Source organism: Apus apus, chromosome 1, assembly GCF_020740795.1.
Source record: "Apus apus isolate bApuApu2 chromosome 1, bApuApu2.pri.cur, whole genome shotgun sequence".
Classification (NCBI taxonomy): Eukaryota; Metazoa; Chordata; class Aves; order Apodiformes; family Apodidae; genus Apus; species Apus apus.
In genome coordinates, this window is record NC_067282.1 from 112,047,031 (window position 1) to 112,191,209 (window position 144,179).

The following is a 144,179-nucleotide window of genomic DNA, read 5'->3' on the forward strand; positions in this document are numbered from 1 at the left end:
TGGGTGTCATTCAGATCTTCAGATGGAGGTTTTTTCCCCCAAAATAACACTTGTGCTTTTACAAACATGCATAAGACTGATACAATTCTTGCAAAAAGAAATAAAAACCCCTCCTCTCCCCCAGCAGAATTTTGATGCTTTAAGATTTTTCCCACACATCCTTGCCAGTTGAAAGCAGCAATAGATCCATGAAAATACTCTCCATTTGATCCTAGGAAGGCTCGTGCAATCCTTAAATAGGGCTTTTAAAGTTACTTTTAACTTCTCCCAAGCATTATTTGAAAGTATATGTAGTAAAACAATAAATTACTCTTGTGCTCTCCTTCCTCTCCCCCAGATAGGCACTTTGTAGAATAGAAATAAGATTAATTACAAATAGGAGCTACTTTTAGAGAGAACAGAACAAAGCAGCACAGAGTTCTTGCTGGCTGTAAGCCTCTACTATAATAAACTTCATTATAAGGCCTATTTTGGTGAATTTGGGTGCCAGAGATGTTAGAACACATTGTGCAGCAGAAACAGGCATGAAGCCTTTCTGTCAAGGGGGGCAAAGTTTTCTTCAAAAACTACCAGATGGTGGAGAATCCATTTCCAGCAGTAATTCTTTTCACACCTGAACTGACAGGGTTGTTTTTTTTTTTTCTGCTGATACAGTGACACAGATCAATTATAATCATTTTTTTGAGGAAAGATACTGCTTATTAGTAAGTCAGTTTTTACAGAAGTTTAGGGTTTTTTTTAGTACAGCTGCTGCAGGAATAAAAGCAAGAGAAGTACTGTCAGCTGCCAACCTCAGTCACAGATCTCTGCTGCACTGATTGCTTGCTGTGCCATTGTCCTCTGAAGAATATGAATGTAAAATTGAACAAAATAGCTACTTTTAGCATTTTCAGCTCCATTTATGGTTCTCTCCCTATGTCTCTTTATGTTTTTGCAAGCTGTTTTCCTGCAAAAATGCACTCACCAGCCAAATGCACATCAACAGTACTGGAAATTCATATTCCAGTTCTGCAAGTAGATGCCTGTTCTGAGAGGAGTATGAGAACATTTCTGCAGTTGTGCCCCAGCAATGACCCTGCTGGAGATTACTGCAAGGGAGGAACAGTCATGGACTGCACGCTAGGAGCAGCCAAGTAGATACTCCACCTAAATGGCTATTTTCCCGGAGCTGCTTAATTATGGGGAACCAAAAGTAGTGGTCCTATGTTTTCACAGGCAGCGAGCTGAAATTTTAGGAAAATTTGTTCTTTTTTATTATTATTTTTTAGGATATAACCAAACATCCATTGGTAAAAATCTTTAGTCATCCACTTCTTAGAAATATTCAGAATAATCTATATTTATGCACTACATCCAAGGTATGTAGTCAATACCATACTTACAAGTAGTCTAACTTCATGAACCCCCCACACGTAAACGGTCAGCTTGGCACCTCTCTGAAGTATTTCACTGCCTTCATTAGGGTGGAGACAACTGACAAACTATGAAATATAGTATTTATTTTCTTACAGCACTGTTACAACCTGTAAGGCAGTCAGGAAACTACTGAAATACAGCACCAGATTTTAATTTTATCCTTTTCATTGTGATTACTGTCATGATTCCTTTCAGCAAAATCTTCAATAAGCTCTGGACTACAAGAATTTTTCTCGAAACTCTTCCCCTCGGTACTCACAGACTCATAGAATATTTCAGGTTGGAAGGGACCTTTAAAGGTCATCTAGTCCTACCCCCCTGCAGTGAGCAGGGACATCTTCCACCATACCACATTGCTCAGAGGCAATGAACCTTGAATGTTCCCAGGGATAGGGCATCCACAACTTCTCAGAGCAACTTGTGCCAGTGTCTCACTCCCCACATTGTAAAATTTTTTCCCCCTGTATCTAGTCTAAATCTTTTAGTTTAAAACCATTACCCCTTGTCCTATCACTACCAGCCCTGCCTAGAGTCTGTCCGCATCTAGCTTATGATCACCTTTAAATACTGAAAGGGTGCAATAAGGTCTCCCCAGAGCCTTCTCTTCTCCAGGCTGAACAATCCCAGCTCTCTCAGCCTGTCTTCACAGGAGAGGTGCTCCAGCCCTTGGATCATCTTCATGGCCTTTCTCTGGACCCACTTCAACAATTCCATGTCCTTCTTGTGCTGGAGCTCCCAAGCTGTACTCCAGATGAGTTCTCACAAGAGTAGAGGGGCACAATAACCTTCCTTGACCTATTGGCCACACTTCTGTTGATGCAGCCAGGACACAGTTGGCTTTTGGGGCTGCAAGTGCACATTGCTGGCTCGTGGCCAGCTTTTCATCCACCAGTACTCCCAAGTCCTTTTGCTGAGGGCTACCCTCAATCCACTCATGGCCCAGTCTGTATGGATATCAGGGGTTGCCTCAGCCCATGTGCAAGACTTTGCACTTGGCTTTGTTGACCCTCATGTGATTCACATGGGCCCACTTCTCAAGCTTGTTCAGGTCCCTCTGGATGGTGTCCTGTCCCTCAGGTGTGTCAGCTGCACCACTCAGCAGAGTAGGAACTGTAATTCTTCCAGTGTTTTTTTTCCCAGGATGAGCAATCAAAAACAAAAATGAAGGCAAACCAACCAAACAAACCAACCAAACACAACAACCCAAATCATCTCTCTTCTACTTCAAAGGATCCTAAAATTGAATGATGGCTACTAGGGAAATTGCCTGGGGCCCAGTGTGAACAATATTGGAAACAGGTACTGGCTGAACAGAAACGGCTAAAAATAATTAAAACAAACCACCACGACGTGTTCTGCAATACAGAAAATGAAACCAGCATGTGTCAGCTGGGTGGTGCACTCTCCTACATGCTTCTTGCACATGTCATACCTCCCTCCCTGAAAATGAACTCTGAAGGTAAATAAGCTTTAAGGAAAGCTGTCACAAATTATTGGGGGCACAGAGAAACTCTTGTATGAGAGGAGTGAGAAGTCTGAAACTGCTTCCTTGGCTCAGGAAAGTAACAAGTGAGACATGATAAAAAGACAGCAAACTCAGGATCTTCTGGTTTCCTAAGTCACAAAGAATTAAGTCAAATTAAAAAGTGGCCCATTTAAAGCCAATAAAAAGATTTTTGCAATCCATTAACCCCACAATCCCAATGAATAAATGAAGCAGACTAAAAAAGGAACTGAACATATGTATGGATAAGAATGACAGCCAGTTCATGCAAACATACTTTGAAAGAGGATTGGGATGCCAGCTACCAGGGTCTGGAGTCGAGCCTTGGCTCCCTGAGACATGGCACGTGGTCGGTCTGGGGATCCACTGAACCTGATATTGCTTTCCCTAACACTGCTCATGTCTTGTTTACACCAGCCAGGACCAGAGGCCAGACCTCCAAGCCAGAGCCTACACGTGTGGTTGTGAGTTAAATCTGCTGGTGATTGTCCTCCAGCACCTAGACCAAAGGGGTGCAGACCATTCCCTGGTGTGCCCCTTGGGCTTGGCCTCCAAGCTGGTTTGCTAGCCAGCTCCACTGGGAATAATTCAGGACCAGGAGTGGGTGGAGAGATTACTAATTCACTCAGGGCAAATATTTTTTGGGATCTTTCTGTTTATAGGCATTCAGTTTTCAACATGTGCTCAGAGACATCATTTGACTAGTATTTCCATAGCCAGAGAGATCTGAACTGTGCCCAATACACCAGTTCCTCCACCTGAAAGATCCTTTGCACCAGTATTTTCACATGCTTAGGCAATGGTTTCAGCCCTTTCACTCACATGCTCACAAATTTTTTGACAACACATTGCACTGAGAGAGATAGAAGTTTCCACATCCAGACTAAATGTCTGCAGAGGCTCCTCTCCACCCCGGTAATGCTCTTACAGCAGCACTTTCATCCACCCAGCACATGACAGGCTTTAAAGTCTCGTTACACACGATGCAGGATGCAAGGTGGTGATGATGCAGCAAAAGCAAAACTGTTTGATGTTTAAATTGCAGGCATCAAAGACACAAAAGGGCACATGGCCAGCATTAAAACACTTCTGAAATAAGTGGGACGAGAAGCTGAGTGTAAGCAATCTATTTGCTGGCCATTATTTGACTGTGTGCTAAATGCAGAGAAACAGATTTATCTGGCTCTGAAACTTTCACATTTGAGTTGTGAAACCACAGCTTAAGAGAGCAAATAAATAAAAGCAATTGCAGAATCAAGATTTTGTGCATGCATACAGTAAAAAAACCAAACAAACCATATTAAACATAGTTTTCCTTAGAGCATCATATATTAAAGGAGACACCAAGTCTTTATTCTTTTAATTTCATATATAACCCTGAACTAATTGCATTTTCCTTTTGTCTTTTCTTGCTTTGTCAGGATCTTTTATACTGAGAAAAAGTAAACTTTCTGCCCAGATAGTTTTTGATTAAGTGTACCTCCCAAGTGTATCTGGAGAGGTTTGTCATAGCTTCATGAATCCCTGAATTAGCAAAGGAAAAACGTTCCCCATCTGTGCCATAATGAAGACCAGGCTTTTATGAAATGAAGCAAGTGATTCACCACTCTTCAAGGTAATTTCTGCAAAGCACTGTCTCATTAAAAATGATAGAGTGACAAAGTAATGATAATTATTTTGGTTGCTCCTCCTCTCACAATGGTATCTAGTTAAAAGTAATGCTGGAAAGGAAAAGTACAAGATGATTTCTTGAATATATTTAGACACCCTAATACATGTGGCTTAGCATTTAGATATATGCATACGTGTGTATATATAGAGCCAATATTGGGCTATACAGAGAAGAAAATGAAGCCTTACATGTCTTTTGATGTTTTTGTAGGAATTTTTTCTGAAATAATTAACTTGAATATAATACAAAGAAAATATGGAAATAAATTAATTCACTGTTACTTGCCATTTAATTAATAAAATTAAAAAAAGGAACCCCACCCTAATGTTTAAAACAAAGGAAAAAACATTGAAAATTAGTAGTTTGGAACAAAAATCTACTAATGGATAACATTATTTAAGGCTAAGCTACTATGCAGTTGTTACAGATACACCAATCAGAACTTACTGAGACAGTCTCAGGCCATACAATACATTTTTCTTCTAAACTTCTACTGAATTGCAGCCCAGACCATTATCAGTGTGGATTTTGACACTGTAGTTGTCCAGCTAAAGTCTAGATACAGCACATGGGCTAAGGGCCCAAGGTGGCTGCTACTGCTTGGCAGTGTACTGAGAAGTAACCAGACACACTTTGTTCCCTTCTATGTAATACCTATTGCAACGTAAAAGTCAATAGTATGTGAGTGGCCAACAGTTCAAGGATGCATCTCAGGGCCAGGTGATATGCTCCTGTGCATAGGGTTATTCTGTAAATGCACGAAAATTGACATGCTGCCCTTCAGTACTACATACATAACCCCACCAAATAAACACCAAGACAACCAAACAGCAAGGAGAAGGGGAAAAAAAAAAAAAAAGGTTTTATGACCAAATTCAATTGACAAACTAAAGAAATTTAAAGTTTCCTGAAACAATTCAGGAAGTTGAGAGCTTTGGTTAACCGTTTTTTAGAGAACAGCTGTAAATGATTCAATAAAAATGTGGAGGAGCATTTTACTACACTTTTTTTATTCCAGCTTTTTATAATCTTTCCTGTTCTTCCTCCTCTAAACAAACTACTGAGTCAAAAAATTCCATACACATATTAACTAATAGCAGCCGGACTAGTAAACAGGATGCTTTGGTGCACAGAATAACTGGAGATGTTGGTATCTCAGAAGAATCATAGAATCATCAAGTTTGGAAAAGACTTTCAATGAAGCCCAACCATCTTCTCTGCAACCCCTAACCACTAAAACACCTCCACCTGTTTTTTTAACACCTCCAGTGACGATGCCTCCACCATCTCCCTGGACAGCCTGTTCCAATGTCTCACCACTCCTTCTGTGAAGAAACTTTTCCTAATATCCAATCTGAACCTCCCCTGGTGCCACTTGACCCCATTTCCTCTTGTCCTATTGCTAGGCACTAAGGAGAAAAGGCCAACACTCACCTCACTACAGCCTCCTCTCAGGTAGTTGTAGAGACCAATGAGGTCTCCCCTCAGCTTCCTCTTCTCCAGGCTGAACAGCCCCAGCTCACTCAGCCTCTCCTCATAAGACCTGTTTTCCAGACCCCTAATCAGCCTAGTTGCCCTTCTCTGCACCCTCTCCAGCACCTCAAGTGTCCTCCCTATACTGTGGCATCCCAAACTGCACACAGTGGTCAAGGTGCAGCCTCACCAAGGCAGAGTAGAGGGGCAGGATCACCTCCCTGGTCCTGCTGGTCACACCATTTCTGATACAAGCCAGGATGCCATTGGTCTTCTTGGCCACCTGGGCACACTGCTGGCTCATGTTCATGTTCAGCTGGCTGTCAACCAGTACTCCCAGGTCCCTCTCTGCTGGGCAGCTCTCCAGCCACTCCTCCCCAAGCCTGTAGCCCTGCTGGGGGCTGTTGTGGTCCAAGTGCAGGACCTGAAATTTGGCCTGATTGAAACTCATGCCATTGGCCTTGGCCCATTGATCAAGCCTGTCCAGATCTCTCTGCAGAGCCTCCCTGCCCTCAAGCAGCTTGACACTTCTACCCAACTTAGTGTCATCTGAAAACTTACTGAGCATGCACTCTATCCCTTCATCCAAGTAATCAATAAAGATATTAAGCAGGAGCAGCCTCAGCACAGAGCTCTGGGGAACACCTCTCGTGACTGGGCCCAACTGGATTTAACTCCATTCAGAGCGACTCTTTGGATGCAGCTGTTCAACCAATTTTTTATCCAGCAAAATGTGTGCACGTCCAAACTATGAGCAGCCAGCTTCTCTAGGAGAATGCTGTGGGAAACTGTCTCAAAGGCCTTGCTAAAGTCAAGGTAGACACCATCCACATGCCTTCCCTTGTCCAATAAACAGGTCACCCTATCATAGAAAGAGATGAGGTAGTCAAACAGGACCTGCCCTTCATGAACTCCTGCTGACTGGGCCTGATCACCTGCCTGTTCTGCATGTACCCATAATGGTACTTAGGATGATCTGCTCCATCAGCTTCCTGGTACTGAAGTCAGACTAACAGGCCTGTAATTTCCTGGATCATCATTCCATCCCTTCTTGTATATGGGGGTTACATTTGCTGATTTCCAGTCTGCTGGTACCTCTCTAGTCAGCCAGGACTGCTGATAAATGATGGAAAGTGGCTTGGTGAGCATCCCCGCCAGCTCTTTCAGCACTCATGGGTGCATCCCATCTGGTCCCATAGATTTGTGCATGTCTACAGGGTACAGCTGTGTCACTGTTCTAAGCCAAACTAAATGAAACCTGGTATATCTTTTCCCTGTTTCTCGGTGGTTAATTCCAAAAGCTGCAAGTTTAGTTTCTTCTAGGAAAACTTACTAACAATTTTTGGTTTGTTTGCTTTTCATTGGTATTCAAACAACTGCATTACTATTACATTGTCTCCACAGATTGATATTACATACACCATTCTTGGTTTCTTTTGGTTTGGTCCTTGATTTCATACTGTTGTTTTGCTGGATTTTAGCATCTGCACTCAGTGCTTGGAATGATAAGAAAATGCCAGCATACTTGCTTATGAAATACATTATTACGACACATCTGGGATACTGAGGCCTACAACATTCACCATGAATGTGAAGAGGTCATCTGCTTTAAGCTCATGTGACCAGTGCAACACAGACATCTTCTCTCTTACCATGCACAACAAAGCCTGCTAGGAGCTTGAAGCACTAAACTTAATGAAAGGCATGGGTCAGCCCTGAAAACTGTGCAGGATTACACAAAACTTATCTCAGCTTTCCAGGTTAAAACTAGAGACTTAAGATTCTTGATACGAGACTTTAAGTATCAGAGATCAGTCAGGTAAAGCCTTGCTATGTTACTGCCTTTTAAAATGCAAATGTAAATAGTGGTGGTTTTTTTGGGTTTTTTTTAGACATAATTTCTTTTCTTAGGACATGGAAATCTAAAGTTTTATACATAGGGAGCCATCTTTTATGAAAGATGGAGTTTTGTGTCTATAACCATTATATAGGCTATGCTTACATGAAAAGATAGATGAGGCTTGATGTACAAATGCCATACAAATACTGCTGTCACATACCTGAAAACACTAGGAATGATCAAGCTAGTTTTTAAGGAAGTGGACATTTGGAACAGCAGTTTTGAGCTCTGAGTAATATGAATCAGAATAGAACTACCCATGTAGTGATGGGTAGTTAGAAGGTGATGTGTCAAACTACAGTAGACAGATCCTAATATCTCCAGCTTCAATCTGTGAGCAGTTGTGTTTGTCAAAAGTAAACATTAAGCTTTGAATAGTCTGATCTTTATGAGAGTAACAGATTTAACTTTTGTGGCCTTTGCCTCAACTTATCTTGCATTCATTAACTAAAAGTGAAATGCATAAAATACAAATAAAGTGTAAGATGATTTGTAGCTGAGAAAGTGTATGGTAGTAAAGAAACTAATTTGAGAAGTATGGATTAAAACAATTCATTTTCCATGATGAGAAATACAAGAGGGTTTTCTGTCTAAGTTGCTAATTAAGACAATTTAAAATAGTCCTTTCTTACAGTTAACAGCAGTTAAAACTACTTAGCTCTTTTCAGCTCCCACGGGATGAATATTGACTGAATAATTACAGCTATAATCCTTTCAGTCTCTTTACAGAAGTTTTCTGCAGAATTATATAATTAAGACAGAGCTCACTCTATGTAACATGCCTATAATTCAATTGTGCTTAACGGCTCCTATGTACTTCAGTTCACCCCTTTTCCTACATAATTGGAATTTCAAGAATATTTTGTCACAGAAATTTATAAAACAGATGACAAAAAGAACATCAGATCTTCATTTATATACATAATGGTACTAAGAATGGTAAAACTACTGGAAACATCCAGATGCTAAAGAAGAGTCAAAACCAAAAAATAGTTTTCTTTAAAAGATTTTAAGTTCCGTGTCTTAAGCACTGTGACAATGTATATTTTTGAAATCTGTGTACATCTGAAATATTTTTGCCTCTCACTCTGCCTCTCTGCAAATAAATGAGCCAATTTCATACATATCTACAGTATTTAATAAAGATGTCCAAACCAGCCAAAGTTTTTACATAAATGTTTCAGCACTTAAAATCAAGAGTAATGTTTCATTTGCTCTCACTCACACAGCAAAATTAAATCAAAATGTAAGAGTCTTCTGAAGAAAGAATGCATTAAACCATTTCTCTCTATGGGGAAAGGCAGTATCTTAAAATGATTATTTGACAGAAACAGTGGTTTAATTCAAGCAGTAAATAACTCTGTTCCTTTTCAAATGCTTAAATGTTTGCCAGTTAATAAAATCTGATCAATAATTAACCAGTACTTCTTTTGGAGTCTGAATTAGTATTTTTTAAAAGAAATTATCAGAAGTTATTTGATAGGGTTTTCTGTAAATTCTTTGGCTACATACACTAAGGAAGTTAAATACACATGAAAGCTACTAGCTACAAGTACCTTAAAATAGTACACATTTACAGATTATACAGGGATCAGAGTGCAAATGTGATGAGAAAGTTATATTCAAGGACAAAGGTACTTACAACATCCATTTTTACATCCCAAGCTGTAGACAGAGATTCTTAGATTTAGGTATCTCTTTGCAGATCTTCTTGACAACCTACAAATGCCTCAGACTGAACTGTTGCTTCATGTAATAATGTTACTGCTTTTAATCATGACGTATAACCTGCAGTGTCTGTCTCATCCTTTTTTTTCTTTTCTTTTCTTTTGAAGAATGCAGAAGTTCAGAAACTGCTCATATAAAGAACAGAAATATTGGTTGTATCCCCATAGGGAATTATAATGATTTGAGATTCATTTGTCTTTTGAAGATCTTTTGTAAGCAAAATACGAAAGCAGAAATCCATGGCAGTCCTAAGAAAAAGCTTAGGTTATAGTGATTTTCTGAGAATGCTTAATTTTCTTCTTGCAGCATTTCTTCTATTTCTTTATCCCAGTTTTCATCTCGCTTTTCTGATTCTGTCACCACCTCATACTCTTGAAGCTCTTGTTGTAATTCCTTTTCCCAATCAGCAGTTTCTTCTGCAAGAGATAAATGATGTGTAAGAATTAAATAGATAATACAGAATATGTTGATTATTTATATAAAACTAGATGAACTTGCACTGAATATCTCTTACACTCCCTGAACTTTATGGACGATTCTCCTTAAAAACTAAATAAACTTCATGATCAGAAATTTCATCTTCTTGGCCACATATAGCAATTAATTAATATACAACTTTATGTTCCTATGTACATACTATAATAAAAATATAAAAAGCAAATATGCAGATCAGTTGTAACAAGTATCCCTTTGCAAGCTTATTTCCTACAGTCTTTCAGTCTAGTATCAACTGAATCTCCCCTTGTACGTTTAAAACTCCAGAGAAAAATGAATGAAGTTCCTAAGTGTGTTGAACATACTGTTAAAAAAAGAAAATCAAGATCAAATACTGTGGCTAATTTGCAAAAATGCAGCAGGTATTCTCCTTAATGACATTTGTAGCTAAGCAAGCTCCTTTAATCAAGGTTAAAGGTAATCATATTTCATACTTCAGGGCAAAAAATGAGTCAGAAGGCATTCCTGTGTTATTAATCTCTGGTTTAATTAGCTCTGCCTATCATATGAAAGAGCGTGGGGGAGGAGATGGGTGTTTGATGTGTTACATGCTGGTTAGTACTTCAGTCTAGATAGGAAGGTACGTAATTCCATAGTCCAAGTCAGTAAGGCCAGCTGAGATTTCTCTGAACAAATTACACATTAATGACTTATTGAAACACTTCCATCAAAAAACTAGATGAAAGGAACTGATATTACTTTGAAGAATTCCTCAAGCTTGGATATGTATTGGAAAAAACAAGGATCCAGCAACATCCAATACATTGCAAAATGAATTCTGAAAGTTGTTTTATGATAAGCATCTACATATACAAGTGTCTTCACATTAAACAGTTGATTGTGTATGGCCAGAGTCACGTCATCATAGATTTTTTGAATGTTTTCACACTGATATTAGTTCTTCTGAATTAAGTATAAGCCCCACTTCATATCCTCTCATCATTCTCAAAGCTATTTGTTAAATTTTAACTGTTCCAAATGCCTGCAAACCTTTTACAGCAAGCCCAGAGTCTGGTGCAAATACAGCCTTCTTAGCTGGTGTTACAAGAAGAAAATGTAGCCTGACTTCCAAAACTGTCCTGTACCTACAAGGACGCCAAGTAAAGAAAAATTCATACACCTGAGGACTTATGAAAGAGAAGGTAAGGAAAGCAGGAGGTAGACAGAAAAAAATAGTCCACTGTCACTTTCATAAAAGAGCCAACTAAAAATTGCTAGGTTATTTGGATTTAAACTCTTCACAGCTGAGATTCTGTATTAGATGTAGTTTGACTGTGGTAAGAATTATAATTAATTTCTGCAATATTTCATTGCAGGTTGTTTCAAACACTTTGAAAAATGGTCACAAGTCTACTTTCCTAAATTGAATTACAATTTATTAAAAAAAATCAACCTGTCTTAGAATTACTGTATTTAAGACACAGAAGGTAGTAATAGCTTTACCTTCTACTACTAAAGTCTCTTCTCCCTTTTTGTCTAGCACCAGTTGTTCCATTTCTTTTCTTAGGTCTTCCTGATTCAGATTACAGGCATCAAAAGCATCACTCACAAATTCTGATACACCTGGACTTGTGGAAATCTCTTCTTCGTCCTGCAGTAAGACAGTTTCATATCAGTTTATCCAAAACGGGGGGAAAATGTCACCTATACATACTTCTACTCATATGACTGACTGCCTTTTAGATAGAGCCTGCGAAGAAACAAACCAAATGCATTATTCCAACAAGTACTTTTCTTTATGGGATATTGAAGAGTATTTTTGTACAAACAAAAATGTTAGATATACTAAAAATGGTCTGGTTTACATCCTGGACTCCTTTCTGTGTTCTTCAATGATGTTTCTGCAATCTTCAGAAACAACAATAAACTCCGAAATAGTTTAGAACAGTACCTAAGACTAGTATTAAATTTTGACCACAATTCAGTAACAGTTTTCTACACACAAATAAGATTCAGAGAGGACTGCTTTTTGGAAATCTTTATAGCTTAATTTAGTGCACTGCATATTACTAGCAAGTGAATGCACAGCTCTGCTTCTGCCAAGAGTGTCCTCTGGCACTGATTTTACAATCGAGAAATGAACAAGGGTCACTATGTGTCTAAGTTAAAAGTCTTTGCAATATCAAGCAAAACTCTTTTTGCTGTTGCAATAAAATAATGTTGCTATTGCAATGCATCATTTAGACTTCTGGTACTTAAGCCTGACAACTGGTGAAGAATTGGACAGAACATAGCACACAAATATACAACCTTGTACTCCAATAATTTTGGAGGTGTCACTCTTTAGAGTAAAAACACAGTTTAGTGTAATATCCAGGATACTAAAGAACATATTATTCAGATAAACTACTGTTTTTCTACTGAAAATGAGGTTAAAGTGTACACACTAAAAATCAGTATCACAGCAGAACAGCAGAAGGTTAGGACTGTCAGGTATTATATTATTGTTTCATAGCACAACTTCGTCAAAAGGATGTATAATTACTTATTAAGTATAAATTTCACATACTAAATAGCAGTCAAAATACAACAGTATTTTTACCTCTTGAGATTTTATTTGAGGCTTTATTGTAACAGGTGGTGTTTTGGGTCGTACTGTTTCTATCAAGAGGAAAACAAAACAAAAGGTCACATTTAAGTATATAAAGATATCATTTAATCTGCATAGCTTTTAAATATAGAAGGAAGTACTGTTTTTTAAGGAATCTGGGTGGTTAAAGGCTGAATTCAGCCACAGGAGAAGCATTGGAAACAACAAAAGAGAAGCAATTTTATACTCCTAATTAAATAAGGCAAATTTAACAAACCATTCCCTCATTATGACTTCAACGTTAAATCATAGGAACCCCTCAGTCCCTCTTAATGGTCCAGAGAACTACAGAAAAAGATATAGCTCGGAATCTGAAAGATTGTCTTCTAAAAAAAAACACTTACAGATCACAACATGTATCACAAGGTCTTAAAAGTTACAAAGGTGTAGACTTGGTAATGAAATGCAGTTACTGCCCATCAAAGAAGTTCCCAAAATCCCGTGGTTGGGTACTTCTACAGATGTGGGCATTAGTTAGCTCTTAGGTACACCAGATTGCATCTGTATCCATACCCTTAAACGCACACAAGCAGAGTGCTCCACCACCTTACCTTCTTTCACACAGGCAAAGGATGTCACTGAAAAGCATACACCCTAGAAGCTGTAGCCAGTTTCCTAAAAAAACTCACTATGCATTCTGTATTTAGTAGCATGGTGCAAGGAAGTCAGTAATTGTTTACAATTGTTTACAAGCAAAGACAGATCTTTTTTTCTTGGCAGGTAAAGGAACACCCCAGTTTTCTTCCTCATGCAACTAGCTGGGTAGAGGAGTGACAATAAAGAGCAGGTGGCTGCAAGAACACTTAACGTATTTGGCAGGTTGTGGTAGTGACGGACTGCTTGCTTAGCAGTTCTGTTTGTTTAAACATGCAAGGCAGCTCTGAGCTTGCTGCTCTGAGCTCACTGCTCTGCTTATTGCAGTGTGCCCAGGTGGACTCTTCCTGCTTACTCAGCAGTTTCTGAAGAAGGGACTTTTTCAGGTTTAATTTTTAAAATTAAGATCAGCTCGAATTAAAATAATGCCCTAATAGGTACATATCTGTCAGTGCTTATACAGCTCATCTACTTAATACCTACTGCTCTGTCACATCCTCTCTCTGCCTTTCCCCTTCCCAGTCTTCAGAGGATCTGTTACTGCAGTCAACCCCACAGCCAAAGAAGCTCCAGCTCTCCCTGCTCAGGGAGGCTGTACAACACAGCACTAACACTTTGCAGTTCAGCATCAAGTGCCCAAAGCACCGTGCAAGAGAGAGGTTTCTCAAGCTCCATCTGCTGCTCTCACGCAGAAGCGCTGCAGCAGCTCTGCACTGGGCCATGCAGTCTGATGTGACTAACATCCCACGAGCAGTGTTCTGGATCTACTGGCCTGGCATCATCTTTTCCACTGCTGATGTTCCCTTTAGCCCTGAGGTAACTTTACTGCCAAGTAAACAGTTACTAATATCTGGAGAAGGACTAGAACATGGCATTTTGTTATAGATCTTCTACAGCATACTTATCATAAACAGACTTCACAGAGAATACACTTAATAGACAACAGTGAAGAGAATATCTTTTGGAAGAATTCATACTTCTAATCTTTCCAAACACAACCTCTTCCTCTATACAAAGGACTACATGCAATAGTGAATGAAAGGATCCAATACTCAAAAGATCTGTTGTGAGACACCACAGAAAGAAGAGGAGGAGACAGTCACTACTCTTAGGAGCCTATAATATAATCCTATCAGCTGCTGTAATAAAAAACCCGGAGGAACAGAAGCCTAAGGAAGATGTTTAAAAATCACAACAATAATGAAAACTAAGACAGAAAGAAAATTAGATAAATGCATTTAGCTGCCAGTTAGCTGCACAGGTTTACAAAATCATGGCAATCCCAATGATTTCCTGAGTTAATGGCACTTGCACAGGGTAACAGTAAACACAATTTGCTCACAGAAAATTGCAAAAATGGGAGCTGAATATGGTGGGAGAGTATAAGTGATATGAAAGCAGCAGGGAAATAGGAAATGAGCATAAATAGAGTCTGCAGTGAAAGATGAAGACAAAAGCTTTCTGTTAGGATAAAAGAGTTAGTGTAGGACATTTAAGAGTAATTCTTTTTCACAAGGAAAAAAACTTAAGACTCAGCTGTCACAAAACTGATCTGTCATTTCTCTGTATAATCACATTTCCTCTATTGCTCTTCTGCTTCTGTGAAAACAACATGCTTACAACACAGTGAAAAAAGCAGAAAAATTCACTATCATGTAATTCTCAACTTCATTTTTTAACCTGCACGTATTTTAAATTAAAGGTACAAAAAATGTCCCCAAACACAAGTTCTCTACTCCTTTGCTAAAAACAGTCTTCTGAACTATGAGCAAAAGAATTACATCATTATAGTAAACACATAAATCATGTTGGAGTATTTCTGTACTGTCTTTGCCAATCTTCTCAGGGAGGGAAGCCTGGTCCCCAAGCCTGTTGGTTTGTGCTGGCAGTAGTTACTTTCCTCAAAGCTAGCAACCTCTGGAGGGCACGTGGCTGATGGTCACTTTACATAGATTTGGCCTAGATGTCTTCTGTTCTCCATATAATACCCTCAAGTGAGGCCAGAATTTGTTTAAGCTTACAAACTGAAGTAGCATGAGTAGTGTTTCTGTGACTCACAACATGCTGTTCAACATGGGGATATGCAGCAGTGTTTCTTAATCATTGTACATAGCCCACTGGGACAGCAGACAACTGTCCTGGATAAAATAAGTCAGAATTGGTGCCTCTTGGTCCGAAGTAGATTCTGGAGTCACCTGTCCTGTCAACATTGCTTGGATTTTAACTCAGAGAAAACTATTTTGCTCATTCTAGATGGGGACCTCACCTACACTAACACATGCACTCTGAACAGAACCTATGAGAAACTGAATGAGAGAAACTAACTGTGAAGGCACACATGCAAAAAAAAACTTGAGGGAATGACTACACTCCTTTTTGAAGGTATCTTCTATGTAACATGCAAGCCTGGCTCTGCCCTCTTGTAATCACCCCTTCAACCCAAGGTTCAGCTGGCTGTGTCCAAGGAGACAAGGCCCAGCTGAGTAATCTTACCTTAGGCTGTGCAAGAAAATTACTAAGTTGTGCAAAAGAGCTGTGAGAAAGTCTTTAAAAAGATAGGAAAGGTGAGGTAGGTGTAGAAAGATGGGATCATTAGCAGTGCAAGGACTCAAAAGAAAAAATACCCATATGGAAAGATATTCTATCCAAAAGGGGGGAAAGTAGTCAACTTGGCAGTGATCAGTTGGTTGTAAGGCAGGCCAGCAGTGCCAACAGGACATCAGCACTAATGGATTTTGTGGGTTATGACAATTTATTAATGTTGAGGATATGAGAATCTGTTCCAAGGTGCAGTGAGGGCTTTCTCCTTCTGCCTAATGCCTACCCAGCCTGCCAAGATTCTTCAGGTGTCTTACAGAATCCTAGGGGTTGGAATGGACCTAGGGGTGGTGAGCAATTCTACCACCATGTCACTAATTATATTTGGTCTGAGACATAAGCAAAAGTCAAGAGCAAACCACGTGCCAGCTGGCTGGCCTGGCTAGTACCTGTTGTCTCATTGGGTGAACCAAAGGTACCTTTCTGAGGAGACAAAAAAGAACAGTGGAGACCACTTAAACTGTTAAAAGCCGAGTACAAAATTTCACTTCTTGAGATTTCCCTTCTTACAAAGTTGGCTGAAATTGGAAAACAACTTAAAAGCACTAGAGGCTTCCTCTTCCCCCATCTGGACAAGCAGATCAAGTCTGATGAGAGAAACTCTGATTTAATAGGAAATCTGAGATAAAAGTTCAATGTGTACAGTCACTATGCATGACACTAACTTAATGAGCTGTGCTAAAACAAATCCCTTCCAAACCTTTCAGTTGACTGTCTTCTTCTCTGCCTTTGCTCTCTTCTTTTCCTGCTGCTTGTTGTTGAGCTGCAAGTGCGGTGAGTTGTGCAGACTGTTTAATTAGGGACACCCTGTAGAAGTAATTTCTCCAGAACACCTCCTCCTTTACGCTAGAGGAAACAAACAGATTTTCATTACTATGTTTGGAAATATGATTACTTCTACCATTTAGCAATGAAATAAAATGAAACAAGCAGAGGGAAGGAGCAGACATAGCTGCCTTCTAAGTAAAAACTTTGAAATTTGTGATATTAATACTGTTTCAAAAAATCCATCATTGTAGAAATTCTTCATTTCTTACAAGACAGTATGAACTTGAACATAATAATAGTAATAATTAACAACAACAACGTTATTTCTTTAGGAAAAGCTTAACAGCATGCAGCAATACAGCTTGGAACAATATTATGCTGCTGCATCTCTCTCGCTAAATTATGTAAACAAACTCAACAAGCAAAATGACCCTGTTTTGTTCAATGACTCTCTAAACCCAACAACATTCTGTTATTATATTCATCTACATCTCCCCTAGACCTCAGGTGGAACTGCAACATTTTTGATCTATAGGCAGAAGCCGTTCCTAGTTTGCAGCAAGACTATTTCACTATCTTTACATCTTTCAGCACGTGTGCAGGACCTTCAGTAACTAGAAACTGCTGTCTTGCAAAAAAACAGCTCTAGTAAGTGGGAGACTATCCCATTTCTCAGGTAACATTTCCCTCTGAACATCCTCCAGCAAGCAAGAAAAGACCCAATTTTTACCCAGAAGGAAGAGAAGCCAGAAATTGCAAGGCCTGTGGGGAGGAATGTGTGTAGGTCAAGAAAAAAAGAAGAGAGTGAAGTTACTTTCCCACCCATGTAGGCAAACAGTGACTACTGAGACTAAGAACAGGAAAAAAAAATCTGTTATGCAGTGGGGTAGGATAGGCAAGGATAGCATGAACAGAGGCTGAAGACAGAGCATCAAGACAGATTTGATGAAGACCTAGAATCCAAACAGAGCTCTAGGACTGGCAGCAACAAAAAACAGCACAGAAGGGGGTAAATAAAATAAGGAGCTGGGAAGGGTTATAAAAGGAGGAGATTTAAGACAGAAAAGCACACAAAGAAAGATGTTTCCTGTTTCCATCCTCAGAGAAGAGACTAATGTTGAGAACTCCTGCTTAACAAAAATGTTGACCTTTGAAACAAGCTTAAGGAGCAGAGTCTGGGACTGGGTGAGGAAGGAGAACAGCACTGGAATAAAGCTTGGGTCAAGAAGCCATGACTGAACAGGCCATAACTCCTGGGACAAAGACTTTACAGATCTTTTAGGTAGGCCCACTAGAAGGAAGGCAGTCACAACACAGAGCTTTTCCCATTGCCTACTCAAACTCAGTTTTTCTTGATTGCATTGCTGCTGTTCGGTGATGCATTCTTTCACCATTTCTACATGGGGTCTCTGACTATTTCTCACCTTTTTTGGGGTGTCGGTTATACCAACAGATCTGAACATTTTCATTGTTGCATTTTCCTTTGCTTGGGAAAAATATTTTTAATTAATATAGCACACTAGACATGGAAAAATATAAGGCCTCTCCCATATGCAAGTCAACAGGCCCTTACTACCTCTGAATTTCTAACAGATCTACTTTTGTTCTTCCCTCTAATTGCTAAACCACAATGCACATGCAATATTCCATGCATTCAAAATTAGCAGACATAAAACACATACAGAGGAAGTACATAAAGAAAGAATTGAAGGAAGTGAAAAGAAAAAGGAGTAATTTATGAATATTTACAGACATATTAAAAGTACAACCAGATATAGTTACCAGCAGGAATTACTTACTGTTTGGGAACGAGATCAAACCTCATCCTATTGAGAAGGTGATCTTCTTGTAACATCACCATTGCAACAGGGTACATCTGATCGAAGTCAAAATTAAACTGCACACCTGCTGGAGGATCCCGCAGAAAATTTCGTTTATCCTTTGAAGAACATATTTATGGTCATTAACTGGTATCAGAAAAAGGATATCACATTTCACACACACGACCAGCCAAGCAATCCCACCTCCCATGTAATTCTATTACAAAGCTGTAAAGCCTTTATAAAATCTTGTCAATTATATTTGGGATATACTGTGGCTCAAGTTGCTACTGAAATAACTATTTGAAAGGGGAGGGAGATATCATCAGGCTTGCCAGTGACAAGCTGTGGGATGACATACTAAGGTTAGAGGGATGGAGTGCTAGCAAGGGCCCTCAGTCTGTTGCTGGCTACACTGCAGAACACTTGAAGTCTTACAGAGATGAGTCAGGGGCTCCTGAAGTTTTAGGAGCCAACAGGGAAACACTGCTGAAATACTGCTGAAATGCTCAAAGGAATTAAGAAGTGTTCCCCTAAGAAAGTGACAAGGCCAACAGCTCACCTAAGCGCCTCTACACCAATGCATGCAGCACAGGCAACAAATAGGATGAGTTGGAAGCCATAGTTCTGCTAGAAAGTTACGACCTGGTTGCCCTTACTGAAACTTGGTGGGATGAATCCCATGACTGGAGTGTTGCTATTGATGGCTACAGGCTGTTTAGAATGGACAGGCATCAAATGAAAGTTGGAAGCGTTGCCCTGTATGTCCAGAAACAGTGGTAAGAGCTGTTTCTGAAGAATAGCTGCAAGCAGGTTGAAAACTTATGAATGTGAAGTAGAGATCAAGGCAATAAAGGGAACCTTGTGGTTAGTATTTACTGCAGGCTGCCCAATCAAGGGAAGCCTATTGACAAAGCTTTCTTACTGCAGCTCCAGGAGGCATTGCATTCACAGGCTCTCATCCTGGTGGGGGACTTCAACCACTCCGACACAGGCTGAAAAAGTAGTGCAGCGAGCTATAGGCAATCCAGGAGACTCAGGAAACTCCTGGAGTGCATTGAGGATAACTTCTTAAGCTAGGTAATAGCCCCTAGAGGGAATGCAATACTGGACCTGATGATCAGCAACACAAGTGAGCTAACTGGTGATGTCAAGATTGGAGGCAGCCTGGGCTGCAGTGATCACGCACTGATGGAGTGCAGTCCTGAGGGATATGAGTCAGGCAAAAAGTGAAGTCAGAATCCTGAACTTTAGGAAAGCAAAATTCCAGCTATTCAAGAAATTAGTCAATAGGATCCCCTGGAAAACTGCCCTCAGGGACAAGTTTGCTGAACAGAGCCAGCAGGTCTTTAAGGACACTTTCCCTAGAGCACAAGAGCTCTCAATCCCCAGGTGTAAGAACTCAGGCAATGAAGGCAAGAGACCAGCATGGCTGAGCAGAGACCTGCTGTCCAAACTCAAAGGCAAGAAGGAAATGCACAGGCAGTGGAAGCAGGGACAGGTATCCTGGAAAGAGTATAGGGATGCTTCCCAGTTGTGTAGGGATGGGGTCAGGAAGGCCAAGGCAGAGCTGGAGCTGAACTTACCAAGGGATGCAAAGAATAATATGAAGGGCTTCTACAGGTATGCCAGCCAGAAAATAAAGGTCAAAAAAGCATACCCCGCGATGAGCAAGACCAGAAAACTGGTAACAACAGATGAGGAAGAGGCTGAGGTACTCAAAACTTTTTTGCCTCAGTCTTTGCTGACAATCTCTCTTCCCACACCTCTCTAGTGGATGGACTGCAAAGTGGGGACTGGGGTGCAAAGTCCCTCATACTGTAAGAGAAGCTCAGGATCACGACCACCTGAGCAACCAATATATATGTAAGTCTATGGGTCCTGATAAGATGCAACTCAAGAGTCTTGAGGAAATCAGCTGATGTAGTGGCCACACCATTCTCCATGATATTTGAAAAGTCATGGCAGCCAGGTGAAGTCTCTGTTGACTGGAAAAAGGGAAACATTGAACCCATTAAAAAAAAAGGGAGGAAAGGAGGACCCCGGGAACTACCGACCTGTCAGCCTCAGGTCCTTGCCTGGGTAGATGATGGAACAGATTCAGCTAGAAACTATGCTAAGTCACACAAAGGACAGGGACACAATACAAGAGAGTGAGCATGGCTCCACCAAGGGCAAGTCCTGCCTGACCAACCTAGTGACCTTCTATGATGGAGTGACTCATCAGTGAACAAGGGAAGAGCTACGGCTGTCATCTGGACTTCTGAAAGACCTTTGACATGGTCCCACGCAACATCCTTCTGTCTAAATTGAAGAGATGTGGATTTGATAGGTGGGTTGCTCAGTGGATAAGGAATTGGTTGGATGGTCACATCCAGAGCGTAACGGTAAATGGCTCAATGTACATACGGAGATCGGTGACAAGTGGTGTCCCTCGGGGTCTGTACTGGGACCACTGTTGTTTAATATCTTCATCAGTGACATAGACAGTGAGTTTGCAAATGACACCAAGATGACTGGTGCAGCAGACACACCTGAGGGACAAGGTGCACCCAGAGACCTGGACAAGAAGACCTGGTGAATGTCATGAGGTTCAACAAGGCGAAAAGCAAGGTCCTGCACGTGGGTTAGGGAAACCGCTGATACCAATACAGGCTAGGAGATGAGTGGATTGAGAGTAGCCCTGAGCAAAAGGACTTGAGAGTACTGGTGGATGAAAAGATGGACACGAGCCAGCAATGTGCACTTGCCAACTTTTTCCTGGGCTGCATCAACAGAAGTGTGGCCAATAGGTCAAGGGAGGTTATTGTGCCCCTCTACTCTTGTGAGAACTCATCTGGAGTACTGTGTCCAGTTCTGGAGCCCTCAGCTCAGGAAGGACCTGGAGCTGTTGAAGTGGGTCCAGAGAAGGGCCACAAAGATGATCAGAGGGCTGGAGCACCTCTCCTGTGAAGACAGGCTGAGAGAGTTGGGGCTGTTCAGCCTGGAGAAGAGAAGGCTCTGGGGAGACCTTATTGCACCCTTTCAGTAATTAAAGTGGAACTATAAGAAAGATGGGGACAGACTCTTTACTAGGGCTTGATGCAACAGGACAAGGGGTAATGATATTAAGTTAAAAGAGGGGAGATTCAGACTGCACCTGAGGAAATTTCCTATGATGAGGGTGGTGAAAACACTGGCACAGGTTGCCCAGAGAGACAGTAGATTCCCCATCCTGGGGAACATTCAGGGTCAGGCTGGGTGGGGTTCTGAGCAAACAGATCTAGTTGCTCACTGCAGGGGGGTTGAACTAGATGATCTTTAAGGTCCCTTCCAAGACAAACCATTCGAAAATTCTAGGTACACTTGCACATGATTGGTGCAGTGACAGACATATTAAAAGTACACTGAAAATACATAACTTAATAATGCCAGCCAAACTTACATTGAAAAAAAAAAGTTGTTTTAACCTCTCCAACAGAAGAATTTCAAATCTTACAGGAAACTAATTACTTACTGCTGATAAGGCCAGTATTTGTCGTTGAATTGTCTCTTCATCGTTGCTGTCTACCCAGGGAGGCACTGCTGCTTCTGTTGAGAGGATTAAAAGAATTGAGTATGTATTACTTTAAAAAAACCCCAAAAAAACACCTCACATAAAGTAACAATGTCAAAAAATAAGCAGACTTACATCGGCCAGCCAATTAATTGTTCCTTTTTCCTAAACTAAGCTCATGGCACAAGGGAGAAACTCTAGGAATAGATCTTCATTTATGAGAGGTTAAAAAAAAAAAAAAAAAGCTTGCTGATTTCTGCTATTATAAAACTAAAACTGTGGAAATTCCTTTTCAGTCTCTTCAGTCAGAACTTGGTGCATTCTGAGCTTACTTACTGAAATAGTGCTGTATAACTGCTTAAGCTGTCTGCAAACAGAAATTTCTAGATTCACTTTAAACATGGAAACTTTGTCTAAACAAAGTTTTCAAAATAATTTACTATTGTATTAATTTTCTAACAACCAGAAGACACCAATTACTTAATTAATGGAGCAAGACAAGTTATAGATTTGTTATAAATTTCAATGTTATACCCTGAATAAGCATACTTGAGTTCAGCTGATTTCTGTATTTACAGAAACTTCTAAAATACTTCTGTAGGCTGTACATAGAGGAAAATAAACTACTGTAGATTTACTAATCTCTTAACTGTCAATGCAAATCCAGCCTGAAGGTACATTATGATGCATCTGTAACAGTTTACAAATAATTCTTGTGCACTTAAAACTGCTTATTTGCCTAAGCACCTGGCACTGGCAAGATCTTTCACCCACATGGATTCACATCTGATGCTAATGCTCCTTTCAGTTAGGCCATCTGTTACTCCTTATTTTGTCAATCTAATGACCTATTTCCACGAAACTTGTAGAAATATATTAACAGATGCCAAAGTTTACTAAAAGAGACAAAAAGCTAGAAATACAGGCAACACAGTCGCATAAGCAGTCTTGTAAGAAGAAACCAGATTAACATACTAACTACAGATAGTATGAAAAATTTTACCATGATCCATTTAGAACCAGCTCATTTTCAAGATTAACAATAGAACCACTAATTATTCAGACTACCAGAAATTACTGTATTCAGGTAATGCATTAAAAGAGAGAAAAGGCAATGATGAAACAACACAGAAAAATATTGTGCTTATTTTGAAGTCTCTGATGAAGATCCACTGATGTCAATAGTACATGGGTGGATAAATTGAAGGATTTAGATCACAGATAATTATAAAGTAAATGTCTTATAGGAAAGCAAAAGAGCAATTATGCCTGTAATGTATGCAGAGCAATTCCTATAGCAAAACTTATTAAATACTAAAGTGCAAACCCTACCCCAGTTTTTCATTTCATTAGAAAAATGAGACATGACTGCTGAAGCTCAAAAGAAAGGTAATCACTATGTCTGTTTTCAATAAATACACAGGCTCAAGATTAAAAACAATCAGAGATGAGCTTTGCTAGCAGTGAATTTTGAATTCCTTTCATAAAGCTGAATTTAGTTAAACCAAAAAAGAAATCTAAACCAACTAGATAATGTAACAGTAGTTTCACTTAAAAATGTTATTTTTCTATTCCACAATATATGTTAGATTCCACCATAATGTGTTTCATGAAACAGAGTTTTGATAGATTAGGTTTAGATATACCTCAATTATCCAGCTTCCAACAAGTTTTAGCTTATATAATGCTAGCATTATCAAAAAAAGCATACATTACCTGATTTTTTTGTTTGCTGCTCTTGGACAAATTTTTTCTGTTCCTTCTGAAAATCTCCAATAATTGTCTAAAATAAAAATTAGGGAACCACAATTAAAAAAAAATAAAAATCACTCCTGTTTCACAATCACTCTGAAAATGCCTTCAAATATATTGTAATATCATATCCTTATATCCCTTGTGGCTCTTTTTGTAAGTTAAAGGTGTTTCAGGTAAATCACACATTTCCCTTCACTGAAACATTTGATCTTGCCTTTATGTGTATGCTTTCAAAATTATAGTTTTATCAAGTTCAGGGGACAGAAAAAAAAAAAGAAAATCCTAAATGATAATCTGAACAGCAGCATGCTATGCCTATACACACACCACCTCACCATATCAAATACAGATAACGTAGGCTATTTAGACCTATTTAAACATGTTTTTAAAACACTAAACATTTAAAGATGCCATTGGCCTTACAGTAAGTTTCAAGAGCTGCCTAAAAATGTATCCAATGTAATAAATCAGACTAGTAAAACTGTTAAACATGATTTTCAGAATGAAAACTGAGCTGAAATAAAATAATTTCTCAATTTACTTATGTTGTTTACAAATAAAAATATGTTCAGAAATATTCTACATGAGATTTAAAATTAAAAAATGGAGAATGGTCTCAGAAGCCAGTACACCATAACTAGAAGTAACAATGCCAATATTCTGTAGTTGAAAGCACAGGCAAAATCCATGAAGATGAATGAATACTTAGAGCACTTGCATAAAAATCTTAAGAAGTGAGGTCTATGGCTTAACAAGTTTCCAAAAAGCATGCAAATCTTCAAGCTAAATCCTGATAAATTTCTAGAAATGTTTTTTTCTTTCAAGAACCCCACATTTCAGTTTCACATTAGTGAGAGAACTACTGCACTGCCTGTTACGCAAATAGATAACTGCTGTTCCTCCTGGTTGTAAGTTATATTAATTTCTAGTATTTATGGAATAAAATAATTTCTATGGTGTAAGACAAAATCTTTACAATATAGCTTTCATCTGTTTCTCCCCTATGTAAATTATTAGTCAAAATGGAATTCATACTACTCTAAGACATTCACACAAAAAATAAAACTGTATTTTAGGCATACATTTGCTGTAGGTACCTTGCTACAGTTTGAGCATTAGTATTGGTGTATTAAATTACCAAATAATCTTCTGACACAATTTTTCCTTTTTCATATGGATCAAAATGACATTACACTCTAATTTACTGTAGTACGAAATATAGCTCTGCTACATATATAGATGTCACTAAATAGTCAAAGAAATCTGGAGACAAAATTTGATTGCAACAGAATTCTGAAGTGTCATTTGACAAACAAAATGGAAGACAACATGAAAACCAATTTTATCAAGAAATGTAATTTCACTCTATTAAAAAAAAAAAACACCACAAAGAAACGCTGTAGTTGCCCTGCAGGGGTGTTTGAGAGACAGCAACAGGAGGAGGGGTCTGGCTGCATCTCCCATGTCTGACACTCCTGGATGCACAGTCCCACTACAGCTGGGTCGGTTTTGGCCAGTTCCCTTTCACTCCCCCTTGCAAGTTACCATTCCTAAAAAAACAGAGAACACTACATAGCACATAGTGCTGTCTTTTTTAGCTGTTTTTCTTTCTGCCAAGTTCCCGACTTAAAGCACTGAAAGAACACTTGCTGGCAGAAGTTAAGCAACTGGATCTGACAGCCAGGAACAGAGAGGGCAAGAGATGAGTGGCAGGGCTGAGGAAAGAACAGGACACCAGTAAGCTGTTTCATTAACTCACTGGGTCTTATGAAACCTGTATAGCTCTAGGGTCTCAGTATACAATAACCACACAGCTGACCGAATTCTGAATCTTGCTTCAGAGATGCATCTAAGATGGAGGCTATGGTGTTCCTCTTTCCACCTAAATAAACTGGGGAAAAAAAACAACCAACCCACACAACTCCCAGACATCCCTCAACTGCATGTCCCTACTAACTCCTCCAGCCTTTTCTCCTATGTAAGCACTTTTCATATTTTCCTGTTTTTTTTTCTCCAGTATATCTACATCCTGAGGGAATGGAACACAGGTGCAGTACTGAGTAAAGCAGAGTGACCATTTTTTGGCATGTCTACCCTAAGTAAATATTTCAGTCACATCATATATCATAATAGGAGATATCTGCTCTTGAAATATGTAACTCCTCAAGCCATCTTAAGGAAGTGTTATCACATGCTAGATTTGCTACACATTTCAACAATAAACAAGCAGATCTTTCAGATCAAGTATCTAGAAATAAAATACCTTGTCAATGATACTGTCAATTTTTCCTTCTTCTACAGACTTCTTTATTGTATGTGCTGTTTCGGCAACGGATTCGGATATCTTTTTCGTAGCAGCAGTGGCAAAATTGAAGAGGTAACCTTTCACAGACAAGAAGAGAAAGAGCTGAAAAAAGACCTTTTTACATTCAGTTTTCTTACTAGATTTTCCTTTCTCTTTAGATATTTGGATGCCTGCTCAAAATCTTCTTTTAAATCCCTTTTAGCTAGCTTCTGACCTGCAAGAACTACTGAAATCCTTTTTATCCTTTTCTAGTTCATACTGTTTAGTGATGATGGTCAAACTGTACGTTTAATCACAACTTTCTGTAAATCAAACTTTATGTACAAACCTTATTTACTAAATCAAAGATTCCTCATGGTCCTTGAAATATCACTTTCCAATTAATTTTCTGAAATTTTATCTTTCCTAATTCCATTTTAGCGTTTTGGAGGCATTAAACAATAAGATAACTTTAGTAAGGGTATGGAAGGAAAATTATTTTTTTTAGGAAAATCAACATGCACAATAAAATCTCATGAAGTAAGGCAGCAAAATGCATTAAAAATTTTAGGCAAGTAACACTTGAGGTTCCTTCAGAAATCTTAAAACAGAAGTTTGGTCTTGGTGTTTGCCCCTTTTCTGTTTTGCATTGTCTTCCTCTAAGCTAAAAGCTCCATAAGAAACACTGTGGCCCTATTTGCTCAATTTTCTGAATAGGTTCAGTGTTAGAACAGCAGTAACTGCTATTTTCAAAGACTAACTAGCATTTTTTATATTAGCAGTACTGAGTGAAGAAAGGTGGCAGGGAAGGAACAAAGTAGAATGGACAATTGCCTTGTACTGTTTGTTTTTTAATTAAGGAGAACAAACTTGCAAGAGCAAGATGTATATCACAAACTTTCAGAAACATTAAATATCGGTTTATTAACAGGATCTTAAACCAACACTGGCATTGTTTATTTATCAGAAAATGACACGATGCCACAAGCCCTTTATTACATTTCAACAGTTGTATTATGACCGTAAGATCACAGTTACAGTGTGTACAATGATATAATGCCAGCAAGTGCCACAGCAAATATAATGATTGCCGAGGGATTTAGACAGATTGGATCATTGGGCAGTTATCAATGGGATGAAATTCAACAAGTTAAATGCCAGACTGTGCAACTGGAATGGAGTCACACTGGGCACAAGTATAAATGGGGAGAAAAGTGGCTGGAGAGCAGCCCGCAGCAGAAAGGGACCTGGGGATGCTGATTGGCAGCAGGCTCAACGTGAGCCAGCAGTGTGACCTGGCAGCCAAGGGGGCAAACCCTATCCTGGGAAGCATCAAACAGTATGACTAGCCAGTCAAAAAAGATGATCATCCTGCTGTATTCAGCCTTGGTGCAGCCCCACCTCAAGCACTGTATGCAGTTCTGGGCCCCATAATTTAAGAAGGATGTTAAAGGCCTTGAATGTGTCCAGAGGACAACAAAGCTAGTGAAAGGGCTGGTATGAGGAGCAGTTCAGGAGTCTACAGCTTCCTGAGGAGGAGACTGTGGAGAGGGAAGTACTCAGCTCTTCTCTGAAGTACCCAGTGACAGGATGTGTGGGAACAGTTCAAAGCTGCACCAAGGGAGCTTCAGACCGGACAACAGGAAGCCTTTATTTAATGAGGGGGGTCAAACACTGGAACAAGCTTCCTAGAGGTGGTCAATGCCCCCAGCCTGTCACTGTTTAAAAGGCATTTGTGCAAGGCCCTTAACATGCTTTCATTTTGGTCAGCCCTGAAGTCATCCAGCAGTGGACTATATGACCACTGCAGGTCTCTTCCAACTGAAGTATCTCATCCTATTTTAATTCTAGGGTTAGAATTAGTAATAGCGGATCTAAACTGCACAGTAACTACCAAAGACATATTTGAGGCACTAGTAAAGATGCAAAGCATGTGGAATGCAAGAATATTTTAGTTATTCCAGAAAATCAACTCTGACTTTTAAATAGAGGACTTCCAAAAAATAGTACTTCTGTTTCAAGCAAAACCAAACAAAACCGTCTTCCTTCACAAGACTTTACAAAAATTCCAGTTTCCTTATTGGTTAGAAATGTAAGAACCTTACCATTAAAAAAAAAAAAAATTAAAAAAATTGACTTGTTTTAACATGCAGTTGTTAGCCAATGATAGGATGAGTTACTTCAGAACATTCGGGTCACCCTTTGGAAAGCTGACTGTTCTTTGTGGCATATCAAATACCTTCTCAATATCACCAAATCAATGCTGAGGAATGCAGAGGTTTAGTCAGCACTCAATCAAGCCAGTTGTTTTACATAACTTCCATTTATAAGCCACAGAAAGGTAGTAACCAAACTTTGTTCAAGTACTTCCTAGCACCTTCCGTATCTGTTATCAGGCTAGAAAAAACATCACATGCTTCACAATGTGCAAAAAAATGCCTATCTTCTACACCTGAGATATAGAAATATATACTGTCTCACTTAGCAGGGAAGAAAAGGCAGCAACCTACTGGATTTTTTGTCACCCTACCAGCTTTTTTTGGTTGTTTTATGTATCCCTGGAAACTTTTTTATATGCCTGCTGCAAATATTTCATATGTTTTAGCTGCTAAAGGTTCTGAAACATTTACTGTCCAGCAACATTTTGGTATTGTTGGACAAAGAAGCTCTGGCCAGTCCTGAAGCCAGTCTAAAGAGCAAAATGATTTTTCTTTCCATTAAGGACAAGTATTATTCTGAACCAGGTTACTTACAAATCCTTAGTAAGAGATGGTACTTAGCCTTAGAAAAATAGAATTAGTGGTGGAGAAACAACAATTCCACTTTCAAATGACCATGCAAGTTTGCCCCCACCTTACAAATCTATGTCTGTATTAAGAATATGTACCTAGCAATAAGTCTATTATTATTTCATATTGGGAAACTCTAACCTTCGCAATGATGTCATAATGACCCAGAAATAACGTATGTAAGGCTTCGGTTTTGCCAGTAAAATTAAAATGTGCTAGGGGAGTCTTTCTACACAGCTACCTTGGTTGTTAGTCATGCAGATGACTTAACATCTAACATTCTAAAGTTATTATGAGTTAAAACCATGATGTTCAAACCCTTACAGAAAAGTCTTTACACCATGGTATTCTCGGGTGATATAATGAATCCTTGAATCACTACACCAAATTCTTACTTCCAGAGCAAATTATGGGATGGAGCTTTATATCTGCAACAGTAAGTACTTAACTCTTCCCCTGAAAATTCAGTTTTATTTCCCCTTCCAAACAATCAAGCTTGACTACCAGATTAGGATGGATTTACAACAACAAGAAAAGTATTTGACTACAGTACACAGATAATCTGTTGCAGCTCAGATTGTCCAAGGGAATGCACAGTAAAGAACATTTAAGATTAGGCATTTCAGGGTACCAGTAAAAAAACCCACAAGCCACTTCTACAAGTAGGGAGCTTTACTTTGGATTAAATTTATCTAAGAAGCTACTTTACTAAACCGTAATTCTTAGCTATAGCCACTACAGCCCTGCCTCATTACAAATGAGTTAAAGAAAATCATCAAACACCATCACTTTCCTATGGAAAAAAAATAATCACAGAAACCCCACATCACTTTATGAACTACATTATTCTATACACAAACATCACTTCTCATACAGCAACAATAGAGATACTTAAATAAATGCTGTTCATTTAATAACAGTTCTGAAAAAGATGGTAACTGAAAGGAACATTTTAATTACCCATTTAAAAAAAAAAAAGCTTTTTTTTTTTTTTTTTTTATATCCAGAGAGGCAACAACCCGTGCACAGAATTTTTAGTAACATAATGGAATATTTCTTGTTGCCAGTAACTGCTATTTGAAAAGAATCTCAGAAAAGTAGAAAAATGAAGTTACTTCAAAACTTCCAACTTTAACAATTAAATTGGATTGTTTCAGAACTGTGGAAGATCCTGGACAAGCTGCATGAAAAACTACACAGCAATGATGCATGCCATAGACTGCAGTTAACAAACATAATTTAAAAGAGATACAAAACAAAGATATGTGAAAACATAAAATAAAAATGGTAGGAAATAATTACTTCTAACACCTCTTCACTGAGATTTTTTCCCATACTATCTAAACTGACCCGAATTACCATTTACATCTGAAAATAAATGCATTAGAGATGCTTTTTTTTTTTTTTTTTTTTTTTTTCCAGAGTATTCCGGTCACCTCAAACTTGTGTTTCTTATTTTGTATCACTGTGCAAGCTGCAGTGAAATTGTAGCTACCTAGACGAAAAGTGATGTTTATGTTTGCTGAACTGAGAGTACACATGCTTAACTCATGAAGTATCTTTAACTGTTTAGTTCAACAAAAGCTTCGGTTGACGTGACAACTCCTGGTAGTTTCTACAACCTGTAACGTGCATTAAACTGGCCCACCTTCACTCCTCCAGTTGCTACCCTGCTCTCACTACACTAAGGCGTTTTACTGCTAAGACTGTTGTTTAAAAACAGACCCAAAGCAGCACTCGCCCTGTGAAGATGCCGGGGCACGACACAGCCCTCCAACAAGCGAAGCTACCCTTTCACTCAAGCCTCTTCACCGCAGGGAGGCCCCCAGCACCGATACCCGTGTGGGGTGGGGGGCACACCTCCCCGCTGCGGCCCGGGGAGCACTCCGGCCGCGGGCAGCCTCAAGGCAGCGCAAGGGCCGACTTCCAGCCGAGTGCAGGCGCGCCCCGGGGCTGGCACTGCCGCCCGCTCCCCGCCCCAGCAGCGGCGGGCGCCGGCAGGACACTCACTGCCGAGTCCTTTGGCCTGGCTGAGAAGCGCCTCCGAGTCCACCTGCTCCGCGCTCGGCGCGGCCGGCTCCGCGCTTGCCGCTTCCTCCTCCTCCTCCTCCTCCACAGAGCTGCTCCTCTCCTCGGCCGACAGCAGCTTCTCCTCGCCTGCCTGCTCCAGCTCCAGCCCCAGCCAGCTGCCCAGACCGCGCAACATGGCGCGGGGGGCGGCGGCGGCGGCCGTTAACGGCCACTCCGGGGGCCAGCGGGGCTCTCCGCGGAAACCGCCCGCTCCTTCCGCGTGCGCCACTTCCGCCCGCGGCGGGGCCGGGCCCGGCGCGGGAGAGGCGGGGGAGAGGCGGGGCGGCGGAGCTGGCGCGGCAGGTGGGGCAGCGCCGCGGGGCGGGGGGCAGCGGGGCTGTCCCGGGGCCCTCCCGGGGGGCAGCGCCGCGGGGCGGGGGGGCAGCGGGGCCGTCCCGGGGGGCAGCGCGGCGGGGAGCGGTCGGTGGCTGCCGGGCCGCTCGTTGGAGCGCCTCTCCCACGGCCCTTCCCCGGTCGCGGCGGTGCCGCCCTGAGGCGCGGGCTGCGGGGCAGGGCAGGGCCAGGGGCCCGTCCCCCGGCTGCCCCCCGGCTGCCGCGGGCTGCTGGCGGCAGGGGAGCGGTTCGGGCGTGGAGGTGCTGGAGGCAGTCCCGGGAAGGGTCTGGAGAACAAGTCTTGGCAAGGAGCGTCGGTGGGAGCTGGGGTTGTGTAGGAAAGGAGGGAGGAAAGGAGGCTTATCGCTCTCCGCGAGCATCGTCCTTGGAGCGACCTGGAAGACGTGGAGGTGTGGTGCTCGGCTGCATGGCGTCGTGGTGAACTTGGAATTCCAAGGCTGGTGGTTGGACTCGATGAACTTAAAGGTCTTTTGCAACCAAAACGATTCCGTGACCTCCCTGCTGAAGGCAGTGTGGGCTCCTGTTGATAAGACGAAGTGGAGTACTTGGTTTTCCTCTCTGCTTGTGTTGTTTTCCAGTTCCCAGCAAAATGTTTGCTTCCAGTAGTCCCTTTTTGCTTTCCCTCCCTTAAGTCATTTGCCTTTTACAAGAAACTTACGAAACCACCTGGGGTTCTTTGTTTCTATTACAAGTGAGCCTTTTGCTTCCTTCAGGTACTGGCCAATCACTGTTCTTGCTAAAATCACAGGGAGCTTTTAATTTTGATTCCTGTAAGCAAGGTGACGGGGTTAACAAGTTTTCAAGTGGCACACATTCAAGATTTATACCTGCTGAGTTAATTCCTCCCCCTTCTTTTTCTGTAAGGAGCTTTGAAAATGGCTTAGATTATTATGAAATGTTAATGTGGACAAGTACATTAGCTGACTTACTAGTCCACAACAGAGGAAGTAGGCTTCAAATCTTAAAATCCATGCTATTTAAAAAGTTGCTTGTTAAAATTAAATAGCAGGGAGAAGTCCATTCCTGATGATCCTTTTCTCCTAATTTAGGTACTTCTCATGGTTGTGGTCTGTTTTGTCTATATTGACAAGGAAATAAAAGTTTATTAACTCCTATTATCAGTCATAAGACAATTGATAGCAACCATTGTTATATTCTGAAACTCTGCCTCCTGAAGACTCAGGCCTTATTTGTGTCACTTCAGTATAGTAAGAGGAAGAGCTACAGTGTTCTTCCACTAGCCACCCCTTGCTGCCAGTATTGGGAGAACCACACTGCTTTGATTTATCCTGAGTGCTGTTAGATTGTGTGCTGTTGCATGTTGTTTTGAACGAGCTAGGTACTTAAGTAAGGAAAGATTTTCTTGACCCTGGATTTTTGCTCTGTGGTGAGCCGTGCTGTCATTGTTCAGAAATTACTCTGGTGATTAGGCCTTCACAGCTGCCTGAATGTAATGTGAATACAGTTACGGATGAGGTATACGCAACATCATCCTGTTTCAGACGGGATAGAGAAATGGTGGAGAAATCTGTGCTTGTGTGAAAGCCAGGTGAAGTGGGAGAATGGCAGGGACTGCACCAACAGCACTTGGTGTGATACGATAGTAATTTTCAGAATTTTAGTGTGATGGTCTCATAATCTTTTTTTTTTTTATAGTTCTGGACCCCTTAGCCTTCATACTCATACAGTGCAAGGTGGCATAGACATATTTGCATCTCTTAGATTATTACCCTCTTCTCCATCATACAATTTGCCTGGTATGATATTTGAATCTCTTAGCTCATAGCAGGTCCTTTTATTTCAGTTGTAATTACTCAGGCTTCTTAGAATGAATGAAATTTTAGAGAGGATTTCTGTATCTGAATAGCCATTGTTGCCTATCCTGGTACTATTGTAGAGCACTGTGAAATATGAAGTTTTAACTGATCAAGCTTTAAGCCCCATAATATGCGTTGACGATCATGTTTCTATCTTTAGGGTGTAGCGTTCGTGAGTACTCAGTTTTAGTTCCCTCTTCTGAAGAATCAAGTAATTTGTAATCTCAGCCCAGAAGCAGAGACTGAGTTGGCCATGCCATAGCTCTCAGAGCTGCTCTAGCCAGGGTTGGTGTTCTCGGTGCATAATGCTGAGGAGTGTCAGGACCTCGGGTGTTTTTCTAAATCTGCAGCTTCAAACTGATACAGTGTTGTTTCCTAGAACAGCATCAGTTTTTACTCTGCATCATAGTCCAGAGATGTCAAATTGTTCTTTTTCTGATTTTTCACTCACAGTATGTACTTGGGGAGGGAGAATGGTAGTTATGTGAAGAGAGGACTCTAGGCTCTTGAGAAGTAATGTACTCTAGTATAAATATGGACATTTTTGTTCGTTTTTCTTTACATGTTCTCGTGTTCTAATGATCTGTAGGATATTATAAGACTTTTGGTGAAGTACTTGATATGCTGTGAGTCAGAGAAATAAAAGCTCCTGAAAAATGTCATGAATGGTACAACATTCTGGTTTTAATACATATTAGAAGCTACAGTCACTATTTTTGAAGGTAAAGCTGCTGGGTAGAGAATGTGAGTCTTTTGGCTAATGGAGCAATGAACAATTTTTGAGTAACTTCTCTGAAACACATGTGAAATTATTAACTAATTTAGGAAGAATCCAGAGTGAATTTCATCTTGCCTTACTTGTGGTTGTAAAACTTAACTGGCTTTTGTTGTCACAGGAGAGGAATACATCAGATGAACTGTCCCTTTTTGGCATCTCTGTAGAAGAGGGTATCAAAATGCTGCCTGTTTGTTCACTGACTGTGGAATGGACTTAGGCACTTTGCTTGCGTATCAATGTATGAGCTGAGAGAGATGAATCCTACTCCCAGATTCCTAAATGCTTATTTTTGTTGTTTGTTTCTGAAGATCATTTCAACTTAGATACTCTGTGTACTGAGGCTGTGTTCTTCCCTGATGTGAATTTGCATTCATTTGATGTATGTCTTTGTCGTTCTAGATTTCCAGCTCAGGATCAGTGTGCTTGTGCTGATTTTCTGATGAAGTACATCCTGGTAACTGGTGGTGTCATCTCGGGCATTGGGAAAGGGATCATTGCAAGCAGCATAGGCACCATACTAAAATCATGTGGTCTACGTGTCACTGCAATCAAAATTGATCCGTACATAAACATAGATGCTGGAACCTTTTCACCATATGAACATGGTATGAAGGGCAGTGCTCTTGCCTTTTGCATAAATATTTGAATTTGCAGTAATGTTGCGGGGTTTTTTTTTGGTGGGGGTTTTTTTTGTGTGTTTTTTCCCCCCCCCAAAAAAAAACAACCCAGTATGGTAGTTATTAGTAATTTTTTCATCTATTTGGCAATGCAAGCTTGTCCCTTACTATTTGTTCTCAAGGGCATTGTCTGCTCTAAATAAGGAGAGAATTCTGTTTGTTGAAGGTACTTTTATGAGTAGGTGTTTCCTTTCTATAAAATACCACTTTGTTGGGAAAATTCTAGTCGTATGCCATGCCTAGTTAATGCTACCTTTAGTTCAATTTAATTTAAAAAACCCTGAAATAATACTATAAAACTTATTTGAAACTTAAGTCATCAACAGATTACTTGTAAATGCTGTCAATTGGGTGTCAAGTGCCGGTGCCTTCTAGTGTGTCTTATGAGAGTTAGATTAAGTTCTCATTTTGGTCAATGAGGATCTAGTAAAAAACTATCAGTGAAGTTTAGAGAGCCAACTGATGATGTAATTTTAAAGTAGGTGCTTAGTTAGGTTGATTAGTTCTCTAAGCTACATTGGTTGTATTGACTGTGTTGCTGATACGGTACAAGACAGTCTGATGTGCATTTATAATGTTGAGTGCTCCTTCAGCTGTCTGGCTTGTTACATGGACATTTATTAAAAACAGTGGTTTCCAAAGTACCTTTGGCCAATAGATAATTCTAGTTACTTTTATTTGTTGGATTTCATCTGCTTACTTTTAGGCTACTCCAAAATTTTTGGAAGTGGAGATAAATGTGTTTGTCTCCTGAACTGAAAAAAAAAAAAAGATCACTTTGCTTTTTAAGTGGAATGAGAGCACAGTACATCAGACCTCTCTCAAAAACCCAAATGTAACTAATCCAGTAGTCCTGCATTTTCAGAAGTGCATCTGGTGGTATGTAGGCAGCTGAGTGGGGAAGTTCTGCCTTTACCTTTGGTGGTAAGGCTCCTGCAGTCACTTGAAATGGATCAGGTACAGGGGAGAAGGGACTATGGCATGTCATTCCCTCATTAGTCTTTTTTCACTTAACAATTTCTTAGTGCTTGTGGAAAAACTCTGGCTCAAAGGATTTTTATTTGGTGATTTCCAGCTAACTAAAGAGGTTTTTTTAATAATATACTTTTTTATTCTTCTAATGCCTGCTTATGAAAAATGTTGGTTTCACTCTGTGTGTCTTGGCTTAAATAACAACCAAGTACAGAGGAAGAGTGCTTCCTCTGTTCAGTGCCTCACAGGAGCAGGCATAAATCTTCCACTCAGTTGTACACATTGTGGTGTTTTTGTCAAACTGTTTATTGAAGTATAGTGTTGTATTTTGGTGGGAGATACATTACCATAGTCCACACTGTAACTTGTTTAGCCTTTGATTCTTTGAATCATGTTATTTTATGTTTTCTTCTGAAGAGCTTTCTATCTTTACCTCAAGATCTGGAGACTTTGGTTCCCTCAGAAGTTGACTAGATTAAGAATTTAGACACTCTTCAGGGGTCTAATAAAATTCTGCTGAAGGATATTTTAATTAGATTTTTCAGGATCAGAAATAACCCTCACTGTGGACATAGTGAACCATATATACAAGATGAAACAACTAAGTAGGAAGCAGTGATCATATCTGAAGAAGCATTTACATTCATCATAACTTCTCATCCAAGCCTTAGTCATTAAAATAGATCCAAACAACAAGAATTTACAGTGAAATGCTTCGAACATGTGATTATTCATACTTATAAAAACATAGCTTTTGGCTCTCACATTTAAATTAATGTTTTATTTGTTGCTGGTTTATGGTTGCTGCAGATCGTTTGTTTTTGATCAAGGGTTGTAGCATGCTGTTGAAATGCTCATTAAGTATTTTTAAGTCACTTAAACATTTTGGCAATATACCTTTAATTTATTTGCAAAGCTATGTGTGAGTGAGGATAGGCATTGGACCTAAAAGTAGTGACTTGGATATTAAGTCACACAGAATGGCAACACAGATTGACTTGCAGCAGGTGCATTACTGATATATTGTGATATGTAATTAAAAAAAAATATTTCTTCAATTGTGTATTTCTACGGTGTGTTTAATAATTTCTGATGATTTTATTGTTTTTCCGTCTGTTGTCACTTTCTTTTTTTCAGGTGAAGTTTTTGTATTGAATGATGGTGGAGAAGTTGACTTAGATTTGGGAAATTATGAGAGGTTTTTGGACATCAGTCTCTATAAAGATAACAACATCACCACTGGAAAGATATATCAGCATGTCATTAACAAAGAAAGACATGGTGATTACCTCGGAAAAACTGTTCAAGGTGATAATTTTAATTCTGTGGGGTACTACTCGATTCAGTTTTCATAGAAGAGCGATTAGCTAGAACAAGCTGCTCTTTGCTGCATCATCTTATCCCTTTCTCCATCCCTAGAGATAGGGGCATATTCCTGTAATGTTGGGCTTCTGGGTTCAAGGAAATGAGGGACAGAAAAAGATGCTAGTAGTTTCCTTTTAACTTTCTGCTAATTTTCATCCTTCTGTGTGAAAAACCTGGTCTGTGGGCCTGAAGTAAGATTGCTGCCTTTGGTTTTGTCTTGTAGTTGTACCACACATCACTGATGCAGTTCAGGAATGGGTAATGAATCAGGCAAAAGTTCCAGTGGATGATGACAGAAAAGAGCCACAAATTTGTGTAATTGAGGCAAGTATGGAACCTCTTAGGATGTGTATCTGCACTGAACACAAAGAACTAGCTTGCTTTCTCTTTGCTACTTACTGTAAAAAGGTCAGACTGAAGTTTTATGGAGAGCAGCAAGGCGAAGACACGTTTTATATTATTTGGTTTGTAGAATGATAGGCATTGTCTTAATTGCTACAGCTTCTGTTTATTTGACTAAATCCCTTTTAGAATACTTCTTAAGCTGAGCTTTAGAGTTTATTGATTCATGAAATTAAAGCAGCCAGTTATTGTAATGTGAAGTATCTTGACTGAAGCTATATACTGTTAATTGTGTTGGAAAACGTATACTATCTGAAATCTCCCATGGTCAGTAGGAGAGGCTATAACATGCTAGCTTTCTGTATGGCCTCAAATGTCCATCTTTTGTTGCTCATGGCAATGTTTACAGGAATATATTTAAACACTATGCAAGGTTAGTTTCTGGTGTTACTTTTAAGGTCTCTGGAGGTAATGTTAAACACTTAACCTGCTGATGTTCTGTACCGTGGAAATACTGGGTTTTACCCATCCTTGGAGTGCATTGAGACAACGGGAGGAAAGGCAGTCAGTAATTGCTAGTATTACTATTGCAGTGGAAAATACAGAAAAAGGTTATGCCTGATATGTCATAGATTTAATGCCTGAAGCAACCACTGTAATCAATGGTGTGAAAAGCTTTGTTACCCAGGCTCAATATTTCTTATGCAGAAGAATCTGCCTTGATTAAAATATACTTATTGGTGTAGCTATAGATTTATTTTTTTTTTATCATGTGGATGGTCAGAGTCAAACGTTTCATTTCGTTTTTGTTTCTTTCATGTAAGGCTTTTGTTTTGTTTTTTTTTGTTACAGCTCGACCCTGATTAAAGTAATTTTTCTTCAGGACTTTAAGGGTAACTGTAACGTTTTCCCATGGCAAAGTCCTGAAGGAGTTAGGCTGAATATGTGTGTCCCTTACAGATGTAGTAGTTTTTCTGGTACTAGGTGAACACAAATATGCAATTCTGTCAAAAACCACGTGGTGGCACAGAAAGATCATTCTGAAATACAGCTACTTCACAAGATGTGTCCTAAACACTACTTTGTTAAGTGCTACTGAATGAAGTCTACTACAGCTCGACTAGAGATCTTTTTGTCTTTTAAAGATAGAAATTTCTGTCTTTATAGAGAAGTTTTATCATGCACTTAGTCTTGGGTTTTGGTTCTGTAATAAATATTTAAAGTTTTAGAATGTGAAATACTATTTCATGTTTCATATTTTCATGTATCTTGTTGGTTGCAACTTTTCATTAATCTGACAGAAGGAAAATAAAGTTTTGTTCTGTAGAAGTCCTTCACATTAGCTTAATGTGAAAGTGTGTGTTACTGAGTAGAACCACACATCTTCCCACAGGAAGTTTATGTGCATATTATAAAGTGTATAGCAAAACTGGAAAATTGTTTTATGTTTTCCACAGGAAAACACGCAGAACAAATACGGATTCTTTGCAGAGTATGCCTGTAAATGTCAATTGTCAATTGTTAAAAGATAATTTCAGAAAACTTTTTGAATATAAAAAGAGGTACATTTTTTTTACTTTTATTTTTGCTTTTTGACACACTGACAGTTCCAAGCTTTCTCTTTCAGCTGGGTGGAACCATTGGAGATATTGAAGGAATGCCATTTATTGAAGCCTTTAGACAGTTTCAGTTCAAAGCAAAAAGAGAGAACTTCTGTAATATCCATGTTAGTCTAGTACCACAGGTAAGTTATTAAAATTAATAAAACAGATTTTACTCTGTATTTGGCTTCATATTTGTTTACTTCCTTAGTTTACCCTTTCATACTGGAGTGATTTAGAGACCCAGATATGAAAACCAGTCACATTGGGTTAGATAAAAGCCTTGGTAATTACCTTGTTGATGTGAGAATCTCTTTTAATGTTCTTAGTTACAAAAAAAACCCTTATCAACACTAATCTAGAAGGCTAAATCTAGTTGTGCTTTGCACTGGAAGATGCTGGTACATTTTGAACTATGTAAGAGGCGCACTCAGACTCTCTAAGGTATTGTTTAAACTTCTGTTTGTTAGACCTGACGTTATAATGAGAGAACAGTGTAAAAATGACCTTACATCCCTTTAGGAGGTGGTGTAGTGTTGAATGGTCCTGATGTGCAGCATTTTGGGCAGACCACATTTCGTAGAAGAGATTCTTCCCTTTTGGTCATTTGAGCTAATAGATGGCTTTCTTAAAAGGAAACAACTGTGTATAATTTTTACTGTCGAACAGAAAGGATGTGCTTGGGAGAACTTATTGGTGCATCCCTAGGTAAAGGCAAGGGCACGCAGGTGACGTGATCACAGGTGCTCTGTAGGAGCTGCCTGCAGGCTCCTTTGATACAATGAGCTCCAAAGAATTTCTGCTGCTCGGGCCTGAGCCTCTTCAGGTGAACTCTGTGGATCACTAATTCCTCGATGTACAGTGGTCTTGCAGTCAAGACCACTGCAACTATTTTTACGAGGCTAAAAGCATTTTTCCATTCAAACTCTAGATTTTATTTTGCAATTAAGTTTTCTCATTATTTTAAGAGCACTGGGGAGATTCTAGTAAGCACAGGTTGGTAAAGGTGATAGGATTGCACCTTGTACAGGTAAACAGAGAATTATTAACCACTGCAGCTATGGATTAGAGCATTGATCAGCAATTGGTAGGATTGATTCTGTGTATTTGAGGACAGAATTATTTACTACATCTGATTATTTCCAAGGACAGTTGCTGAAGGCATTGGCCTTTCTTGAATGTTCTCTGTTTGTTAGCAAAATCCAACTTTTGTAGTATTCTTCATCTTTTCCTGAAGTCAATTATATTGAAACTTTTTCTGTGAAATGAAACAAACAAAGAAACAAACAAGCTACCTGATCTGAATTAGGGCCATGTGGTTTCTTCACAGGATTTCTTATGCAAGTAATAACAGTAGTGCTGTTGCTGCTTTTGACATATTGTGGCTCTGTTTGGATATGTTTGCTTCCTGCAAATATTATTAATTGCAATTAATTTTATCTTTTGACCTGTATCTGCTCTGTTAGAAGATGTTTGTTGTAATTTGAGCTTTCAAAATATATCTTTCCAGCCTAATGCTACGGGCGAACAGAAGACAAAACCAACACAGAACAGTGTTCGAGCACTGAGAGGCCTAGGCTTGTCTCCAGATTTGGTGAGTAAATAAATACAGATTTTTATTTACAGGTCATCTAGAAATGTCCTTGCATAACCTGTGTTCAAAGAATAAGTCTTAGTCTCCCATGAGGGACAAGAATATTAGAAAAAATGCAAAATATATGCTGCATTGCTTCACTAAAGCCACAGGAAATCAAATTACTCACATTCACTCCAAGTTAATTTAATTCAACTAGCTCATGCTTGACATGAGCCACCAGTGTGTGCTGGAGCCCAGAGGGCAACTGCATCCTGGGCTGCATCAAAAGAAGTGTGGCCAGCAGGGCCAGGAAGGTGATTCTGCCTCTCTGCTCTGCTCTGGTCAGACCCCACCTGGAGTGCTGTGTCCAGTTCTGGAGCCCTCAGCACAGGAAAGATATGGAGCTGTTGGAGAGGGTTCAGAGAAGGGCCACCAAGGTGATCAAAGGGCTGGAGCACCTCTGCTATGAAGACAGGCTGAGAGAGCTGGGGCTGTTCTGCCTGGAGGGGAGAAGGCTCTGGGGAGACGTTATAGTGGCCTTCCAGTACCTGAAGGGGTTACAGGAAAGCTGGGGAGGGGCTTTTCACCAGAGTGGGCAGTGATGGGACAAGGGGTAATGGTTTTAAACTGAAAGAGGGGAGATTCAGGTTGGACATCAGGAAGAAATTCTTTGCTGTGAGGATAGTAAGGTTCTGGAATAGGTTGCCCAAGGAAGTTGTGGAAGCCCTCTCCCCAGAGATGTTGGATGAGGCTTTGTGCAACCTGGTCTAGTGGGAAGTGTTCCTGCTCATGGCAGGGAGCTTGGTACCTGATGATCTTTAAGGTCATTTCCAAACTTAACCATTCTATGATTCTATAAATAGTTACCACCTCTCTGGGCAACCTGTGCCAGTGTTTCAGCCCTAGAAAATGTCCTCCTTATGTGCAGTCTGAATCTCCCCTCTTTTGGTTTAAAACCATTAGCCCTTGTCCTGTTGCAAGAAGCCCTACTAACAAGTTTGTCCCCATCTTTCTTACAAGTCTTTAAGTACTGAAAGGGTTCAATAAGGTCTCCCCAGAGCCTTCTCTTCTCCAGGCTAAAGAACTGAGGTGCTCCTGCCCTCTGATCAACTTTGTGGTCCTCCTCTGGACCTGCTCTAACAGGTCCACGTCTTCCCTGTATTGAGAACCCCAGAGCAGTTACTCTTGGTGGAGTCTCATGAGAGTGGAGTAGAAGGGCAGAATCACCTCGACCTGCTGGCCACATTTCTGTTGATGCAGCCCAGGATACAGTTGGCTTTCTGAGCTGAAAGCACACATTGCTGGCTCATGTCTAGCTTTTCACTCACCAGTACCCCCAAATTCTTCTCCACAGGGCTGCTCTCATTCCCTTGATAAACCACGGACTATAGTGAACCTGAAGCCAGCAAGTTTCACCTTATGCCTGTTGGCAAATGATAAGTGCTCAACTCCTTGTATTCTTTCTCCCCAGTACTCTGATGTGCTTATTCCCTGGATGCAGTGTTTGCCTCTCTGGCACTTTTCCTGGGGAGCAGAGAGGAGACATAAGTAGATTGCAGCTCCTTGTTGTGATCTGCAAAAGCACTGATCGCAGCGCAGCCCGGGCAGCACCTCTTCAAATGCCAGTGCAACCCCAGTTCAAATGTGTGTCTTCCTGAGCTGCAGCTGGTACAGCTGAAGACACACTCTAAGTCTTCTTCAGGAACAGAAAAAGAAGATTTTTCTCTTTTGTGTTAGGCTTCTTGTTAAGTCAAAGAATATTTTCTGCACCTGATTGTGGAAGTTGCTCAGCACTTTGCATTCCCATGCAGTCTACTGGAAGAAAAAACGTCTTTCTCAGAAATGAAAGACTGAGAATAGTCACTGCTTCTGCATAATATTTATACCCTCAAAAAAAATATAAATTCTTAAAAGGGTAATACCACAACTAAATTTTGTGTTATTTTTATTTCAGATTTTTTTTCAACTCTCTTTTCACATTTATCAGAAAGCATGTTTATAACTACAAAAACAATAGCTTTATAAATAGTATATGTGAAGGATGTGTTAGGTAGCTTTGAATTGTTGTGACCTGGTAACTGCAATCAGCTTCAGGAGGGAAAGACTTTTACTAATGCAGTGCTTTCTGTATTCCAAGCTTCAGGGCTTAAATTTCAAAATCCCTCTTGAGGTGCTAATTGCATATGGAACATTGCATGTGATTTTTTTTAAGGCCTTTAAGATAATTGCCAATGCCTGATTTTTTTTTTTTTCCCAAATTAATTTTTAAAAGCCTGTTAACTGTGTGTGTGTGTAATAAAAGGAAAACAGACTTTTACATGTCTTGAATTCTTGCCTGGGGCAGTTCTAGTTATGCCAGAAGCACAGTGCTTTATTTTTTTTTTGCTAAGCAGCTGCTGTTGACTACCACTAAATTAGAGAGAGATTGCACTCTGAGCAAAGCTTTTTGGTGCTGTTGTAAAATTACTTGGGCACTGCTTCAAGAAAATCTTAAAAATGGTTGCTCTCTTGAGTAGGGGCCCTAGGCCAAGACAGCATATGGGGAAGGTCCTAGAATAGCAGTAAGGAGGGCTTCCTTCATAAGCTATGCTGCCAGGCTGCCTGATCTAAACTTGGCTAGACATGTTCTTAATACCTTCTGCCTCACTGTCTGGTCCCAGGCTTACCCAGGGTGGCGTGCTGGGCCAGTCTCAGCTGTGTATAGGGAAGAGCCTTTCTGTTCTCCACGGGGTGTTCTAAGCTCTTAATGAATAAATTGTATCTGCAGATTTAATGGACTCGGTTGCAGCATTTTGAAAACTGATTACATGCTTGTTAGTGCTGCCCTGTTCGATTGAATTGTTCCTCATCTTAGTTGTTTTATGTTTCTTTGAGATGCATCTCAGCCACTGTTATTGTAGTTTTGTATTTTTATGCTGATTCTGATGTCTTTTGATTTCTATGGCTTGATTAACTTTAAATTTGTCTCAGCAAGATGAATGATAGATTTCAAAGTGGATTTGATCGTGCTAATACCATCAAGGTTTATGAATTATGCCTTCAAACAGTACCCAGTTTTTAAGTTGTGCTTAGTTGAACAGAGTGTACAAATTGTTTAATAATTCTTTTTTTTGATTGTTAGACTATGCACTGATTTTTCCATTATACCTGGCATTGATTTTTCTGTTAATGGAATTTCATGGAAGGGTAGGAGAAGTTAGTTAGACTTCATCACTATTGTAAATAAGCTGCATGCTAGCAAGGTGATCAAACGTCATCTACAAATTTCAGAGCAATAAAGGGCTTAATGCATTAAGTAGTTGCATTTGCTAAAAAGGTGAGGAAAATAATGAACTAATCTTTTAACAGGTTCATCCTACTTTCTGTTGTACTTTCAAGTCTCAAAATAACAACATAGTAGACCAAGTAATGAGTAGGCACATGGAGAGAGCACTTCTACATTGTGTTAGTTGTGAAAAGTTATATAATGCAAAAAGTCCTTCCAGCAAACACCAAAGCAGATGCTTATTTTCTATATTGTTAAAAATTTTCAATATCTTCTAAAATTCCTGAGTTTTACATGCATCAACAAAATAATAGCAGAAAAATTGCACCAGAAAAAAACCCACAAAATTATGAAGTTGTTTTCTCATCTTCAGTTTCCTTCTTTTTGTCATGATGTGCAAATTAAGAATTATGGAAAGGTGCTGAAGCACTGAAATAGTAGAAAACATGCAGATACACTAAGTATTATTGCTCTAAATTAAGCTGATACAATCATGATACTTCTTTTGTTTCATTGTATTATACATACTTACAGAGCTGCTAAACTTTAGGTGAAGTATGTTACAATAGCTACAAGAAAGGAGAAGATGAGGAAGCAGTATTAACATATTACTCTAAAGAAAGATTAATAACAATGGGTCAGTATGGACAAGTTACTGATTTACTTCTGCCTACTTTACTGCTAGCAGATATTTGTAGAGCTATGATATATTGTAGAACTCATAACAGAGGAGAAGAGGAAAAAAAGGTATGCTTTTGTTGTGTTTCCAAAATTTCTCCATAAAAGCTATGGAGGATCTTCTGTTGGTTTCCCTAACAAATATTTAAGATTTTTCCTTCTGTTGTGATAGATTGTCTGCAGAAGTGCAAAACCTATAGAAATGGCAGTAAAGGAAAAGATTTCCATGTTTTGCCATGTGGAGCCTGAGCAGGTCAGTATCTTAATATTTTATTTGTCATTATTTAAACTTATGGGAGAGCATACAAATACTTCTGTGCATTTCTGTTTTGAGTTTCAGACTGATTAATATGCAATTGTTTTTACAATTTTCATCTTGCTGTTGTACACTATAACACTAAAAGTATTGGGAGTTTATATGTTCCATTTTATGTCAGTCATTAAAGATTTAGATGCATGTTCTGTAAAAAGTTAATGAAAGGAATGGATTTTGAATGCATGGCTATATATAGTTTTGAAACCTGTGCAGATTCAAGTTGTGGTTGGTTATTGTTTTTAATAACAGATGAACAAAGCATGGTTGAAGCCAGGAGTTTTGCTTATGTCTGTAGATCATCGCAGCCACATTAACTCTTACTGTACTAATATGTAACAGGCTATTCATGCCCTTTAACATGCTCAGAACATCCACTGAGTAGTTATAAATCCTTTTGTAATTCACGTGTGATTTTGGCCTTAATAGTTTGCGTGTTTAGTTGCTATTAGAGCATTATTTTTGATAAATGCTCTAACATTTTTGCAAGTGAGAGCATTTTACTCTTTACTGAAATGGATGGGATTAAAGGGATGAGAGATGTCGATGGTTATGCAGTACTTCAGATATGTATCAGTGTTAACCTCTCTCTGCAGGAGTGTAAAAGAAAGTTTTTTACAGGAGGTTCCATGTGAGGGCACAGAGGGCAGTGTGACCATTACTTCCCCCCCTTACTTCCATCTTACTATCTGTGGAAGACAGCACCCTTGAGCTAGCTTCTCAAAAATCCTTCAGAAATGCCTTTGTGATTCCTCTCCAGCTAGAGGCAGACAACTGGAAGTTCAATCAAACAGAAATGATGTTTTTCTGGCAGTATAAGGCCATGAGGAAGCATGTACATACTAAGATTCCAACTGTAGTTACTACGCCACTCTAACTGGACCGTTACACTTTTCCCATTTATTTGTTGTTGTAGAATCACAGGATAACTGAGGTTAGAAAGGAAGCAATCTGGTCCAACCACACTATTCAAGCAGAGCCACCTAGAGCCTTCCAGCACTGTTACTCATGCAGCTTTTGAATATCTCCAAGGATGGAGATTCCACAACCTCCCTGGGCAACCTGTACCAGGGCTCAGTCACCGTTATGATGAAAAAGTGTTTACTGATGTTCAGAGGGAACCTCCTCTCTTTCAGTTTGTGCTCACTGTCCTGTTGCTGAGCACCACTTAAGAGAGCCTGACTCCATCTTCTTTGCACCCTTCTCTCAGGTCTTTCTGTGTGTTGGTGAGATTTTCCACCCCTGCCCCTAAGCCTTCTCTTCACTAGGCTGAACAGTCTCAGTTCACTCAGCCTTTCCTCATAGGACGGGTGTTCCTGCCTCTTTATCTCCTTCATGGCCTTTTGTGGACCATTTACTATTTTCAGTATTTTTGTCTGTCTTCTACTGGGGAGCCCAGAACTGGACCCAGTACTCCAGATATGGCCTCACTAGTGCTGTTTAGATCACCACCCTCAACCTGCTGGCAACACTCCTCCTATAACGCAGATGATGATACTGTTGGTTGGCTTATGTTCAACTTAGTGTCCACCAGGACACCCGGGTGCTTTTCTGCTAAGCTGCTTGCCAGCTGGGTGGCCTCCAGCATGGGGGTGCCTGGGTTTGTTCCTCTCCAGGTGCAGGACTTCCTTGTTGAACTCTATGAGGTTCTCATTGGCCCATTTCGCCTGCCTGTTGAGATGGCAGCATGTCCTTCTGGCATATCAGCCACTCCTGCCACTTCATTGTTTTTTTAAAACTTCCTGAAGGTACACTCTGCCCCATCATCGAGGTCATTAATGAAGATGTTAAATAGGATCAGACCCAGTATTAACTCCTGGGGTACTCTGCTAGTTAGCAGCTTTCAACTAGACTTTGTGCTGCTGGTCATCACCCACTGGGCCCATCCATTCTGCCAGTTTCCCTCATCCTGTCTGCTCATCCTGCCCATACATGAACAAGTTGTCCATGAGTATCTTACTGGAGACAGTGTTAGAAGCCTTCCCGAGACTTTATAGTAACCTAACTGGGTCTGTTTTGTTAGGTTCCATTTGTTTTCTTTCTTTCCCAGTTAATACTCTTCAGGTTTATGAGAGAGGTAGAAAAAAGTGTTAGCAGTCATGACTGCTTGTGGATGTTTGTATAAAAACTGATGTATTGGTAGGCTTGACAAGCTATTTTTATGTGGTGGTGTGATGAAGAAGTGAAACACATTTTTACCTTTTGGATAGCTTTTCCCTTGTAGATTTAATGGAACCTTAAATATTGACTGTGCTGCCCTGCTTGTTCAAAAGAAAAATAGTTAAAATTTAGAATGTACATAGAATAAAAAACTCATGGAACATACAAAAAATAGAATGCATCTTTCGTATGAAAAGATTTTAAGGAGGTCCTTTATGTTAGACTTTGTTTGTTTGTTAGGTGATATTTATCCATGATGTTTCTTCTACTTACCGAGTACCAATCCTGTTGGAGGAGCAAGGCATCATTAAGTATTTTAAGCAGAGGTTAAACCTACCTATTGATGACCAGCCAAGTGATCTTCTAATGAAATGGAAGAAAATGGCCGACAGGTATTCTAACTCCTGCTGCTTTTTCTAGAAATGTTTTAATAAAAGTTAGGTTTTGAGCTGCTGTGAAGTCAGCAAACTGGACTGGGGTCAGTAGCATGCTGCTTGATCAACATTTGTGAATTATCTGGGTTTAAAAAAGTTGTCAGTTTTGAGATTTTAGGAGATATTTTGTGGAGTTAAAGCAAACTGTTAAAATGTTTTCTTTGTGAAAATCGGTGTAATAACCAAAAAACTTGGTTTTGACAGGTATGAAAGGTTGCTGAAGGTGTGTTCCATAGCTCTCGTTGGCAAGTACACAAAGCTAAGTGATTGCTATGCATCTGTTTTCAAGGCTCTGGAACACTCTGCGCTGGCAATTAATCACAAACTCGAATTAATGGTGAGGATATTTCTGGATTTTGCTTTCAGGAATACTTTGAATATACTTCACTTGTTCCAGTCATGTGAGGCAGCTTTAATTCTTGTGGAAATTAGGAAATGAATCATGCAGATAAACACAGACTGGACAAGCATCTAATTTTTTAAAAGAGATGTTTACAGATTTAATTATGTTATTTGGAACTAAACTTATCTGAAAGGAATACTGCAATTACCCAAAACTGCATCTGATGATAAAGCAGATTTTAGTGGCAAATTTCTATTTAGTATCAAAGATGGGTTTCATATGTTCTCATGCAACTGCTTGTCATGCTAATGAAGTTAGCTTAAAGAGAGGAGAAAATAGGTACACTGACAAGTAGTTTAGTTTCTTTTTGAAATCCGGTACCAAAAGCTGTTGTTCTTCATTTCATTTAATATTCTGAGAGCTGTCCATTTTCTTTTCAGCAGGATTCTAATGATACCGGAATTGGGCCATAAACATAGTTTCTTCAAAATAGTCTGGGGCAGATAAGCAGTGTGGAAGTGTGTATTATTATCACTTAATGGGTATAGAGGGCATTTTAGCAACTTGCAGTAGCAAGACACTAATAAATGGTCGCAAAGAATCATCAGTGACACGTTGCTTTAGAGTGATTCATTAAATGATATAAGATCAATTGGTCGAAGTGGGCAGATGCAAGCTATACTGCAGTTAGTGATATGAAAAAATAGAAGATATTAGAGCGAAAGTTTCAGTGTGTCAGAAGCTATGCATGGGTTGCTTAGATAATGCTTGGGCAAGGAAAGCAGGCTGTTCCCACTCAGCTCTAGGAAGTTTGTCACTGGAACTAACCATTTTTTGACAAGTAAGGTCTTTAGTATCCAGATGACGTAACAGGTTGCTGAAGGCAGCAAGCCGAATATATTGCCACCATTCTGTTGTATTAGTCCATCTACCCCAGAAAGAAGCAATGGGAGCACATAGAACAACCAGGGATGCATATGTGCTTCTTTAATGAAGTATGGAGTGATGAATACATGGGAATCCTGTTTCCAGTGATATTGCCAGTATCTTTTGGGAGAAGATAAGTTCCATAAACCATGAACACTGAGTACTAAAGATGGACTGTCTTTTATATCAGAAGCATACTTCTGTTTATATCACCTCAGGTGTTTTCAGTATCTTGGTGGAGAAGATGACTAGCCCTGTAACAAGATAAGCAATTATGTTTTGTACCCTTCCATCACTGCTTGGTTCTGATGTTCTAATGTTGGTTCTTACTGTTAATCAGATGGTGAGGTAGTTGCAGCAGCTTGTGATGATGTAGAATGTACTTTTTGCTGTAGTTTCTGCTGTGTGGGCTCTGAAATCACCCTGTTGTTGTCTCACAGTATCATTCTACTGCAGATCCTCATCTTTTGCTTCTCATTATTGGTGTCATCAAGAACCTTTTGAAATAGGGGAGGCATGCAGAGGTGCACAAACAAAAGCTAACCTGAACTATTTTTTCAGTAGGACTTCTTTATTGCGAGAAGTGGGTTGATTTATTTTCTGGAGAGGTGGAAGAGGCCCTTCCTATCAAGAGGAAAGGAAAAAAACTACAGAAACTGCTTATCTCTAGTGACCTTCTACTCTTGTCCCCTGCAAGATATCGTAGAATCATAAAATGGTTTGAGTTGGAAGGGACCTTAAAGATCACCTAGTTCCAACTGCCCTGCATGGGCAGGGACACCTCCCACTAGACCAGGTTGCTCAAAGTCCCATCCAACCTGGCCTTGAACACTTCCAGGGATGAGGCTTCCACAGCTTCCCTGGGCAACCTGTTCCAGTGTCTCACCATCCTCACACTAAATAATTTCTTCCTAATGTCTATCCTAAATCTCCCCTCTTCCCGTTTAAAGCCATTACCCCTAATCCTATCACTCCATGCCCTTTTAAAAAGTCCCTCCCCATCTTTCCTGTAGTCCCTTCAGATACTGAAAGGCCTCTATAAGGTCTCCTTCAAGCCTTCTCTTCTCCAGGCTGAACAACCCAAACTCCCTCAGCCTGTCTTTGTAGGAGAGGTGCTCCAGCCCTTTGATCATCTTCATGGCCCTCCTCTGGACTTGTTCCAGCAGGAGGAGTATCTAAGGAAATGGCAGGTCATCAGCCTCACCTCATTCCCTGGGAAGATTATGGAGCAAATACTCTGAAAGGTTGTTTCTGTGTGCATGAAAATCAAGAAAGTGGGAACAGCCAGAATTAATACCTAGAGATTTTCAGATCCTGATTGAAAATGGCTCTGAGCAGTCTCCTTTAATATGACCTGCTTTGAGCCAGGGTTTGGGCTAGAGCCCTCCCAAGGCCCTTTCTGACCTATTTTATTCTGTCACTAAATACTTTATACTGGCAGCTGCATAGTGGAAAATTGAAGTTTTTATGATATGTAAAATAACTTTGCTTTTAGCAAAAAAAAAAAAAAAAAAAGTGGAAGTACCAAGTCTGCAAATTCACATTTAGCATTGTGTGCAGCTAATCTGAAGTTTGGTGGAGCTTTTACGTTAACAATCACGTCACTCAATAGTTGCTGAAGCTCCAGTGCAGTACTGAAATCTTAATAGACAAGGGCTCCTACTGCACTTACTTGCATGTGCTAACCTTGTTTTTAGTGTTTTTGTCCAAAGGCTCTCCATATAATCCTGTGTTCTGCTTAATATTGTATGTGGCATCCAGCTCAGACACTAGCATCCACATGACTGAGTGAAAAAATTTTGATGCTGCTTGAAGTGATAAGTGTGCTGGCTTGGTATGTTTGGCAAGGAAACCACAATTAACTTCAACTGTAATTAGTTCCTCTTTCCAACCTCCCAGTGTGACAAACTGTCCTTTTAGTTTATCCTATAGTAGCCTACCAGTATAGAATAACAGCATTTATAAGTAGTTATTTTTCTGTTTTATTTTTTTATGCCTTCTGGAGTGTGGAAAAAAGTGGAAAATGTTTGCAAGAAGCAGCCCTGTCTGGAAAACTTTCATCAGCCTTGTTGGTTTCATTACTCTGCACACAAATTTGAGTTCTGTTATTTCAGATAATCTCATTTTTATGGGGGATGGGTGCTACAGCAGGATGCTACTTTTTATATTATTCAGAGAAAAAGACTGCCAAAACCAAGAAACAATCTCTAATCTTTTGTGTCCCCAGTGCAGTACATAGCTGCCTGACTCATTTGCTCTAATGGTACCTCAGGAGATGTGCATATTAATGGCAGTAGTCTGATGAAGTATTTCTAGTAGGACATAATAATGAATCTTGCCTCCCTCTGTACACTTGATGCTTTCCAGGAATGCCTTTCTCATAGGTCAGACAGTGCAGGTTTATCCAGTCTGTGATAAGATTAGATAAACTGTGGCCCTGAAAATCTAGGAAAGTGAACGTCCTGCCCACATCTTGTTTGGATGTCAGGATAAGGTCAGGAACACCCCTTCAGTGGTGCCCTGATTTCCATAGAAAGAAAACCTGAGTGCCCAGGTATGGAGCATTCTACCAAATGTGCCTACCTGGAGGACTGGGGCAGACAGAGCTTTGGAGCTATGTGCCAAGAAAGAGGCATGGATTGTTGCAATTAGAGCAAGTACTGGGTCTTCAGTGAAGTTGTTATGAGTTTTTTGGGAAATTCACTTGAAAGTCTAATAGGTTTGTCTTAATGCTATGAAAAAGTTGGTTATATAGTGTATGCTGCTCTTCCTGTGGAAGAAAATACTGTTTAATTGCATATTTTTCTTTACTAGTACATAGATTCAACAGAACTTGAACGTTCTACAGAAGCAGAGAACTCTGTGAAATATCACCAGGCATGGCACAAACTATGCAAAGCAGAGTAAGTGGCATTGGGTGTTCTGTATTGTGATAATTATTTAATGTGGTGAAACATGCTTCAGTAAATAATTTCGCATTGCATCCAAACTTCCATTACTTATGCAAAGGGATACATGTTCATGGTTGGTGACAAGCTTCAAACATAGCAAATTATAGTATTAACCTGTATCTTCAAACTCTGCCTTAACCTCTTTAGACAACTTGCAGTTCTTTGGCTGGATTTGTGGTTTGTTTGGGTTTTTTTGATAGCTAGACTTTACAGTGCGGGTCAGTTGTCAAAGATTTTTCTTTGTCTACATGCATCATAGTGAAAGGTAGTTAGAAAAAAGCTTAGTAAATACTGGGGATGCTCTGCAAATGTCTCTGTTGAGAATCATTGCCAGGATTTCAACTTGCATATGTAAAGGGATGTTGTTTGTTGTCAAAATGCATTTCATTTCTTCAGTGTTATTCAGTAGACACAAAGTTTTGATGTTAAGATCCTAGAATAGTGAGTACATACCTGGTTTATTTAGGCAGTGGAAATTTCACTGTGAACCAGGAGGTGGGTGAGATGAGAATTGGGATGGCTAGATGGGACAACTCTCCAAATTTAGAGTTTTTTGTGTAGTCTGGATGGTCATACCAAACATGCCTTATGTGCATTGTACTTGCTTTGTTATAACCTCAATAATCTGTCTTCAATTTGTATGGACTTCGTTTGCTGGCTTGATTCTACATGTTGTTTGATTTATATATGGCTGTCATTACAGTGGAATTCTGGTCCCAGGAGGGTTTGGAATTAGGGGAACAGAAGGTAAACTTCAAGCTATCTCCTGGGCACGAACAAAGAAAAAACCTTTTCTTGGTAAGATAATTAGAGTCAGAAATTATTGTGTTTTGAAGGTGTATAGCAAGCTAATTGGTTTGATTTAAAAAAGAAAACAAACGACCAGCACACACTTAGGGAAGGATCCTGTTTTAGGGAAATATGTGTGCTGTTGTGAGTATTTGCTTTGCAAATAATGCCCAGGGTCATAGGCTTGTGCTACACCTGCTGTATAAAGGAGGAAGAAAAAAACTGTCTCTAATCCAAAGGTTTATTTGCTATAGTCACATTTTACGTGGACAGTCTTTGCTTCCTGTTGTAATTAAATCAGCATCATAGATATTAATCAGTGTGCAAAAAACAATAGCTGTCATTGGACACATTCGCTATATTAAATATTTGTTAATTTACTGGTATATTTTATTATGGTAAAGGCTAAAGATGCTATTTGACCTATAAGCTAAGTGCTGTTTGTGTAAGTGCCTCTGAAGCTTTGGTTCTTCTCTGCATTTTGTACCATTTTTTAAGTGACTACTTTGTCTAGTTGCCAAAGAAAATTTGAATCTGCATATACCCAGGCTTTCAGCTTCTCTTTGTCTTTATACTAATTATTGGTAAAATAGATGAGAGGAAAAAAAATTTGAAAGGGCTTAAAGCACACGATTTTGTCGCATAGTATTTACTGTGTGCCAAGGTTGAATGGTGAATTTACACTGAGCAGCCATTTTTGTTTTAGCTTTTTGTGAAGTCTGTGTATATACACTGGGTACCAAGATTTCAAGTAGTCAAGTTGAAGACAGAACAGCAATACTTAGTCAGTCCTGCTCTTGGTCCTGTTAAAATCTGGGGGTTTTGTTTTCTCTTCTAGGAGTTTGCCTGGGAATGCAATTAGCAGTTGTGGAATTTGCAAGAAACTGTTTGAATTGGAAAGGTGAGCTCTGTATGCTTGTGTGAATATGATATGCTTAGAAGAAATTTTGTTCTGTCTGTGAAATGTGTATCTACTGCTAGCACTATAATGTAGACCCTGTGATCATTAGGTACTTAGCTCTTGCAACATGGTCATTTTTAGCAAAGCACCCTGTGCTACCTGTCTGTAGGAACTTTTATTGTGCAAATTGTTTTAAACCTGCTCCTTGACCTGAGGAGCATAGAAGAAAGTGTACTTACAGTTCACCTCTGTAGTCTCTTTCTGGAATGTGCAGGTGGTGAGGAGTTAAAAATGAGAAGTGGTTTTCTCACTTGATTTCATTAATTGGAGTAGCCAAACCCATAGCCATTGCAGTAGTAGTATGAAGAGATGTAGCTAACCAATGAATTTCTACCACTAAGAGCTAAGACAAAAAGGTTTTGGGAAGTAGGAAAAAGGAGTGTGTGTGCCTGAGGTCATGTGCTTCCTGTGGTTGCTTCAAAAGTGGTGCAGTAGATGTTTCAACAGACAAGATTTTAGCTTCAATGCAGGCAAGCCCAGAAATGCCACAGAACACTTATGGTAAGTTTGTAGTGCATCTAGAACAATGGAAATATACTGTGTTTGTTTTGAACTTCTGTTTCAGATGCAAATTCTACAGAATTTGACCCAGACACAAAAACCCCTGTTGTAAGTACTGATTTTTTTTTTTTCCCCTACTGCATATGCTTTGTGAACATGTCCCAAAAGCAGGGTCCATCAGCTGGTGTGCAAGAAGCTGGTCCACACAGAGTTGAGATACTTGTTTTAATATCAAAGCATAAGGGCTGCTTATATACACAGAAACATGTAAAATTACTTGAATTATATTCTATCTCTCGTATACACGATTGGTTAACTAGTTCTTTGCTTCCATTTAAAGTGACAATGCTTAAAAGTTTGCTGTGCAGGCTCAAAGAGTAGGGGGCTTTTTGTTAGTCCCTCTTTTTTGTTTGTCCCTCTAGCCTATGGGTGGGTATTTTAGTATGTTAATGTGGAATATTAATACGGTGAGTCCAATTAGTCAGTGTTTTCTACCTACTGCTCAAGGCTATAACCAAGATAAGTTGTGGGGAGTACTCCCATTCCTTTCATCTGTCTCACAGGCCTGTTTCTCAAGGACAGGCTATTGTCTGCTAGGGATGTGTTTTTCTCTTAATTTTTGCTGGTTCAGTGTTAGATAAGCTCTGTGTGTTTCTTTGTATTTTTCTATGTGATTTTTGCCAAAAAAAGCACCAATTAATTTCAGTTAATAACAGACATCAAACATGCATCTACCTTACCTCTGTAAGTTTGAATCTATATTTTCACAAGATAAGACACAAAGAGGTATTTACTGTCCCTATCTATTAGTGTTTAAAAATGTTTTCTTTTAATAGTCCCTTGCCTTCACCTGCTTGCTTCTGTGGTTTTCCTAGTAATCCTTATCCTTTTACATACATTTATATTTTGATAATAGCTTTATGCTAAACTCTTCCTCCCCCATGCATCTCACAGTCCTCCTCTTGAGAAAAATTTCAATGCTATAGATATGGCAGGATTCTGTGTATCCTATGCCAATGGTAGAATTTTGGAGTGGAGATAATCCAGTTATCTCCTAGTTCAGGGGAGTATGGTATCACATTGTCATAATAGTAAAACTTCATAATGATAAGTAAGAGAGAGTTTTTAAGAAAATGAAAAAGAGAAGAAAACTGGATGAGAAATAGTCGTATCTTGGTGTAAGATATAAACATCTGTTGTAGTGATGAATGGGTTGCTCATAGTGACCTACTGCTTCTGAATGAATTTCCTTCAAAATTGTTTTGTTGGGTTTTGTAAATCAAATGTATTTTTTCCACATCTGCTTAGTCTGAAACATGCAAATAGGAGGTTTTTAAAGCATGTCACCTGTTTTTCAAGGTTTTGCATGGGGGAGATCATCTGGTCTGAACTTTTGAAGGTGAATTAGAAACCTTCAGAATTTTAGCACGAGATTTGTTGCTAAAACTTGGTGGTGTTTGGAAACGTCCTCAGTCAACAAAGGTAAACTTTGCATTTGGCATCAAGTTTGTGAGTTTGCCGTCATAAGAGGTCTCTTCCTTCACCCTTCTTGAATATATGTGAAGACATACTCTTTTTCTAGAAGGGCCATTTTCATAATAGCAATGTTTTGTAAAATGTGAAAGGTGTTGGAAGGTTTCTGTACATTTTTTGGGAAGTGAGAGGTATAGTATGGAAGACAGATTCTGGAGTACCTTTGTTTCTAGGCCTTTTTAGTACCATTTTTATTTAATTTTTCATGACTACATTTCAGCTAGTCACCATAGGTACCTTTTCAGGATACAGACAGGTCATCAGGAGCGGGTTAGTCCCCTGTTGGAACTGCTGATTTCTCTCCATTATTCTTGTTCACAGTAGCTGGCTCCAATGCAGAGCTCCACACTTAGCTGAAACCAGGAACACGGATGCTTGTCTGCTGCACCCCTACCAGCAGTTTCTTCTATTCCGGAAACTGTAGCGTGTATTAGTACAGTATATCTAGGGCGAAATTTTATTCCATGAGTAATTAACTGAGTGGTTTGCATTTTGCATTCAAGGGCAAGTAAGGTTTATATGTTAAAGAGAAACGTGTTGTACATAAAATTAAGAAAATAATGGAGTGAATATATGTGTCATAGAAGATTAGTACAGTGTTTACAATTGAAGCAGCATGCTTGCAAGTACATAGAATGGATGTTCTTTTGTTCTGAGCTACATTAAAGTTCTGAAAGTGGTTATTACCAGCCGTATTTCAGCATCTTAATCTGATTTTTGACATCTCAGTTCTGGGCAAGAAATAGATGTAAATCATTCCTAGGGGGAAATTTGCCCTATTGATAATTATAACTGCTACCTAATCTATCTCAGCAGAGTCCATCTTGTGCTAAAAACTGTGTAAATATTACATATAATAACAAATCAATAAAAATGATTGGAAGAGAAGCAGATTAGTGAAGGTTGTGAACTACTGAACTGATGTGGGTATTTCATTATCCAAGAAAGTTAACTGGAAACACTGTAACAGCACTGGTAGTATCTTGTGTTGCTACTGAGTGGTTCATCTGACTGCTAACTTGGGACCAAAGCAGTGTACTTTTTTTGGTTTCTGCTCCTTTGGAAACTAAAGAGGGAGAAGAATTACACTGATGAGGCAGTAGTTATATTTTCTTTTCCTTTAACACAAGTTATTGTACTATAAAAGAACATTATCTGCATTATTAAGAAATTTTTTAGCATTGTAAAAGATTTTTATGTGTTGAGGCAATTGTGACTTGTTCTGCTTTGAACGATAAGGAATGCACAACTGAACGTGCAAATACAGAGTTGCCTGCAATCCTGATTAGCTGCTTCATTTTAACTGTTCATCTGTTTCTACTGATTATCATTACAAGGTTGCTCAGCCTGAGTTCTGCAAAAGCACCGTTAATAGCTATGTGGGAAGGAAACTGTAAGCCTGTATTGCTTTTGGGGATTATTGATATCGATTGTATTGACATGTAAGTAACTGTGGTTGTTAGAGAGTTAAGATTTCAAATACCTTGGAAAAATAATAGTCTCTGCATACAAGAAATGGAAGTTAATGACTTAGTAATGTAAAACAGGTAAAGTTGTGATTTTAAAATCCTGTAGGGGAAAAATATTCCTGTAGCTGCCTATCTGTGTGATGAAAACTTAAAGAAAATGAGTCTTAGAATTTGCAAACATTAATAAGCTGTGATTTATAAGCTGTATTTGAGAGATTTAAAGTTGCTATTAGATATTTTCATTTAGCTTAAATTAAAATGTGTACTCTGAAGAAAAAAAACAACCACCAACCTCTGATATGGCAGTTATCTATATTCACCCAGCCATACCATCAAAATGCCACCTGAAGATTTTGCTTGTAGTTCCTCTTTAACACAGGTTTGATTTTGGTAGGGAAAATGAGGGGGATACACGAGCACTGATCAGAGTCTTCCGAGTTCTTGGTCTCTTCTTGGTTGGTTATTTGCAGGTCATGTTCTCATTAGATATTCTTAAGCTTTCTGCTTTACTTTCTAGTCTTTTGGGTAATAGGGATAGGTAAATTGTTATTACTTGCAGGAAGATAACAGCTCAGAAAAGTAATACATTTGCTTGAGAGCGTTGCTTAGTATGAGTTTTCTGTTGCAAATGATAATTTTAAAATTAACTCCTTTTAAGGGAAACTGGATGGTCTCTGAACTGCTAATGAGCTGGATTCACTGGATAGCAAAAGAGTTACTTGTTTTTTTCCATATCCCTCATATTCTTCTGCTATTAAGCTTGACTTACTGTTTTGTATGAGCCTTGTAATGATGTTATTTGTCAATTCTATTGCAATTGCATCTACTACCATTCTAGATAAGAAGGAGCCCCTTTCCAGAAATAATTCTAATGCACTTTAATTTTATTTTTTTTTTAAATCTAATTTTAATTGCAAACATTTTTTTCATGACCTATTGCATCTTTGTAAGATCACGAAACTTCAGATATTGCATCGAGTAAAATAAGTGCATTTTCTTCTATGGACTCAAGAAATTGTGCAGAAATAGATTTTGCCAGTAGGTGACGCTCTTACAACGTTTATTTCTTGATGCCCACTTTTCCTGTTCAGGATGCTAGTAACCTGATTTAATTAAAAATCTTCAAAGGTTTTCTAAGAAATGAAAATAAATGGATGCCCTGCTCATGTAAAAGCACCTCTTGCAAGTCTGTGGTTTTACTTAAGGCTGTACACTAGATAATGTAGCTGAGTAAGCAGTTGTGTGTGGGATATATTTTGGTTTGTAACAAAGCATATAGCTAATTTTAAATAAGTTTTTTCAAAAACCACAAAAAAGTAATAAATATTATTTTCTTCCAAGAAAGGTAAGATATTTTAACAGCTGAAGAATGACCCAGGAGCCTGTTAGAACATGCATATAATATTTAGATAAAATAATTTGAGGCTTCTAGTCATGCATTGCTGTTGTAGAGTACTTTATTCCTCATTTCATGAAGTGGAAGTTCAGGGGTGGGAACCACTGTAGTGTGGGATCTTGAATACACTTGAGAAGCTTTGCAATTAAGTAGGGTCTTTAAATCCTTAAGTAATTCTCAGATCTAACTGGTTTATCAGGATAATGGATGATGCTGGTGTTAAAATTCAGTCCAAAATTCCAAGTTCTGTAGTGGGATTAGTGGCTAATCCACTGAAATTACTTGTTGTCAAAATTTCCATTATTCTCATTTCTCTTATTTTTGTCTAGTATCCTCTTAGAAGAAGTAAAAATTCCCATGAATTACATGTGTGAAAATACATATGTCACAAGGAATCATGCAATGAAAAAGTTAAAACTGTTCCACATAAATGAAATGAAATGAATGTTCTAATTGCAACAGCAATGACTCAACTCCTATATTTATTTAGGTATTCCTTTTATGACAGTAATAACAAAAAAGTGCATCCTTATGTAAATATAATTTAAAATCAATATGTTCATACTTAGCATTATTACGTTGTTATTGAACGTAAGTACTTTACATTTAAAAAATTGGAATTGTTTACCATGTGGAAGTGTTGTCTTATGTGGATGATGAAACTGAGCTGGGAGGAGTATTGGGTAGTATATGCCAGGGGACACTCCTCAGATAGAATGATACCTCTTTCATTTTATGTGTTTTAGAAACCATTTTATTTGAATTGCTCTAGACATCAAAATAATAGCTCAGGAAAAGCAGGGTTTGTTAAATTGCACTTTCTTAAATGTAGCATGAAATAGGTAGTTCTGAGTGAGGCAGTTTAGGTGGAAAGTGTGGAAAGTAACACAGTACACGACATACTTTGTTATATGTCAAATCTTTATTATGTACCTTTTAAAATGTTAACAAATCTGGGGGTTTAGGTGTATGTATAATATACACCAACACTGGGCTCTTCTCCTTCAAAGCAGTGATACTCATTCTTGCAGATGCCTTACTGTCCTGTACCAGTTATCTTTCTTACAAGCATCACAAATTCATCAAAGGTGACACTTCCATCATTATTTTTGTCCAATGTTTTAATTAAGTTATCAATTGAGAATGTATCCTGTTTTCATAGGAAAAGAATTAAAAGAAAAGAAAAAAGAAAGATAAATTATTGCCATGACTATTTTCCTATGAGAAATATTGCCAATAAGTAATGTAGTCAATAACAGTGTTATTTGGAGGTGTTGTATTTACCAGTTTTACTGGTTAAACTAGAAATACAGTGTCTGCTATCACCTGCCAAAAATGTTACTACAGATATGATAACCATTTAAGGACTATTGTATCAAGTATTAGGTTACTTTCAGCCTTGTGGATAAATATGGAATTTAGGAAATGGAGTAGGTGGAATAGCTGCAGCATGTACATAATCACCAATAAAAATCTTCTTTATTAGATGCTAATTTGGACCCTGCATAGACTAATTGTAAATGTGTCACTACTTTGATTAGGCTTTGGACCAGGACCTGAGATCCTCTTTCCCTCCCCCTTTCACCTCTTTACTAGGAATACTGTGTTCACTGTTGAAAAAAATCTCGCTAGTGTATTAAATCTAGTTTAGGTTATTAACTCCTTTTACTTGTTGTGTCTGGTAAGAGTGCATGAAACACCCTGATGCAGTGACTATTCTGATAACATCCCTGATCAGTTAAGTTACATAATATAAAACCAATTTTGATTTATAATTTAGATTTTTTTTTTTCTCTTCATACTATATATATGTTTTCCACTGTCATGTCCTGCTTTTGTGTTGATTCATAATGGTGCCATATATTTCTGCAAATAGAGTAGATGTTTGAAAATGTCTGATATCCAGACAGAAAACTTCAGTATTGCTTTTTCTGAACACTTCAATTTCCACATATCTAGGAAAATAGGTATGGTTCTACATTTTCTTCAGCTAAGATAAAAAGCATTGTATTTCTGAATTTACCATCACATTTCCTATTAATTTTTAGCAATTAATTTCTGACATGTTTTTTAAGGGAAAAAAACGTTGTTTTTCAAAATTTTATTTTCAATTAGCCACTTCATATTGATGCAGTGACTAAATTGAATTACTGAAGTTCTCCAAATACTGGATTTTCTACTGAGGTGCAACTTCTTTTAAACCTTTAGCAAAAATTGCTTTTGTCAGTTACCCAAAACACAGATTTGTCTAACAAAACAATCTAAAATCATTCCAAATCTAGTTCAGGAAAGGTCTGGCAGACAATATATATGAAATTAGAATCTAGAATTTTTTTTTTTTTTCCAGCTACAGGAAATGGGTATTTCTCTCTCTAGCTTGGTGACATCTCTTTTCTCTACTTGGTACTTTTTATGGAATGTCTAATCTTCTTTTGTTTTGTGGTTGTGGGAACTTGATCTAGGTAGAAGTTGGCTCATGTATATTTTCAGTTTGTCCTACTAACTTATTTGGTTTGTAGGTTTTTCTGTTTTCTAGATTAATGGTTTATTACTTAGATTGAAACAAAAATATTTTATAAGATTCAGATGCAATATTCTAGGTTGAATTTGGTTTACATAAACCGAAACAAAACATCTTAGATTTTTACATTTTATTTCATAGGGCTTTGTTATGAACTCCCTATCCCTAGATATCTGTTTGGAGCTACTGTCCATGAATGTGAATTAAGTTTTATAAGCCAACCCTTATTTAAGGATTATTTTTGGCATCAGTGAAACGATTTGGGCACAAAAATCTGCCTTGCAAAACAGAATCATAGAACATCATTGCCTGTTTTTCCTTTTTCCTATCTATTTCATAGGAAGCACAGTGAATACAGTGAGTGTCACTTACCTTCAGGTATTGTGCAAATTGATTCTGAAGTAGGTTTTTCAGTCCAGCAATGGACAGTGCACTGGTGCTACCCTCCATTAAAGCATACTGGGTAAAATATTTCAGAAGGTTGTCATTGAGTAAATGTTCCATGTTTCTCAGATTTCTTCTTGAAAAATAACTGCAAACAAAGCAAACAGTAACAATCCTGTGCATCAGAATTTTGAAATGCATCTAACAACCTGTTCCATTGGTTTACTAACCATATGAAATTATTAATACTTAACCTAGATGAAAAGAGGTGGTTTGTTTTTTTTTTTTTTCCCTGTAAAACTATATCAACTTTGCATGAAAAAAAATAATCTACATTGCCTTCAGGGATTTGAAACACCCAATAAGTTTAGGTTGTACTTACCTCACTCAAAATCCAGAGCTTTCAAAGGTATCCAGCAGAAGTAAGAGTCTCAGGTTGGGGCAACCTTTATAGTTGCTTGCGTGCTCCACCCTAATTATGAAACTAGCATTTGTCATTGAGTCAGTGCACTATTTTTGTTGTGTTGTCAATAGTCAAAGGAATAGGATACTATTCCTTTGTAGAAATGAGTATTTTTTTTTTAGTCTCTGAAATGGATTGGCATCAGCATCCACCCGTGTGCTTGATGTAGATTTTACTTTATAGGCCATCCTGGAGAGGTTTTATGTCTTAAATTTGTGCATTGTACACATCAAGGTGTACCACACTGAAAGAAGTCTGAGAAAGGCTCTTATGGGGATATGTGTAGCGTTGGTTACTGTAATGGACTTTTGGAAAATGTTGAATATAAATTTGTTTTAAAAAGAGGTAGATAAAAGATGGAGAAGCTACTTGCCCTTAGTACAAGTTGGTAATCTCCAATACCAAAGCCACTTCTCAGGGTTTTTTTGTTGTTGTTGTTGCTGTTCTTGACACAAGAGAGTGATGAATTTGCTCTGGGTTAAAATTTTGGTGGGTAGTGTTAAGAATCAAAACACTCCATGGTGTGAATGGGAGTAGACTGAAGCATTCTAAATTTGAAAGATGAGTGTAAGGTTCTGAAAAACAGTTCCGTCTTGGGAACACATTCAAAACTGAGGATTGACTTCTGCAGGTTCTGAAATCTTGTACTGTTGATGGTTTCTGGGATATTTTTTAGGGATATTCAGACCATGGTTGATGCTTCATGAACTAACACTGCTGGTTCTGCAACTGTTGAGTTGCTGGCTCTGGCTGTGATTTCTACATTTCACTTAATCTGCCTGATGTCTGCTGTTGTCATTTTTTGGTGCTTAGCTCCAGGGTCACTTACTAGATCTTTTGCCCTGTGCATAACTCATAACTGAGCCCAGAACTTTGTGGGTCTGTCAGAGCTGTATGGATTGGGAGGGGTGTTTCTGGAACTGCAAGTGTATGGCTCTAGGGTTCCATGACAGGTAAGTGGGTTTCCTGAGGAGAATAGGCAAGCTTTGCTAGATGAGTAATGTAGATACGCACCTTGCATTAGCAGTTTGCTTGCATGTGCTTTTACTTACTTCCCAAAGTGTCAGCGAGATTATTAGAAGAGTCCTCTAGTGCTCATATAATACATTATTTGGTTTGCCCTAGGGTGGGATCACTAGTATTTAGGTTGAATGTCTGCTTAACATATTCTTAAGTGTCTTAAATAATGGTGAGTGCACAACCTCCTTATCTGGTCTGCTCTTTGTGGTTTCATATCTTAATTATTATCTTAATTGTTACTAATGTCCATTAGTAATATATATATATATAATATACATTATAGTAATATATATAAAATATATATAGTAATATATATAAAAAATAGTAATTGCTGCACTTAGTCTTGCCTCCACAGATATGGCCTTTAACATATCAGAGGAATCCCTTGTCTTCCTGTTTTGTGTCAGAAATCCTTGCTAGTCACTCTTCCTTTAGGAGTCCTGCTTTTTGGGCCTTCTCATCTTTTCTTGACTTCATCCACTTGGCTCCCATCCTGCGAGAGATGCCGTGTCCAAAGCTGCACAGCTCATGGTGTTGCAGATTTAGTGCCTGAAGCACTTTGTTGATCAGGAGAACCTGTATGCCATTTTACAGAGAGGTGGCATGCTACAGGTCTTCTATAGTGGATGACTTTGTCAAGTTTCTTGACATTTTATTTGAAGCTAGTTTTGGAGAGGACAAGTACACTGCTTTCAAATTTATCTTAAAAGCTTGGCATTGGCTTGAAGGTCAGAGAACTGGCGTCAGGCATCCCTCAGTCTTTCCAACTGAGAGGTGAAGCTGGAAATGCACTTTCTTCTGTTCTTGCTTTTTTGGCTCAACAGAAAGTCAGGAGCTGCTGCCATCATCACTAGCAGAACCTGTACTGCTGCTGCTATAGATGGTGGTAGCAGTGCAAGCAAGTTTGGGAGTCCTGGCCTAGAATGTATTGGGTTAGGCAGGTCCTGCTCTCCAAACTGGGATATGAACTGTGTGACAACGAGATAATCCTAAGTGTCTTTGTCTTCCTCTTCTTTCTGCAAATAAAATTAAAACCAAACATCTGTCTCTTTCTCCTACCATCCTGTTTTCCACCTTTGGTAGATGGTGAAAGTTCAGTATCAGTGCATGACCAGGTGATCCACTGTCCTCATCTGCTAATTTTCCTTGCCTACAGCTCCTGCCTGTGTTAGCCCCAGCATGCTTACTGCTTTTTTTGGAAGTAGTGTCAGGAAGCTAGTGTGCATGACAAGTATTGTTGATGTTACAGTATTTCCAAAACATGGGTTTTTTTAGGTATTCAGATGACTGGTTTCACTTGTACCAAAGGCATCTCTGTCTCTTGAAAATGTAGTAGTAAGATGCTTAATAGTATGGAAGAAGAATTGTGTTTCAAGGGATCACAACTCAAGGAATTCAACCTATTAACTGTGTTAATTTGTTAAGAGTTCATTAAGGAACACCACCTAATTGCAAAATAGCACAACCAGTTTTACTGAAATGTCTTCCCATGGAAGTGATAGCCCAATGCCTGGAAATTTAGGTGACCTGCTCAAGAGTTGTGTGCCAAATCTGGGGATGAATCCAGTCTCTTCAGATCAGCTTTAGTCACACAGCACTGTAATCTATAAGAGGTTATCTGAAAGAGAGAGTGGCAGAGTTGGGATTTGTAGTTTCATCTCCCAACTCTTTGTTGTCTTCTCTTTCATTTAGACTACAGTGCTCCCTTTGAATAATCTGTATGGCATCTCTGAATTCTGTATTTAAGTCAGCTATAGAACTCAGTTTGACAGGCCCCAGTACACTGTCTTTGCCAGAATAGCCCTTTGTAGGACATACGTGCTATTCTGAAATAGGTGCAGTTTATCCAGCACAATCCACCAATGGCAGAATGATAGCCAGGGGTAAGGAATTCTGGTCACTGACCAAGAATTTGAGCAAAATCAGGGGAAGAAAATATATTACTGTTGCCACTATTAGATGATGTGTGACTAGCAGATAGCATTTTATCTGTGCTGTAGAACAGTGCTTGGTATCAAGCTTTGATGTCTGTGCAAGCTGACTGCCAGTATAGAAGCAGCAATCTAGATTTGGTTAAAGTGCTTTGCTGCTCTTTCTTGGATGTATGTATATATATCATTCCCTCAGTTTATGATATAACTCAATGGGGTTTGCCCTGGGCTAGAGAAATCATGTGAGTAAGCACCGTATCCTTTTGGAATTGACATTTTCATTGTGGCTTAGATACAAAGCCATTAGCAAAAAAAGAATGAAGTTGACAATATTTTGTCTGTTCAGGGATGCACATCACACACATGTCCCTATGATGATTTTCTTTCAGTGATGGTGTCTGCAGACTCAAAATTCATTCAAAATTGGCTGTTGCTGAATATTTCCCTAGTAAACTGCTTTGCTGGCATACTTGGAGCATGCAATTCCAGACACATTGGAGAGTAAGAGAATACAAGCCACAGTGATGACTAACGTTTGGGCACCACTGCTGGTGGTAGGAGTGCTGGAGCTTATGGCATCATGGTCACATGGTCTTCATGCACGTTTGATTAAGTGGGGTGGTAACTCAGGTGGTATCTCTTTTACCCTTGTCATGTCCTTCCTGCCACCATTGATGGTGGAATGGTATGTGAATCTGCACTCCCTGTGCTGGACTATAAACTGGGCTGGTCTAAAAGTGGATTTCTGTGCCATTCAGTGACACTGTTGGAAGGGACAGGGCACCTTCCTCAAGGGTGGGGCTGTCACATGAAGGCAGCAACTATTTTGGTCACCCTCTTTAATTCTCTGTTGACGGGTTAACACCCTAACCCTCCAGTATTTTTCCACCATCTTCCTTGTATTTTATTGTAGCAGCACCGCACACTGTTACTTGTATCTGAGCCCAGCTACTTTAAAGCTAAGACATCTCTGTGAGGCTTATCTTACAGCCTGACCACAGTGTAGAAATGTCTACTGTCAAGGTGGAGTTAGCTATAGTTGAGAACATATATTTTTGAATGTTATACATTTGGAAAGAAAAAAACAGGAGGTGGTTTTGTGCTTAGTGTTTACTTATTTCTTCATGTGTACTGCTTATGCATCATCTCTAAATCCAGACATCATTCACTAGATCAAAGCCCTTTGCTAACTCCAGTTACTTTCTGGAGTGGAATTGGAGAAAGGTGATGGGACAATTTAAGTAAATTGGGCTTGATTTGGGATTCTTTGGACCATATAATCCTTTATCTGATTTGTGAAGAAGTCTTGCACAGGTGTCAAGTTAGATTTCCTAGTGAGTAAATTAACAGAGCAGTATTTTTAGAGAACTAGGTATAAGTTGTAATATGTAAGCAAGTATGAAGAATGTACATGTATCAGTCATGTCTGTTGTAAAATACCAATTCCCACACTGCATCTGGAGTAGGGGATATGTACCATAAGAGATCAGTAGGAATACTTTTTAAAAAATATTTTTACTGTAAATAGTTTGCAAATAATAAAACAAAAGCCATGGAGATCCAGAAGTATGCTGCTACCATGATGGGTATTCAGTTTGGCTTTAAGGGCTTTGGTGAGTTCTGCAGAGAATCAGTCCTGCATCTGTAGTCTTCTTCAGGCATTCTTGTACCACCTGCAAAAAGGAAAAGGCTTTAAATGTGGGATACTGATAGTCATGGGACTTGTTTCAAGGTTTGTGTAGTCAGGTGTGGGAGCTAACTCTCTAGTGCAAATAGGGGAGTTGAGATAGAACATTTCAATGTTGCCAGTGCCATGGGTTCTTACTGTCAGGCTATGAGGAGACAAAGGACAGACTGAGAGAGAAGCAACATCGAGATAACAAATTTTCAGAAAAAGATGAAATTATTATGTGTGAAAAGTTCAGGAAACTGCACTAGAGCATTTGTAGAGAATGTGGCATTGCTTTGAGGAATGGAATTGTTAGATGGAAGTTGAGGATGGGTTGTAAAATCCTTTGTGTGTCACAAGTGTTGAATTCCTTATGTCAAAATTGCCATTGTTTATAAAACCTCCTGTGGTGATGCATAAAAGGGTTGTCTCATCTCACAAATTAAACTTGAACTATATGGGTTATCCTGATTAGAGTTTCTTCCAGGCCCTCCCTTGTGACATACACCTAATGGGACTTTGAAGGTGTTTCCCTAAACAGGGATGGGCGAGGCTGCTACAGGGATGAATGATTTAATATGATGCGCTACTTGTAGTCAGCTTTAAATTGGTCATGTGCTAGTCATTGTAGCTATATGTGTCAGCTTTTGCTGTCAACTGTACAAATCTGGCAGACAAGCTACTATTTCGCTGAAAATTCCTGTGATGTATATTCTGTGTTACACGAGGCAGTTTTGAGGGAGGATGTTTCAAGAAGAGGTTTTATCCTTCCACTTTCTGAACCTTGGTTTATGCAGCAGTGCAGTAAGGTCATTACAGCCACAGCTGAAATTTACAGCTAGCGTAATGACTAACACCCCAAACCTTTTTTTTCCTTCCTAAGCTTGGCTTTGCTTCTTGGAATCTTAAAGTAATTAAAAAATGCTTAAATTCCCTCCATTCCAGCAAAGCACATAGGGGTTTATGGAGGAGAGACATTTTGCTGAGTTTCAGGTAGTATGAAGTAAGTATAAGTAAAGTAATACTGTACAAAGGGTTACTGGCAGGTTCTTTATTTCTGTGGTGTGATTAAGTCTTCTCTCATCTGTCCTCTGACCTTGGAGATGCCTGGACTCTTGAAATGTCTCAGCTGTCTGAATCTTAAGAACCCTTCTTCTGAAAAGAAAATTGATGTTAGAATCAAGTTCTGTAGTTTGTTTTCCAGTGCACTGAATCAACCACACGGGCGTATAATCTGGGAATTACCTAGCACTGAGACGCCTAAAATACTAGTAAGAAACTCCTTTGCCCAGCTTTTGTCTCTCCTAGAAAGACCTATAATCTGTTCTCATGCAAATCCAGCACTACTGTCTGTAAATGTAACAATCTTACTAGTGAATCAGAAATTATATATCTGGTTGTCTCTATCCTGGAAGGGCCTAATCCATTATGTATTCTTACAATTTATGTTACATGATTTGATAGAAATGGGCCTGGTATAATGTGAGTTGGTGTTGCTTTATTTCCATGCAAGCCTACACCTTGAGGTGGCATGGTGATTTGATAAGATACTCTTGATTCTCTTTGAGTCCATGTGGGGAAGATGAGGAGTCCTGGGTTCTGGCTTCTCTGTGTAAAACAATTTTGCTTTTTACATTAAGCAGCAGGAAGTGAGATAATGTGTATTCACAATTTTTGACCACATGGACCAGTGTGCACTCTTGTGTGGTACACTGGGTAGGGACAGTGGACCTTCAGCACAGTTACAATGCTCAAGCCCTTAGAAATGGGGCACTGGGGTCTTTTATCAGGATCGTGCTGCAGTGACCTTCTAGGTCACTGTGATCCTGCTGCAGCTGTGCTAGCCTAGATGCTGAAGTAGCAGGGGACTATTGAGACAGTGCCACAATACTGGGTAAAGGTGTTTCTGCTAGGCAATGAGCACCTGCTTTCCTCCAGGAACAGGTAAGTTTGGGGAAAACAGCAGCAACCATGAGAGGTGCTCTTAGGGAGAAAGAAAGGGAGGTCATTTTGCAAGGTTTCTTTGGTAGAAACCTTTGAATCTGTTCAGTTTCTTTGCCTTCAGCAATCTGTAAGAACAACTAGATCAGCATCGCTGACCGAGTCAGACTTGGCAGCATGTGGAGGCAGGGAAATAAATAGCATACTGGTAAGAACCTTGGAGCTCTCTCTTTGATTCAGAGAAAGAGGTACTTATATGCACTGGTTGAGCTCCAGTAATTAGTAATTCTCAGTCAGAAGTCTGCAAGTGTGCCATGCCTCGTAAAATCAGATTATGAGTGGTATTCTGGGATACCTTTCATTATCAATGTGAAAAATTACAAAAATGATCTTACAAAGTAACAACTTTACCTTTGGCATACAAATCCCTCATCTATTAGCACTTTGATGTGTTAATTTGTAGATATAATAGATATTTGCTAAATTCTTTCCAAGGGAAGACTGTAAAAATGTTCTTTAAGTAAATAACCATGAATAACTTTGTTTCAGGCCTCTCTGATATGAGAATTAGGGACAATGGAGGCAAAAGGCTGCTAGAGAAGTCGTTCCCCCACCCTCTGTCTTGACTGAATCAAGAGTTACTCTGGGACATGAGGGAAAAGCAAAGATTAAATCAGGGAGAGCTAACAGACTTAAGAGAGTCATCATTTAACAGCATAGAGCAATCAGTTGTCTAAATATTTTATATGTGATTATGGCCTACTGAAAGAAGTCAACCTATTGCAACTTAACAAAAACTGTAGTCAAGAAAGGGTACTGCTTGTGTACCTAGCTTAATTTTAGATTTTCTGATTACCTAATGTGGTTAATAAATCAAAGCCAAATTATAATAAATTAAAAAATTAACAGCAGTAGCAGTTTGGAAGTTCTTAGTTTACACAAATGCATCAAACAAGCCATTTATAAACAACTGTATAATAGAACTTCAAAGAAGAAGATTTGCATTTTGCTATAAACTGAAATTAACAAATTATCCATATCAGTCATAACTCATTTCTCAGTTGGGCTAGTGAGGAACCTGACTAACAATTAAGTTGAATTGAAGTTTCAACCTTACAGACAGTTTAGTTTAGTGACTAGTCTTGTCTTCCACACAGAAGGGCTTTGCTTGGTAATTTTATTTCCTTTCTGTAATGAAAATTCACATCTAAGCTCGTAACAAATTACAGCTTTAAAAAGTTTCTTCAGATTCAGAACTGAGAGTGGAGAAGCCTTAAGGCTAGCATCAGTTTGAGACAGATCTGCTTAACACAAAGATACCTGTGCATGCAGTGTGGCCTTTGTGTGACAGAACTGCCAAAACTTTAAAAAAAGGAGAAACACTTTTTTCTCTGAGACATTACTAAAGTTGATTTTTCCCATCATCTCTGCACACTCACCTTCTCTTGTCCATCACATCCTAGGATTAAAAAGCTCAAACGTGTAGTTATGAAGAATCTGGAATTATAAATTGGAAAATAATAAGAATACATGTATTAAACTACTTGGTGATTATTGCATTTCAGCTAAAAAATAATACAGATTTAGTTAGCTGTGGCTTCCATTAGGATTATCATTTGGCCTGGCTAATTACAGAGAGCCTGCATCAGGATCATAGATGTAACTTGCCATGAAACTGTTAATGTTGGTCTTCACTGGTGAGAAGGAAGCCCAACCGTTTCCCAAGAGCTTGGGAAAAATACCAAAGCCTCACTATTGCTCAATCTGTAAAGTGAAAAATAAGTTTTGGCAAATGACAGCAAACGTGTTGTATCTGCAAGCAACACACATCAGCAACCATTGCTCTCTTACCCAGCTTAACTTTGTGCAAACCTTTTGTCTTGTGGCAGAAAATTTTTCTAAACTTTCTTTGAATAATCCATTTTAAGTAGAGATAATTTGAGTTCTTGAAAGATTTGTGTTGTCTCACTGTTTCACTCTGAAAGTTGAATTGCAAGTGATGGTATGTATACAGAAAAAATATAAAGTCTATAACACCAAATAAATTACTGTTTTTGAAATTCAATGTCATTAGCACCATTATGGGGTGAATATATTAGCACCTTCTTACTCAACTTCTTTCTACCTGTGTTTTCTGAGCTGGAACCTAGGTGACATGACACATTCTGTCATCTGTCTTCTTGGGACCATTAGAGAACCAGTACTTAACTGAAAAAGCTTCTAAAAATCATTTCATCTGTTAATTTGTTTAATTTCTTCTTCATTTCACCACATCCTTGCAAACTCAGCAAAACCTGAAGTTGGAGTGACAAGTAGCCCTGGAAGGGTCTTTATTTGAGATAGCAAATTAAAAGGAAAGAACCCTGCTTTCCTCTTAGAACCCAGGTTGAGCTGATTAAATATATTTGCAAACTAAGCACAGCTGTGGTTATATCAGAGACAGGCAATGCGTTTGGTGTTCTCTGGTGCATTTTATGGTGTTACCTTTGCTTAAGAAAAGCACGCTGGGTGAGACCACAGCTCCACCTAGACCAAAGGCCCATTTGGCCCATCACCCATCTCCATTGTCATCTATGAGTTAATTATCAGTGGAAAAATATAGTAGAGCAGATGTACAGTCATGCTTCCCCAGTATATATTCTCATTTCCTACAACTTACATCTCAGGTGTTTTCAAGGCAGAAAAACCTAAACTACACAGTATTAACTGTGGCCAGCACAGATTGTAAGAACTGTTACATTTACTTTCTCTGTTGTGGTCTGTCTTCCTTTTGTAATTGCTAATAATTTTGAATAACTTTTGACCGTTACTGAGTGTTGAACTGACATCTTCATAGAACTCTCTATTGTAGTCTCAAGGTCCTGTTCCCGAGAGGCTGTGATCAGCTCAAAGCCTGTAACTGTGATGTGAAATTAAGCTTGTTTTAGCCCTTGTGCACAACTTTATATTTGATTCTACTGAATTTCACCTGGCATTTTGGTCACTAAATTTCGGAAGGTCCTTTTGTGATTCTTTGTAGTAAGACCTCATCTTTATTACCCTCAGTAAATTAGGTGTCATTAGCAGACTGTCACCTACTGTTCACTTTTTTACTTCTTATCAAATAGTTGGATGTACTATTCCTAGAGCCTTGTTCATCTCTATTAGTGACTTTCCTTCACTGTGAAAAATTGCATTTTCTTCTACCCTTGTACTTTTAACTATTTTTTGTGTGTGTTAATCCCATAGCTGTTTAATTTTTTTATATAAGAGTACTTGATGACATGCCTAATATGTCTTTCTAGTATCTGTTAGAAATCAAAGTGGACTTTGGTTATTAACCAAATCTCCCTTATCCATGTACTTTTCCTCTTAAGAACTTCAATAGCTAAATGGCAGACAGACATCCTCCCTTTACAAAGTCTTTGTTGCTAATGTCTCAACCTGTTACAGCTGCCCAGATGCCTCCTACTTACACATTTTTGTTAAAGGGTCTGCTAGGTTGCCTGGTAGGGACATAATGTGTTTCAGACTGTAGGTCTCTGTATCTCCTCTGAAGCATTTGCCACTTTGGAGTCTTTGGGGGATGAGGATGATGGCAGGTTATCAACTATTTCACCCTTCAGTTGCTTCAGACTTGAGTACCATCAATTTCCAGTGATTTCTTACTGTCTGTTTTGTCTATTTGTTTTGTAAACTTCATTTAACACTTCCATTTGAGATGGGAGTGTCAGAGTTTCTGACGAAGGAGAATCCCATGAAGAATAATTTTAGTTTGGGAATGTCTTTAAAACTCCTTGACAATGCTTTTTTTTGTTCTTTTTCTTTTTTTTTTTTAATGCAGTGGTCATAGCTTCTTTGAGTATGACTATTTTATTTTTTTAATCCTGATACTTGGTTAGGTCAAGGGAGGTGATTCTCCCTCTCTGCTCTTGTGAGACCCCACCTAGAGTATTGTGTCCAGTTTTGGAGCCCCCAACATAAAAAAGACACGGTACTCCTGAAGCAAGTCCAGAGAAGGGCCAGGAAGGTGCTCAGAGGTCTGGAGCATCTCTCCTATGAAGACAGACTGAGAGAGTTGAGACTGTTCAGCCTGGAGAAGAGAAGGCTCTGGGGAGACCTCACAGCAGCCTTCCAGTACCTGAAGGGGTCTACAGGAAAGCTGGGGAGGAACTTTTCATCAGGGCTTGTAGTGAGAGGACAAGGGGTAAAGGATTAAAACTGGAAAAGGGAGATTTAGGTTAGACAATGGGAGGAAATTCTTCAATATATGGTGGTGAGACAGTGGAACAGGTTGCTCAGAGAAGCTGTGGCTGCCCCCTACCTGGAAGTGTTCAACACCAGGTTGGATGGGGCTTTGAGCAACCTGATCTAGTGGGAGGTGTCCCTGCCGATGCAGGGGGTTGAAGCTACATGGTAATTAAGGTCTCTTCCAATGCAAACCATTCTGTGATTAGCTTTACAAAGCCAGATTTCTATCCCTAAATGAAAAGATAATTTACTCTTAGTTATTGATGCCTTTTGCACGTTGTTTCTTGACTATTTTGGTGAGCGAGGAATGATTTTGTAGTTATTTATTTAACTTTTAAAGTATTTGTGTTTCTTTATCTTCAATTGGATGTAGATTTATTTTTTGTGAAGGATGCCTTCTTGCTCTTAATAACCTCCCACTTTTTTCCTTTCTTAGGGTTTTCTTCATAAGAAGGATTTGCTAAATAAAACTGCATGTTACATTTTCACTAAGTCTTTGACCTTTCTGGTACTTACATAAGGAATTTTGTGTAACTATTTTAAATGAAAAAAGGAAATTTATGTTATGTACAAAACAATTTTCTGGATGAAGTAGACATAAGGGAGTGTCTGGCAGTGTGTGATGTAACAAGAAGCGAACATTTATTTTATGCAGGGCTGTTTCCCAAGTCTGTCCTGGTAATGTTGCAATATATTTGAATAGTGTGTCACCTAGGTATGAACTGTGGATGCTCCAGGGGTGGTATAAATAGTGTTGATGAAGTGTGGATGTGGAAGGGTTACTCGCACAACCATTTTGTGCAAGCAGGTTGTATGTGTCAGGGCAGAACAGCACTTCTTGCCTCATGGTGTAGATCAGGTTGTTAGGCCACCATGTGTTTTGGTGCAATTTTGTGGCTCAGATGTATTGGTCTCTGGATGTGCTCTGCTCCCTACAGAGAGGAGCACTCAGATGGCTCCCTGAAATAATCTATCAGAAAGTTATGCAGTCAAAGTTATGTGAGGTGATTCCCACACACAGGGACTAACTTGAAAGCACTGTGTTAAACTAGTTCCTCACGGTTGTCCTGTTTGGCAGGCTAAAAGTGCAGTACTGATCAATGAACTAAAGTAAGTGTGGAAGGAGCTTGTCCAGATCCCTTAACATACCATGATTACATCACTGAATGTAATGCCTCCAAAACACCTTGTCCACCCCTCTGGCCCCAAAAATCCACCCTCAGAAACAAGCTTGCAGAAATTGTGTATTTTAAAAAAACATTAAAAATTAAGAAACATGAACCTGTACACTGTAGTTCATATTTTGAAAACTACATGAAATAACCTCCAGTATTATGAATGCTATTATCATAGATGTTTCTCCCACATAGATAACTGATCAAGTTATGTTAAGACACTGGTCTTGTTAGAAACTCACCTGGGAATGTGTGAGTTTCAGTGTTGTTATAAGCCTTGTTTCTAAAATGTAGGAACAAGATTAAGTGTCTCAGGAGTCCTGGTTTTGCTAGGTTAAATGAATAACGTAATCTGTCTTATTTTTCTCATACCAAATTGAAGTAATGAAACATACAGGCCTTTGTAAAGTGGCTTGATACCTGCAAAGAAAAGGTCCATGTGGCAGCTGAGGACTTCCACCCTTTTCATAACAGCCTTGTAGCATCCAGGAGTGAGAACTGGAATTTAACACGAGCCTAAGAGTGCAAGAAAAACCTGAAAAATTCAAGTTGGTTACATAGTTGCGTTAATGAGATGTGAGTGGTCTGTTTGTTATGTTCTGAACATTCTAAAATGAAAAATACACCTTTAGCCAAAGTTTTATTTTTAATAAATAATCTGCGCCCCATCAAATTATCTGTTGGAAGCAAGGTAAAAGACTAACATAAAGGGTCCCCCAAAAGGAAGACTTTTTTATTAAGTGAGGCTTCCTGTTTTCTTAATTCTGTATTTATTTGCTTCCCATCCTTGACCTGCATGTGATAAGATATTCCATACTGTGAAGTTACACACTAAGCAACAACTATATTTCAATGGACTCAACAGGTGATTCACTGTAGACCTATGCTTTTTAACTGTTTTTTTTTTCTCATGCTTTCTGTTTCTACATTCTGCCTTTGGAGTCACAAACTATTAGAGGTGCAGGTGAAGGGAAAAAAAATAAATATGGGCACCATTAAATAACTGATTACTTTGTCTTTGCTAGATTGTAATTGTTCCGTGTTGCTCTGTCTGTGAGCTAGCTGCATGTTCTGTGATACTGTGCCAGCTGGTGCCACAGCCTAGAACTTCTGCTGTGTGGCAATATCTTTTGCTGGTTGCTTGGTAAATATTTGTAGCGTTTGAGTGGATCATTGCCCTATCTGTGGAATTGATCTGTACCTGGCCACCCACACTTTTCACAGGGAACGTCTGAATTACGCTGGGTGTGTTTGTATGATGTCATGCTAATAAAATGCCTACTTGATTTGTGGTAGTATAAATGTGACATTATTTCTATAGATGTTACTTTCTTAACAACCGTATTGGTAGAATATTTCTTGCAGACTTTAACTGTCTATTTGCTAAGTAAGAAGTGATCTGAAATGATCATGATTTTTCTTCTCCGGCCTTTTTGCTCATGGTTCTCCACATGCATGCACACATCCTCTTTGCTTCTCTCTTCTTTCTTCTGGTACGCATATCTTCCTAGCTGACTATATTTTAAAAGTGTGTACAATATTTATCTCTAAAAAAGAATATGTAGATTTGCAATTCAGGTTGTATGATCCATTAACAAATGAGCTGCATAGGTATGTTTGTACCATCATGTTAGGTCTGGACCTCCTAGTTGAATCCAAGCATCCTGGTGGTGCTCCCTGGTGCCTTGTTGAGGGAGGAAGTGATTAACAGTTGAGCTCTGCTGATGTAGCTGGCATGGATACAACTGTTGGAGCCACTTGTCTTTTTAAATGCAGTCTAAACTTGACCCCTGATATCTGTATAAGCACAAACAAATTCCAAAGAATTCTTGGCATTTGATGTTAAAGGGGATAGAGTTAATGTACTAAGGGGAGGATCACAAGGAGTGCAGAATTACATTAAGATCTGGACAGTGATGTTTATCAGGTTTTTGGAGGAGGCAGAACAAAGTGAGGCAAGAAGGATCTTGTTCAGAAGGAAGACACTGAGTTTCTGCTTGAAATAAAAAATATTTGGAATGTAGGTCATGAGTCACCTGCTAGAATTAAGATTCTTCCAGGAAAGATGATCTTTGGCCACCTGAAGCTTTTCTGACTGGGAAGAGGAAACTATTAAATGTAATGTAGAGCATGACACTCAGAGCATCCATGATACAGCTCGCAGAGGTGATTAAAGTAATTAATCTCTGCTATGATATTAATATATATAATTCCTTTGGTTGTCTGAAGCTCATGAGATGTGTACTGTTGTTGGATAGACAGTGATGAAAATGCCAAGGTACCTTTTTTCAAGATAATCTAACTGTTCAGAGATGTATCATTCTAATTATCTCCTTAAGCTGTCTTCTTTTTTTGTTCTAATGTATTTTATGGTATGCTTAGGAAATCCTAGAATTAAAAGTCAGTGCCTTCATTACTACTATATGATATCCAAAACTTGTTTTAGTTCTTCAGTTCTTTAGCTGGAATGAGAAATGTTATTATGTATGTGAGGGAGAGAAATTAACCACTCATGGATTTAATCTCCACTACTGCTGTTGACTTCAAGAGGGAAAGAAAATCTCATTACTCAGTGCTGGAGAGCTTTCCAGAGGACTAGATATCCATACTGTATACCTAGTATAGATATGTAAGTAGTTATCTATAATTTAGAAAAAGTTGCAGGCAAGAAAGACCAGATAGGCCAAGGTACTTGTAGTGTCTTGGGCATGCCATGGAAGACAAGTAGTAGGAGTTAAAATTACAGTGGTTGTGCCAGAGCCTTTCTGCCTAGAAATTCCTTGGTTTATAGTATGTCTGTTCTCCTATTAGTCCGTAAGATTATCGTTACTAGGATGTGTCAAATTAGTAAATTAAATGGGAGGACCATTAAGTAATGGAGTGGCTAACTTCAGTTCTATAGGTCCTTTCATTTTGTATGCTTTTGTCATGAGGAACAGAATATTACCAGTAGTAGAGGTGAGGAAACTGACATGACATTTAATCAGGAGTTAAACCAAACCAGAAGCTTTCGAAGATGAAGAAGGGCAATACAAAAATGCAAATAAAATGCTCCAAGATATCTAAATACTAGATATTAATCTCTTTTTAAACAATAAAAAAACCTCCAGTGATTCTGCCAGCCTTCCAGAAACAGTTACCTTAGCTTGCACAGTGTTGTTCCTGGTTATTATCCTTTGTAAGATGCCATTTCAAAATGCAAAAACAAAGAAAAAAAGGGGGTGGAAGGTAGGAAGAAACATGTCTATACTCTAAATTAGTATGAGAGCTTTAGCCCTCATTACACTTCTTCATTATCTACATTTATACAAAGTTACATCTTAAATGTAAAAGAAGAGTTGAAAACAAAATAGACTTGCTCATCGTTACAAATTGCTTCAATTAAAGGTTACGGTGGTTGGTATGAGTTGGTTGTTTTGTGGTTTTGTGGAGTGGACTCAGCTGAGCTGTTTGTTAAATAAATGAGATTGGCACAAGATTTTGACACTGGGAATAGAGTAGTATTTACTTTCATAACTGTCTGTGATTGCCACCTTAGTGGGATTTTATTTTTTTTTTCCAGATATTCAGCAGTGTCTTTAAAACATATCAGAATATTTTATCTCTGGTCTGCCTTTACTTAACATCTTGGATAGTATTGTGGGTTTTTTTTTGTTCTTAGAAGTTCTGAGTTAAACATGAATTTTTTTTCTGAGTAAGTGTATTTTTTTCCTTCTCTTCAGCTGATTTTCATATAATGCTCACCTATCAGAGATATTAAGTTAGCTCAGGTAGTAGAGAATTCTCTTTTTGATGTAAAAATGTCAGGTTTTGAATTCTGGTGTCCATTTCAAGAGGTGATCCATCAATCATTAGCGCTCATAGTCTACCACTAATCTTTGGGCATGATATGAAGCATGATATCGTAATTGGAAAGAGTGATGCTGGGCTACTTCTTACATACCTGCAATACAGAAATCCTTATGGAGCTAGAATCCTATATTTCTGTTACATTCATTTACTCAGGCATTTTCTTACGGCAGTGTTAAGCAATGTGATAGTATTTTTTTCCTTCAGTTTAAAACCTCGGTTTCGTTATATATATGAATCAAATGTACTGTAACTAAAGTTAGTTGGTAAAATAGACTTAAACTGCATGAAGTTGTTAATCTCAGTGAAGCGTGTGTTGTCAGATAGCACAAAAATCATTCATTAGGCTGAATCACAGAATAAAGCCATTTATCTTAAAACAGAAGTTAAATTACAAAAAATATAGATATGTTTAGGTTTGTATTCTTATAACTGGCATGGATTTCACACTCTCAGTATTGGTTTTTTCCTCCCCTTTTCCTCCCCTTTTCCTCCCCTTTTCCTCCCCTTTTCCTCCCCTTTTCCTCCCCTTTTCCTCCCCTTTTCCTCCCCTTTTCCTCCCCTTTTCCTCCCCTTTTCCTCCCCTTTTCCTCCCCTTTTCCTCCCCTTTTCCTCCCCTTTTCCTCCCCTTTTCCTCCCCTTTTCCTCCCCTTTTCCTCCCCTTTTCCTCCCCTTTTCCTCCCCTTTTCCTCCCCTTTTCCTCCCCTTTTCCTCCCCTTTTCCTCCCCTTTTCCTCCCCTTTTCCTCCCCTTTTCCTCCCCTTTTCCTCCCCTTTTCCTCCCCTTTTCCTCCCCTTTTCCTCCCCTTTTCCTCCCCTTTTCCTCCCCTTTCCTCCTTTCATAGAGCTTTACTTGAAAACTTCCAGACTCTTTCCAAGTACAGTACTTTATAATTGCTGTAATTTTTTTTTTTCCTATTCAAATAGCTGTCCTTTTGGTATGATGCTTTTCCATCTCCAGTAAATAAAATAAATAGTCCACAGATGTATTTTATTTCCATTGCAGCAACTGTTACATGTTAGCATGTGTACACACAATTTCAATAAATTTGTGGTAAACTTGCCTTCATATCTGTCTCTTGGCAGGCCTGAAAAAGGAAGAGGGCTTACAAAAAATAATTAGAAACAAATGTCTGTGGCTTGCTGTTCTGATTAGCGTTCAAGAGAGATTACACAAAAGAAATCTTTCAACTGATCCAAGATCTTCTCAAGGATTTCTTCTCAGCTCTGAAGTTAGCTGGGAAATTTTACACCACAACAAAAGCACTGTTTGAAAAAGAAGTTACACCCTTTATGACTTTTTCTGACTAAAATGTTAAAAAAAACGTTCAGTACCAGAATTCCTGCTTATTCAGGCAGAATCCTTCGTAGAGAGTTTTTAAGTTTTAATTAAATAAATGCTCTAGGTCAGTGACTTAATTCTAAAATAGTAAACAACAATCTCTGGAAAAGAGGATTGCCCAAACTGGACAGTAACATGGGATGGGATTTTAAGAGTTAAAGAAATTTAAGCTGGTATTTGTTGAAATATCGGGATACTGTGCTGTAGTTTAGTGAAGAGAGTAGGGGACAGGATTTTTCAAGCTAGTTGCTGGTGTAACTGTGTAGCTACATGAATCAGCTATTGGTGATTTCTACTTTGATCTTATACATGATGGTCATAATATTTTTGAAAACAAACATTACTTCAATCAGAGTAATGGAACAATGAGTAGTCTGAAATCTGCAAGTGGCTTTATGGCAGCTACTTCGATCCTAGAGGGCTGAGTGGTTTAGTTTGGTAGGTGGTGATGGGGTTTGCTTGGAACTAGCATATCTTTGGGGGACAAAGGAGTAAGGGATTCTGGCATATCTGTGATCCTTGCACCTTCATTGCAGTCAATGAAAATGTTAAACCCTGGTTTTGATGAACAGGGAAAGAGTATCTTTTTGATTTAGTTGCCAAGTTGGAAGCTATCAGTACTATTACTGTTGCATCTGCCAATTTTCTTTTAAAAGTGATTGTACTATTGTTTCTAAAATATTAGTATAAACATCCCATTTGTAGGTGGCTGGGTACGTTTACTGAGGAATGTGTGGTTGAAACAGATCAGATTGAATCTATCAAGTACTGACTAATCCTGTAGAGAAATGATGGAAGAGTCAATAAAAGAATGGATTCCTCCAGTTTGAGTTGAGTCCTTGTCAGTTTGTGGTGCTGGGGTTTTTTCATAGCGGTGCTCAGCAGGAATTAGTATTTATCAGTATCTGTCACTGTGTTCCCTGTCAGCATTCCCTCCATACATCTCTTGTGTGCTGAGCATCTCGGAAACCTCTCTTCAGTGTTCAGTCAATCTTTACAGTCAGGGCTTTTCCTGATGCTTCGATCAGCACTTAACATTGATAGCAATTTCTTTCAGCAGTGACAAATAATTTCCTCACCAGACAGGGGCAGAGTAAAAAGGCAAAAAAACCTGAAAAACTGCTTCCAAAGCTGATTTCCCAATGGATTGTTCAAATCAAATAATGCTCCCCTCTTCCTCCACCTCCCAGAAAAAACCCAGACCTAACAACAAAACACCAAAAAACCCCAAACAGATCCTGCCATTGCTAAGTTAACCAAGGTAGATGTATTTCTCAAATTGACATTGCAGTATGTGAGGCAAAACAAAGTCAAACCTTAATGGTGCTGGGGTGATTTCTAAAATTATAGAAGTTGGGTTTTCAGGGCCTTGGTCGAGTTCCTGGGCTTGAGAGGTTTTCTCATTAGCTTTTATGTTTCCTAACAACAATGAAACGATCCAAGCAGTAGATTTCTGAAAGAAGATTGCAGTTCATGGGTAGTTAAAGGCACTATTCATCAGTAGCATGATTTAATACTGATCAGACTGTTTAATATCTCAGATGTGCTTTATGCTTTGCCAGTGATTAATTATTTATTTCGTGTTGGCTGTCTGATGTGTAACACATGGTGTAAAAATCCCTGTAGTGTTGGTAGTTTTCAGAGATTTGGGCAAGAAAGTCCTAATTAATGCCTTATGTCTTCTTGCACCCTGCCTACTGATGCTTTTTCCTTGCTTGTGGTGCCTGTTGTTCTATGCTGTTCTCTACTCTTCAAAGAACTAATGCATAGGAAGGGCTGATTTATTCTGTGGCAGGAAGCATAAGCTCTCTGAAGAATCTATTGTAGAATCTAGTCTGTTGCACAGTTGTTAAAAATAAGCACCACTTGAAGCTTTGTCTTTTATCTGATCAAATAAATTCTGTAAAATATGGCAAAAATGTCTATGAGTTGATTTTCTGATCTTTATTACTGTCCTTGGGCTGTAGGGCAGCAGTGCCACTTTGCTTTTGAAAGCTGCTTGCACAGACTAGGTTGCAGAGAAACTCACAATATTTAAACATTGAGGGCTGTGCTGTGATAGTTGCTGAAGCTGATTGGAGCCACAGAGCATACACCATAAAGAAGATAGAGGGATTACTTAGTAAGTAGCTCTTTTTCTCACCTGACTAAAAAAATTAGTATTTGAAGCCTTGTCTGTTTTCTTATTATCGTAAATTGCAAAATCTGGGGGAAGGGGGAGAACTACTTTCTAATGTGCATATCAATAATAAAATATAAGCACACTCAGTAAGCTGCTTGATGTTGAAACTCAATACAGCCATCATATTGGTATAAAACCTGCCACAGATAGAAATAAGACTGAACAGTTGTATCATGCAATGTTTCTTAAAAGACACCTCAAATAAGATTTAGCAGACATTAGTGAAAGCTGGGTCCTCTTCTGAAATATGCCTCTGATCACACTAATGTAACTGTTAAGATAAGGAAGCAAGCCTTTTAGAAGACAAAGATTAATTGGGGGAAAATGCCCAAGTCTTCCCTGTCAGGCCATTTCTCCAGCGGAATTTTTGCTGGTCTTGCAGCTCCATGTGAGGTTCTTACCCGATGGGTAGCAGAAATCCTCAGCAGAGTGGATGAAGCTGTGCTTTCACAGTCTTGACTTCATTCCAGGTCATTATCTAGAGTTTTAATGGGACCTGTGAGAATTTGGTGGGGTTTTTTTGTGTACTGAAAGTAGGAAGAGCAGAGAATGTGGCTGTAACCTGTTTGAACTGGTATCCTCTGTTTAATGAACAGCAGACCATATATTTGCCAGCTAAAATTTTTGAGTTTTGCTGGAGAACACATTTAAGCACAGTAAATTACTGAAATCTGCTATGGATTCCTTAACCAGGTCCACTTTGGAGCCAGTGTTTTAACTGAGGAGCTTAATAGCTGAGCAATGTCCTTCAAGAAGTTACCATCCCACTCGTATCTCCATCCTTCCTTCTATTTATGGCATTATGCTCAAAATGTTCTGAGATAATATCTTAGTACAGCAAATACTGAAAGGTGGAAGTAGTGAAATCTATTTTTTTCTGAAGGAAGAGGAGTGGGGGGGATTCCTAAACACCTGGGTATTACCATGATTCAGTTAACAAAGTTAGACCAAAATATCCTGCCCCAAACTTTCAGGAAGAAAAATCTAAAGCTGAGGTTAAGGAACAGTGCTTGATGCACTTTTCAGAATGAAGGAGTGTCTAGTCTTGACTTCACCCTCCCAACTTAAGAAAACACAAACAAACAAACAAACCCCCCATTGGTTATCTTGTCAAGTAGCTGTTAAAGTGAATTTTTTTTGTAACTGGGAGTGAAGCATATACTTGAAGTACTTGACAGCTCCATGTTGCCACTTTAGCTCCATGTAACAAAAGTCAGAAGCACAGCTTTAAGGATATCTGTACTATGGATGTAGGCCAGTAAGTAACAACTCCTGGAACTTCTGTTTGGCTTCAGAGGCTCAGTGTTTCACATACACACAGTCTACTGTATGCCTTACAACTGCTTCTGATGCCCTTTTTTTTATTATTTTTTTTTTGTGGCCACTACTTCAGAAATTTTTTTTTTAAATAAATACATGGAAGAAAATAAAGTAAAAGCGGTTGAACTAATCTTTTTTGAAGTAGTAAGAATTTAATGAATTATTTGGGTTTTGTTGTGTTTTTTGTTGTTTGTTTTGTTTGTTTGTTTGAGTTTGTGGGGTTTTTATTTTAGCTGAATGTGCTGCCTAGTCCTCACCTTCATGATTTGGGAGGTAATTAGAGGATTAGTAATATCCCACTGATTTGATCACAACTTCTGCTCTTGACATTTTATAATGAGTATATCACTTATACATAACATTTTGAAGGTATAAGGTTATACAGAGATAATTGCACAACTGAAATGTCTTGGCACAAGGCCAGAGGCTAAGCACTTTCCACCATCTCTTCTAAATCGAATAGCTTATGAAGTGTATAATCAGAAATTGTTTTCATTACTCCCAGAGGCCAAATTAAGGTTAATAAAAATCCAATTCCAGATTACCCATATGTGTGAATATTTGTATTTTTAGAACCTTTCTTTGTCAATTACGTTCCACACTGACTGCATATATGTGAATACAGGTCTGTAGGGCAAAGTTTCAGCTCATGTTTTTCTACAATTTTAAACTGTTCTACCTCTCTGAGAGAGATTTCCTCTAAACACAATTGAGAGACCCAGCAGGATTTTTCAAAATGAGCAAGACTAAACTCACTACTTTCATTAAGCTGTGGTTTCTCACATCCTCTGAATCCCACATCCTGGATTGCCCTTGACTTGCATAGCAGCCATTTGACCCATCTGCTTCAGTCCTCAAAACCAATATTTGCATATTCTTTTCTTTACATGTTATGTTTACTAGCATGTTCTTCATAAAAGGCAACTCAGTATTTTGTGGTTTCTTAGGCAATCTGAGAAACTTCTTAGTAAAGTTGAATTAGGGAGGAAGGTTTTTCCAGTTTTTACCTGTGATAAAATAGTTACATAAATAAAGTAGCACACATGTTGGAGTCACAGAATCACAGAATCCTAGGGGTTGGAAGGGACCTCGAAAGATCATCTAGTCCAACCCCCTGCCAGAGCAGGGTCACCCAGAGCACATCACACAGGAACGTGTCCAGGTGGGTTTTGAATGTCTCCAGTGAAGGAGACTCCACAGCCTCTCTGGGCAGCCTGTCCCAGTGCTCTGTCACTCTCACACTAAAGAAGTTCTTCCTGATGTTCATATGGAACCTCCTGTGCTCCAGTTTGCATCCACTGCCCCTTGTCCTATCACTGGACATCACTGAAAAAAGCTTGGCTCCATCCTCCTGACACTCACCCTTAATGCATTTGTAAACATTGATGAGGTTGCCCCTCAGTCTCCTCCAAGCTAAAGAGACCCAGCTCCCTCAGCCTTTCCTCATCAGGGAGATGTTCCCCTCCCTTCAGCATCTCTGTGACTCTGTGCTGGACTCTTTCAAGCCATTCTCTGTCCTTCTTGAACTGAGGGGCCCAGAACTGGACACAGTATTCCAGATGTAGCCTCACCAGGGCAGAATAGAGGGGGAGGAGAACCTCTCTTGACCTACTAACCACACCCTTTCTAATACACCCCAGGATGCCATTGGCCTTCTTAGCCACAAGGGCACACTGCTGGCTCATGGTCATCCTCCTCTCTACCAGGACCCCCAGGTCCCTTTCTCCTACACTGCTCTCCAGCAGGTCAGCCCCTAAAAGAGTCACCTCTTTCAGTCCTTTGCTTTTACAACGTTGTATTATTAGTCTTGTTACAAGTGTCCTCATTTCACTCTGCTGCTCCATGTCCTCCCCTTCCCCCCACTTCCCAAAACAGGGGACTTACACTGTCTCAATAAGACAACTGTTTCTGCCTCTTAACGTAACTAAGGATGTTGTGTAAAAAGAACAGTATAAGAAAGGATCTGGTGTACAGCATTATTTATCCAGGTTATTCTTTCAGCCTCTATCACTGACTTTGGTTAAGGAATTGCTTTTTTAGAGATTATATCATTATCACTTGGTGGATTTTTTTGGTCTATGAATTTATCTTTTTTAAAAAAGCCTAATGTACTCTTATAGGAAGAATAGCCTTTGGCAGAATTATCCTCTTGCTAACATATTGGTATCTGTTTTAAAAGAAAGGGGTTTTTTTCCACCCCAAAAATTCAGTTAAGGAATTAATAACATTAAATGAAGAAGTTTCACACCAGTTAGTTAGCATCCTCAGTCTATTACAATCCCAATACTGAGAGCAAAGCATTAGAAAAGCAAGAGCAAAGTCATAACTGGGAATGCTTGGAGAAAAAATAATTATATGATTTATAAATCTGTGCAGCCTGTTAACATTTTCTTGCCTTTTTTTTTTTTTTTTCTTTGTTGGATGAAACTGTTTTTTGCTACAGGTTATTGACATGCCAGAACACAATCCTGGAGATATGGGTGGAACAATGAGACTGGGGAAGAGGAGAACTGTTTTCAAAACAGAAAATTCTGTTTTACGTAAGTTACATTTTTGCTTTTATGACTTGCCCTTTGGATAGGAACTCATTAACATGGCAAAACAAAAATTCCAAAGCACATTTTGTTAAAAGACTGCCACCTCAAGCAAGCAGTTGGGTGACAGCTTCCCTGAGCTCATTCACTCTGACTCTGTTCCCATGTACATTTTCCTAGGATCAGAATGTAAAGAAATGGGAGACATCTGGAAGTCTTGGTGAAAAGATCAGTTAGGGTCTAAAACTTTAAATAAGCAATGAGGAGACTTTTGAGTTAACTGAAATGCCTTTTATGGTAGTTTTATTTGTTATCTTCTTGGGAAGATCAGATTGTTGTCTTCCTGTTTTCTTTATGAGTTGGTAGAATGTGTGAAACAGGGCTTCTACCCCTGAAGTGTTTTGGTAGAACCCAACCTCCTACCCATTATGTTCTTGCCAGACATAAACTTTGTCATTCCATAACGTTGCTAGTACACCTCAGCCTTAAACATCATCTGGCCTTGCTGCCTTAGTCTTCACTTTGAATTGATGATGTTTGTTACTTTGTGTTCTCATTCTAGCCAGGCCCTGCTTAACTCCAGTCTCTGATGGAAGACTGCCCTAGGCCTAGCCCAGCCCTGAAAACAGTCTTGATTTGGGAAAGCAAATTAATTGTTATAGGAAAGAAAAAGTATTTGGATGCTTCAAAAGGCAGAATAAAAGAAACCAGAATATAGAACAAATTATTAAATTTGATCTATATGATTTTTGAAAAAGAAGTAATCCTTGTCTCCTTTTAATCAGCCTATTACACAGTAGTAGCAGAAGTGATGCTGAAAATGTGTAAAAAGTGGTTTCTTGTTTGATAAATATGAGTGTATTTCTTACATTGCCCTGCCCCTGACATTGGTCTGAGCTATTACTATATTAAGCTATGGTGAACTCATGGAAAGTATAATTCTGATCTCTTAAAAATGACATCTACTTCAGCAGGAGACCGAAGTGCAATATGTATGGATGTTTAATGAAAAATCTGCCTTTCTGGAGCATGCCTGTGCTAGTGATCTGACCGAGCTGGCCTAGGTGTGATACAGATAGGCATATGTCAACCAGTGATGCTGTATCTGTGGCCTGAGCACTTCTTGAAAAAGTTAAAAATTACCATGTGTTGTATCTCTTTACTAATATTAGGAATTGTTTAGGTGATCATATTTTTCAAAGGCTGTAGGGATAAACTTAATGAAGTTCAACATGGGCAAGTGTGCATTACTGTACCTAGGGAGGAATAACCCCATGTGCCAGGACAGGTTGGAGGCTAACCTGCTGGAGAGAAACTGGGGAGAAGGGCCTCAGGGTCCTAGTGGAAAACAAAATGATTGTGAGCTGACAATGTGCCCTTGTGGCCAAGAAGGCCAATGGCATCCTGGAGTGCATGAAGAAGAGAGTGGCCAGCAGGTCAAGAGGTCATCCTCCCACTCTGTTCTGCCCTAATGAGGCCTCACTGGGGTATCGTGTCCAGTTGTGGGCTCCCTAGTTCACAAAGGATAAGGAACTACTGGAAAAGTCCAGTGCAGAGTCACAAAGATGATGAGAGGAATGGAGCATCTGCACTGCAAGTAAAGTCTGAGAGAGCTGGGTCTGTTTAGCCCGGAGAAGTGGAGACTTGGGGACATCTAGTAAATGCTTATAAATATCTAAAGGGCAGATGTCGGGAATGTAGGTCCGCTTTCTTTTCCACAGTGTCCAATGACAGGGCAAGGGGCAATGGCACAAGCTGGAGCATAGGAGGTTCAAGTTAAACATAAGAAGAAACTTTACAGTGAGGGTAACAGAGCACTGAAATAGGCTGCCCAAAGCAGCTGTGCAGTTTTCTTTTCTGGAGACATTCAAAACTCATCTGGACATGTTCCCGTGTGAAATGCTGTAGGTGATCCTGCTGTAGCATGGGGGTTGGACTAGATGATCTTCAGAGGTCCCTTCCAACCCTGAAGACTTTATGACTTGTAATAGTCTACTCAGAAAATCTGATTCCTGATTCTAATGCTTTAAACTTGAATTAAAATAAAGGTTTTGAAAAGGTGGTTCCTTAAAATTAACACACATGCCACTTTTTGTAAAATTGCAGTACTATCAGTCTGCAGTTTCTGGAGGCCTTCTTGGCAGTCTAGTTCTTGTACCAACCCCTAAGCAAAACAGTGATCTTAATGACATTAGGATAAATTGAAAGTTTGAGCCATGACTCTAGGTGAAAGATATTATTAAATTCTGGTTTGCTGCACACCTCCAATTTATTCTTTGTTGTTCTACTACGTAGAGTGTTCCAGATTAGACTCAGAGGACTGCAAGGGTCATTTGGGTAATGAGATCAGGAAAACAGAGAAAAATAATATTCTCTATTTGTCATTGGAGGTATTATGCCAGCTGCCATGCATAATCTATTAAAATGGAACAGATGCTGCTAAATGGCTGTGGAGCTTCCTTCACTGCACCTTTTGCATACAATTGTTGTAAAACCCTGAAAGTTTTTACATTGCTTGTTCACACAAGCATTTTTTTAATTTATTTTGTGTTTTACAATTTAAATCAGTTTAAATTAGAAGCCTTCAGAATCTAGTCTACCTAAACTATTTCTGGGAGATGAATGTTGAATATGAATGCTGAATAAACTCAGGTAACAGTAATTTCAAAGCGACTAGTTATCAGTCAGAAACCAAAGCTGGAATGAGTGTTATGTTTTACATGTGGGGTTTTTTTTGAGGTTTAAATTGCAAGAAATAGTTATAACAACTGTTAAAGCAGCACATTAACATTATTTTTTGTTTTATATTCAGGGAAACTTTATGGTGATGAAGTGTTTGTAGAGGAGCGACACAGGCATCGATATGAGGTAAACACTACTAATGTACTTTTTGCTCAAAAGTTAAAGCTTAAGGAAATAGTGTTTTTTCTTGGTAGGCACAATTCTCCTGAAAGCCAATGGGAGATTTCTTACACAAACCAAAACTCAGTAGTGGTTAGATAATATAATTTACATTGGAAAGAACCTCTGTAAGTCTTCTGGTCCACTCCCTGTTTGGAGTTGAAGCAACTTCAAAATCAGATAAGGCTACTCAGGGTTTTGTGTCATCTAGTTTTTAATTTCTCTGAAGAGCACAGTTCCACATCATTTGACAATCTCTTCCAGTGCTTAACCAGCAACAAGGTCCACACTGAGCCTTCTCTTCTCCAGACTGAACATAACCACCTCATCCAGTCTCTCTCCTCGTGTGTTGCATGTGGTCCACCCCTCTACCCATCCTGGACCTCCTGTCGACATTTTGTCAGTCTCTCTCTTGTAGTGAGGGGACTGAAACTAGACACAGTACTGCAGAGGTGTTCTTTCAAGTGCTCCATGCATACTTCTTTCTGTGGTAGAGAGAGTGCAGTGTTTTAGCAAAATGGTCTTGTAGAGTTATGTCAGAGATTACCTGACTTAACTTCCTGTGAAGTATTTGAAAGGTAAAGGCTTGTAATCATTACATTCATTGCTCCTTGGCCAATTTGGCTTATTTAAAGGCTTAGATTATGTTGAGGTACTACGCATTCTTTCATAGACTAAATGTAGGCAGACTTCAGGCATCTACAATTCAGACGGTGATTCAGATTACTTGCTTCCTACCATCCAACTCCATAGGCCCCCTGTATAGGTCCACTCCTCTGTTTGGGAACATCTGAGCAAAGGTATCTTTTTATATTGAAAATACTGTCATTCAAGGAGACAGGTAAGAGCTGGGCTCCTAGAGTTCTCTCTGAGATAGTTCAGAAGGAACCTGACTACATCAATATCTCCAGAGAAGCCTAAGCAATGAGGTGGGTGCACACTACAAACTGATTGAGACAATGTTAAGTTTTCTTAAAAAGCTGGGTGAGAATGTGTTGGTGGTAAATGTACTAAATGTTTGAATATTTGCTGACTGGCTAGAACATCACCAAGGAAATAAAACAGCTTACTGCAGAACTCCTCAGTTTGAAGGAGGAGATGAACCACAGTTTGTGTTATGACCACTGAAATGCAGTGTTCCTAAGGGGAGGTCATTCTTTAAGTCAACTGTAGTGAGGATGTTTAAAAAACAAGCTGCTCAGAATCAGGAGGACAGCAAGCAGAAGGGGCCCTGACTTTAATATTTTGAATGTTATGTAGTAAGTTTTGAAATAACTGATTCATATTCTATTAAATAAGCATTCTTACTTTACAAAGTTATACCAGAGAGTTGTTAAAACACAAAAGCAAAAGTTCCCAACTTTTTTCTCAGTTCTTTTCATTCTTGTATGCATCATAAAAACATTACAATTAGCTACTACTGTCTGTTAAATCAAAGCATAAATAGAACTAAAATTATTATTACTTCCAATATTTCAGGTGAACCCAGAATTGACTCACTGCTTTGAAGAGAAAGGTTTGAAATTTGTTGGCCATGATACAGAAGGGAACAGAATGGAAATTATTGAACTGGAGAGTGAGTGTCTTACTTGTCTGTAGTACTTCCTGCATCTATTAAAACAGTGTAAGCTAAAATTGTTCGGTGGCATGTAGGCATGTTATTTAGCTGTCATAACAGACCCGATCATGTTGAGGACTACTACTGACTCCACCTATGTATTCCAATGGGTGAAGATTGAGAGAGTGTTGGGAGAAGTCTTACACTTCCCAAGGATTGTCTGTGTGTTTGATTACCAGGCAGAGACATGCTCCTTTTCCAAAAGGTCATAATTCTAGCTTAGTGAGATTTGGCTATGTAGAGTCATGGACTGATTTGGGAGGTCTTCTAGTCCAGCCCTTTGCTTCAACATGGAGCTACCTTCAAATACAGATCAGGTTATTGAGAGCCGTATCAGTCAAGCTGTGTGTATCTCCAAGTGTGCTATCAGTTGGACTTTAAACCACTCACCCCTACTCCCTGAACAGAGTAGTCCTGCCATTTTTAACACGCTTTGTAATCTACCCACAGTCCCTAGGTCCCAACTTGGATGCTAGGAAACCATGTCAAAAGCCTTGCTGAAGTCAGGATTAAGGAAGGCTACTGCTCTCCCTGCACTGAAAGACTCATTGTTCCCATGCTGCTTGTGCCCATTTCTTAGTGTGTCTGGAAATGCTTTGGAAGAGGATTTGTTTCATAATCTTGCCATAAACTGAAGTTAGGCTGACTGTCCTGTAATTCCTTGGATCCTTCTTTCTGTTTTTCTTGAGGAAGGGCATGGTGACTCCCTTTTTCCAGTCACCAGGAACCTCTCATGATCACCTTGGCTTTTTAAAGATAACAGCCAACTTCATGATGACATTGGCCTGCTCCCTACACACCCTCAAATATTCTTAGTCAAGTCCCAGCAGCTGAAATATGTTCAGTTTGCTTGAGTATGTGAAATATTTGTACATGCAATATAGCCAAAGTATAAAATGTCACTGGAATATATTACCTAGTGAAGCAGTGAAATCTCCATCCTGGCAGACAGACACCTTCAAAACGTTAAATCTTTTAACTTCAAAAGTTAAATTAGGTTGCTGACAGCTTTGCCTAACTTTGAACTTGACCCTGCTTTGAGCAGGCAGCGAGGACTAGGGACCTCTCAAGGTACCTTCCAATCAGTTTGTGTCTTCTTCAGTTACTCTATGTTTAGAGTAATAGAAGAAAAGAATGAAAATAAAATAGAAAGCAAGCTCTTTTCTTTCACAGAAGTGATTCAGATAGATGAGAGTTTGATACTGTGGGAATCTGGTATACTTGGACTACTTTACCAAGTAAGACTTGATGTCTTTTCTAAAAGGTTCTGAAATAGAAAGGAGCTGTGCTGCATATGTCTATTGAATGCTACAGAGAGTAGCGCTTAGAAACAGTTGCTTGGATTTTGCTTGATTCTTTTATTAACTCCTTGCTGTTAAGTCTCTGTTGGCTAGATGAGTATCAAGCATCTGAAGATGCAGACTACCTTAACTTTTTTTTTTCCTTTCTTTGTGTGGTCCTTAATTGCCATTGGTTAAGATGAACTCTGCACAGAAGCATAAATTTATCATAAGAATACGTTACCATCCTATGGAGTGCTACTTGCGACAAAATGCTCCTGAGAATTAATTTTATGTACTCCTTAGTATGTTGAAGAACAATGCTGTAATTTTGAACTAGGGTTTGAATATAGACAACTGCTTATAATGGTAACTGCACCATAATCTGAGAGCAAAGGATACATGAATTCATAAACTGCTGATTGTCACGATGTCCTTTGCTTAATTTGTTCCTGATAGATTACCTCTGTTATGCATGCTGGCATAGGAAGGCTATCTTGTCTGCCCTGCATGAAGCAACTTCTATAGAGAGCATAATGAAATATATCAGGCAGAATTTTAAAATTGCGTGTTAACTGTGAAAAGAATAAAAGCAGCAGTAAAACCTGGAATTATTTCACAATGGGCTACAAGGAGACTCTGATTACTGAATAAAAACAATCAACACAGGGACGAGGGTGGGCTGGAGTGGAAGCATAGAAATAACAGTACACTAGATAGCTTAGGCAAAACTTTTAAGCAAAGTATCTCCCCAAGAAATATTTGTCATTGTCTTGTTTTACAGCTTCAAAGAACTAAATTTCATGGTAGAGGGAAGGAGATTATGGGAAAAAACCTTAGGATCCAGATTCTCTTTAAGACATAGCAGCAGGGAGAAGAGCAGTATATTAGATCATATAGTTTATCTTCCTAGAAGAAAAACCCAGCTTTCTTGTTATTACTTGCTCTGTACTGCAGAGAAATTCCTTGAATGCTTAAGATTATTTTTGAAACTGTTGAATGAGAAGACATCTGTGGCTTATTTCATCCAAAGTCTTGGCACTAAAGGTGGTTAATCTTAGCTCCTTTAAAACTATATTCAAAGAAGGAACAAGTGCACAGCATGAAAGAGTACACAAATTTTTTTCCTTCCTTATCCTTTCAAAGAACACAGAAGGGAAATAGAAGAAGAAGTAAAGTGGTGCTTTGTTTGGGAAACAGTTGAGGGTTTAAGGGAAAATGAAGCAGCATGGCTTGTTTTGCATCGCAGGTGGAGTTGAATGATAGTGATATTGTCATCCTTAATCACACAGGCCAAACTGTATGATTTCTTCAGGAAAAAAGAGCACCATAAGAAATGGATGTGAGTTAGCTGTAACAGAGATGGCCTGTGAATTTGGGAAATGTTTCTAAGCAAAAGAAGGAGAGTATCAGAAGAGCTTTCTAGGTGGAAGCAAAAAAACTGAGGGAGTGTTACAACAGAACCTTGACACGTTGTGCATGAGACAACACAATGTTGCTGAACTCAATAACAGGAGACTGGGCTCAGTGTCCCAGGAGATTCTTTCCAGGCCTGATTATTTGAAGCTTGTTTTTCCAAATTTTCTCTGTATGTTACTTTCATATCCATTTATCAGTGTGTATACAGTTGCTGCATGATAATGCTTGGTGTTTTAAGAGCTCTTTTATTTTTGCCTCAGATATGTATCCGTACATCTTCTGAATATACATGCATAAATATATATATGAATCCAAAATACTGTGAAAATAACGTGATTAACGTAGACTCTGTGGTTGTGCGTGTGTTGTCCCCTGTCCCCCCACCCCCCTCCCCATGTTTATTATTCAGCTTTTAATTACATCGTTTTGCATGTTAAGGTTGAATCACAGGATGATTTTTCCTTAACTTGCCCTACTAACCTTCTGCCTCTGTTGTCAATTATTTTTTGTGGAAAAAGTTGAGGTTACTGCTGTCTTACCCATAAATTCACATATGCTGCTCTCGCTTCTGGACTCCTGTGTGACTTCTTTAATAAACTTTTTTTCTACCTTCTATCTTCATTCAACATCTTATAATTTTCTTTTATATCTATCTTGCAGATCACCCATATTTTGTCGGAGTTCAGTTCCATCCAGAGTTTTCCTCAAGACCTATGAAACCTTCACCTCCTTACCTTGGACTGTTGCTAGCAGCAACTGGGACACTCGGTGCATACCTGCAACGTGGATGTAAATTGTCTCCAAGGTAAGCTTTCTGCTTTCTTACTTGCCTGCAGTTTGACAGTCACATTTTTGGAGGGTCTGTCCTATCCTTCAACTTGGAGGTCCAGAAGAGGAAAAGAGTTCTTCATTGCTTTCCATGTTCCTGCATGCCTGACATAAACCCTGGTGTAAAAGTATCTGTAAGCAGTAAGCACAGTATCCTGACTTTCTCCTTTTCAGATGCTATTAGGGTTAAAGCCGAATCCATACATTATAACCGGGAAGAAGTAAAAAACCTGGAGTAAATTCATATTAGTGGCCTCCTGTGTTGATTTTCATTAACAGTAGTATCCCAGGGAAAGATATTTGCTAGAGGATCAAGCAATGAGTGAAATTCTTACCAAGTTGTGTCTGAGTGATGATAGCAACAAAAAAGAAAACACTGATTTTGTTTTGCAGTAGCTAAATAATTAATACCAGTTAGCAGAGACAGGCCTGAGGCAAAACATTTGGACTATCTTTAGACTTATGGAAGGTTTTGGATCTAGATCAAAACTGGATGGTTCAGCCAAGCTAAAATCCTTTATCCTAGTTCCCTTGGACACAGAGTTTTTGGTTTATTGAATGTAGCAGTAGTTTTTAGCTAGTGTTAACTCATTGCAGTAACAATAATAAAGAGATCAGAAGGAAACCTAGGGTATAATAACAAAACAAAAAAAAAATTAAAAAAATAATGCAGAATGACTGAATAATAACAGAGAACAGATCCAACTCTGGTGCACTGGCTTTTCCCTCTAAACGAGGCACAAAACTTAGTAATCTTGTGGGGTGGTTTTTTTTTAAGCATTGCTTTCTGTTAAAGTGAGGTCCTTTTCTTAAGCAAGAAATAGAAATTCAGGTTTCTGTAGTAATAGAAAATAGCCAAGCCAGACCAGATCAATCTGTTTTGGTACCCTGCTCCTTATGGGTATCAGTTGTCTTTCATAAATGCACTTCATTTTTGCTCAGTCTGGTCAATTATTCAATGATGTACATACAGAGAGAATTTCTCTGTGATCTGCAAACTACAGCTTGATTAAAATACTCCTGTTACCCTAGCCTGACATGGTTTCCTAGTGGTCATAACATTTTCTACCTCTTAAAAATTGCGCTAGTGCATTACACAGCTCAAGTATTTGTGGTGCTTCACAGGAGAGGACTCTTCAAGCACAATGATTTTCAGTCTTTTCCTCTTGTGGGCACTCCTTGCCTCACAGTTCTTCTTGTTTTCCAGGTCCCAGTATCCTTTATTTCACTGTTTCCTGCCATGAGTACACCTATTGGTCTCTCTGAGATACAGAAAAACTATTTTTTTTAATGAGTGATCTGCATGTGTCCTGCTACTTTAAACTCCTTAACATTACAGCAAATACGTTTTTAACCTTGACTTCTAAGTTTCAGAACTTCAGAACTTTCACATTCACTGAATGTGCTGCACTTAGACTTAATAAAATTAATAAAAAAGTATACATGACTCTCTTCATACAGTAAACTCCGGTGAATAGTTAAATGTTTAACAAAGGCGAAAATTAGCATCCCAAAACTTTTATATAAAAATAGAAACTCCACGTTTTAGCTAGTTTCACAGCAATCAAGTGAGCCCCTCTGTTTTGAGAAAGAGCATTGGAACAGAAGAACATTTTGAGGCTAAAAGTGGAATATTTTGCAGGGAAGAACATTCAGGAGGTAATTTCAGTGCTAATTACGGCACACCCACTCATGTATCTGCCTGCTGAGTGGAAAGGAATTCCAGTTTAAACCTTTAAACCTTAGGATGCTAGTGATTTCATTGACCAGCAATGCTAAGGCATGTCATAGCAGGCCTGAAACAAATCTGAGGAGAGGATTTTCTGTACACCTCATCCAGCACTGCCTACATGAACTGTAGTGATGCTGTTGACGAGAGCAAAGATGTCACTGGAAAGAGCAGTTTTGGAGTCCAGCAAGTTGAGCAGGTTACCTAAACTAGGCTCTTAAAGACACTAAAAGATAGTTAATGATGAAGTCCTGAGAGACAAGGAAATACATATTTCAGCATGAGATTCTTAACAGGAAATCATTATGCCAGAACATTTAACAGACCCATAATTAGGACACAGTTTTAGAACATCTGACACCTGCACTGAAGTCGTAGTTTCCAAGCAAAACAAGCAGTAAATTTAAAGATTCATCACACTTCCCAGGAGAATGCCCTAACTAAATAAGAGTGAGTAAAGCTTCTCTTAAGTATTTGTGAGGCCTAGTCTGGTAGACAGTCTGAGAATGCATACACATAGGCATGAGCATACCTAGTTTGAGACTGGAATGCATCCTCTGGGGTATACTTAGTTCCCAGGAGCTTTGGAGCATACAGAGACAGTCAAGAACTGAACAAAGGATTGGAGTAACTCAGTGATGAGCTATTACTTAGTCACCTCAAGTGGTAGTTGGGCATCTAAGTTGCCTTTGTGGTTTCTGGTTCTTGTGCTTTATGGCATGAGTACTTAAGACAAAGCCAGGCACTTAATTTCCTTGTGAATTCTTCTAAATAATGACATTTTCCAAATCTTTCCATGGAAATACTGAAGTCACCATGGTGAGAGGCTGCCAGTTTGCATGTTTCATTTTAAAGGACAGAGCGCACTAGAGCCACAGGCCATCACAGAATCACAGAATGTTTGGAGTTGGAAGGAACCTTAAAAATCTTTGAGTTCCAACTCCCCTGCATGGGGAGTGTGGTTTTTTGGAGGAAGAGAGTAATAGGGTAAAGATTAATAAGATGGGAGGAAATATAGGAAGAGAGACATGTTTCTAGGTGAGAAAGTGTGGGAAATTAGGACTGCTACCAAATTAGGATTTTTCCAAGACATTAGTGAATATGCTAATGGAAGGCACCAATCCAATGCCATCTAGTCAGACAGTAATCTGTTACATTCTGGGCAGATTATTAATAAAAGATAACTTATCAGTCGGATTCAGAAACAAGAAACAAAAGTGGCCAGAGGACAGGAAGAGTGGTGGATAAAGAAAAAACCTCAGAAGACTTTCCCGTGTGGTGCTTACTGCCCTAACATGGTCCAGCTGTCTCCCAGGTCAGCTGTGTAGGGAGGTTTGTGCAAGCACAGAATGGGAAACAGCCTGTGTGACCGTGTTCTAGTGTATGATGGATAAAGGAGGTCTGGGCACAGCTATTTCTGATTTCCCCCATACACTGCCCCAACCAATAACACATCTGGCACAAATCCAGGTATTTCAGAGGAAAGGGAAGGAAATCTTGTGGTTTGAAGACTTCAGGAGAGCAGCAGGAGAGGGGCTGCTCCACAAAAGAGTATTCAGGAGCCAGGGATGGCAGCTGTACTAGTAGGAGTAGTGTTCTCATCAGCAGGAGTTGATGCCACAGTTGCCAAAGAAGGCAAGTGAACTGACTCCAGTGGCAGTTGCCATGTTCTAGACAATCCAGTGCAGAAGTGTAAAGTGATGAGTTGGGTCTCAGATCAATTAGGAAGTCCAATCAACAAGTGACTAGAGAGATGGGTACAGGCACAGCTGCGACATAACTTGGGCAAGGACTAGGGGCCAAGGTTCCTGGGCCCATGGATGTAGGCCCCAAGTGATGATGATCATGACAGCTAAGACCTACTGGTGCTCTCAGAGCTCTTACAGAAAACCACAGTAAAGGAAATCCCTTCTCAGCGATAGTGGTACTTAGTGATGAACTTAATAATGATTAGTTATGGCAGATACATTGTAATTTTAATGTTAGGTGTTTGCAGTGAAGATGCTTCTGAGCTAGTTGCCCCAAGTCTTTTTCTGTGCTCACTAAGTGAACATGCATATCACAGAAGCCAGATAGGTTGAGTGGGTCAGAAGCATTATGCTCTACAAGTGCCTATTTCTCTCCATTGAGTGTAAGAACCTGGTGGTATCTGCCTCAGAAGAAGATGTCTAAAGCTGTATGAATTGAATCCCGTGCATGAGACTCAGCTGAGAGTTTTTATAACACTCAGATATGTACTGGCATCTTGGTTGTGATTTTTGTAATGCTGAGTCCTAATAAAACTGTTATCCTAGGTCCAGTTATATGAGTACAGATGTCTGGGAGGTTGGAACTGGGGAGGCTTAGGTATGTGCTGAGGTTTTATTTAATGAAATGATGTTTCATGGAAGCATAGGATCATTATATGCACTGAGAAATATGGGTGACTGCAATTATAACCATTGTGCAATCAAATATGCATTTATTTTAAATAATGTTTTAATGACTATAATAATTTGAATAATTCACCTTTATGTGGGGGAATAAATAATAATAATTGACAGATATATTTTTTTACTAGGTTCTTGAAAGCTATAACAATTGTTTTAAACAGCCATAGCCTGTACTAAATGTAATTACATTTATCTTTAATTTACATTGAGGAAGAAATGCACTTAGCTTGGCTCCTGCCTTTGCAGGCAATAGCATTACTGTAACAGTTGTTTCAATTGCTTACATTTCTGGAAAAGGACTTTTAGTCAATGATACATTAAAAAAAGGATTTAAAAAGCCCCTGTCAACTGTGTCAAATAATTCATTTTTAAAGAATGTTAATCTAGATTTTCCAAACAAAACAAAGAGAACATTCAAGGAGTACCCATTTTACAGTTGCTCATGTTTTTTAATAAAAACATTGAAAGCAGATAGTTTGGTGCTTTTGAGCAGCTGTTTGAGAAATATAGGCTTAAAATTGATCATGAGTCTCCATTCTAGTGGTTTTGTAGCTGAGATTGGTTGCTGAGGTGTTGCATTCCAGCTTCACACGATATTGTCCCAGCTATTGGCTGCCTTCCATGCCATATTGATAGGCAATCTTCTCATCTTGCCTCTCTTTGTTTTATGCTGATGCATAGCAGAGGTACAGTGATACCTCTGTCAGTAGAACAGAGGGAGATCTGGAACAGGCATGAGTTTGGTCATAATGGAACACATACAGCGAGAAGCTCTTCTTATTTCTTACTTCTTGAGAAGATGGGATCTGAGGATGAGTGAACTTTAAAACAAAACAAAACCCGGTAACATAGTTTCTGAACAGAGGATGTTTTCCTTGCTCCAGTCAGGAAATAAGTTCACTGCAAAGTGAAATGCCAGGTGGGTACTGGTTGATATTTGACTTTGCAGTGAATGTGTTTCTAATAACTGCAGATAGATTAGGCATCAGGATCAAAGTGACCAAAAATCTTCATCTTGGAGATTGAAGTAACTGACTAGAAGAAGTGACACTGCATACTCTGAGTTTTGTTCTGTTTTTCTCTTGGCAACACCTTTAGACTCCAGATGCCATGGGAAAAAAAAAAAAAAAAAAAAAGGAAAAGAGGAAAAGACAGAATAGAACCTCTGTGATGATCTTAGATCTGCTCATTAGCTCCTGTTTGTTGAAGTCTGCTGTTGTGGGAATGGTTACAAACAAGATGAAGTGGGTGTCAGGTTTCTGACCAAGGCAATTACTGATTAAGTTGTACACAAACTGAGAGAAAACTTGCTGAAGGAAATATGCTTACTTTTTTTTCAGTTGAGTACTCAGTGTGAAAAAGAATTTCATAAAGGAAAAGCCAGACTTACTTGATCTCCCACCACCACCACTTTCATAGCCAGCACATTTAAGTAAAGTTACATAATATTGCAACTGTGAGAATAAAACAACCATTTGATCTTTGTGTTTAATATCTGTGTAGCAACTCAGTGTAATTTGGAAGGAAGGGCACTTTTATTCCAAATAGAGGTGATGGTTCATTTGTGGTTAATACCACCTGGAGTTTTTAGTCAGATTACTTATCAGTCGAATACAGTTCACGTTGCAGTAAATCTCACAAACTGGACATCAGCATTGGTTTGAAGCTGTAACACCCAGGTGCAGCTATGCCAAGATTCATGAGTCCCTGTTGGCTTTCAAGTCCACTGGCAGCTTAACTCTTGAAGAAGTTCAGATTTCCTTGGAGCCCAAGTTGTTAACATGACACCACAGCTTCTAGGAGTGCTTAGAGATACAAGACAAGCAGCTGAAACTGAGAGACTGAACTACCTGAGTTTGAAGCCCAAGGTCTGATCCTTACTTCGGTATTTCCCCTAACTTTCTTGACACTGTGGCTTGCCTGTTAGAGATAAAACTGATTTACACCCAGCAGAACAGCCCTAAATAAAGGAGAGTGTGACGTGCTATTTTGAAAGTCAAAAATGCAGTGACAAAGGCCCTTCTTAGGGATGTGAAGTCAAACCTTGTGCTGAATTGGGCAGTATGGGAACAGGAACAAAATTCTCATTGGCTGAGTGAGTGTTTTAGCCTTTGGGCTCGTGACTAGCCAAGTGAACCTCAGCTCCTGCAAACTAGAAACAGGCCTGAGAAGTTGGGGTGTTACAGAGAAATGATGGAAGCATCCAGAGTCGTGTGACTGCTTCTGTGGGCAAATGCCTCTAAAAGCCATGTCATTGAGTAGGGAGGACCTATGATAAGAGTGCTGGGTAGGGATTGTTACCTAACTGTCTTCAAGAGATGAAGCTAGGCAGTTCTCCACTCATCTCTTTGGTTCCCGAGCATTTTTACTTCAGCATCTCTCTCTTCATACTGTTGTATAGGGAGCTCTGGCATTTTTTGCAGGGGCTGTCACTACAATTAGGCAGCAGAACCCACTAAAAAAAAAAAAAAAAAAAAAAAGAGAGAATTTTGAAGGCTTTGGGTTTAAACCAGGGCTGTTATAAGCTGATGCAGCTCCCTGCAATCATAGTTTTATCCTCTGTTCTGTGGACAATTTTTGCTATTTTGCTGTGATGTGAAAATGCAAAACTGTTTTAATAATACTGAATTTTTATTCCATGTTTCCATGGGTACTTTCAGAAAGAAGTAAGTACAATGTCGCTGATGTTGTGTTTGTCTGTGTGCATCTGGCATGCTTGATCATACTGTTAACAACACTTTCCTCACTTGAACTGTGTAATTGTTTCCCAGCTGAAATAGTAATCAAATTGAGCATTTCTTGCTAGCCTGGTATGACACACTCTTTACAAGAATTGCATCAACAACATGCGTGTCATGTGCAGAAAGGGCAGAATGCTGTAGGCAAAATTTTAATGATTGTTAGAACAGTCAGAATGTCTACTACATCTTGTACAGACTTCGGTACAGTGTTCTGCTGTAACTGTGGGAGGCTTTCGTAGTGGTCAGATGTAGAAATTAAATAAGGTGACTGTTGGTGTTGCTCCTCCTGTCCCACTCTATTAAAATGGCTGTGTTTTTACTTCGTCTTTGATTACTTTTTTATTGCAAAGACAAGAGGGTGAAATTCAGGCTGCAAAGCAGTGCTCAGTAACAAGCACCAGTGTAACTAAGTGCTGTTTGTTCACTATTCCACATTGCCATCTAGATCAAAGGTCTCCAGCTGTGGCATTATTACATAGTTCATCCTGGAACATTGCACAGCCTGCAATCACTGTGGATCAACTGATAAGCTTGTGTCTTGATGGATCATGGGCTGGTTATGTGCTTAATGTCTCACTGGGAGATCATGCCCAAGTGTGGGAGTGTGAGGTGACTGAGGTCCTGTTGGCTGGAGGACCAAGACGTGTGTGATAAGAGTGATATGTGACAAGACAGGCATGCAGTGTGACTGGAGGAGAGTTGTTGCCCAAGTCTGACACTGGGGTACCCACACAAATGAGGTCTGAGATCCCCACCTGTACTGTGTTAGCCATAACTTGTGCCCTGCAGTAGCACAGAACTGAACAGAATTATTTCTGCTCAAATGTACTGGTCAGTTCCTTGGGCTCCCTTGGCTGGCTTCTGCTCTTGGGAAATTAAAGTATCTGGAAAGCAGACTGTAGAAGTGTAGTAGTATGAGACTGAGACTGGAGATTCTTCTGAAGAGTTAAGATAAACCTGGAGACCCAATAGACATCACAAGTGACTACATATGTGGTTTATGGCCACTTCTTTCTCCTGGTAGCTTGGTGATTCTTCTTCACTGTTTTCTCGTTCTGGTCACTTGCAAAGCAATCACTTGCATGGCAGTTCATTCTGTGAAAATCAGTCTACTTCTCTCAGGAGTCAGCAGAAGTGACAAAAACCTCAAGAAATATTGTCAGGATATTGTTTGGTGCAATGAAAATTATTTATGTTCTGACTGGAAAAGCAAGAATTGTAATTTAAGTATAAATCAAACCATTCCAAGTAAAAAAATTATAGTTGTCTTGACTTTTTCTTTGGTCAAAACCATCGTTTTCTTTATCATACAGGACAAATTCCTTTTGCCCTTGCTTTGAATACTTATTATTCTCCATGTTGTTCCTGATGGTCGTAGGCACCCAGCACCAGCAAACTACAGAATGATGTACAAGAGCCAAGCAAAAATAAATTGAACATACTGTTTATATGGTAGAATATTTTTTCTCATCAGTTCTTAGACTCCAAACTTAGGCCCGTTCCTGTAGAGAAACATTCTACAAATACCAAAACTGAGCATGAGCTTGAGGTAGTTTCCCAAAAATGGGTAGTATTTGAGGAAAGTGTTTGTCATATGCATTGTCTGGGTTGGAGGGTTTGAAATACAGTATTTCTTTTAGATCCTTCTGACACTGTATTACTTTTAACAGTGACAGCTACAGTGACCTCAGTGATGACAGCTCTCCAGAGAAAGAGTTTAATCCAGAAACAAGCTGAAAATGTTATGTGAGATCACAGAAATGGATGATGCTATTGAGGTAAACAGAATCATTTTGTTACTGCTTTATGACATTTATTTCTTCTAGACTTAAAATGGGAGACAAAGTTATCTTGATTCTGCCTTTTGTTTCAAATCCCATTTGAGAGCTTGTTTTCTTCCTTGCCTGCAGCACATAATTATTCTCCTCTTCTGCTGCTTAACTCTGCAATTGTCTTACTGAAATCTACCAAGTGTTTTGGGTACAGCTTGTATGTAGAGTGCTGTACAAAATCAAGTTCTGTTAGTATTTGAAGATACAATGAAGATGCATTTTAAAAACATGTTTTCTTCTTTGTTAATACAGTTTGCAAGTTTGGATCACTTTGAGCACACCATGTTGACATGACTTTTGTTTTGACTGAATATTCATGTGTGATTACATTTGATGCATTGATACAACAAAAACGTCCCAAGATAAATACCTGAATTTAAGCTGCAGAGTGATAGAGATACAAACAAGTTTTATAAAATCATAGCTTTCTTTGCTATAAGCTTTACCAAAATGGTGTTGAGTTGGTTGTTTTTTCACCTGTAAGCATGGTAGCCATGGATTTCTGTTCAGTTTGGAGATCATACTTCCTGTGAACCACCTGACCTCTGCAAGATCTGGGATTGAATCTTATTTTCCTTAGAGAGATTCATCAGAGTTGTGGCTGGTGTGATGCTCTGATAAATGTGTACATTTGTGCTTTTTAGTATTTCTGAGCTCTTTGGTATCAGAACACAACTTTCCCCTCTGACTTTATTCCCATCAGCAGCTGTGACAAACAAATGATTAAGGCTGCACATGAGTGATGCATTTCGGCCTGATGGTCTCATGATTAAAATACTGGCATGAGATGCTATAAATGGGAGTTGAGTCCTTAGCTTCAACATAAGTTTCTTCTGTGATTTTAAATTTACTTATTTTCCCTTCTCATGTACCACAACTTAATAATACATCCCCAAATCCTGTGGACAACAGAACGTTACATGATTCCATGACCTGGTGCATACAGAAGCAGTACTGATGCATGTCCTAGAGTGACCAAAAAGCAAGTAGACAAAATGTTCCTTTTTGCTCTTGCCCAGATCCTTCCCACCTGGAAAGACCACTATGGCTCTGTTTCTTGAGACTCATAGGTAGTCCAGGACAGGCCCTTTAGCTTTGATCTAGTTTTCCTCAGTGGAATTTATGAGCAGTAACTCTCTGTTTACCATTGCAGTGGTTACTTCTATCAGTATTCAACCTCATTTGGTTTGAACATGTCACTAGTGGATACTAATTGTATTCAACAGAATTACTGTATAAAGGGTTGGATAACTAATTCCAGATATAAAAGAAGAATAAAAGCATTGGATCACTTATCAGGGTTAATTCTGCCCGTTAATAAGAGCAGGTAAACACATGTAGACTATGTTTAGCTTTGTGATTTTGCTTTATGCTGTTTGACCTAGATGAATTGCATCTACTTGTAGTATTTACCATAGGACTACCATGAATTCAGTCAGTGGTTTGAGAGAAACTGACAAAAGCATGAAATAAACTGAGTTAGAGAAGAAGTACTTTTAATGATTACTTTTTTTTTTTTTTTTTTTTTTTTTTTCAGAAAGTTGGGAACAGGACAATATTGAATAGAAGAAAGTAGAAGAGTAAGCTGCTTATGGTCCTCGTAGTGTCTCCTCCTATACTGTTTTCAATAATTCTCTTTAGAGAGATTAAAAACTGTTTTGTATAAATGCTGCTTCTCTATAAAAAAGATAAAATGGTTGTGCACCTTAGCTGTTAATCATTATTGATCTTGTCCTGTATTTCAGAATGATCTCAGGTGAATATGTATTAATTCACTAGTTCACACTGATCTCAATTTGAAGAATGGGTTGATTGTTTAAAGTTGGCCTTAGAACAGAAAGGTAAAATGCATTCATTCTTGTGAATGAGAGGGAATGCACTAAAAAAATTAAGGGAAAGCTGTATTATCTATGAGCAGTACAGATATGTTTGAGGTTTTTTTCCCTGTTAAGTTTGTTATATAGATATATTTTTTTACTTTTTTTGCTGCTCAATATGTACAAATGAGAAATAGTTGCTGTATTTCAGCTCTTTGTGATTATAATAATTGATGTTGGATAAAAATCTTTTCACCTCGGTTTTATCGGTGATTTCACTTTACAAAAGTTCAGGTTTATTTGCTGTCTTTCTTCTGGAAGGCTGATCATACTGAACATAATTCTGACCTACAGAATTACAGAAGTGATGTTAGAAGGGAGTTCTGTATTTATATTTTGTATGAGAGAAAGTAAATACACTCATATGTAAAAAAATAATTTCAGCACTAGTATAAAAGTTTTAGAAGAACCCCTCATAAACATGAAGCATAATCTTGGCTTGAGCTGTTCAACACTGAGTTAGTGTCAATTGTTTTCCCTCATCCGGTGACCACTCCATGGTCTTGGGGCTCCTTCCTCAGTAGGATGGAGCAGTGTATTTTAATCTAGAAAACACAAGTTATTCCACTGCATGACAAGCACAGGCAGCCTCACAAACCCAGGGCTGCAACTTGAATTGCTGAGACAGATGAGGAAGGTGAGGGGTGCTGTACCATGTTTCAGGCTGGATGCTATTAGCAAAGTGGCATCATCAGATCTGTCACAGAAGCTGGAGCTAAGCTGTGTAACTGATGGGTCCCACATGCCTGCAGCACCCATTCCTGTAAAGAAAACTTCTGAATTTTGAACTTCATGTTTCATCTTGGTTTTGGGCAAAGAGACTTTTTTTAATTCATCAAAAGGTAAAATACCTGTGCAAAAATAAATAGCATCATGTTCCTTATTACAGTTTGGTAAAACAGTTAAGTTTGAGAGCTTTGCATTGCTTTAGAAAAATCTCAGGTTATGCAGCCAATTTATCTCTTCACTAGAAGAAGCTGTAATGGCAATGAAATTTAAACTGTGTTCCTATAGCAGTGTTTTTCTAAAGTGGTTTGCAGATGCGTGCCTTAGAAATAGCAGGTATTGACGGAATTGGTGTCACTGTATGTCTTCCCCAATAAGAGACACTGGCCACTGGTTTGTGAAAGGTGAAGCCTTTCCTAAAATTGTCTGTAATGTGCAAATGTATTTTCAAATCTATTAAACTGTGTTATTTGGAAGCGTTTAGCTACTGTGTTAAAGAATCCTGGTGCCAAAGGTGAACTGTGGTGTGAAGGAGAGAATTTTTCATATACCCCAGTTGTGTTGTCTGTGAGAAGATGTGATTTATGAAAAAGAAAAAAAGAGAGACAAAAAGATACACATCCTGGAGTGGAGCTGAAAACAGCACCTTGGTCTCCTAGTGCCCTCACCAGTCCTCTTCCTGCTGACTGTGCTACACAAAGCAGCACCCTGGAGATAAACACATCACTGTCACAAAGGATCCATCTCCTACTTGAGCTGACAGAAGCAGCAGCATGCCATTTCCAAAATGGAAGAAGGTAAATGAGCCTGTTCTAGCCAAATCCTGGGCTGCATTAGGTGTGTTGCCAGCAGGTTGAGGGAGGTGATCCTTCCTCTCACTCCTGGTGAGGCCACACCTGAAGTGCTGTGTCCAGGTCTGGGCTGCCCAGTACAAGAGAGACGTGGGCATACAGGAGGGAGTCCAGTGAAGGGCCACTAAGGTGGACCATCTGTCCTGTGATGAAACATTAACAGTGTACTGGTTTTGGCTGGGATAGAGTTAATTTTCTTCAACGTATCTTGTATGGTACTGTGCTTTGGATTTGTGCTGGAAACAGTGTTGATTACACAGGGATGTTTTGGTTACTGCTGAGCAGTGCTTACAGAGAGACACAGACTTTTCTGCTCTTCACACCACCCTGCCAGCAAGTAGGCTGGGGGTGCACAAGAAGCTGTGAGGGGACACAGCTGGGTCAGCTTATCCCAGCTGACCAAAGGGATATTCCACACCATATGACTGTGCTGAGCAATAAAAGCTGGGGGAAGGAGGAAGGGGAGATGTTGGGAGATACAGTGTTTGTCTTCCCAAGTCACTGGTACACATGATGAAGCCCTGTTTTCATGGACATGGCTGAATATCTGCCTCCCAGAGCTGGGACTGCTCAGCCTAGAGAAGAGAAGGCTTTGCGAGGGAAGGGCAGAGAGGGGAAAATCTCATCCATTTGTATAAATATCTGAATGGAGGGTGCACAGAGACAGAGCCAGGCTCTTGTCAGAGGTGCACCATAACAGGACCAGAGGCAGTGGGCACAAACAGACAGAAGGCTCCACCTGAATGTCAGGAAACACTTTTTCTGCTGTGAAGGTGACTGTACACTAGCATAGGTTGCCCAGGGAAGTTGTGGAGTCTCTATCTTTGGAGATACTAAAAAACTACCTGCACATGTTCTTGGAGAACTGGCTCTAGATGGCCCTGCTTGAACAGCAGTGGTGGATGACCAGATGATTTCCAGAGGTCCCTTCCAACCTCAACCGTTGAAGTGGAACAAAGCTTGATTATCACAAGCAGCCTGTAGCTAGACTTCTCTCACTAAAGACAGAGGAGTATGTGAAAAAGTCAAACCTTACACACAAGTCTAAAGAAGTAATTTCTAAGCATGGACAGAGGGCAAAGTTTGAAGGTTGACTCATCCTTCTGAAGCACAAGGTTTGTGAAGCATGGTTTTGTATTATTTCAGACCTCTCACCCTATCTCAGTGAGTACCTTCAGTGGAAATGTATTTGTTGCCATTTTTTTTGTTTACACCTAATACAGCAATCTAATCTATATTCAGCCACCTATCGATCAGAATCCCCAGGTCCCTCTCTGCTGAGCAGCTTTCCAGCCACTCTTCCCCAAGCCTGTAGCATGGCCTGGGGTTGTTGTGGCCCAAGCGCAGGACCCAGCACTTGTTGAACTTCATACGAATGATCTCGGCCCACTGATCCAGTCTGTTCACGTCTCTCTGTAGAGCCTTCCTGCCCTCAGGCAGATCAGCACTCCTTCCCAACTTGGTGTTGTCTGCAAATTTGCTGAGGGTACATTTTGTCTCCTCATCAAGATCATTAATAAAGATGTTAAAAAGAAGTGATGACAACACTGAGCCCTGAGGAACTCCATTTGTGACCGGCTGGCAGCTGGATTGAACTCCATTCACCACCACTCTCTGGTGTATAGTATGGTTTCTCTTCAGTATGTGCTTGGGGCACAGCAAGGTCTGAAGTCCTTATTTTGCATCCTAGGTTGGCTCGGTTGATTATTGTTTAGGCTCAAGGGCTGTGTTTGTAATAGTAACTTAGGGTAGTGACAGTCATCTCTTTTGAGCCTGACTGTGGTGGCTGAGATTGCTTCTGTACAGCTGAACTGTCATGGATGTAATGAAGTGAGTCCAGTGAGGGACCATGGAGATAGAGCATCCATCATATGATGGACGAGCTGAGAGAGCTGGTGTTTAGTCTGGAGAAGAGATGGCTCAGGGGGCATCTTGTCAATGTTTATGAATACCTGCCATGAGTGGAATAAAGAAGACAGAGCCAGACTTATCTCAGTGATGCCCAGTGACAGAAGAAGACACAATGGGCAGGAACTGAAACACAGGATATTCTACTTTTTTTAATTTTCTATGGTGCAGTGTGCTGAACACTGGAACAGGTTGCCCAGAGAGGTGATGGAGTCTCCATCATTAGACATGCTCAAAACCCAACTGGACACAGCCCTGAACAACTTGCTGTAGCTGACCCTGCTCTGAGCCAGGGGTTGAACTGGATCATGTCCAGTGGTCCCTGCCAACCTCAGCTATTCTGTGATTCTGTGAAACTTGTTTACCTCTAAAGAAGGGGGCCACATTCAGGCTGCCTGCTGGGAAAGGTCCTTGGTGCATGCTAACTCTCAGAACGGTTGCTTAGGGGAGAGTGCTGGGACAAAGCCGTGCTGTCAGAAGTTTGCCAGAATTGCATAAATTTTGCCAAAATGGATCATCATGTACCTGTTCCTGGGCATATACTGTGAGCCTGCAAAGTTTACTAGCCTAGAGATAACTAAACTGTTCTGTCTGGGAAGATCTGACTGAAGATCTGTTGGGCCTGGGTGTTGGGGGCTGAAGATTTGTTGGGTGTTGGGAAGATCTGTTGGGTGTGTTGGAAGATGATACTTAAAATCTATGCCTGCCTCATCCAGAAAGTGGTCCTGTGTGGGTACACGAGCTATGCTCAGGTTTTCCCTCACAGAAAGTTTGGTCATTTGTTTCAGTTGGACCAGAGGCTGTGCTTGTTTGTAAACGTGGGGAGCAGCATCTGAGTTTGGATGTGACTGTGAGGTAGGAATTCCATTTAACTGATGCTATCTTTCTATCTGTAGTCAAGTATTGCATCTCAGCAGCATAGGTTTCTGTTTCACTGTAATCTTTACATGTGAAGATGTCCTTTAGCATCTTCTCAATATACTTTAGCTTGTTCTGCCTTGAAGCTGAGGGCTCTTTCCTAGTTTATTTAGCAGCTTGGAGAGATAACCTTTATGTGCTAATGTAATGGCTGCAGAGGTTGAATCTAATGGAGAGGCATATATCTAAGTTTTTCTGAGATGCTGAGGAGGATTTGCTTGGCTGACCAGACTGTTCCTCATTAGGGAGGACTTGTGGAAGGGTGGGCTGAATCCTGCTTACTGTTTTTCTCAAGCCACTGAAGTGGTACATATTTGTAGCACACAAAGCATGACTTTGTTGATTACAGGATGGTACCAAAGAGGGCTTCCTGTCCCCTGGGATTCCTGGGACTCAGGAACTTCTAAATTTCTCTGCAGGCATCTAAGCCTTAGTTTGGCAGGAAGACACTGGAGGTTTTGAAAGCAGAGCTTGAAAACAGAGGCTGAGCATTCTGCGAGAGCCTGTGTAAGCATGGGGTTGGAGCCCCAAGATAAATGAAGTTTTCAGGAAACAAAAGGCAGATTGTCAGTGACCTCAAGGGCAGGGCTTGCTGCCCGGAAGGGTGTGGAGGAGATTAAGGGAGGTTCAAATATAAGAGCAACAAGTGACCTGAGCTAACCTCCTCATGGTAGCAATGTTGCAGTTACCATAGCAATGCAAATGAAAGGTTCTCCTCAGGTTCTGTGTGTGTCTTGATGACAGCAGGGAGTGTAATTAGAGCATGCACGACTTGTCAGTCAGCTTGGCTACAGCTGGTAGTGAAGCCAGATCAGCACAGAAGTGAGCAGGGGCTGTGGAAACCTCTGTGGGGCTATCTGAAGCTCATTTCTGCCATCTTCTCTGTTTGCATTTAGGTGTCTAAAACTTGCTGAGAAAAAGAGTAAGGTGGAGCATGTGGCCTCCTCCAGCATCCTGGGGAAATCACTGCAACATAACAAGGAAGTAAATAACAATATAATCCTTTTTGTACCTAGAACTCCAAAACACCTTGTCCTTGCACACAAGCAGGAGGAGGCTCCTTCAGTTGGGCATCTGCATGGAAGTCATGATATATTTCTGTGCCTCAGCATTTTATCCCACATAGTGCTTAGTTTTCCCTGCTGGCACAGTGAATTGATAGCTTTTAGCTCTGTAAGAGCTTCCAGACAAACTTTTCCTCTTACCACTTCCCCCTGTTCATGCTGTTGTTGTGGTCAGTGCTTTTTTCAAGGATTTAACTGATTTTCCCAATCAGCAGCCTTTATATTTTTGATGGCAATTAACTTACTGTCTCAGAGATTTCTCCCTGTATCAGGTTCTCAGTACTGTCTGGATTTTTCAGATATCCAACTGTATCTGAATTGCTAACCACTGTGTGCTTATATGGTGAAATGAATTAAGGACTCATCAAAAATCTGGATATGAAAAGGATCTTTGTACTTTCTACCATGTAGGGGGTTCATATTTGGGTCATTCCCCTAAAATTACTCCGAGTATTCACTTAAACATCTCTCTAGATATCTAAAATAATCTAAATAAAACATCTATGTTGCCTCAGTTGCAAGTTCATTCTGAATAGCAATTTCAGAAATGTTGATTTTTCCAATCCCTGATTGATTATTTTGCTTTTATTTATAAGTTTGTTTGTTTGTTGTTGTTTTGACTGCTTCTTTTTTACTTGCTTTTTACTTAAAAGTGAAGTAACTTTTTATGGAGCACAGAGGTGTACTACTTATGTTGTTCTTTATTTGTGTAGAAGTGGGTCATCTTCAGTACTGTCCAGTTCCTTGCTCTTTAAAATTCCTCATGGATTGCAGGATCTGAACTCCTGGTCTGACCTAGCTGACCTGCTGCTAGAATGATGTCAGTTACGCTGTCTTTCATCATGTAAAAATGGTGTACTTTAATCCTTACACTTTGATGGTTTGTTTGTATATAAAATATTTTCTCTGCTTATAACATGCTACTTAGTTCAGTTGAGGAAATCGGTCACCTGATTGGACTCCTGGTAACATGCTCTCATAGATTTGGATCTGAGCCTGGAAAACCAGCTTTGCCTGAAGTGTAGACAGCATTCTGTATTTTCAGGAGTGCTCCTGGAAAGGTAAGTCTGTCTTTTCTGTCTCTCTAGGATCTCTGTTAACAATTTGAGAAACTTAACAGTTAGAAGCTGCTAGTCAAGTTAAGAGTAGCTTAGTTTGGATAACCTAAGAACTGACTGAAGTCTTGGATTAAAGCGTGATACAAACCTTCCTACATTAAAAGGAGTGGTTAGAATAGTCTGCTCTGAGCTTCTGCATAACACAACCTCACCCAATAACAGATTCAATAAACTTCTGATTTCACAGATTCAATTTGAGAAATAAAAAGATGACTTTAGGTGTCTTTTAGTTTGAATATCAGTTTTGCTCCCTTTGGGACGTGGCCCTGATTGCCTAAGTCTAAATTAACAATATGGAGAAATAGTGCAATTTTGAAGTAAACCCACTTCATTAACTACATGTGATTGGTTTCCCATAGCAGTTGTTGTGCACCAGACCTCAATTCCTTTTGGAGGAAGTAAAGCTGATGATCCATTCCAAATGCTGGTGTGATTCAGTTCAGTTCTCCCACCTGGGGAGACACACTGCCATGGGGGGCTCCAATATGCATCTAATGAGTATGTGTCAATAGAAGGCTCTCAAACCATCAAGTGTTCCCATGACACCCAAATATGGTCACTATCCTAGATGGGTGTTGTGTTCACCTTCCTATCATCCAATTTTTTTTGCTGAAAGCTTCCAGAAACTTCCACACATCCATCCTGTTCTGAATTTCTAGGGCTGTGTTCCCCCATGAGACCAGAAACCAGGCAATGCAGTGCTCGAGTCACCCTGGATGGCCTGATCTGGGTCCTCTTTGAGCTTGTAAGTGTCCTACTTGAGCGGTGGGACACAATGCTGAGTGCAGCACCACCTTGTTTTAAAATAGGTAAACAATACTCATCTAAGCACCTCCTGCACAGGGTCAGTTTAGCTAAACGTTGATGCCTGTATGTGAGCTACTCACTGCAAAACCTGTTATGATCAGGGGAAAAAAACAGAGCTTCTCCATCATCTGTAGCAGATTAGATGATTCACCCAGGGATATTGCTTCATTCTTGTCATGAAGCTTAAAGAAGAGCCTGGCCCAAATGGCTCAGGTATCTGTGTTTGTTCGGGTGATTCTACTGCTGATGTGAAGGTGCAGAAATGGGGATTAGTCAGTAGCACCGGCTCATAGTTTCTCACTGGCTCCCTTGTTTTGGGGGATCGAGTAAGCTGACTCACCCCTGGGTAGCTTAAGCTTCCCCAGAGTGCAACATTCATCCATTTCATGGGCCTCAAACCATCTATCAAGGCCTCAAATTTAGCAGCTCTTTCTAGCCTAAGCCCAGCCATGATCCCATACCAGCATGTCCCTGGGGTGGGTGCTCAGGTACACCTTCTCTGAATGCCCTTGCTGGGCCCAGCTCCATGCAGACTTACCATGTACTGTGCCGCCCTCCCTGCCAATAAATGATTCCTTTCCTAGAGCATTCCCCCAGCATATAGGAGACATACAGGAGACAAAGCCCCGCCCCAGTCTCCCCACTTTGGGGGCTGCCTGCTCAACAAGATTAAAGTGCCCATGTTCATTGCTGTCATAATAGCAGTGGGACAATCTGGAAAGAACCCCACTGGTCCTTCTGCTGGAGAAACAACAAGTGTCTGGTTCTGTATGATAGGCAACAGGAGGCTCCAAGGGAAGGAAGGAGAGAGGGCACAGCACCTCAGCCCATGTCTGTGTATGTGTTTTCAGTACTTATTGAATAAAAGAAACAGATGTTGGCAAGGGAGTGCAGAACTCCCATTTGCTAAACCAGTGCCATAATAAATGGGTTTAAAAACTCCTCCTGCTTCCTCTTTTTGGCCAAGTAAGTTTTGAAGCTTTTTATTTGGGGTGGCACAGATTCAATGGGAAGAATCAGAATCACAGAATATTAGGGGTTGGAAGGGACCTCCAAAGATCATCAAGTCCAACCCCTCTGCCAGAACAGGATCAAAAAAAACTAGGGCAGATCACTCAGAAAGGCATCCAGACAGGTCTTGAAAGTCTCCATAGGAGGAGACTCCACCAGCTTTCTGGGCAGCCTGTTCCCCTGCTCTGTAACCCTCACAGTAAAGAAGTTCTTCATATTGAGGTGGAACTTCCTATGCTAGAGTTTGAATCCATTGCCTCTCGTCCTATCACAGGGCACAAGTGAAAAGTTCTCGTCCCTGCCTTCTTGATGCCCAGCCCTCATGTATTTATAGACATTAATTAGATCCCCCCTCAGTCTTCTCCTCTCTAGGCTGAAAAGCCTCAGGTCTCTTAGCCTCTCCTCATAAGACAGGTGTTCCAGTCCCGTAATCATCCTCGTAACCCTCTGTTGGACTCTCCCAAGTAGATCCCTGTCCCTCTTGAACTGGGAAGCCCAGAACTGGACACAGTACTCCAAGAGAGGTCTCACCAGGGCTGAGTAGAGAGAGGGGAAGGAGAACCTCCCTTGATCTGCGGGAGACATTCCTCTTAATGCAACCCAAGATACCATTGGCCTTCTTGTCCACAAGGGCACATTGTTGTCCCATGGATAACTTATTGTATACCAGGACTCCAAGGTCCTTCTCCATGGAGCTGCTCTCTAGCAGATCACCTCCCAGCCTGTACTGGTGCATTTTGTTGGTCCTTCCCAGGTGCAGGACTCTGCATTTGCTCTTGTTGAACCTCATTAGGTTCCTCTTTGCCCAGCTATCCAGAAGTGACAGATATGCTGCTGGCATGAATAAATGAATCAGAGATTATATGTGTAATTACCTGCTTTTATTCAGGGTAATGCAGCTCTGAGTTCACAGGGGACCAAAGACATGATTGCTTATTAAATTGAGAAATGTGTAGAATTCGTCCCAGGATTGTTTTAGTTGAGACTTTTGACAGAAAGCTTAGTGGGGCAGATTGGAGTAATCACACAAAGCTTATGCTTAGTGCTTTTGTATTTAAAGCACTTAAAAGCATGTATGTGCTTTTAGATTTAATGTTGTAGTGATGCAAATGTAAAAGTTTAACCAAGGGCCTATGCATAGCTTAAAACAGGAATGTGTAAAGTAAAAATCTAGGTACAAAATAAAATGTGTAAGTGGCAATTCTCCAAAACTGCTTTTTCTAAGGTGATACCTTCAATATCTGTTGATCATCTTGTCCTATAAGGCAGAGGAATATGTGAGTGTGAAAGGGGTAAATGCCTGTTACTCAGTCAGCTTGCTTGCTTGCTTTGTTCTTTAACAGTAAGGAGCCTTAATTTACAAAGATGCTAATTAATGCAATTTTATTTTTCTACTGTACACACTTATAAAAATTCTGCTAATATTTACTGCACTGTTCAGCAGCAGGAGCTGAATAAAAGAAGAGGTGTCTACTGCTGTCTGAGCTAACACCTGGTGCTTTGCTGGCTCAGACACATTGCTTAACACTGTGAAGTTGAAGAGGAGGAACCAACTTGAAGGCAGATGTAACAATCTTCATGAAATGAAAAGATTTGTCTAGAAGAGTTTTGACAAGCTTTTGGGTCGTCTGAAGAAGAGCTTATGTACCTGAAATTTAGTTCAGTTTTCCCACCAATAAAACTTAATCTAACAAAAATACTTCTCCCCACCAGTCATGTCTCACTATATCCTCAGTTCATCATTGCTGTGACGACAATCCTGTAACAATTTAGCAGTATTTTTCTGCTGTATTGCTCTTTTTCTACTCTAGAGTGGTCTGTTTATTCTTTAAAGAAGTAAACAGATTTTTAAGTCAGTTTTTTGGTATTTCAGTGTAAAAACTGTCAATAGATCTATCATCCATTTCTCATTCATGTTTCTGTGACACTCCCTTAATAAGCTAAATATTTGCACTTGGTATCCAACTGGCAGTTGAAAACTACAGTTTTTCAGGCAGAAAATTATTTGACTCAGAACTGTCATGAAATTATCACTGCAGATGAATCCTTAATTCATGGATTGGTAGATGTCTGCCAGTAAGTGTTCATAATTATTGTCAGCAGTATGGATGTTTTGGGTTGAGGACAATAAGGTGAGGTGATTCTTTATATTGAAAGGCAAAGACATTTTTCATGTTTGAAATGGAGGAATTTTGCCTGGTAATAAAATCAGACTTTTTTTGATGTTGGTCAGGTTGGAGTTTACGAACTGCATTAGCGATGTGAAGTCCAACAGTATGGGTGCTTTTCTTCATCCTGAGATTTGCTGTGCTTTTCTTCATCTTTTGATTCAGAAGAACAAAGGAGGATGCCCTATAGATTCTCCCAGGTTACCTTTTATTATCATTAAAAACATCCTAATGTTAGTGAAAACCTTTTTTTTGCTTTATATTCGTCCCCACAGAATTTTCAAATATTTGAGTTAGAGGGTCTTTACTTCCCAAAAGATGACATTGTAACATAGCTTAAGACACCATCTTTTTCTTATTATATCTCATGTCATGCACTTCAGCTATCTCAGCTCTCACCATCACTGAATATGTGAGGATCCCGAGGAAGATTTTAAAGGAAGAAGCCTCTTTTGTTTGGACAAATAAACATTGATTCTAGCAAAATATTCTTGCTGGATTTTCTCACACCTTATTGCAGGTCTATGTCCAGCTCAATCTGAGGGCTTGCTTATTTATTTATATTTTCTAATTTATCTTACCCATGGGCTTTTAGCCATAACTTCCTCTAAAATGAGTTTGAATTCCTCTTTGATGAACCAGCAACTGGATGTCTAGTGTCTTTTTTCCCATGTTTCTCAGATGGACCCCATCTCTTCTTAGTTTTATTACTTTATATAACCTACAAAGAAAAAATGATGCCTTTTCATCCACACTATCTGTGGAACCAGTAATTAATTCCTAGTATTGTTGTATATCCCACTCCTTATTGCCATGACTATGCAGTGTCTGCAAGATTTTATTTAAAGATAGCTCTAGTATCTCTGACCTGTATTGTAGTTTGTAGGATATATACATGATCATATAAGATCATACCTGGTATAGGATCTGGAGAAGATGCCTTCTTGCTTGAGCCCAGAAGAGTAGGTTTGGAGATGGGATTTTATTCCTCACAGCACGACCTCAAGTGAGTGAATTTGTTAATGCATGCCTCAGTTTACCCAGATGGATGTCCTTTGGAAAGCATTGTGGATGAAAAGTAACATGCAAGTACTTTGTGAGATGAAAAATGCACTTAAGAATGATTATGGTGTCATACATATTGACCTAAGCTGAGGTATATTTTAGATAACATCTTCAGAGTGTGATAGAACTCTTCTGGCTAACTTCAAATACCAAATGAAGTTCTTTCATCTCTCTACGTAACATACATTAATGTGCCCAAAGGCCCATTTGGCCCTCTCTCTAAACTGAAAATGGTAGAGAAAATTTATGTTACAGTGCCATTAAGAACTTAACTGCTTTAAAGCTAAGTTACCACAAAGGATCATCTACTGCTGGTCTACAATTAAAGATTTGTGCATCACAGTGAATCTGAAAATGAAAGTCCAGTTTTGGAGAATGAACTATATTCCATCTGTTTAATGATACAGAATTGGAGTGCTACCAGAGGATAACCATTTTACTTACCTGAAGGTATAGCTATTAAAGAATGAGTTTGTTTAGTAATTCAATTCCAGAACATAATGCAGAATTTCCCCTCCCTTCATGTATGTTTGGGGGAAATTAGGAAAGCTAGGGCCTCTTTGGAACTAAACCTTGGTAGTGAGGTCAAAGACAATAGAAGAGGCTTCTTCAAACACATTGCAGATAGAACTAACACTAGAGGCAGTATAGGCCCCCTGCTGAATGAGGTGGGTGCCCTGGAGACAGAGGATACAAAGAAGGCAGAGGTGCTGAATGCCTTCTTTGTCTCTGTCTTTACTGCTGCAGACTCTCCCCAGGAGCCCCAGATCCCTAAAGTCCCAGAGGAAGTCAGGATAAAGGAGGAGTTTGCTTTGGTAGATGAGGATTGGGTTAGGGATCAGTTGAGCAATCTGGACATCCATAAATCGATGGGTCTGGATGGAACACACCTGCAGGTGCTGAGGGAGCTGGCAGAGGTCATTGCTAGGCCACTCTCCATCATCTTTGGTAAGTCATTGGCAACAGGAGAGGTGCCTGAGGACTGGAGGAAAGCAAATGTCACTCCAGTCTACCAGAAGGGCAAGAAAGAGGACCTGGGTAACTATAGACCAGTCATCGTCACCATCCCTGGAAAGGTGATGGAACAGCTTGTTCTTGGCACTATCTCTAGGCATATCAAGGATGAGGGGGTCATTAAGAGCAGTCAACATGGTTTTACCAAGGGAAAGTCATGTTTGACCAGCCTTATAGCCTTCATGAGGAAGTAACCAGGTGGATAGATGATGGTAGGGTGGTAGATACGGTTTATCTTGATTTCAGTAAAGCATTTGACACTGTCTCCCACAGCATCCTCATAGATAAACTGAGGAAGTGTACTCTTGATGATCAGGTAGTGAGGTGGATCATGAACTGGTTGAAAGGAAGAAGTCAGAGAATTGTGGTCAATGGGACAGAATGTAGTTGGAGGTCTGTGACTAGTGGAATCCCTCAGGGACTGGTTCTGGGACCAGTACTATTCAATATTTTCATCAACGACCTGGATGAGGGAACAGAATGTACCCTCAGCAAGTTTGCTGATGACACTAAACTGGGAGGAGTGGCTGACACACCAGAAGGCTGTGCTGCCATTCAGTGAGACCTGGACAGGCTGGAGAGTTAGGCAGGAAGAAACTTGATGAAATTCAACAAGGGCAAGTGTAGAGTCTTGCATCTGGGGAAGAACAACCCCATGTACCAGTACAGGTTGGGGGCTGACCTGCTGGAGAGCAGTGTAGGAGAAAGGGACCTGGGGGTCCTGGTGGACAGGGGGATGACCATGAGCCAGCAATGTGCCCTCGTGGCTAAGAAGGCCAATGGCATCCTGGGGTGCATTAGAAAGGATGTGGTTAGTAGGTCAAGAGAGGTTCTCCTCCCCCTCTGTTCTGCATTGGTGAGGCCGCATCTGGAATATTGTGTCCAGTCCTGGGCCCCTCAGTTCAGGAAGGACAGAGAATGGCTTGAAAGAGTCCAGCACAGAGCCACAAAGATGATGAAGGGAGGGGAACATCTCCCTGATGAGGAAAGGCTGAGGGAGCTGAGTCTCTTTAGCTTGGAGAAGAGGAGACTGAGGGGTGACCTCATCAATGTTTACAAATGCATTAAGGGCGAGTGTCAGGAGGATGGAGCCAGGCTTTTTTCAGTGATGTCCAGTGATAGGACAAGGGGCAGTGGATGCAAACTGGAGCACAGGAGGTTCCATATGAACATCAGGAAGAACTTCTTTAGTGTGAGAGTGACAGAGCACTGGGACAGGCTGCCCAGAGATGTTGTGGAGTCTCCTTCACTGAAGACATTTAAAACCCACCTGGACACGTTCCTGTGTGATGTGCTCTGGGTGAGCCTGCTCTGGCAGGGGGGTTGGACTGGATGATCTTTCGAGGTCCCTTCCAACCCCTAGGATTCTGTGATTCATGAAATTAAATGTCATTATTTTATTCCTAGTTTTTATTTCTTCTACTAAATTAAAAAAAAATCTAATTACAAGTAAGCTTTTTAAAAATCATGTGTGCTAGCCATATTCTTTGTAGGAAAATTCCTTTTTAGGGAGAACCTGGAACTTTCTTGCTTTCACACAGTCTGACTGTCTTTTCTACCAACAGTTTTTTATTTGCCATTTATTTGTTGGAGACTCCAGTTTGAAAATAAAATATATTCTGCTTCTCTTCCAGATGCTGTTTTCTTTAGTCATCTAGAGATGGGCAATATCATAATGACACATTCTTCTGAATTTCCCTGTGATTCAATTGTTGCCTCCAAGCCATATATTTTGGCTTCAGATTACTTCCCACAGCCAAGGAGACTAGAATTTAATTCGGTCTTAATTGAAATAAAAATGCCATGGAAACTGTGAAAAGTAATTTCCTAGATGTAAAATCCTAGCCTTGTTGAATGCAAATACTGGATAAATCTGCTCCACAGTTGCCTTGGTTGGCTTCTGGTATAACTATCATTAAACAGTGTGTATACTCAATGTTTTCCATATCTAACCATTGGGGGTTCTGCCATGGTAAGGGTTCCCCTCTCGCCTCTATTTAATGCTTGGAAACTACCTGTCTCAGACCAGACACATTTTGCATGTTAGGATCTCATGGGTGACTGCAGATACTCCCTTGGACATAGCCAAGTCTTTTTAGAGGTCGATCTTGCTTGCTTTCCAACTGTAAGGACAAGTCCTTATAAGAACAAGTCCTTATAAGACTGTGTGGCTTATTAGCCCAAAACAGTGTTATCCAATTGGGTATATACATGGAAGACTAAAGCAAGAAAAAAAGTCACCTACATGTAATTTTTCTTGCGGTAAATACCAGAGAAAGCAAAGGAGGAGCAGGAACATATAACATGGGAGGGTATCTCACAGATATGTGTTCTGCTGCTGCTTAAGCAGAACACGTCTAATAAACATTGCAGTACCTGAGGTGCTATTTTCATTTGCCCCAAATGTTAGAGACAGCTGTGGAAGATATGTATTTTGGAATAAGGTGTGCCCTATTTTAGCACACCTGTTTTAGGGGAGAGATCATGCTTTTTGTCACTAATAACTGTATTTTACCTAGTTATTTCTAGCCTGTTTCCCCAATTTGGAGGAACTTAACATTTCTGACACCTCTATTTCTTTGTTGCACTTGAATGAAAATTTCCCAAAAATTATGAGAGGCTACTGACAAACTAAGGAAGAGATGTAAAAAAATGATGCAGTCACAGAAGTCTCTTATACTTACGAAACAGACAAAAATTATTATAACTTTATTTTTTTTTAGCATCCCAAAACTCTTGTTAGAGTCACAGCCTTATGGCACGTTGATGTGACAGAGCTTTTACCATAAAGAACTTATAATCTGTTATAACAAGATACACAACAGAGACAAGCAATTAAAAAATGTTTAATATATTGCTTTAGAAACAATTATGGTTTCAGAATTGAAGTCCAGAAGCTGCCTGCTGTTGTGCATGCTCATAGTCATCTCCATTTAGTATAGATTTAAAAATCCAAATATTTAATTTGGTTATGCAGAATGTACTTGGGGGAATGGGACATTAAAAAAAACCCTGCAAATGCTATGTCTATCCTATGTAAAACTATACCCCCAAGCCCAAATTACGCTGTAATATTACTTAACAATGCAATGAGCTGTAAAATAGATTATTTTTCTGCAGCTGAGGCCTCAAGCTTATTCTCACTTCTAAGGCACTGCTTTCTTACTGTGGAAACAAACAAGTGAATAATATACATTGCTTTCTTTAGTGTTTGTTATGCCACTATCATTTTTGATCCAGCAGGACAATGAGATAATCTAAATTATATAGATCACTTGTTTTCTTCCCTAATAGGAAAGATAATGGATGGCTTTGTTTTGATGGCTTTATTGCTTGCAAGATAATGAAATATCCCAGCATGGATTTCATTAAGCTTTCTCTGGTCTCACTATGATGCACCCATTAAGAGGCTGGATCTCCTCGTCAATGTAAATGGAAGCAGATATTTTAAAGAGTTTAGCACACTCTGAAAATCTGGGCATGGGTGTCAACAGAACAGTTATTGGGTCTTTAGATCAAGGCTGGCTTTGGCTGTGAGAGCAACTGAAGCACTAATGCAGCCTATCTAAGTGAAATAGTTGATGATGCCATAGGTATGAGGCTATGGGAGCTTTGGCATTTAAATGTCATTATTTACAGGGTTCAGGGTTAGAGAGCATGTGCTGCTTAAATATCCAAATACTTGCACTGTTTTGGTTGCTGGTTTCCAGGGAGTAGTGAAGAGCATGGGCCTCTCTTCTCGCCAGCAAGCCAGTCCTATGGAGAGAGTCAGCATTGAGACAGCTGCAAGAATGAACTTCTTAAGGTGCCACCGGGGAAGCAGTTTTAACAGCCTGGGGTTCAAAAAGAGAAGGTCCTAATGTCTTTCAAATGGTGAAAAAAAAAAAAAAAGGTGCACACATCTATGGGTCCTCATGGGGTCCATCCATGGGTTCTGAGGGAACAGGCAGATGCAGTTGCTAAGCCTCTGTCCATCATATTTGAGAGGTCACAGTGGTCTGGTGAGGTTCCCACAGACTGGAAAAAAGGTAACACCCCCTATTTTTAAAAATGGGGAAAAGGAAGATCTGGGGAACTAGAGGCCAGTCAGTCTCACCTCTGTACCTGGCAAGATCATGGAACAGTTCATCTCTGTGCCTGGCAAGATCATTTTCCTTCTGGATAATCTGCTAAGGCGGATAGAAAATAAGAGGGTGACTGGTGACAGCCAACATGACTTCACTAAGGACAAATCATGCCTGACCTATTTGGTAGCCTTCAATGACAAGGCTACAGAGATGGTGGATAATGGCAGAGCAACTGACATCATCTACCTGGATTTCTGCACTGTCCCACGTGACATCCTGGTCTCCAAACTGACAAGACATGGATTTGACAGATGGACCACTTGGTGGATAAGAGATGGGCTGGATGGCCGCACCCAGAGAGTTGTGGTCAATGGCTCAATGTCCAAATGGAGGCAGGTGACGAGTGGTGTCCCTCAGGGGTCAGTACTGGGACCAGTGCTGTTTAACATCTTTGTTGGAGACATGGACAGTGGGATTGAGTGTATCCTCAGCAAGTTTGCTGATGATACCAAGCTGTGTGGAGTGGCTGACACCCCAGAGGGAAGGGATGCCATCCAGAGGGACCTTGACAGGCTGGAGAGGTGGGCCAATGTCAACCTCATGAAGTTCAACAAGGCCAAGTGCAAGGTCCTGCACGTGGGTCAGCACAACCCCAGGCACAAATACAGGCAGAGGGGAGAATGGCTGGAGAGCAGTCCTGAGGAGAAGGACTTGGGGGTGGTAGTAGATGAGAAGCTTAACTTGAGCCACCAGTGTGTGCTGGAGCCCAGAGAGCAACTGCATCCTGGGCTGCATCAAAAGAAGTGTGGCCAGCAGGGCCAGGGAGCTGATTCTGCCCCTCTACTCTGCTCTGGTCAGACCCCACCTGCAATACTGTGTACAGTTCTGGGGCCTGCAGCACAGGAAAGACATGGAGGTGTTGGAGAGGGTTCAGAGAAGGGCCACCAAGGTGATCAAAGGGCTGGAGCACCTCCGCTATGAAGACGGGCTGAGGGAGTTGGGGCTGTTCAGCCTGGAGAAGAGAAGGCTCTGGGGAGACCTTATAGCGGCCTTTCAGTACCTGAAGGGGCTACAGGAAAGCTGGGGACAGACTTTTCACCAGAGAGGGCAGTGATGGGACAAGGGGTAATGGTTTTAAACTGGAAGAGGGAGATTCAGGTTAGACATCAGGAAGAAATTCTTCACCATGAGGGTAGTAAGGTGCTGGAATAGGTTGCCTGGGGAGGTTGTGGAAGCCCCCTCCCTAGAGGTGTTTAAGGCCAGGTCAGATGAGGCTTTGGCCAACCTGGTCTAGTGTGAGGTGTCCCTGCTTATAGCAAGGAGGTTGGAACCTGATGATCCTTTCCAACCTTAAGCATTCTATGATTCTATAAAACTATCTATATTCTCATCTCAAGGATGAAAGAAGGTGAAGACTGGAGGGAACAGTGAAAGATGAGCACCCTGAGCTATTTTTCTGCTAAAATGTCTTATTTTTATGTACCGCTGCATGTTTTATTTCTGCAAGGATGACATCAAATCCATGTTGGAATGAAATCAGGAAGACACATTGTACGAAAACATGAATATTATCTATTTGATCTTTACATGAATGGGTGAAGTTTGGGTCTAGAAGTATGAGAGGCCAGAGGGTAAGATTATGTTGCGAATTAAAAAATCTGTCAGTTTGTTTTATTTCCTTATTTTGGCAATCATTCGTGGAGAAAAAAGCCTAACACAGTTTTGAGGTTTAACATACGCCTTTTGGATGCAAGGACGTAGGAAGCATAGAAGGCCACACAGAGATAGACTGCAGCAACTAAAATTGAAAGAAATGAAAGCTGAGGAGAATTGAAACACCATAAGGTATCAAGGTAAAGGGCTGTGCTATAGCCAGGGTTTTAACATTTCTTTCTTTTCTTCTTGTCATCTCTGCAATAGGTAATTGTCAGCTCCTATCAGAGATTATTTTATTCCATCAAATTATTGTAACAATGTCCCAAATAAAGAATTTGCAGCCATTTTCCAATGCATTAGTGTGGGGGAAGAAGAGTTAATAATTCGTAAAATAATATGCTGTAGGCACCTTAGGGAGGCTCATGCACTCTCTAAAGCAAGATGTGCTTGCCAAGGGGAGGGAATCACAGGTACAGTACCTACCTGGGCTTGTACCTCCTGAGTTTCCTTCTTCTCCATGGAACAACTTATGTGGGGGTTTCCTGGCCAAACCTGACTACTGCACTGCTGACTCCATTAAATGCTGCAACTTGAGATGAAGAAAGGAAAGTGTGTTTCTGTTCTTCTCTCCCTCTTCTTATACTTGCCTGAAACAGGATTAGTCCTTTGCTGCAGCTCGAACTACAGAGGTGGCTTTCTAAAGGTGGCTGTGGAATGGTCCTTGCATTGAGGTTTTCCCACAAAACATGAGTCAGTTCAAAAGCTGCCCTGAATAAATCAGGATATGATAGCTAGCATAGACTGAAACAAGATTTCAGGTTTTCAACCTATTTTGTGGAGAAAGAATTGGATCTCTAAGAGTTCAGTGTTTCCAGTTTTTTCCTACCTCCTTTCCCCTCAGTGCGGATAGAGGAGCTGAAGGGAGATGACACAATCCTCACATGGCCACCCTGGCTGTGTCCAGGACTGCTATAGGCAGGTAGCAGCTGCATTGGCAGCTCTGTCTGATGATGCAAAATAGCAGAAATGCCAGATTGGACTGCTGGCTGATCTCATAAGTCATAGCTCTCCATGTCTGAGTCAGTATTGCACAGTGGCACCTGCTTGTTAAGCTTACTGAAGCCAAATTGTTTTGCGATGAAAAATCAGAGCAATTTGTCCATCCAGGTGCCTCATGTAGATGCTTTCCCTGTGTCCAGCGTTTTTGTTGAAATCATGCAAATGTTTTTTTTGTTTGTTTGTTTGTTTGTTTTTTTAACAAAGCATGACCTACTGCATATTTGAACTGCCTTTGTTTTTCTTAATACACTTTCAGAATTCAGGTTCACAGGAGAGGAGATACAGAGAATACGCCAGAGTAGAGATTATTTTGCTCATCTATAGGTGTTTGTATGTCACCCTGCAAACATTTCCAAACCAAATGCTTGACAACTGCTGAAATACAGCAGCATCTGGGTTGTCCTCACTTTATTTCAGCATCATGTGGACTAAATTGTGGCAGCAAACAGATGTTCTGGGACATAAACTTTGTGCTAAGCATTTGCACAACTTAAGTTTAGGTTGGAGGCAGATGATTCCTACTGGAATACCTGTGATGATTCCAGAGGTGACTGCTCCCCCAGGAGGAGGGAACATGAGGTCTCTTTGTCCACCTCAGGGCAAAGCAAGCCAGGGTAGATCAAACTGCCATCTAGTAAAAATTAAATCAACCTAGCAGCTGCCACAGGACCGACTGAGGAGCACTCTAGCAATTGCTTCTCCTGATTCAAATGGAGAAGTGTTCACCTCTAGCAGGAAAGCCATAATGTATGTATTGATGGCCATTTCTGCAGAGCACATCTGACCATGGTTAGCTTAGCTTCTGAGGCTCCAACCCAAGGAAGTGAGTAGAAAGTTTTTGGAGGTTTAATTTCTCAGCTGAGAAATGAAAAATACCCAAGCCCACACCCACAGCAAGCCAGATAATAAAATGTTCAGTTTTATTTCTTCCCCAGTGGCCTGAAAAGATGATTAGAACAGACCATCAAAGTCTACTCTGACAGCTACTCCCAAGCTCATTGAAACTTAAACAGGTTAGGAGAGAGTTCCCTTAGGCATCCTGGAAACAGTTATTGATGGCACTGTTGTGTGGCTGGATGGTGCTCAGTTGTCTTTTGTGTTGTGGGCCAGGAATAGTCAGGACACCTGCTAGAAGAGCAAGAGGAGTAATAAAATGAATGTGTTAATTTCACCATACTGTCTTGAATATTTATTGATCAGACCTTTGATTTTATAGTAAATATTAATAATCTTTCTCTCACAGCAGTACTCTCTCCTGCCTGCTGATGTGTCATATCTGCTTCCTTTCTGTCCTTCTTCCTCCCCCTCTGGCTTTTCTTGTCACACTGAGTCAGCACCTCTTGAACTGCAGTGAACTCCAGGGATCTTTCTCCCCATGTAAACCACCTTGGAGAGGATATATGTGCCAGTGCTTCCACAAAAGAGGGGCTTGGGCCATTGCCTGAGTGCTTGTATCAGTGTGGTCCTTTTGCTCCCCTTGACACAGCCTTTGTTTCTTCCTGTCCCAGGCCTAGGTCTTAATCCATCATACATGGCCAGTCTTTTCCTTTCTTGTTATTTTGATTTACATCCCTTCCGTATTCAAAGTGCCCTGCTCTTGGGTTGCTGGGTGCCAGTAAAGGTAAAATTAAATACAAATTCTTTGCGTATCCCAGGTAGGTCTGGAGTGGCTAAGAGCAGCTGCTCAGGTGAGCTCCTGTATGTCAAGCAGTCCCCTTGGTTGTGCCAGTGGGGAGGATGGGCACAGTGCCCTCAGGGGGGGCTGGATCTCTAGGCAGGGTGGATCTCTAGGCATGGCAGCTATTGAACTCTCCAGAGCACCTGTGGAGTATCAGAGGACTGCAAAGCTTAGCTGGGCTTGGCTAGACCCTTTGGGGAGGCACAAGTCTACTTCCTACTGCATTTCAAATCTCTCCTCCAAATCAAACGGCAAGACGGTGGAAAGTCTTGGAAAGTTACAGGGAAATATCCTATTAGCTGTTTTAATTCTTGGAAATGGTTGGACTCCTCTTTCTGAAGTTTTCGAGAAAGATCAGTCAAAATTAGATATTGCATATGGAAAATTTCAGTCCAGACAGATGAAATTCTGCAAGGAACAATTAGCTCGAAAGCAGGTTTTCTAATAAGGAAATGTCCAGCCACCTTCAGAACAGGCAACTCTACTAAATTTGATATGGCTAATCCTTGGTATTGATTTTGTTGGCTGGTTGTAGAAAGACAGTTTGTCTGACTCCTGTAATGTAATTCAGTTAATTAGAACAAATGACTACACCATTTGCCAGGACCACTGCCTCCTTGCCTGGTTTCCTTTGTTGTTTTTTTTCTTTTGTGCACAAGTATCACATATGCTGCTCTGAGAACCCTTAAACCATGGAATAAAATTCCCACAGATACTGTCTTTTTATATCTGAATGCTCTCTCTTTGTGGTAGCTAAGACAAATGTTTAACCACACGGCATGATTTCCAAGACTCCCAGTGGGAACTGCTTGCAAACACCTATTTATTGTCTTGCAGGCGTATACTACCCCTACCCATTTAGGATATTTTAGCCACAGTAGTACTAGTGCTGAGGCTCATACAGTACTAGGCTCTGACTTTAAGAAGACAAACTACCTGCAGTGAGTGCTTACAGTTACTTAGTGAGTCAAAGGCTCTGGAGACAGATTTTAGAACAAATGAGATGGAAGACTCTAGGTTTTGTAACCTTGTCACATTGCATTTTAATCCATTTACTGCCTGGACGTGCCTCCCTACTGATGTTGGGCTTAAGAGCTGTCAGTCATGGGGTGTTTTAAAGCAGCAGCAGCACAGGATTTATGCTATTCGTGATTGCCCTGTTTTTCAGTTCTGAAGGCAGTGAGCTAAATTGTTTCCGAGTATTGTAAATAGTGCAGCCCTAAGGAGCTTTTAGTGTAGGGGCAGGGATGGAAGAAGGTCTTTCTTCTCTGACTCTCTGGAGGTAGGAAATTCAATCAAGTCATTATTTTGCTGTATTTAGACAATAGGAAACTTCTTGTGTTGCTCACAAAGGGTGATGCTGATTAGCGAAAAATTGGTACATTGAATGCTCCTCTGGAACAGTAACAAAGGAGAGGTGATGAGCCTGGGATGTGTCTTCACAGCAAATACTGCTATTTGAGGTCATACAATGAGTTCTCTTCTCCTGCCCCAGCTTCGCAGGATGATCTTTTTCCTCATGTCCTCCTCCTCCAGGGATATGGAGCCCCTCCTCAGTGCCTCACTGCAGCTCTGCTCCTCTCTAAGGCAGGGCTGGGAGCCAGGAGAACTGCCTTCAGGGATAGGTGGGGGAAGCACAGCTCATCTTCTGTCCTCTGCAGCTCCGTGCTGGGAGCTGCTTGTGGAGTCAGGAATTGAGAGGCTCTGAGGCTGGGTTGTGCAAGAGGCCCGTGGGCTGGGCTGTGAGGCAAGGCAGGGCATCATGTCTCTGTTCTGAACTCGCTGCATTTCATTTCTGCGTACGTGCCTGAACGGCATTGGGACTGTTGGTGTCACATCTGTGTAACACCATAACAGGGTGGCAGGATGCCCTCAGGATGGCAGACTGCCCACCAGCAGGATGAACCTGTTCCTGCCCCCGTTCCCTTCTGTGTGACAGCAGAGTACTTCAAGGCCTAGGATGTGCTGGGAAATGCACTAGGAATTCTCACAAAAACCCAGGTTAAGACATCCTCAAGTAATGTTAAACCTTTGCTGGGATGCATTTTATTAATGAAAATATAGCCCATAAGTCTTTCTAGTCTCAGCTTTACTTGTGGGCCTAACAGGTCTTACTACTCTATCAACATGGGCCTCAGGTAAACCACATCTCCAGCTTTCCTTAATGGAGATTTTCAAAAAATGTTGTTCGATGTCGGAAGCAATATGTCCTCACAGCCTTCTGCATCAATCAATAGAATAATTAGTGACTAGGCTTGAAAGGACTAGAACGAACAGCACGATCTGAGAAGGAAAGGAGTGCTCTTCAGAGCACTCATGGAAACCCAGATTAGTTTCTAACACCCTGGGTTGTGGTAAGAATCTGTGGCAATCAGCATTTAGAGACCAACCGGGATATTTCTGAGATTAAATCCAGCTTGACACACTGCTGGCTTCTCCTGGGCCCTGTGGATCCCCAGGGGACCTTGTAGAGTGCACTGGTAGCTGCTGTGGTATGGTGGGTGTAATCCAGGAGGAGAAGGACCTTCCCAGGCAGAAGAAAACTCCCCTGGCAGGCCAAGATAACTACTGCATATGCTACCATAATCCTTGCACAGAGGATAGTCCAAAAGAAGAGCTGTAGCAGAAGCATAGGCAGGTTTCTGCCAGGCTGTACCTGGTTGGACTGAACCTCAGTCTGGAAAGTCAGAGCAGCCTAGAATAATCAAAGAGCAGCCAAGGCTCATTCTTATCATGACTCCCACAGGGCTTGTGCTTTCTTTGCACTGAGTTGTCAGCCCTGCTGCCTTAGGAGCTTGGGTTTAGTTTGTCCTCTCCAATGAGGTGCTGACCTGCAGGGTGTGAGCAGGGGCTGGTTAGTGGCAGTGGCAGGATCCACTGACACTCCCAGCTGAATGAAGGGCGTGAGTCAGGTCTGGAGCCCAGCTGGCAGCAGCAGAGACACTGCTGTGATGTGGGTTTGAGGCTCATGCAGGAGGCAGGGGCAGGCAGGACTAGAGACATGATGATATCCAGGATGGCCAGTTGGTAAAGAATGCCTCAGTGGTATAGCCCAGGCAGAGACAAGGGCCAAGGATGTTCCTGGTTTATATGTTTAAAATTTTAAGATTTGCCTTCTTTTCAGGGAATTTTACAGTGTACTCGTTTGTAACAGACGTTTTGGTCAGATGCTGATAAGTTGAGATATGTATCAATACAGACTCAAAAGGTAGGTTTGCTTTTCTGAAACTCTTCAGCACTACCATGAAGTCCATTATGAAATATTAAGAGTCTACTAAAATTATGCCATTCTGGGAATAGTACTGAAACGTCTTGACAATGCTTGACAATGCAATTAACTTCCTCAAATCAAGGTAATTTCTTTCTTTCTTTCTTTCTTTCTTTCTTTCTTTCTTTCTTTCTTTCTTTCTTTCTTTCTTTCTTTCTTTCTTTCTTTCTTTCTTTCTTTCTTTCTTTCTTTCTTTCTTTCTTTCTTTCTTTCTTTCTTTCTTTCTTTCTTTCTTTCTTTCTTTCTTTCTTTCTTTCTTTCTTTCTTTCTTTCTTTCTTTCTTTCTTTCTTTCTTTCTTTCTTTCTTTCTTTCTTTCTTTCTCTCTTTCTCTCTCTCTCTCTTTCTTTCTTTCTTTCTTTCTCTCTTTCTCTCTTTCTCTCTTTCTTTCTCTCTTTCTCTCTTTCTTTCTCTCTTTCTCTCTCTCTTTCTCTCTCTCTCTCTCTCTCTCTTTTTCTCTCTTTTTCTCTCTCTGTCTCTTTCTTTCTCTTTCTCTTTCTCTTTCTCTTTCTCTTTCTCTTTCTCTTTCTCTTTCTCTTTCTCTTTCTCTTTCTCTTTCTCTTTCTCTTTCTCTTTTTCTCTTTCTCTTTCTCTTTCTCTCTCTTTCTCTTTCTCTTTCTCTTTCTCTTTCTCTTTCTTTCTCTTTTTCTCTTTCTTTCTCTTTTTCTCTTTCTCTCTCTCTTTCTTTCTCTTTTTCTCTCTCTCTTTCTTTCTCTTTTTCTCTCTCCCTTCCCTTCCCTTCCCTTCCCTTCCCTTCCCTTCCCTTCCCTTCCCTTCCCTTCCCTTCCCTTCCCTTCCCTTCCCTTCCCTTCCCTTCCCTTCCCTTCCCTTCCCTTCCCTTCCCTTCCCTTCCCTTCCCTTCCCTTCCCTTCCCTTCCCTTCTCTTCCCTTCCCTTCCCTTCCCTTCCCTTCCCTTCCCTTTCTTTTTTTCTTTTTCATAGAATACTTGGTTTGATAAAAGTAAGGAACAAAATGATCTTAAAGCAATGTTGAACACAGCATTTTGCATTTTCTGTTGTCTATAAATGACATTCTCAAGATCTGCACATATGCACTTATTTCAGTGTGTGGGCCCAGGAAGTAGCCTTGGGATAGTTCAAGTGTGGTGGAGAGCATTGCATCAGCAAATTCCTGTAACCCTGGCAATCCTGCCCTAAAAACCTCCAGCTTCTTTCTTTTTCTGTCTTGTTTCTCTTAAATCTAGCAACTAAGTCAAATTCTCTAGTTCTCTCACTACACCAGAAACGTGTAGCTGAAGGCTTCAGGTGATTATAAAGATACTAGTAAGAATGGCAATGAGAAGGACTTTTTCTACTGGTTTTACTAACTGAAATGTTCTAGCATACTGTGTGCTGCAGAATTATTACACACACCTTTGACTTTTTTTTCCATCTTTGTGCTTGCTTGTGTGAATGCATTTGAGTACATTAATTCTTGCATACTTCTTCAAGTTAAAAGCATGTAAAAATTGCAATATGAATGAGGAAACTACCTTCTCAAGTGTAGAATGAAGAGCCATGGTAATATCAGTGGGACACTATTTTCCTGGATGGGGTTAGTGACATGATTCCTCATTAATTACCTACAAAGATCCAACAAGACCATTAACTTACTACACATGACTTTTGCAACACAGGCCAGGCCTCAGAGCCTTGTATTATGCATCCAGTCCATAACTTCTGAATTAGTTACAGTGCATTTGAAAGACTTCTAGGATGGTTTTCATTTTTCCTGTTTTCAGGCATCTGCAATGCTGATGAAGACTTCTGCATTTGAGCCACTCAGTCTCTTTCAACTCTGTTTAGAGAGACAAGCACTTGTCAGACTGATCAGCAAAAAAGAAGGGGTAGATCAACAAAAAAACCAGACAATTTGAAAATCAAGAAGATCAGGATTGAAGCCAGAACTGCAGAAAAATGGCACTCATTTAGACTTTGTAATGCACTTTAAAGGAAATAAGAAAAGCAGTATATATGCCCAAATAGACATAGTAAATAACTGAAAGATAGCCTTAGATGTATTTAAATGTTACCTTATTGTCAACTGCACCCAGTATGAGCTTGATGGTAAAATATTCTGATTCCCATAACTAAATTTTAATTTAAAATGCTGAATTCGGTCCAACTAGAAAGTTAGACAATATTAATCCCAGAAGTCTGAAATAATTATTGAAAGCAATGATGAGGAATAGGTTAAGACATAACAGAGATTTAGTCTCCCAACAGTGGGTTGTGCCAGCCTAACCTAATACTTATCTCTCATGAGTCAATTAATTTTTGATACAAGGGAAATGAAATAGCTCCAGTCCTTCTGGGCTTTAGTTAAACTTTTCCTCACTGGAACTGATTAATCAGACTGGAGTTTTGTATGTTGGTTAGTATAGGATAGCTAAGGACTTGGCCAATAAGCAGACACCAAGGGGCTTGCAGTGGAGCTGAACTAATAAATAGGAGAAAAGAGAAGGCCTGAATTGCTTGGAGACTAGATGCAGGACTCAGAAACTTAGAGTCTGGCAGAAAAAGTAGGAACGTGTTGATGAACTCTTGATGGTAACAGTGGGGAGGTAGGAACAGTACAGGAACAACAGGATGACCTTACATCTTTGCTTGATAGAGAAATAATGACATTTTAAAAATCAAAATTGCAGTGTTGCTAAGTAGCAAAAATTCCTGCTGTAAGCTGGAATTAATCACCAACCCCTACCTGGCTATAACCTCCTTTCAGGTAGCTGCAGAGAGTGATAAGGTCTGCCCTCAGCTTCCTTTTCTCCAGGGTAAACAACCCCAGTTCCCTCCTCATAAGATTTAATCTCCAGACTCTTCACCAGCTTTGTTGCCCTATAGGATAGGAACAGGTTGTATATGAAAGCAACAATTATTCAGATAATGCCATCTATGAGCACTAGGTAAAGAGAGAGTATAAATGTCTATTTATTAGTGTAACTGCCTTTCTAGTCATCTTGTGACACTCTGTATCTAACCCAGGAAATCCAATGTGAAGCGTACAGGGTTGGAGACCCAAGTCTTAATAGAGATGTTGATGCTAACAGAAACCTTTGCCTACTGCAAATGTTGAGCTGAAAAAGGAGAGATGCTGCAGGACACAGATATCACGTTTGCACTGGGCAAAATTACCCCTGAAATCCTGCTTGTTTATGAATCTGCTGCTTGCATTTTAAAAGCCTCCTGTGAATATCTATAGTTTGCAAAGTGAGGTGTAGGCATGATGAAATGAAAAGACATCTTATCTACTGAGATTTACAAGTAGCACCAACTTCTCTTCACTGCCTGGTGTTGCTGCAGTTTTCAGAGTCACAGTTGAATATTTTGGGTAATTTTTTCCACAAGTTTGGAAAAAATAGCAAAAAAAGCGCTGCATTTATATAACTGTATATAGTAACTTAAATAACTGCCCTCTTGTAGTTGTTTCTTGTTCTTGTATGTCGAAAATGTTGCTAAATCCCTGATGCAATTATTCCATTCCTTTGGTCTATGTAATGGCTTCTATCTGACTATCAGGGGGTCATTATGGTAAAGGCTTTGCATTTACAAGAAACAACAAAAATATTGATGTTACTTCCAGGAATGAAGATAAAATTGTTCCACTAGGGGGGTTGTATGTGCTAGTAATTACTTTTATATTTAGAATTGGAAATGACAATCTGAAATCAGAATATCTAATTAGTGATAATGAATTCTAATTTCTAATAAGTGAAGTATTCCTAAGGAAACTACAGATGTTGTTAGAATTACAGTGAGCGACATGTGGTTTAAGAGGCTTCAGTAACTGAAAGCCAGGAATTTTAAAAGTATGAAAACATGATAGTACTTCTCTAATTGCCTAGAGTAACAGTGTAAATCAGTTTTTCCTAGTATCCTAAATTTCACTAAAGGAAAAGACAGTGCTGGGAGAGTGCTAAAGAAACGCAGTTTTAGCATGCACTTTGGTCTCTTCTTGCATAACCATGCCTATCAGGCTAGGGAGGTGATTCTCCCCCTCTGCTCTGCTCTTGTGAGACTCCACCTGGAGTACTATGCCCAGTTCTGGAGCCCCCAACAAAACAAAGACATGGAGCTGTTGGAGTAAGTCCAGAGAAGGGCCACCAAGATGATCAGAGGGCTGGAGCACCTCTGCTAGGAAGACAGGCTGAGAGAGTTGGGGCTGTTCAGCCTGGAGAAGAGAAGGCTCTGGGGGGACCTTATAGCAGCCTTCCAGTATCTAAAGAGGGCCTACAGGAACGCTGGGGAGAGGCTTTTTACCAGCATCTGTAGTGAGAGAACAAGGAGTAATTGTTTTAAGCTGGAAGAGGGCAGATTTAGGTTAGACATTAGGAAGAAATTCTTTAGCATGAGGGTGGTGAGACACTGGAACAGGTTGCCCAGAGAAGCTGTAGATGCCCCCTCCCTGGAAGGCTTCAAGGCCAGGTTGGATGGGGCTTTGAGCAACCTGATCTAGTGGGAGGTGTCCCTGCCGATGCAGGGGGGTTGGGACCAGGTGTTATTTAAGATCCCTTCCAATGCAAACCTTTCTATGATCAACAAGCCCTTTCTTTGTTCAGTTGTTTTTAAATTCAGGAAGCATGAAATATGTTTTAGATTAAAGATATTAATGATCATATACATTCATATCCAGGTAGATACAGTCACATATCTTTATCCAAACAGGCCTTTCTCTTATGGGAAAGTTAAAAACCATCCTTATGAATAGCTTTAATGTAACTTCAGTTGGTCTGAAGTCCCAAAACAAGACAAAAGCAAAGTTTGGCTTAATGTGAAATGGCAATTATTTTTGAAACAAAGTTGAGCTGGAAAGAAATCTAAGCTATTATTGTGCTTGGACTTTCTGGACTTTTTTACAAACAATAAGGAATAATACATTACTTATTTTAGGTGACTGAAATTAAGTTGACTAAAGGGTCGAGAGAGAAGCTGGATCACCAGACTAAGACTGGACAAGAAGAATTTTGTTTGATGGCATATATTATCGTGTTTTCTGGGAAGCCTTTTGAAGATACCAGGTTATAACCTGAAGCTTTTCTCAGGCTCTCTGCTTTTATTCCAGATGTGGAGCAATGAGGAAAGTTTCCAGGACAAAACATCCCCACAGAACTGACTGCCAAAAAATCTGGTCTACAGCAAAGTGACATTTGATGCTCAGGGCAATGCTGTAGCTCTGTGTTCTGGAGAGCCTTTTACTGACTATGCTTCTTGTTGACAGGATGTCTGTCCCATCTGGCCCTCTCACTTCCTCTTCCATTCTGCATTTTGTCCCATTTCTCTCTCCCTCCAGGTAGTTTGGATTGTTTTATCTCTGCACAAGGGCTTTTGGATATTTTTCCTCAAGAACTAAGAAACATATGCCACAGCTTGCCATGCCTGCAACCACCACTGTTCTTCTGAAGAGCAGGTTGTGGATACCACCCCCAGATTTGAGCTAGGAGTGTCTCTGCAAACCTCAACAATGAGGACTGCTGAATTCTTCTCCTTTTCTTCACCAAGACCATGGCACAAGTGTTGTGGCTTTCCATGCTTGAATCATCACACCTAAGATTTTTTAGCTCCTGCCCAGCTTCAGCAAGTTCAATGTACTATGTTTCCCCAGCCCTGCTGGTAATGGATTATCCTGAAAGAGACAAGGTAAGGTGAAGAAGATACAAAGAACTGAGAAATAAACACTATTGGCTCTCTCATGGAGGAAAATACATCTTTACTGCCAGAAGGACACCTAAGAATAAATAGCAGGAAGCAAGTAAAAACACTATGAAATGCAATAACAAAACTCTTCGAGAAAACCAAGAGGGAGATGTTATTTTTTGTGTCTGTGTTCAAGATACACATTCAGAGAGGAATGCTCTTAAAGGCAGCTGCATTGTTTTGAAATAAGCCAGGCCCACTGACCTGCTGGATGTGCTGCAAAAGACATCTGGTGAAGGCAGTGCATGGAGAAAGATCAGCCTCCTCTTCTCACAACAGCAGACAGGGGAAAGGAGCTCTTCAGGGTGTTTGTGGCAGAATCCCATTTGTATTTTAAGTGCTGTTTTGTCAATATGCTTGTGTTGCTGTTGTGCTCAGGAGTGCTTGCACAGAGTAGGATCCCTACATCTTGGGTGCTGGCCAAAGCCCATCCTTGCTCTCCACTGGACAGTATAATTAGCTGATGAGATTCCATGGGTAGACACAGATGGACAGGCAGGGCAGTAGACAGCAATTACAGAAACAGCAGGTGCCCTTGCAGTGTCATAGTTTCAGCAGCCATGCAGCAAAAATGGACTTGAAGAAGAGACTGAAGTAGGCAGTGAATGAAGGAGCTGAAGAAGGTTTTTGTAGGAATAATTACGTGCTAGAGCATCTAGCGGTGCTTGAAAAGTTCCAGCAAAACAATGTTGTTTGGCTTCTGTGGAGTGACAGGAAATTAAACATCCAATGGAGATAGCCCAGACATAGCAGAGACCAGGGAGAAAGCATCCTGACTGCAAGTACGCATGGCTCCTGGGACCTGGGGCTCCAGAGCCAGCAAGCAGGTGCTGTGCAGGAACTCCTGGATTCCCTGTGATGTAGTACCATAGAAAAATTCTTCCTATTTGATATCCAATAAAAAATTTAAAAGACTTCAATCACCTTCCCCCTAAGTTAGCCTTTTTCATTCAGATACCTGTTTGTCTAGGCAAAAAGTCAGTGAGGAAAATCAAGCTGTATTTTAAACAGAATTCAGTTTCTAGGTATGATCAGTGACACGGACACACAAACTGAATAAGCCATTCGTTGCCATTGCTCTCTGAATGCTACCAGTGTTTGGGTAGCTACCAGTAACAGTATAAAAATATTTCCTCCAGTAGGAAAAGAGTATTTCAAACCACAAAACGAATGACAAATCCAGCAAGCTGACAGATCTAGGGGAAGATATGTGTCTGTGTGTGTGTGTGTGTGTGTGTGTGTGTGTGTAAAGAAGCAATGAGTACAAAAGTGAAAAAGACAGTACCTTAACATTGCAGCAATGCTCTGAAGCCTGCAAAGAACTTTGTATTTAATTATGCTTTCCTGAGCAAATGCTTTATCCCCATGTAATCAAATAAGCCATTTAATTTTTTCTTAAAATGTCTAGCCACTCTACTAACAGTGCCACTTATTATGAAATATACTGTTTGCAGATGGAGCACAAGCTATTTTTGAAACCCAGATCACTGTCAATTGCAAGATTGCCTTCTGGTCATGCCTCCTCTTTACTTCTCCACCCACCAGACCACCTTCCTTCTCCTTCCTGTCTTTTGTAGCTCTCTGAAAGCTGGAGGAGCTGCTTATTTGGAAAGTAGTTTATGGTTTATTTTGACAAAGTTTGGCAAGTTAGCAAGGGCTAACGCCACGTGCTGACAGCTCTGCACAGCACAATGGCAGCCGTTGTCAGGTTAGTCCACGACCCACTGGCCCACAGCAGTTTTTGGCCTGATGCACAAAGTCCATCTCTTCTGCAATAAACCAAATAATTGTGCCTCTTGAGTGTGGACAGAAGTTACCACAGGAGCAGCTGAGAAAGCCACTGGAAAACCATTTCATGAGCCTGCCTTCTTGCTCGATCTTGTGCTAGCACTTCAACCATTCACAAGGTGCTACTCCCTGACTGCTGTCCCTCATGTGTGCAGCTTTGACATTCACCTTCTGCAAACATACAGTCTAACAACCCCCTTTCCCTCCCTGTTCACAACAAGCAAATACAAAAATACCATGAAAAGAATAAAATTAATAATAATAATAAAAAATCCACACTCTTAACTGCTGCAGGCAACAGCATCACTCAGTCCTTTTTGGAAACACAGCAAGCTTTGGCTTACGGATTACTTATTTCTTTGTCCCCACTACTCAAACAAGGAGGTTGTTCTCAAACCTCATTGCTTTGATGTCTTGAAGCCTTTATCGGACTGAGATTACATGGTTACATGCCATCAAGGATGTGGTGATCTATACAAATCCTGTGGTCAATTCATTCTCAAGTGCAAATCTGATCATTCCCTGATTGCCCCCAGCTCAGGCGTCTTCTGTCATCTATTATTTTAGCTGTAAGCTTGTTAGAGGACAGACCATTGTTGCATTTGTGGAAAGTACTATGTATAGCTTAGGAACTGAATGAAAAATGTGTTGCACTAGTAGAGACTGAATATTGACTTCGAAAGATCAAGCAAAATGGAATAAAATTCTTAAGTAGCACAACTTGTGAATAAAAGTGAAGCAATTTTAGTAACTAAAGCTTAGTAAAAATAAGGGTGATTGTGTATTTATGTAAGAAACACCGTAACAGAAGAGAAAGAAAATGCAGTGTGTCAGACAGGGAGACTAACAGAGTAAAAAGACCCAGAAGGACTTTTGAAAAAGAGTAAACGCTGCCAATGAAAGTGGTGGGCTTACCCTGGCTGGCTGCCAGTTGCCCACTGATCTTGTCCATCAACAGAACAGGGGGAGAAAATATGAAGAAAACTGATGAGTTGAGATATAGACAGAGAGATGACTTACTAATTGATGTCAAGGGCAAAGCAGAATCCACTTGAGGAAATAAATTTGATTTATTGCCAATTAATTGTAACAGGCTAGGACACTGAGAAATAAAAGAAAACTAACACCACCTTCTCTCCCCACGACACCTTCTTCCGAGGCTCAACTTCACTCTTAATTCCTCTGCCTCCTGAGTGGCACAGGGGGACCTGGAATGGGGCTTGTGGTGGGCAGAACATGTGGTGAACTGTTGCTCTTTCCTGGCTCCAGTGTGGGGTCCTTCCCATGGAATACAGGTCTTCATGAATTTCTCCAGCATGGCTCCTTTCCACAGGATGCAGTCCTTCAGGAACAGACTGCTCCAGCATGGGTCACCTGTAGCCACCTCCAGAGCTTGGAGCACCTCCTCCCTCTCCTTCTTCACTGACCTTGGTGTCTGTAGGGCTGTTTTTCTCACTTTTTCCCACTCATCTCTTCCAGCAGCTGCACAGCATTTTTTTACCCTTTATTTAATACATTATCACAGAGGAATCACCACCAGGATTGCTGATGGGCTCAGGCTTGGCCAGCAGTTGGTCTGTCTTAAAGCCATTTGGAACTGGCTCTGTCCAGCATGGGGGCAGCTGCTGGTGTATTCTCAACCCCCTGTAGTCCACCTGCTACCAAAACCTTGCCATATAAACACACTCTACAATGAAACAGGAGAATAATTTTAAACAGCTAGTAAGAAAGGCATTGACTGATATTTTTCCCGCTTGGGGATTTAATTTAGAAAACACTATTTTTCACAGCCACTAAGAACTCCTACCTCTAGTCAACAGCCTGTGCATGCTTGCTATTTCTAAGTGTCAGACTGAGTTTGACAGTGATGACCTGGCTGCACAGGTATGTTGGCTATAGCAACCAGTGCACTTCTAGCAATAGAAAGGAGAACTGGCCCAGGGATTTCCCTAGTGTTGTTCTCCAACCTTCTTACTGGCCTTTTCAGAAATGCCACATACTCATGCCAATTACTTAGTCCACAAACATTTTGTTTTCATTTTTTCAGATTATATTTTGAGTCTTGTTTTTACACTTTTATTAACTATTTGCTGTATCAAGATTATTTAGTGCAGTCATATTTGTTGAGAAGTGTTTGGGAAAATGTATCACAGGCATGCAATTTATGAAAGGAATGAATAAGCCAGAATGAAATAAAACAGTGACATTAAATAGCTGCAGCTGGCACACAACAAGAGGTGGAAAAGGGCAGGATACATGAACACTAAAGCATTATTCAACAGCTTCAGTTATGAGAATCAAAGCTGGGACATAGCTGGGAGTGAGGGAAACTCATGAAATAACTTATTCTTGGGTTTCTGTGGCAACTTTCTTCACCAGGAGTTGCAAGAGTAGATGGGATAAAATTAACAAAAGACTGGAAAAAAAAAGTCAGAAACACACCAATAACAAACTGAAGTTGCAAACCTGAGAAATGGCAGTTGAATCTGTATGCTTCTCCACGTGCAGCAGGGCAACAGCAGTGAATTAACCCAATGAACTGTTCCTATAACTGCAGCCGGTAGGAGAGAGAATAAAATGAAATGCATTAGAAACATTTAACAATCAATATTAGTTTGTACAGGAGGCTTTACAATAACAATTCCCCTCCTTACAAATGGAAACCAAAGAAAACCCTTTTTAGGACTTCACAAAGAGCAATAAGGGACAGCATTTCACATACTGCTGGGATTTGTGGAGTATTTATTAGCAGTCAGTTATCTAGCCAGTATTTTCTAAATGGAATGAAAGTAGATTTGAGTGTCTTCTCAGCCTTTGAAGAAGCCTCTTCATAGCCTTTTGAAAGTGGGAATAAGGACTGGAATAATAACACTTTGAAATAATTATGTTTTGTAAAAATACTAAGGCTGAGTTTAACATCACTGGAGCAATAGCTGCTTACTTCATCTCCATGCATGAGGAGAAAGGAGTCTGTGAATCTCTGCTTCCAGGCTGCACCATGAACATTAGCCACATTTGTGGGTCTACATTTTCATCGATTATTTCACTGCACAAGCAAACTGATCTCAAACAATGAATCTGCCAACAGTGTCTTACCCTGATGTCGGTCACTCCATTTACCTGCTGAGTTGGAGCAGTTTTCCATGTGAAAAGTTATGTGATACCTAGTATTAGAGAGCAGAAGACTGCTTCTGTAGTGTTTGTCAACTGAAAAGAAATACATGTATTGAAGGCTGTGAGCTCCAAAGATGTTGAAAGGAATACACGTAGACTTTTGTGTAGAGGTGATCAGCTTGGTGACACTATTATCAGCTAGTTCTGAGAACCAGACAGGTGACAATAATTAAATTGTACCTCTTTACTAGCCTAGTTTCCAAAGAAAAAAACTCATTCTTTATTGCTGAACAGATGTGTCCACCAGCATTTCTCTTCTCAGTAACTTTTGGTTCAGTTTTGACCAGATTTGACAGACTGCTGAAGGCCTCAAAGACACTGCATTTCCACTTTCTTCCTTGCTGAGGGAGGGATGTTCCAGCCTGAGCTCAAATTGTACTAGCTGCCAGAGGATTCACAAAGAGACTGAAGGGTTGGTCTGGTTGTCTTCAAGGCCTCCACTCATTTGTGTTTCTTGGCAGACTTTCAGCTGCATAATGCACAGGGTTAGTAAAAAGTGAAGAATCCTCTCCTCTGTCAGTGGTTGGCTCCTAAGAAGATGATGCTATGAGTAGACGCTGAGGGAACTGGGATTGTTTAGTCTGAAGAAGAGGATGCTGAGGGGAGACCACATTGCTCTCTACAACTGCCTGAAAGGAGGTTGTAGGGAGGTGGGAGTTGGCCTCTTCTCTCAAGTGAACAATTACAGGACCAGAAGAAATGGCCTGAAGCTGTGCCAGGGGAGGTTTAGACTGGATATTAGAAAGAATTTCCTTGCCGAAAGAGTGGCTGGACACTGGAACAGGCTGCCCAGGGAGATGGTGGAGTCACCATCCCTGGAATTGTTTAAAAGAAATGTAGATGTGGTACTTAGGGATATTATTTAAGCACTGAATGGGTAGATTAGATTATGGTTAGTGGATTTAGGTTATAGTTGGACTTGGTGCTTTTCAAGGTCTTTTCCAACCAGGATGATTTTGTGATTCTGTGATCTGTCATTTAATACTATTAAAAAAAAGGCCCTGGCTAGCTGCAGTTCTTATCAAAATTCGTATTTCTTTCTCCTCAGAAGGTTCTCTCATGTCTACTGACAAGGTGAGAACATGCTGCAGCCTTCATGCAATTCAGCTACCCACAAGACACAAGTCCATTGGAAACTGGGCTCCACCACTTATGGAACTACTTCTTGATTTTTTTTTGTCAAAGTAATACTTCCTCTACAGCTGCTGGCAAGCAGAATTTTAGTGTGTACTATCCATCACAGCTCTTCCTCTCTCCCACTGCTGTTTTATCTGATGGGCAATTTGTTCACTGCAAACCAGCAGTAATGTTCCCATCTTACTCTTCTACAGCACAATTTGCTCATGAAAGGGAAAATGAACCAAACACAAAAAAACCCAACCCAAAACCTGACAGCAGAATTCATTGCTATAATTTAGGGATGTTTCAGCAAAATTAATGAGGTGCCATTACCAGGGGAACATGGGCCGTTTTTTGCATAATTACTACCGTTTATATAACCATCCAGTCCAATGTATTATTTTCACAAGCTTGAAGGAAGAACGAGGCTCTTTTGTGTTGTTGTGGATGCATAATCCACGTCAGTGTTCAGGCACACCCCATTGAAAATGGATAGGGTCCAGTTTAAAGTCACAGAGCAGCTGCTTGTTGGTTTTCTTGAGAGTGAGGCATGAAAATAAACCAGGATATGAACTAAAAGGCTATTGTTGTTATTATAATATCCCATTGATGTTGCTTGACAATAGCTGCATTGTAAGTTGCATGATACCCACTTCTGGAATGAAATGTCTCCCAGGGATTTTAATGTATAGGATCCTAAAAAGAGGCAGATACCAGATAGAAAGAAAAATCATGTCCTCCTGTCTTTTCCTACAAGGGGAGTTAGTTTCATGCTCAGATGTTTATAGTATCAGTGCTTGTTCTCGTTTAATGTCAGTATAGGTATTTTTACATTTAATTCTTTATACACATAATGCGTGTCAGTGTCCTCAGGTATGAGTTGTTTGTAGACTGAAGAGCATAATGTTTTACTATGCTTTAAATTAAGCAGGCCAGATTTTGTGGGCAGGGGTGTGTGTGCATGCCTGTGCATGGGCGTGTGCGTATGTGCTGGAATAGATTTTAACTCTTCAGAATAAATCTTGCTACAGGTGAAAATCAAAACATCTACATATTCTCACCAGTACAGTCATCATTCTCACAAATCAAAGGTAAGTCATTGTCAGAGTTTGTTCCTTCGCTGCTGACAAAATGTATTGACATTATCCACACTGATATTAGTGGAAAAAAATCCCAGATGTTTTATTCTGCTAGTGGAAGAGAGATAAATATACCTTCTTCTTCCAGATGGGTAACCACAGGAGGCTTTCTACTGACTTTTGGCTGTGAGGGGTCAGGGCAGGGTGAGAACAAACACTGGTTGGAGAGTAGAGAGAACATGAAGACCACTAAAGCCGAATGAATGCAGATCCAATCCACGACACTGTGAAATCACCAGTTCCCAGTGACCCTAATGGGCTTTCCCTGAGCTAATATACAGCGACTGCTTCATATGACACTAGTGTGGCCAAACTTATCCAACAGGGGCCAGACAGAGCTTTCTTTTCCTCTTAGTGCCTTCTTTGCCCTACCTAAGAAAAGAGACCAACTCTTAAGTGGTATGGAGTGTCTTATGTGACTCTCCCTCAAACCCCATTTCATCCAATTTGAATCTGTTTCTCTATGAAAGGACTTCACCTGGCCCGTGTCTCACCTAGCAGTTCACCTTTGGCCTGGAAAAGGAAAATGTGCCTTTTTCTCTGACTACTGACAGTGGGGCTTCAGTATAAAAAAATCCCAACAAAACAACAAAAACAAAACAGTTTGCAGCTGTGAGAGAAAGGCTCTGTGTTGCTTTGTAGTAGCTGAATTTCAGGCTCCATAGGAGAAAAATTGGAAAAGAAACTCAAAAGGGGGTTGCTGATGATAGGGAAATGTTTCTAGTGCTCTAGCTAAAGGTCTTTTCAGTACAACTTGAATCTATACTCATGGCCTTGATTTCCACAAGAGGTATCTTGCAGTATAAAAAAGAAATTTCACCTCATTTTCCCTTCTAGGCCACCCACAATTGTATCTGTTATTCTGTGACATGCTATGTAATGGCAAATGTAGTCAGGATTTGCAAGTGGAAAAACACTGCCCTTCATGGTCTTGGCTAGTAACTTTGGAAATGTCTCAGGTGGGTTGGTTCTCTCTTCCTGCTCACAGAAATGTGGATGATGGTGAAATTTTGACTAGTGGTGAGGCAATCCCCTGAACTCCTCTGCCCACAGGAAGCCCAGCATGCTGGCAACTCAGAGCATCCCTGCACTGGCTTGCTGCCTTGGGGCTGGTGCCACAGGGAGTAGGAGCTACGGGCTGGACCTGCAAATGCTCAGCCATTCCTTGGCTGAGCAGGAGAGGCCCAATGACGTGCACCCACTTCTACTGCTTGTTGACAAGCGTGAGAGTCAGGAGACACCAAAGCCTCCTCAGACACCATCTCTACCTCTACCTCCTTCTATCTCCACTGCAGCTAAATCCACTTTTCAAACTAGGCGATATGGGGAGAGCTTGGGGGAGGAAGGGGTAGGAAGAGAAATTTTTTCTCTATTCTTTCCTGTCTCTCTCCTTTTGACAATAAAAACCTGGGACACTCCATATCTTTTAAGAATGGAAGAAAATGTAAGAGCCTTTAGAATTTGTTGAAAGGACAGTTTGGAAGAAACCCTTGGCATGAGGCTGGGCAACAAATCCAATGAATGTAACAAAGCCCAAACCCTTTCTTAAAAATGGAAAACAGAGATTACTTTTTCTTTGTGATTTTGTAAACTTCACAGCTGGGACAACATAATTCACTGCAAGATATTGAAAAGCAGCACCTGCAGGGACTGCACCATGGTCAAAGCTGGAAATGAGGAGGACTTGCAGCAGCTACAGGCAATGCATTGTTGTCCAGCCTGTGGAATAACCAATATACAATGATGATGGACAATAACTATCACATGCTTTTGTGACATTTCACTAAAAACCTCTTCAGCCAGGATGGAGCAGCTTGGTCCAGCTATTTGACTCAAAGGCATCTGCAGCACTGAACTCATCAATTATATATTAAAGTATTCTCTTTGGCTGCTTATAAAATAATAAAGTAATTGGTATGAGGTGGCAGAATTTGAGGATAATGAATGTTATTTTGAAGATGTAGAAAATAAGTAAATTTATTTATTTAGTTAGAACAAATGATGTGTATTAAGTTGTTTACTTCCATTTGCCAGAAAAAATGAAAAAAAAAAAAAAGTGCATTTGCTAAAGAAAAAACCCTCCTTCGTTCCCTCCCATGGATTGTTTGCTTTGATAAACCTGCATAATACGAGTTAGTACACAGGGATACACACCTGTAAAATATCCATATCTGGTGTTTATATAATTGAAGTTCCTATGCATATGGATTTTCTGGATAGCCCCTAAATAAACTTCATAGAAAATATGAAAAGGATATTCATGACAATTTATCTCTTTAAAAGAATTTCAAACTGTGACTAAAGAATTCTGAGAGAAAAGTTTTAAAACTACTGGGAAAATAAAATTAAACAGGTATTATCATAAATCATGCAGACTTTAGCTGAGCTCAAAAAAAATGGTCTCTAGGTCCCATTTAGCCTCCTTCCAGTGGAAGGGGTGAAGAGCTGAGGTGGAGAGATGAAAGGCAGTGCTGGGGTGAAGATCCCGATGTTGGTGAAGAAGGAGAGGGAAGAAGGTGCCCAAGCAGAAGTTTCCCTGCAGCTCATGATGGGACAGCAGGCTGTTCCCCTGCATCCATGGAGGAACGTGGTGGAACATTCCCTGAAGGCTCCAGGAGGAGTGAACATGGATTTGCTGCCAGTGGGCTTGGGTTATGCAGCTGTGAAAGACCCCAGTGCCAGGGGAGATGGCTGTTCCTGAAGCAGCCCTTGACTCTGTGGGAAGCCCAGGCTGGAGCAGCTTGATCTGGACCTCATGGGAAGGACTCATGAAGGAGAGGTTCATGGAGGACCCATGGGGAAGCAGGGCAGGACTGTATGGAATCTTTCTTCCTGAGGAGGAAGGAGCAGCAGGAACCACCAGCCTGTGAAGTGACTCTAAACCCCATCCCCTGTCCCCCTGTGCCGCTGGGGGGAACGAGGGAGAGAAATCGGGAACAAAGGGATTTGGGCCTGGGAAGAAGGGAGGGGTGGGGTAACATCTGCAAGCCCTGCTCTGTGTGTGTCTGTGTCCTGTGCGTGTTTAATTAGTGTGAAATTAAAGTATTATTTTTTCCCCAAGTTGAGTCTGTTTTGCCTGGGACCTTAATCAGTGAAGATCCCTCCTTGTCCTTTGTCTCAACCCATGAGCTTTGTCCTCCTCATCCCAGAGTGTGTGTGTGGGGGAGTTGAGTGAGTGGCCATGAGGCTGGTGCTTTGTTGTTGTGTTGGACCCAAAACACGACACAAACCTGTGACAAGAGCAGCCTCTCCCCAACTGTTGTTTGTGAGTGGTCATTACAGATGGCTTTTAGAAAACTCACTTGCCTTCCTTTTCATGCTGTATATATTCAAATCCATAACTACACAGCAGTGCTTAAAGTTTAAAAAGCAGGCAAGAATGTCTCAATAAGTAGTTAGCAAAGTAAGCAGGGTTTATTTTCAGCATGTATTTGCATTTGGACTTTGGAAGAGCATGTGAAACAGTATTCTGCTGATAAAA

The 144,179-nt window shown here is 40.0% G+C and overlaps 2 protein-coding genes across 9 annotated transcripts; one reads left to right on the forward strand and one right to left on the reverse strand.

Annotated features, from left to right (window-relative positions):
- Window positions 1-4,032: 4,032 nt before the first annotated feature.
- SYAP1 (synapse associated protein 1) lies at window positions 4,033-31,212 on the reverse strand. The gene is made up of 9 exons (XM_051617249.1): window positions 30,932-31,212; window positions 26,112-26,230; window positions 23,810-23,876; window positions 22,055-22,128; window positions 18,538-18,677; window positions 16,671-16,816; window positions 12,731-12,789; window positions 11,632-11,779; window positions 4,033-10,109 (listed from the first exon to the last, which is right to left on the reverse strand). The coding sequence occupies exons 1-9, from the start codon at window positions 31,125-31,127 to the stop codon at window positions 9,982-9,984; spliced, it is 1,077 nt and encodes a 358-aa protein (XP_051473209.1). The 5' UTR covers window positions 31,128-31,212; the 3' UTR covers window positions 4,033-9,981.
- Window positions 31,213-31,252: 40 nt separating this feature from the next.
- On the forward strand, window positions 31,253-104,611 carry CTPS2 (CTP synthase 2). 8 transcript variants are annotated; one of them, XM_051613836.1, is made up of 19 exons: window positions 31,253-31,294; window positions 34,340-34,545; window positions 36,727-36,897; window positions 37,178-37,278; window positions 38,924-39,040; window positions 40,408-40,491; window positions 44,589-44,669; window positions 47,130-47,281; window positions 47,528-47,660; window positions 51,408-51,496; window positions 52,248-52,342; window positions 53,172-53,234; window positions 53,860-53,903; window positions 84,662-84,758; window positions 87,565-87,620; window positions 89,133-89,229; window positions 92,631-92,775; window positions 101,371-101,478; window positions 103,070-104,611. In XM_051613836.1, exons 2-18 carry the CDS (start codon window positions 34,380-34,382, stop codon window positions 101,435-101,437), a joined length of 1,758 nt encoding a protein of 585 aa, XP_051469796.1. In that variant the 5' UTR covers window positions 31,253-31,294; window positions 34,340-34,379; the 3' UTR covers window positions 101,438-101,478; window positions 103,070-104,611. The 8 variants fall into 8 exon arrangements, 7 of the variants coding, with proteins under 7 accessions (XP_051469796.1, XP_051469843.1, XP_051469834.1 ...); XM_051613874.1 differs by lacking the exon at window positions 31,253-31,294 and adding an exon at window positions 31,537-31,810 and having other exon boundaries at window positions 103,074-104,611; XM_051613864.1 differs by lacking the exons at window positions 31,253-31,294; window positions 103,070-104,611 and adding exons at window positions 31,537-31,810; window positions 102,445-102,906.
- Window positions 104,612-144,179: the final 39,568 nt, after the last annotated feature.

Bases quoted from the DNA above. Each gene is read 5' to 3' on its own strand.
- SYAP1 (XM_051617249.1), bottom strand. From the start codon at position 31,127: ATGTTGCGCGGTCTGGGCAGCTGGCTGGGGCTGGAGCTGGAGCAGGCA. The intron at 26,231-30,931 runs GTGAGTGTCCTG...TGTCTGTGAAAG, and splicing joins CCAGGCCAAAGGACTCGGCA to GTTACCTCTTCAATTTTGCC. The intron at 12,790-16,670 runs GTTTGGAAGGGA...TCCTCTTGATAG, and splicing joins AGAAGACAGTCAACTGAAAG to AAACAGTACGACCCAAAACA.
- CTPS2 (XM_051613836.1), top strand. From the start codon at position 34,380: ATGAAGTACATCCTGGTAACTGGTGGTGTCATCTCGGGCATTGGGAAA. The intron at 37,279-38,923 runs GCAAGTATGGAA...TTTCTCTTTCAG, and splicing joins CACAAATTTGTGTAATTGAG to CTGGGTGGAACCATTGGAGA. The intron at 53,235-53,859 runs GTGAGCTCTGTA...CTTCTGTTTCAG, and splicing joins AAACTGTTTGAATTGGAAAG to ATGCAAATTCTACAGAATTT.